At 39.2% G+C, this 144,179-nt stretch overlaps 7 protein-coding genes across 9 annotated transcripts in view; 1 reads left to right on the forward strand and 6 right to left on the reverse strand.

Annotated features, from left to right (window-relative positions):
• Positions 1-775: 775 nt before the first annotated feature.
• On the reverse strand, positions 776-7,493 carry LOC133444785 (sperm-associated antigen 6-like). The gene is made up of 11 exons (XM_061722686.1): positions 7,469-7,493; positions 7,296-7,391; positions 6,493-6,653; positions 4,316-4,499; positions 3,907-4,112; positions 2,816-2,989; positions 1,892-2,044; positions 1,598-1,789; positions 1,288-1,404; positions 1,063-1,208; positions 776-933 (listed from the first exon to the last, which is right to left on the reverse strand). Exons 1-11 carry the CDS (start codon positions 7,491-7,493, stop codon positions 870-872), a joined length of 1,518 nt encoding a protein of 505 aa, XP_061578670.1. The 3' UTR covers positions 776-869.
• Positions 7,494-11,470: 3,977 nt separating this feature from the next.
• Positions 11,471-27,460, reverse strand: LOC133444420 (troponin T, fast skeletal muscle isoforms-like). The gene is made up of 13 exons (XM_061722200.1): positions 27,361-27,460; positions 25,207-25,247; positions 24,922-24,935; positions 22,493-22,651; positions 19,586-19,604; positions 19,413-19,458; positions 19,210-19,326; positions 18,376-18,453; positions 16,261-16,374; positions 16,035-16,147; positions 14,892-14,982; positions 14,208-14,248; positions 11,471-11,838 (listed from the first exon to the last, which is right to left on the reverse strand). The coding sequence occupies exons 2-13, from the start codon at positions 25,224-25,226 to the stop codon at positions 11,802-11,804; spliced, it is 849 nt and encodes a 282-aa protein (XP_061578184.1). The 5' UTR covers positions 25,227-25,247; positions 27,361-27,460; the 3' UTR covers positions 11,471-11,801.
• Positions 27,461-33,007: 5,547 nt separating this feature from the next.
• On the forward strand, positions 33,008-41,173 carry prr33 (proline rich 33). Its single transcript, XM_061722197.1, has 3 exons — positions 33,008-33,204; positions 33,603-33,651; positions 37,168-41,173. The coding sequence occupies exon 3, from the start codon at positions 37,183-37,185 to the stop codon at positions 40,858-40,860; it is 3,678 nt and encodes a 1,225-aa protein (XP_061578181.1). The 5' UTR covers positions 33,008-33,204; positions 33,603-33,651; positions 37,168-37,182; the 3' UTR covers positions 40,861-41,173.
• lsp1a (lymphocyte specific protein 1 a) lies at positions 35,667-90,772 on the reverse strand. Of its 2 annotated transcripts, none has more exons than XM_061722199.1 (12): positions 90,460-90,772; positions 74,981-75,127; positions 69,858-70,227; positions 67,979-68,115; positions 67,335-67,575; positions 66,151-66,288; positions 61,573-61,616; positions 57,932-58,013; positions 56,878-57,015; positions 49,415-49,501; positions 47,101-47,206; positions 35,667-36,432 (listed from the first exon to the last, which is right to left on the reverse strand). In XM_061722199.1, the coding sequence occupies exons 1-12, from the start codon at positions 90,516-90,518 to the stop codon at positions 36,410-36,412; spliced, it is 1,572 nt and encodes a 523-aa protein (XP_061578183.1). In that variant the 5' UTR covers positions 90,519-90,772; the 3' UTR covers positions 35,667-36,409. The 2 variants fall into 2 exon arrangements, with proteins under 2 accessions (XP_061578183.1, XP_061578182.1); XM_061722198.1 differs by having other exon boundaries at positions 69,858-70,236.
• Positions 90,773-109,480: 18,708 nt separating this feature from the next.
• Positions 109,481-113,460, reverse strand: LOC133444423 (troponin I, fast skeletal muscle-like). Its single transcript, XM_061722205.1, has 7 exons — positions 113,340-113,460; positions 112,182-112,214; positions 111,918-111,954; positions 111,518-111,646; positions 110,171-110,260; positions 109,925-110,098; positions 109,481-109,836 (listed from the first exon to the last, which is right to left on the reverse strand). The coding sequence occupies exons 2-7, from the start codon at positions 112,187-112,189 to the stop codon at positions 109,759-109,761; spliced, it is 516 nt and encodes a 171-aa protein (XP_061578189.1). The 5' UTR covers positions 112,190-112,214; positions 113,340-113,460; the 3' UTR covers positions 109,481-109,758.
• Positions 113,461-114,322: 862 nt separating this feature from the next.
• On the reverse strand, positions 114,323-120,689 carry LOC133444421 (troponin I, fast skeletal muscle-like). Its single transcript, XM_061722202.1, has 7 exons — positions 120,543-120,689; positions 119,461-119,496; positions 118,708-118,747; positions 117,503-117,631; positions 117,221-117,310; positions 115,402-115,575; positions 114,323-114,658 (listed from the first exon to the last, which is right to left on the reverse strand). The coding sequence occupies exons 2-7, from the start codon at positions 119,469-119,471 to the stop codon at positions 114,581-114,583; spliced, it is 522 nt and encodes a 173-aa protein (XP_061578186.1). The 5' UTR covers positions 119,472-119,496; positions 120,543-120,689; the 3' UTR covers positions 114,323-114,580.
• A 5,387-nt stretch (positions 120,690-126,076) lies between these two features.
• LOC133444422 (troponin I, fast skeletal muscle-like) overlaps positions 126,077-144,179 on the reverse strand; it is a 49,897-nt gene continuing 31,794 nt past the window's right edge. For both annotated transcript variants that reach the window (XM_061722203.1, XM_061722204.1), the window contains exons 6-7: positions 127,100-127,273; positions 126,077-127,025 (exon numbers count right to left, since the gene is read on the reverse strand). In XM_061722203.1, the coding sequence (XP_061578187.1) occupies positions 126,948-127,025; positions 127,100-127,273 (252 nt within the window). In that variant the 3' untranslated portion in view covers positions 126,077-126,947. The remainder of the gene's footprint in view (positions 127,026-127,099; positions 127,274-144,179) is intronic.

Raw genomic sequence — 144,179 nt, forward strand, 5'->3', positions numbered from 1 at the left:
TTACCAAATAAAATAAAAAATAATAATAATCACAGATACACAAAACACCAGCCTCTTCTTGAGCTTTAAATCTCGGGACGCCGGTGGCGGCTGTTTCCATTACTTGTTAACGTCTCCTGTGCGCCGAGGAGCCGTGCCTTATTTTTCCTCTCTGAGTACAATGTGGAGAACACACACAGACACCCCGGCAGACAATAAACAAGAGCCGATCGATCGCCATGTGCGCTGCAGCTGCAGCTGCTGCACGCACACGCCTGCAGCTGAGCTGCAGTGCGCAGGCGCGGCCGCCAGGGGGCAGAATGGTTGCTGGAGTCATCCCCGCAGGTGGCTTAGGTTACTGCTTTTACAGCACGAAAGATCAGGAATAAATACAACATGGTGTATGTTCATTTAAATTTTTTTTTTCTCCTTCATAAAAAACTCAGTCAGTCAGATTTCATGTTCCCAACCACCTGCTGCTCTGCCACTGAACCTGGCCTTTGACCTTTCTATAGTAGGAGAGTGACAGCCGCACTGACTGTGACGATAAGGCCACTAGCAGCTTCAAGTGCAAGTGTAGAAAAACATTTGAAAGAGATGCTTGGCAAAAATGTCAATCATTATTTCACCCTCAGTCTCACAAATCTAAAATACGAACTGGATTTGAAGCTGCCGACGTGCAATTTAAGGAGAAAACACAAAACAAACACGTTCTGGAACAGAACAGAACTTCATTTTATTTCCAGACGTGCAATTTAAGGAGAAAACACAAAACAAACACATTTCTGGAACAGAACAGAACTTCATTTTGATATAATTGTTCACAATTTTAAAGCTCAGTCTATGTTTTTAATTAAAAATTGGTCGGTAGTGTGTGTTGTTCAGGGCTTTCAGACTGGCTGGTGGTTCTCTAATTGCTGCAACAAGACATCTGGGTAGTTAGGGGAGTAGAACCTGCAACAAAGCACACACAAATAGATAGTCATATTCCAGTCTGAAGATTATTATCTCTCCCTGAAGTTATGATTCAGTGTGGGAGAGAGCGATAAGAAGCACCTCCTCAATAAAACATGGCAATGGCACCTGACTATGTCTTCAGGAAAGCAGTTTTTGATGGCGTTGATGTGCTCCTTCAGAGCAGAGTCGGGCTCAGCCTCAATCTCTTGCACCTTCTTCAGTCCCCCGTTGGTCACAAACAGACGGCGGGCCTGACTGTCGTGAGCCAGCACCTTATGGAGACAGAGCTGTGATGAATAGGCTGCCTGCACCATGAATGTGTGTAGTGGAGGTTGCAGAGTCGCTCCCAACCTTGCTGAACTGGCAGAGGACGAGTTTCAGGATGTTGCTGGGAGCGTCGTGGAGCAGTGGTTCCAGAGCCGACAGGCAGGTGCACTTCGGCAGGATGCTCTCCAGAGCTGTCTGACTCTGAAATGTCACAAGGTGGTCTTTTAGTGCATCACAGATAAAAGTGAATAGCATGTTCGTTCAATTTACTGTTAATCAGAAAAAAAATAGTTAAAAAGAAAAAAAACAACATTTGCAAACAGTTTTGATTTTATTTCTGTGGCGATGAGGCTGTTCGTTCATTCATTAGAGGAAAGTGTGTTGCATCTCTTACTTGGACCTGCAGCTCCTCTGAGCTGCTGGCGTCCATGTGAAGCTGCAGCAGTTTGGGCAGCAGGTTGGCTGTGGCCACTGCTTCTGCGTGAACAGGGGTATGTTGCCCTATCTGGCAGATTGACCACAATGTAGCCGCCTTGATCTTCTGCTCAGACTCCTCACACAGACACAGGGCCAGCTTGGACACCCCCTGCAGGACAGGAGGACACACAGCAACAAGGGTGGCCTCAGTGCATGTGACCTACATATCAGCCATGAGGGTTTTAGAGGTCACATGAAGAGATTTAAACACCTTAGAGTGGATGACAGCCATAGCAAGGGTTTCACTGTGAGTTGCCAGATATCCCAGCATCATGATCGCCGGCAACCGCAGGACTCCACGACAGCCAGCCAGATAGTCAATAACTGGTCCCAGGGCACCACAGTTCACAATATCCACCGACAGCTGGAGACACACACACACACACAGACTGCGTTTCCAGCATCAATAACCCTTTTAAAACCCGAATATTGGCAATAACCCGAATTTGCACGGCCATGTAAACACCAATAACCCCTTTGAATAACCTGAATTTGCTCATATTCGGGTTTTTAAAAACCCCAATATGACCCCTGGGTTACTCCTTTTAAAACCCGAATATTCGGGCATGTAAACGCCAAACGGAATATCCCCATCAAACGGAACATGAATTTGTTTTCTGCGCATGCTCTGTTCACAAGGAATCCTGGTCTTTTGAGTCCAGGAAGTTCTTATAAAACACGGCGAAACGCAAGGCCACGCCACACTTTTGGAGTGAGCAGGACACTAATCACTTCATAAATGTAATGAAGGATATGAACATTTTGGCATTTGTAGACGGTAGAAAGTACGGGGATAGCCAGATTTACTAGAAGGTGAGCGAAAAGTTGCGCGAAGCAGCATTTGTTTTGAATTTGGATACAGGAAGAAGAAGCGGAAATGACGGGAATTGCGTCATGATGTTCTCCGCCCGTCGCTGGTTTGATGGAGATATCCCGAATGATTAATGACCATGTATACAGGGATAACCCTGTTTGCTTACGCATGTAAACGGATTATTCCGAATGTTTCAGTAACCGGAATATTAGAAATAACCCGAATTTTGACTGTATGTAAACGTAGTAACACACACACACACAGGAACATCACTCATTGTGTCTCAGTGTAGTTGTGGCTGCGAGTGTGAGTGTGCAGTACCTCCAACGAGTGTTTCACCACCTCCTGCATGAGGGTGGCCACGTTCTTCCTCACGTATTCATCCGGGTCTCTGAGCAGGGCCACGGCTGCAGGGAAGATCTTCGCCTCCATCACCATTCCTGCCAGGCTGGCCGAGTGTTTGCTGATTTTGCTCAGCGCGGAGAACACCTGCCTCTGCACGGACACAACAGTACTTCCAGAGATGATTCACATTTTTGAAGAAATGAAAAATGTGTTACTCCTTGACGTTTCCCTCTTGAAACAGCAGCATCTGTCTTCAAATATATTGTTCAGATTTATTTTTTTTTAAGTTGCCAAAATGGGAGTACAGATATGTTTAAAAAATGTTAAAAAATATTTTTTTAATTAGTCTTAAATAAAACTTAAATAATAAATCCTGTTTTCCTGAGATTTCACTCTCCTTTTTTGGATTTTCCAAGACAGACTTAAGTCTAAAAATAATTCAAGAAAAAAAATACAGCAGTGGTGACTTAGTGTAAATCAAAAATACAAAGTAATGTTTACAATCATTTTCTACAATTTAATTCTATATTTTTGGATGCAATTACTTTGTAGAAATGTTTTCTAAATCTGTTGATCCACAAATAAAAAAATCATCTAACAGAGTTTGAGCAGGGCAAGATTTTGTTGAAATGTTTAACATACCGGTAAGTGAAATGAATAAATGTGTAAAACTCTTAATAATTCAAATGTATGTATGTAGATTCTCCTCTTTGTTAAAAATTGATTTAATAAAGTTAATTTTGTCTCTTGATTACAATTACTTTGCTAGTACTTTTTTCAGACAAATAATTTAGGTTTTTTTAATTACTTGACATGTTTTGGCGATTCCTTTCGCCTTCATCAGTGTCACCAGTGTCTGGTGACACTCCACCTAAATTATTTGTCTGAAATAAGAACTAGCCAAGGATTTGTTAAGAATTGATTTTAAAGCAGGGAGTTTTTTTTTTCAGTTTTCTTCAAACAGTGTTGTTAATCAATATATAAATGAAATAAAAATGAAAAAAAAAAAATAAAACTGGATGAGCTTTTGTGTAATAAAGTATCACCAGCAGCCATCGGGGCCTCACCTTGAGTTTGGCATCTCGGCTTAGGGCCAACCGTGCCAGGTGTGCGATGGCGCCTGCGTCCACCACGGTCTGGGCCAGCTCTGGCGTGTGCTTGCAGATGTCACAGATTGTGGAGGCTGCGATGAGTTTTAGGGACAACTGAGGCTCCAGGAGACAGAGCACCAGCAGGTCGACCGCTCCAGCAGCCACCACGGACTGAGACAGCGCTGCGGAGGGCGAGGCAAGGAGGGGTTGGGAAAAATGAGGGAAAAGAGGTATATTTCCAAATCCTGCATGCTGTGTCCTCTTAATGTTTTATTCCAAATGGTGAATGAAGAGCGCTGCTTTAAAAAGTATTAAAAAAAATATCTGCAGCCTATTGAAACATAGATGCAAAAGAGACAGATGTGACACGTGTGAACGTGCTTACATGCATTGTGTCTTGCGATGCAGCCCAGAGCCCTGATAGCCTCCTCCTTCACCCCGGGGTCCAACCCCTCCAAGCAGAGAACCAAAGCCTTCACCCCCCCGCAGCCCACCACCGCCTGGGACAGCTCCGGGGAGTGTTGGGCCACCGCACGCAGCACAAACGATGCTGCCTTCTTATAAAACCTCTGAATACAAACACAAATTAGTTATTTAAAAAAAAGACCTACATTAGCCCTGCAGTTACATTCCTTAATGTCCCTTTTAAAAAATATATATTTAAAAAAGTCAACTCACTTTACAGTTCATGTACCAAGAATTGCTGGTAATTACTATGAAGACTAAAGTTTTGTTTTATTGTGAAAAAAATGCATTGAATGGCTTAAATGGCTTATATGCTTATGTTTAAATTATATAATCCCTTGCCAAAATCCAAATGCACATAAAAAAGAAACAAAACAACAATTATAAATGTAAATGATTAAATTAAAAATATCAAAATGATGCAATTTGTTTTTAATTAATTGAATTTAGATCTCTGGATATATAAAAGAAATTAAATGTATCTTTCAACAGCCTGTAATGTTATTTAAAGTTCAATTATGAAGCTAAAAGATGGATGTGGCATGAATAATCAAATCAACCTAGGCAAATTAGGCCTATTAGCTATTAGACTCAGTCAGCTGAAACACGCAAATGCTGCTATCAAGAGAAGTTCACAAAAAGGTAAGACTAATTGCAGCTAAAGTTGTTCAAGATGAGCATCAGTGTTTAAAATTGTAAGACTTCATATAAATAGTTATTAAATGTTTTAGATGCTAAAGAATAAAGAAAGGTTTAATCTATTGGGTGTATAAAACAGAGGCTGTATGAGTGCGTATGAGAGCAAAGCAAAGCCTTTTCCTAAGCTTTCAGAGCACATTTGTCCACATAAAAATTAAATTAAAAGAAGTTTGCAGTAAACATCAAACCTAAAGCATCCATATGTAAGATATAACACTACACTTCCACTCTGATAATAAGAAGTTCTGGTCTGAGATTTTTTTAGTGTGGATTGATGGACACTAGCCGAGCAAAAACATCCCACGATGCAATGCAGCGGCGTTTGGTTGCTAAGGGATACGTATATGTCATAAGTATAATATTAAGTATAATAATATTATTATATAATATTAATATTATAATATTCGTATATCCATCCATCCATTTTCTATACCCGCTTTATCCTTTGCAGGGTCACGGGGATCTGCTGGAGCCTATCCCAGCTAATTTCAGGCGAGAGGCAGGGATTACACCCTGGACAGGTCACCAGTGCATCGCAGGGCCACATATACAGACAAACAACCAGACACACTCACACTCACACCAATTAACCTACTATGCATGTTTTTGGACTGTGGGAGGAAACCGGAGTACCCGGAGGAAACCCACGCAAGCACGGGGAGAACATGCATGTTCGTATATAATATTATTATATAATGTAATTGTATTTTGGCCAGAATAAACGGTAAAGAGCGGAGCAGAGCGCTGCTACCACTGCTGTGACAGGTTACCATGGTAACAACTCCCCCCCTCCCTACGGCAGGAAGTGCCGTGTGCGCTCTTAATAGTACGTCCAAATTAATGCACACTACTGATATTTACTCAAAAGTGTGCCGAACTTGAGTACCCGTATTTTCTGGACTATAAGCCGCACCTGTATATAAGCCGCACCCATTTTATAAACAAAAAAAAAAGATATTTATGTTGTTAGATTAGATATTTACTACATGTACAGAACCATTTTGAACTGTAAATGATGTACATGTTTGTAGCACTCCCCCTAGCGGTGGAAGAAAAATCCACAGAATAGCCGCACCTTTGTATAAGCCGCATGGTTCAAAACCTATGGAAAAAGTAGCGGCTTATAGTCCAGAAAATACGGTATACTTTTTAGTATATACTTTTTAGTATGGCATTTCGGACGCACCGTATGTTTAGTTTCAGTGGGTTGGAATTCACAAGAATCTAGCCGCTATTAACGACGATGATGACTTTTCAGTTAGTGTTCTGTTGCTGTTGGTTACGGGCAGTCGTAAATAAACAACACAAGTTTTTCCTTCGTCCACAAAAAGCGTTCTTCAGCTCTTTTGTTCCCAAACTCCTACAATTATATATATGTCCAGAAAATGAAAAGCTTACATTCTGTGAGGCCATAGATTGGACCAGGTGAGGCAGGATGTCCTCCTTGACCACGGCCTGGGCCAGGCCCTGCTCTGCCAGGTGGCCCACAGCCAGGGCTGCAGTCTGCTGGATGCTCGGGTCCACATCCATCGTCAGGGGGCGGAGTAACCTCAAAACCTCTGGAGGAGCGGTGAAGACACATGAACACTGGGCTCAGTTATTTCATAATAATTTAAAAGAAAATAAAACCCTGTCTGGCTTAACAGCTTCATTTTGCATTCAGCCCCACTGTAGCTAAAATCAATACAGTCAGCTTCAAATACAACAACTACAGCATCATACTGTAAAAAGTATCTCACCTAATTTCAGTAGTATTTCACTAATAATGTTGTTAGGCATCACCACTTAACAGTTAAATGGCTTAAAATTTCAGAAAGTATTATTTCCTGCAGAGTAAAAGGCCTAAAAAGATATGTGATGAAAAAGATAAAGGAAAGGAAACCTTCAAAATAACAGGAAACAGGATTTGGTCTCTCTCTAGGTCCACAAGCTTAGAAATATTTGTTTGTTGTGGGGTTTTTTTTTTTTTTTTTTTTTGTTTTTTTTTTTTAAAAGGCCCACAATGTATCCAACCATATTTAACAACAGTCTTACTTGACTCTGCTGCACATAAATTAATAAAAACAAGGTCTTCAGTGTAATTCCTTGTCTAGCTGGATGCTCGGGTTCACATCCATGGTCAGGAGGCGTAAGGAGAGGTGAACACTCATGAACACTGGAGTCACAAACAGGTGCTAACTTTGCCGTGAAAATGTTTGTACCTGCATTTTGTAGTTGCTCTACATTCTCGGGTCTGGATGCCAGATCGGCAATAGACAGCACAAACTGCTGCCTCGCTTTCTGGAACTGCTCCAACACTGCACAGCAAACAAACGGACACAACGTAAAACACTAACTTTCTTCATAGTGAAGCAAAAGTTGGCAGGCTTCTCACCTTGAATTAGACGTCGTTGATTCATTGGGACCCTGTTTTTTTTTTTTTTAAAGGAGTCTCGAATATAAATGTTTCAGTTTTTTAAGGAGATTTTAGCTCAGGATTTAACGCAGCGTTTCACCAAGGCTTGTGTTGTTGTTGTTATTGTTGCCCTGGCAACGTCGGGGAGACTGAGCGTTCTATGGGCTGTGACGATCGTCTAGAGCGGTGGTCGGCGACCCGCGGCTCTAGAGCCGCATTCGGCTCTTTAGCGCCGCCCTAGTGGCTCCCTGGAGCTTTTTCAAAAATGTTTGACTTTTTTTTCCTTTTTTTCTTCTTTTTTTCTTTTTTTTCTTATTTTTTCTTCTTTTTTTTTCTTTTTTTTCTTCTTTGTTTTTCTTGAGATTGTACTTCAATATTCATCTCGACTTTTTTGTCGAAATTTCAACTTTTTTCTCAACATTTCAACTTTTTTCTCAAAATTTCAACTTTTTTCTCAAAATTTTGACGTTTTTTCTCGACATTTCAACTTTTTTCTCAAAATTTCGTCTTTTTTCTCGACATTTCGCCTTTCGCCATTTGCCTTCATTCTAATACAAGGCTTTTCATTTTTTGCGGCTCCAGACATATTTGTTTTTTGTGTTTTTTATCCAATATGGCTCATTCAACATTTTGGGTTGCCGACCCCTGTTCCATAACAACCAAGGTCACCGTAGAGATAAAAGCAGAATCAAACTAACCACAATTAAACACAGATACTAAAGATAAAAAGGGCAGGCAATAATAGGCAATGATGGATAATAATTTTTCAAAAATGTTTTACCTTTTTTTCATTTTTTCTTTTTTTTCATCTTTTTTTCCCTTTTTTCTTCTTTTTTTCCTTTTTCTCTCCTTTCTTCTTCCTTTTTCCTTTCCTTTTTAATCTCGACATTTTGACTTTTTTCTCGAGATTTTGACTTTTTCTCGAAATTTTGACTTTTTCTCGAAATTTTGACTCTTTTCTCGACATTTTGACTTTTTTCTCGACATTTCGACTTTTTTCTCGACATTTTGACTTTTTTCTCGACATTTTGACTTTCCTCCACATTTAGACTTTTTTCTCAACATTTTGACTGTTTTCTCGAAATTTTCTACTTTTTTCTCGACATTTCGACTTTTTCTCGAAGTGCATAATGAAAAAAAAATCTTCCCCCAGTTCTAACTAATATAGATACATGCAGCATGTGTTGCCTTCATTCTAAGGCTTATACAAGACTTTTCATTTTTTGCGGCTCCAGACATATTTGTTTTTTGTGTTTTTGGTTCAATATGGCTCTTTCAACATTTTGGGTTGCCGACCCCTGGTCTAGAGTGTACCCCCTAGTGTGCAGCCTCTGTTACTGTACATGCTGGGTCAGCCCAAAGTTGTCCAGTGTTACTAAGACGGGTTGTCAACATGGATGTTAAAATCAGCAACAACAATTACACGGTCAAATCAACACAGATCATAGACAGTAGTTCACTGAAGTCATCATAAAGGTCTGCACAGTATTTTGGGGGTCTGGTGTTTGGGAGCAGTCTGTGGCACACAAGTTATGTTTACTTTATTTAAAGATCTTTTAGAGTGCCCCTATGTGACTGGGCCACATTTCTCCCTCTGCCACCTAAAAGTACAGACATTCTAAAACCTTCTAATAAACAGGGTCCCAGTTTGTCCTGGAAAAAGTCACGACTGCTGTAATCCTTGTAGCCCGGACCCTCCACACATCAGACGGTGGATACGAACATGATAGTGGTGGGGGGGGGGCAGGAGAGGGGGCCGGGCGCCATAACTTCGGCTGCTCTGGTTGGGGCAGGGCTTGGTTTATGGGGGCCAAAAGGGGGTTGGGCTGGGGGTTGAGGGGCTGGTGAAACTCCTGGTCCTTGGTCCTATTCATTGGTGCTGTTGAGAGGGTTGGAGGGATATAAGGACCCGTCTTCTTGCCTCTGTTGTCTCTCCTTTCCGAAGCTCTCTCCCGGTGGGGGCAGATGGATTTCCTCCTCAAGGTTTCTTCTGGGCTTTGTCTGTTCCTCTCTATGAGATGACTCCTCGTTTATCTCAGCCTGGCACCAAGGACGGATGGATGAAGTAGGAAATAAAATGTGCTGGAGTTGAACAGTTTCATCCCTGGCTTGTTTAAATTAAATAAGTGGTTAGCACATGCCGATAAAAGCCATTTATCCAGTGCCAACAACCTGCTGAATCTTTCCTCTCCTCTTCTGACAGGTGGTACAGGTCCACTGATGAATACAGCGGCATTTAGAGACCTCGCTGTGTTTAATAATCCAGTAAAGCCCCATTTCAGAACCTCAGATTGCTGCTTGGACACATAAACTGACAATGTATGCTGAACGATGTTTGGATCACAGTTGGATATCCATCTGCAATTTCAAGAATTATTTCCTTCAGATCATTGACCATATCCTTAGGAAAGCAAAGGACTTAAGTGTTCTTAATGCACATGCTTTGTACATGATTTACTACAGAGTCACCCACAATCAGAGTACGTTTCAGGACCAGCCTTTAGCTTTCCCTGTGGCCTTTTACCTTCTAACAGGTTTTCAGTCCTTGCCTTGCTGCTTTGGGATGCAGCTTTGATGGATGGTCATCAATAGCGATCCAGAGTCCTAAGATAGTGGAGCAAATCTGTTCTGCAGTTTGACACTTGGTTGTTTTGGAGGTTTATTAGTTCACGGCTGTCCAGTACTGTTTCCTTCCATGTACAGGGGTAAAATAACTCCTCTGTCTCAGAAGTGAAGGCCAGTCAGTTTCACATATTTCAGCCCTGCCTGCCTGGCTTTTGAGACAAGATTTACTTTTTGGCTTTGCACCGAGACAGTTCCATGGAGGATTATCACTCGATGATGTCTTATAATGCACAGAGTTTGCTATGTTGGTCATGTTATCTGTGCTCTTTAGCCATGTGTTAGCTTGCTCATCTCCACTGCAATCTTCTGCAGGAGGCATTTTGCTGCTAGTCAGCCTAACAGTTGGCACATTTCCGGGATATTTAGCTGTAGCTGAGTGCTAGGTGCCCATACACTGTAAATCAGGCTTCAGGTGTGTGTATGCCATGATCAGGAACTATAACAAATGTTGCTGTTTCTGTTAAAAACACTAATTCCAGTGTCTAGAAAAAAAGGGAAAAATCAGCATCAAATCAATAAAATAAGAATCTATACAATAGTCTTTTAATATTATTAATATATTTACCACAATTTCTAACTAAACTACCAATTGGCCAAAGTCAACAATACTACTGATTTCAGAAACGTATGGGATTCTGAGACTCAAAATAACTCTCAACACTCAACACTGGTAATATTAAATATTTGGTTGTTAATGTTTTCAGTCTGGACTACATCCCTTCGCTGACAAAAATAGAACAAGATTTAAAACACTGGGCTAACCTCCCACTTTAACTTGTGATACATACAGTTAAAATGAAAGAACTTCCAAAAATGAATTACCTATTCTCTGCACTACCAGTTACCATACTCCTACAGACAACTGGCTCAGCACAGTTTACTCATGGTTTTACTGGAAAAACCAGAAACCCAGAGGTTATCAGCACTGCAAAAGCAAAAATCTTTAGGAGGATTATAAGCTCCCAACTTTCAATATAATTACCCATCAAATCAACTTGAATATTTAGTAAAATTGATCCAAAAAGTAAACTACAACTATTGGACAGAATTAGAACAAAGCCATTGCAAAAATACCTCTGTTTCTGACTTATTCTTCCTTCCAATTTGAATAAAGAAGATGGATTTCTTTGAAGAACCAAGTATTGACCATCACAGCTTGTAGTCTCCATATGTGGAGCTGTCCAATGAAATATAGAATTATTAATTTCATTCAGGTAAATATTTTTTTTTTTTTAATTGTTATCATTATTCTTGATGTTTTGATCTTGATGTTTTGCTATTGTTCATGTTGGACTGCGATATATTCCTGTTATTCTGGGTGAATCTGTAATTAGTGTAGAACAAATGACTGTAAAATTGGACATCTAAAAATATGGAACTTTATTTCTGAATAACAACAGATCTACAGACATGGCTTGAAGAGTCGCACTTTATTTACAAAAATATTGAGAACCAAACATTTGAGGCCGAGGAAGCGTCACGGCAGATGGTTTTTGGGTGTTTTTTTTCCTCGTGAACAGCAGCTAAAGGCTCCTGGTTGCATGTTCAGGATAACCGCCGGGTACACTTCAGCTTTACTAGCGTCTTCCGAGTTACAGCCTTTTCCAGTGTGCATTGCTTCATCAGGTGTGTGTCCGTGAATTTCCATTGCAGTTTGGTTGTTTTAGCAGTTGCAGGTTGAACCTGTCTACTTTCTGCGGCGGGCAGCAGCTCCCTTCTTGCTGCTACAAGTCGAAATAAACAAAACAATTTGAAGCATAACAGAACTCATTGTCACATAAGGGCTTCTCAGAATTTGATGGTGAGGGTCTTGGTGCCATTCTCCAAGACCCAGCCACTAAATAGCCATGCACGGAGAGGCTGGCTGTGCATAAATATAATGATAATTCCTATAACATGTAAAGTACATTTTACAAATGAGGAATAGTAGGGTGATTTTGATTCAAACTACATGCTTGGTGCTTGAATATCATTTTAAATAATTTCATTAACTGTAACTTAAACAAAAAAAAACAAAAACAAAATGTTGCTGGTAAATAAAAACCACACATTTTTGAAGAAAGATAACAGCTGAAATATCACAACTCTAAAAATGCAGTTAACAAAACTGAACTCAAAAACAATCTCATGCTCCACTTACCTGCACGAGCGGGATTATTAGCCACCAGTAGCATCCAAACTTAATATAATTATATGATATAAATATGTATGTCTGCTTTCTCACACAAAAGATCAGTAACAAACTATAAAAATGGCCTTCATGCTTGAAGATAGAATAAAATAATAATAAAATAATAGTATTGTGAGTACTATTAAATAACATACATTATTTATAAAAAGAAAGCATTATTGAATTGATTTGAAATAGATGCACCATGTATGCTTCTATTTATTGTTAATTGTTGGGGTTATCAGCCTCAGCCAGCTGACCTTTAAAGACCATGTTGCCTCAGTTTTCCAGTCTTGCTGATTCGCTCTCTACAACATCAGGAAAATCAGACCCTACCTGACAGAACATACCACACAGCTCTGGGTTCAGGCTCTGGTCATGTCACGTATTGACTACTGTAATTCCTTGTTGGTCGGCCTTCCTGCTGCTCAGTTAAACCTCTGCAGATGATCCAGAATGCAGCAGCATGTCTGGTCTTTAACCAGCCCAAGAGAGCTCATGTCACTCCACTGCTAATCTCCCTGCACTGGCTTCCAGTTGCAGCATCAAGTTCAAAGCTCTGCTTCTGGCTTACCAAACAATTACCCAAACAGCTCCTCAATACCTTCACTACTTCATCCAGAGCTACACTCCCTCTCCACAGCTCTGCTCAGCCAGTGAAAGACGCCTGGTGCTTCCACCACAATGTGGTGTGAAATCAGTAGACAGACTATTCTCCTCCAATGACCAACCAAACTCTGTCCGATCTGCAGGGTCCGTCCTACTTCCTAAGCAAGCTAAAGACTCAGCTCTTTGAGGAGCAATTCTGCATTTAGTTAACTTCTCTGCTCATCAGAATGAGTTAGAAGATTTGATGATCATATGATGGTGTCTTTCAAGACTTAGTTTTCTTGTATTGGGACTGTTGTGTTGGGTGGGAAAGGAACACCTGTGTCCAACTGGACTCTCAGCAGTCTGACCAGCACTGATCCAGCTGGATCCTCCTATGTGATTTCTTACTTGTGTTGTTCTCTCAGATGTTAGTCGCTTTGGATAAAAGCGTCTGCTAAATGACAGTAGTAGTAGTAGTTACATGTATTTAGATGATATGAACTTAAGATAATGTTTTAATGATCTTAAATTGATTAGAGTAATTGTCCATACACCGTGGTAATGGAATGTTAATGGTAGATATTTGAGGTTACTAAGGGTCAGTGAAGGCAGATCTGACAGTACTTACTGCTTCTGTAATGTGTCAATGCGGATCCTGAATGTGAGTACCTGAAAACAACACAGCAGCTTTAACACGGTAGACATTTTTACCTTGAAGGAAGACCACATTCTTCCTCTCCTTTTTAACAGGCTCCATGGGCTTAAAGGTCCAGGCTGAAGTATTATGGGAAATCAAGACGGGGTCATACGTAAAGGTTTCTACCGGACCCTCTGGTCAAAGTGATAAGTGACAGATCTAAGAAACTATGCAAAAATACTGTGACATTGAGACCATTCCCACAAAGGAAGAAGAACACATTAGGTTGTTCAGATTTACCATAGCTGTGAAACCTAAAGAGGCTCTTACTTACCTGATTGACCACTTGCTCGATGCTCTGCAACCTCCAATGAGCTTCTCACTCACCCACAACTGAACAATTCTATTCCAGAAATTGGTCACTCGTGCTTAACAACAGTTATACAAAAGGACCATATAAGCAACCAAAGATTTTGTTGTCTAAGAAGATCTGATTTTCATAGCTTCATGCTATTGGAGTCGTTACCTGATTGACCTTATTCACCTTCTCTTTTTTCTTTCTGGAATAAAACTCTTCAGGTTTTGAGCTCCGTCTCAACCAAAGGCAGCGCTTTGGTTTTCAGACCTTAATCTATGCCGACATGCAGCGAGCCTGAGGCCGGCGAGCAGATACCCTACTCAGCTTTACTACTTACAATTTACTGAGCTCCTCCACTCTCTTACGCAAGGTTGTAACCTGGATGGAATCAAAGAGTTCATGAAGGGTTTAAATCTTGAGGGGACGAGAGTGTTTTGCTTGAAGACTGAAGCATTGACAACAAACAAACAGCCACAAGGCTGGTACATCTGTAAGATTTGCATTTTTCTTCCTTAGTATGTTAAAAAAAATCCTTTTAATATTTCTATAATTTGGTTAAATGACATCCGATTGATATTTAAAAATGTAGGGACAAAAATATACCTTTATCAGAGACAAAAGAGGAGTGCTATGTGAAGAGTAGGATTGGCGGACCTATAACCTAAAAATGATTCCTTTCTACAGTGTTGTTCATCGCATACATTGGTCTGATCTCATGTCTAAAACAACATAAAATAGACATTAAAAATTGCATTTAGAAATAAGAGTATAGAAACTATAAAATATAGTTCATGAAGCTCTTTAAAAAAATATCATACAAAAGAATCATCTCATGTTACATTGTACCACAACAGCACAACAATGTGCTTCCAAAGTGGCTTTCTGGTCCAAGGACTTAAGGCACCTTGTCAACACATGGATGGATGGAAATATATTTTACAACTTGTTAACATCTTCATGACTATAATCCATACAGTACTGCATCACACAAACCGAAGGCCAGTGTGTTAGACCATCTCACCTCATATTTCTGCCTCTTCAGTTTCTCCATGTGGTCGAATTTCTCAGACTCAAGCTGCTTCATCCAGTCATGGAACTCATTGATCTTATCCCTGCAGGGAAAATAAGAGTGCACATATGTGAGTACATTTGTTTCAGGCAAAATAAATAATTCCCAAGAAGCTTTGACTTATCATATATATATATATATATATATATATATATATATATATATATATATATATATATATATATATATATATATATATATATATAGGTTTTCTTGCAGTGCAAATCAGTTATATTAACTACTGGGCTGAGCTGCAGTCACTGAAGAAAGAAAGGGGGAAAAATCCCAGGGCAAAAAGACCAAAAGTGACAGAAGAAGTCCATTTTAGTCTATTTCAGGGGTCGGCAACCCGAGGCTCTAGAGCCGCATGCGGCTCTTTAGCGCCGCCCTAGTGGCTCCTGGAGCTTTTTCAAAAATATTTGACCTTTTTTTCCTTTTTTTTTTTTTTCCTTTTTTTCTTCTCTTTTTTATTATTTTTTCTCTTTTTTTCCTTTTTTTTCTTATTTTTTCCTTTTTTTCTCTTTTTTTCTTCCTTTTTCCTTTTCTTTTTAATCTCGACATTTCAACTTTTTTTCCCAACATTTCAACTTTTTTCCCAACATTTCAACTTTTTTCTGGACATTTCGACTTTTTTCTCAAAGTGCATAATGAAAAAAAAAATCTTCCCCGGGTTCTAACTAATATAGAAACATGCAGCATGTGTTGCCTTCATTCTAAGGCTTATACAAGACTTCATTTTTTGCGACTCCAGACATATTTGTTTTTTGTGTTTTTGGTCCAATACGGCTCTTTCATCATTTTGGGTTGCCGACCCCTGGTCTATATGGTCAGAAATCGATGGGCAACTTCAAATTAAAGCCCACACCAATGTTTCACACGGTTCAAATAGCTAGCACACCTCAAATTCAACTCTCAAAAGCAGGCTATTAGGCCTTTTTTTAACAGTATTAATCTTCAATCATGGCTTAAATTAGTTATCTAGTTTCAACACTAAAGAAAATCAAAGAAAAAAAAAAGGATTTTTGGATGGTATAAATGTGATCAAGTGAGTACTGAGATTGTTTTTGACGTTGATGAGTCAGTAATGAGTCTTACTTCAGCTTGTCTTCACCCAGATGGTCAATGTTAAGGGGCTTGCGCCTGGCAGCCAGGATCTTCTTCTTCTTCTCTCTCTCAGTTTCTTTCTTTCCTCCTCTCTTCTGGTCAGCCTGTTCAAACATATAAAACAATTACATGTAACAAGATACAAGTGCAAAATGGATCCAGCATCAACAGAGGAGGCTATTACAATGTTAGTGTGTGTGTGTGTGTAGGTACTGACTCTCTGCAGGTGACTGCTGTAGTTGGAGCCCATGCTTGACAGAGCAGACTTCTTCTTGGCCTCTTCACCTGCCTTCTTCTTAGCGTCAGCCTCTTCCTTGATCCGCCTCTCCTCCTGGATTTACACATGCACAGAAAAGGGAAAAAAATGCAAGTGAGACATCAGAACCACCACTCACTTTCTGGTGCTCAAGGTAACAGGTAGGTATTTTTAACAAGCATCTCATTGATTTTCATTGTGCTGCACCTAACTTAACTCCACCCTTTCTCTTGCCAACTGCCCAGTTCACATCCAATTTCCTTACATTAAACAGTGATAAAACTAAAATGTTACTTGTTGGTACCAAGTCTATCTGTAAGAAATCCTATATTTCAACTATAACCATCTACAATTTTAGGGCCCCCCCTCCCCCCCCAAGGTCAAGAGTCTGGGTCCATCCTCGATAGCATACTCCCCTTCACCTACCACATAGACAATATAACCCAGTCTTCATACTTCTATCTTGGGGGCATCACAGCTGACGTCCTTCCCTCACACCACTGCCATACTGGTTCTCAGTTCTGCACTGCAAAAACTCAAAATCTTAACAAGAATATTTGTCTTATTTCTAGTTAAAATGTCTCATTTTTAGTAAAAAAAAATGTCATTACACTTAAAACAAGACTCATCACTGGAAAAAACAACAATTTTCACCTGTTTCAAGTAGATTTTCACTTAAAATAAGTAGAAAAATCTGCCAGTGGAACACGATTTTTTTGCTTGTAATGAAGATAAATCTTGTCCCACTGGCAGATGTTTCTACTTATTTCGAGTGAAAATGTACTTGAAACAGGTGAAAATTGTCAAATAACAAGTTATTTATCTGGTAATGACTCTTGTGTAATTAGATTTTTTGACTAAAAATGAGACATTTTAACTAGAAATAAGACAAATATTGCTGGTAAGATTTTGAGTTTTTGCAGTGTATTGTCACTCGACTACTGCAGATTACTTCTGTTTGGTCTTCGTCAGAAATTCTACATTGTTCAAAATTTTACGGCACGACTTATTATCAGGACCCTATCCAGCTATCATATAAAAGCTGTCCTGCAGCAGCTCCTCCGGCTCCCAGTTACATCCCATATCCAATACAAAATACTGTATTACTGTTCACCTCGCTGTCCCCTCTGCTCATCTCACTACCGACATCAACACTGCCCCCAACTATGGATCTCACGCCCCCCTGATCTTTGTAACATTGGTTCAATAACTCACTCTCAGCACTAAACTCATCTGTTCAGGCTACTCTCTCTAAAGCCTGAACAGATGTCTGCACAGATCATGCACAGAGTGGTTGATGTTCTGACTATATACATTCAAACTCAAAATACTTTATTAATCCCAGAAGGGAAATTAATGAAGTAATTAATTAATTATTGCCCATACGTGTCCAATTATTATCCATCATTGCCTATTATTGCCTGCCCTTTTTATCTTTAGTATCTGTGTTTAATTGTGGTTAGTTTGATTCTGCTCCATAGAGAGACAACCAAGGTCTCTACGGTGACCTTGGTTGTTATGGAACAGGGGTCTGCAACCCAAAATGTTGAAAGAGCCATATTGGACAAAAAACACAAAAAACAAATATGCCGCAAAAAATGAAAAGTTTTGTATTAGAATGAAGGCAAATGGCGAACGGCGAAATGTCAAGAAAAAAGTCAAAATTTCGAGAAAAAATTTGAAATGTTGAGAAAAAATTTGAAATGTCGAAAAAGAAAATCGAAATGTCGAGATTAATGTTGAAGTACAATCTCGAGAAAAAAGTAGAAGAAAAAAAAGAGAAAAAAAGAAGAAAAAAAGGAAAAAAAAAGGTCAAACATTTTTGAAAAAGCTCCAGGAGCCACTAGGGCGGCGCTAAAGAGCCACATGCGGCTCTAGAGCCGCGGGTTGCCGACCCCTGTTATGGAAGATGTCTCGAAATAAAACGTAGTATCTTTATTATCAAAGAACAACCAAAGAAAACTGTAAGAATAAAAGTAAAAAAAAGAAATTACGAAAGAATAATATTAAATCTTTTGAAATGGCTGAAAAACTAATGAGCATTAGTTGGGAGTAAAGAATGACAAACGAGCTGACCTCACGTCTGGCCTGGCGCTCCTTGTCCTTCTCAGATCGGATCCTCTGCTGCTCGGCCCTCTCAGCACGACGCTTCTCCTGCAGGGCGCCAGCAAACACAGTTTGAGAAAATGCTCTAACTTTCAGAAGGGAGACTAAAATATGGTGTCTGATACATTGTATAAAATAGAATACCGTATTTTCTGGACTATAAGCCGCTACTTTCTTCATAGGTTTTCAACCGTGCGGCTTATACAAAGGTACTATACTATTCTGTGGATTTTTCTTCCACCGCTCGGGGCGCTCTAACCGGAATTAGAATCAAAACTAAGACAAAATAAATGCAAAGAAGAATACGCTACTTTTTCTTTAGCAGATAGAAGTAGAAGCAGATTTCAAACAGATAAATAGATAAATAAATACAGGTTATTTTCTCTTCGTTCTGTCCCGTTTTAATCAGCAAAGTTGGTGCCGTGTTAAAAGACACTGTTAGGAAAGATCTATTTAGGTACAAACATGTACATCATTTACAGTTCAGAATCCTTCTGTACATGTAGTAAATATCTAATCTAACAACATAAATATCTGCGGCTTGCATATGTTTTTTTTTTAAAATAGAGCGGGTGCGGCTTATATGCAGGTGCGGCTTATAGTCCAGAAAATACGGTATATTAAAATGTTCTATTTAGTCTTGATCTGTTCAGTTCAGGAAGCATTCAAGTTTTCACCCTGATCAACTGTTATCACATTTGGAATTGTTTCAAAGGCATAATAAGTAGATACATACATACAGTACACAACTACAGCAATAATAATAAAGATTCTATTTGAAACCATTGGCAGCTGGAAACTCACAATCCTCTCCTTCAGTGCAATCAGCTCCTCCTCCTCCTTTTTCCTACACTCAAAGTGAGCATCGATGAGAGACTGCAGCTCCATCAGATCCTTGTTCTGACGTTTCTTCTGAATGTCCTGCACAATGAAGGAATGGACAGCGCTTAGTCTGACACCAAACGGATAAACAGAACCCTGAATGTTGTTATTTCAGGTCCACTCACATCGAAGTCCACTTTCTCACCGTCTGGGATCTTGGGAGCGGTGGGCCTGTGACACAGTGTTTGGATCTTTAATACACCCACATATCACTCACTGAACTTGTTGTCTTTGAACAATGGTTCACTTTAATCTAACACATTAATTTAAAATCAGATTATATGAAGAAGAAACTTACTTAAACTTTGGCTTCTCCTCTGCAGGTTAAGAAATGAAGAGGGGATGAGTTCAGGTCATTAGGTTAAAGAGCAAACATTATTCTATCTCACTCAGACGTCTTTGTACTACATGACAGGTCTCATTAAGTTATACTTTTCAGTTGAGGTTAACAGACACACATAAACGGATGTCGATGAGAGGCAAACAAAAGCATTATGGAGCATTATGGAGGTTTTTAAGAACCACTTTGGTTTTAGTGTAGTTAAATGTGAACTGTTAATGCAGTGATTCATACGCAAAATCTGATGTCTGATCTGTGACAAAATCTGATGTCTGATCTGTGACAAAATCTGATGTCTCATTTATTGTAAAGCCTGTTTTTATTATAGTAGTATATAAGGCATGTAGTGTACTTTTTGTATGTATGTATCCTTTTTGGCTTGACCCTAGAGCCACCTGATAGAAGTGTGGCATGTCAGTTTCTCCATTTCTTGTGTTTTTCCCCAGATTCTCATGGCTCCATCCCATGCAGATGACGAGTTGCATAGCAAGAGTGTATTGGTTTGCTATAGTGAAGCACATTTTAGCATTTCACATTCTTTCCCCTTTTTTTTCTCCACCACCACCTTCCTGTTTTCTCTAAACTCTGTGAATTAGTATGGTTCTTTTATTTACCAGTCCTGACTGGGCAGTACTCAGCTTTTGATCAGATTTGGAGTGACTGCAGCCTGGCGACTGAAGTCCCTCCAAAAGGATAGATATCAGATTCATTCAATTATTTTTAATTAATGAACCTCCCTCCTCGATGGTATGTGCATGCAGCAAGTTTTGAAAAATAACAGACGTTAGTCGGTGCACTGCCAGCAGCAAATTGTGAATCCAAGACATAAAATCATCCAAAATAAGGCAGCCAATAAAACTTTAGTAAAGTAAATTTGTCATCTTTCAAAAAATAAATGAGAATGTAAATTTCCTGTGCTGTTCAGTTGACAGTATCATAATTCCAAATTTTAACATTTATACTTCAAGAAAATATATATAGTCCATTACTGTCTTATTTATACCATGTTGTTTTATATTTGCTTCGAATTTCAAGTAGAGAAGTGTTCCTTTAAAAAAAATCTGAATACAGTGAATGCTTTGAATGGTATTTGAAAATTTACAACACAGATCTAGATTTGTAGAAGCCATAGCCTCACATCTTAGCAACTTAAGAAACATGAAATATTCATTTACATAGGTATTTCAGATTAAATATGGAAGATTTATAATTGAATATGGATAGCTTAAAAATATCCCTTCTCTTTATAATTAATTAAAACAGAATCAACTGTTTCAAAGATAAATATCATGCACCAAGGCATCACCACAATTGATTTAGCCAATTAAATGTTAAATTTCCACATCATCATGCAGTAGAAATTAAGGTGCAAAGGTGCATGTAATGAGCCTTCGATGTCAAGATATCGAGAAAAATAAACAAACAAGCAAGCATGTTTGGTGCATGCAGTATAAGTAATACACTACAGTACTTATAAAAGTGGAATAAACTGTAAATAACATAACATGTACATATTTACTTCTTATTTTTATACCTTTATTTCTTTAACTATTTTTTTTTCTCGAGTTGAATGTTTTTTATGTTTATTTACAGTATTCATGTTCATGTTCATGTACATCGTGAGCCAAATTCACATACTTAATAAAGCTGATTCTGATCTGATTCTGATAAAAAGAATTAGATTGATAAAATATGTCAATATTTCTTTTAGATTTTCAAAAGTAAAATAAACAAATATATTTGCTATAGCTCACACTGTCCTTTGCAGCAGCCTAGAATACAGTAAACTAAATGGATGCTCTCCGTCTGCACTTGTGTTAAAAGTACATATTATATAATCGAGAATTCTTTCAATGACTGTGCTACACATTAGGCTTTTTAGCTAAGAATTTGAATCTGTTGGTGAATTTTATTTTCATCAGTGCTGAATTAGCAGTTTAAAGACAATTCAAAAACAGGTACTTAACCTTTTGATGCACAACATGGTTCAAAAAGGTCCTGCATTCATTTCCCAGCTTATTTCATGCTGAATATTTAAAATACTCTTGTACTCTGTCTTTTACTACTACAGTTCTTTATTTCCATTTTTCCTTTCATATTTTATGAGCAAGGAGCATCTCAGTAAGGGACACTCGTGAAGAAGTTGTCCATTGTAATGTAATAATAATAGTAATGTAGTACTTTCTAAATGATCCATGTTGTGCATTATACGAGTAGTGATGCAAAAAGGGGTTTTATTCAAAAAGTAAAAAATGAAATAATTATATTTTATGATCAAAATCAAGTTAATTGAGGAATACCTAGAAAACTAAATGATGAAATTCATTTATTGGAAGGATATGGGGGAAAAAAACTCAGCCGTGTCACTTTTGACCCATGTTGTGCATCAAAGGGTTAAATGTACACTGTGTGCTTATGTATTACATAACTTGAATAAAAGTGGGACAACCATATCTACTCAGTAGGTGTAAAATTTATTCTGCTGTTACGTAAGTCTACGTACTGTGAGGGCTAATGAATGAAGAAAAAAGGAAATACTGTAGGTTAAGTCCTTTTTGCAAACTTTTTTTTAAACTTTTTTTGAAATTAAGGCTCTGTTCACATTGCAAGCAAACGCGACCCAAAAGAAAAAGCAAAACGACATTGAACCTTTGGCCATTTTAGCACTGCATGAGAAGCATGTCTGACAGATGAGAAGATGGTAGTATTAGAAAACATGCAGAACATGTTGAGATATATATATATATATACTGTATATATATAAATATATAAATATATATATAGGGGTCTGTTTGGCTGATGCTCATCACCTAAGACCTAACAAAGGATGAGAGAAAAGTGCCCTCCCCCCTCCTTGCCACATACCTTCAGGCTCAGGCTCTGGTTCTGGCTCAGGTTCTACCTCTGGTTCTGGCTCTGGCTCTGGTTCGTGTTCTGGCTCAGGCTCTGGTTCTGGTTCGTGTTCTGGCTCAGGGGCCGCCTCAGGGGCCACCTCTATCTCCTCTACTACCTCCTCTTCTACAGCTAAATAACATGTCAGTCACCAGAGCAGGAGGGAGGGGCGGGGAGGGGGGGCGGTGAGAGGGTTAATGGAGGCAGAGGAGAGGAAAAATGGAAAGAGGTGGTTGGGATGAATGATGAATGAAAATCAATGAAAGGGAAGATGTGAGAAATGAGGTGAATTTATGGTGGTGCAGTTTGGGGAAACTGTCACCAGATGAAGCTATAGCAGGTGTACGGAAGAGTATTAGAAAAATAGAAATAATATTTTAGAGGAGGAAGATTTTTTTTCATAATGCACTTCGAGAAAAAAGTCGAAATGTCGAGAAAAAAGTCAGAATGTCGAGATTAATGTTGAAGTACAATTTCGAGAAAAAAGTCAAAATGTCGAGAAAAAATTTGAAATGTTGAGAAAAAAGTCGAAATGTTGAGAAAACAGTCAAAATGTCGAGAAAAAAGTCGAAATGTTGAGAAAAAAGTCAAAATGTCGAGAAAAAAGTCAAAATGTTGAGAAAAAAGTAAAAAATGTCGAGATTAATGTTGAAGTACAATTTCGAGAAAAAAGTCAATATGTCGAGAAAAAAGTCAAAATGTTGAGAAAAAAGTCAAAATGTTGAGAAAAAAGTCAAAATGTCGAGAAAAAAGTCGAAATTTTGAGAAAAAAGTCAAAATGTCGAGAAAAAAGTCGAAATGTTGAGAAAAAAGTCAAAATGTTGAGAAAAAAGTCGAAATTTCGAGAAAAAAGTCAAAATGTCGAGAAAAAAGTCAAAATGTTGAGAAAAAAGTCAAAATGTCGAGAAAAAAGTTGAAATGTCGAGAAAAAAGTAAAAATGTCGAGATTAATGTTGAAGTACAATTTCGAGAAAAAAGTCGAAATATCGAGAAAAAAGTCAAAATGTTGAGATTAATGTTGAAGTACAATTTCGAGAAAAAAGTCGAAATGTCGAGAAAAAAGTCAAAATGTCGAGAAAAAAGTTGAAATGTCGAGATTAATGTTGAAGTACAATTTCGAGAAAAAAGTCGAAATATCGAGAAAAAAGTCAATAGGTCGAGGTTAATGTTGATGTACAATTTCAAGAAAAAACTCAAAATGTCGAGAAAAAGTTGAAAAGTCGAGATTAATGTTGAAGTACAATTTCGAGAAAAAAGTCAAAATGTATTTCATGTATTTCATTCACGAAATTTCGACTTTTTTCTCGACATTTCGACTTTTTTCTCAAAGTGCACAATAAAAAAAAACTTCCCCTCTCAAATATTTTTTCTCCTGCATGGCCCTAATTCTCTTCCGTACAGGTGAGACAGGCAAGCAGTTACAGGATGGAAAAAAATCTATCATCAACAGATGAAATGCAATGATTTTTATTTGAAATGCTTTTGCTAGAAACGTGATGAGGTCACAAAGGTACAACGGGAGACCGAGTCTTAGCTGATACTGTACCATCAATGTTTTAAACTTGCTCACTTTCATGAAAGATACTGTTAGTATCAATCACCATGCCACTGAAAAGTCTGGTAGAGGCAAGACAACAGGTCCTCAAAAGGGACTGACAAATTAGTATCAGGGATGTGAGACGTGAGACTCGTCATCTGGAGTCTGACGGCTGTGTCTTACCATCGTATTCTTCATGTTCATCCGAGAAAGAGAGGAGCAGAAGAACAACATCAACAGATCCCATTTATACCCATTTTTACATAAAACGTAAAATGTGGGTACACTGGGGATCAATGCTAAGCATACACAGTTAGTCCTTCTGGGCTGATCAGTGCTCTGTTACTCAAGACTTTAAACTGCTATTACGTTTTACAAAAGAATGATTTGATCAGATTATTTATTTATCCTATTCTTTTTTTTCCAGCACAGGAGGACTACAAAGTTCTATATAATCGTGCGGAACAGCAGGACCTTTGTTGACAACAGATCAGTGTAATCTTTTGTGATTTTAAACTGTATATATGATGATTTCACAAAGCATTATGACACTCTTCTGTTGCCAAGGTTGCTGCCTGCAACTATGCTGCAGCAAAACCATAAATACATTGTGCAGATTTGCTTCAGAGAGAAAGCACGCGTTGTTGCACAGCATGAATCTGGAGGAGTCAAGCCAAACCTGCAAACACATGAATTTGTCCAGTACAAAAAACTCTCTATAATAGTCAGTTAGGCACCAATGAGAAATATTGGGATTTGGGATTTAGCATGGAACTCTGGATTGTACCTCAGCTAAATTTCTGGGGAATTTAATTTTTGTTTCTGTTTTTCCTTTTTTTTCAAAAGGGCGGACAATGCTACTTACCCTCGACCTGCTCGCTGCAAAACAGAAGACAAATATATGATTAGAATCAAAACTACTCACTACTTGTGCTTGAGACTGCAATTAGTAGTTTGTAAAAATGAACAAATAAATTATTATCTCAAGTCTCATTTTGCTAATTACTTTTTTCTAGAGATTTCAGCTGTAAAAGTCATCACAAACTCCAAAAGTGTAACAAATAATTAAGTTGTTTGTTTGTTTATTTCAAACTGCTTTTGCAAGTGTTTAAAATGTTGAATTTATGAATTAAAATGTGAATTGACTTACACTTCCTCTGTGTCGGACATGTTTGCAGTGGACTTCGAAACCTGGAATCAGGGAAAAAGAAAATCATTTAAAGTTTGTAATGAGTAACTATCCAACATGCTCTATTTATAACTAAGGATTAGGTTGCATATGTCTTGGATATTAGGCCAGCAGCCACACCCTAACAAAGCCTCACCCTACTCGTGTCCACACTGCAAGCGAAAGCATTTTATATTTAGAAGAATGTCAACTCATCTCAAATGTTTTCTTCATGCGTGGAAATGGAGACTTTGTGTTTGAAGCTTTTTTAAAATGTGTCACATCCAAACTTCTCGGGTTTATAATTAGTGTGAGACTTTGGACTGAAATTTGAGTCTCAGTCGTGAATTTGCTTCTCTCATGATAATTGAGAAGGAGGCCAAACATAGACGTATGCCAAGAGTCTGCACTCAGCAGCTGAGGACTGAAGGTTCATTTGGAGGGGAGCGTGGGGGACTAATGTCAAAATGTATTTGACAAAAAACTTTATTTTGTATTTTGAATCCAGCAATTAAAAAAAAAAAAATGTCACATACGGGACTGTCTCAGAAAATTTGAATATTGTGATAAAATCCTTTATTTTCTGTAATGCAAAAATGTCATACATTCTGGATTCATTACAAATCAACTGAAATATTGCAAGCCTTTTATTATTTTAATATTGCTGATCATGGTTTACAGCTTAAGAAAACTCAAATATCCTATCTCAAAAAAATTAAATATTCTGGAAATCTTAATCTTAAACTGTAAGCCACAATCAGCAATATTAAAATAATAAAAGGCTTGCAATATTTCAGTTGATTTGTAATGAATCCAGAATGTATGACATTTTTTGTTTTTTTAATTGCATTACAGAAAATAAAGATCACAATATTCTAATTTTCTGGGACAGTCCTGTATAAAATCAGTCTCAGCATATGATCCTGCTTTTGTCAAAGCCGTGCAATGATAAACATGACTGGTCTAACTTTACTCCAATTAATCCTAATTCATCATCATTACTGATTATTCACTCATTAGGCTCATTAGCTGGAGGCCTCTAGGAAGGTGTCCTGGCATCGCAGCTATTTCCCACAGACAGCTGCAAACGTCTCAGATCCAGTTTCCGTCTTCATGATGTTAAGCTCATGTTCTGTCGCCTGGACTGCTACCCATAAATCCACTTTCCTTCCCTTATCTGGTTGTCTTGCCATCACATGTTTCCTTCAATCACCCCACTAACGCTGCCTGTCGACAGAGGCCACTTTCTTTCCTCAAGAATTCAGATAAATCCTTGCAGTCGTGGGGAACTTAAAAGGTCTGACACCAAGCTTCTTTGAATCTGTAAATTCTCAAGCTCAGTATGTTTACAACACGATGCAAAAACAGCAAACAAGAGAAGCGGCCCATATTTAGATGATTCCTTCTGGATGTTCTGGCGCGTTCTTGGATGTCATTCAAGATGTTAAAGCGTTTATCCTCAGAGTATGAGTAATAATGTACACACATGCCAGGCCCATTTACAGGGCTCATCGATATCACAGTATTAAACCTATAAGCTTGAAAAGCCTGTCGTACAAAAAGAGCAATGTCCCCCGATTTAAATGACAAGACCCTAAAGTACTCTTCCCATAGTGATCATTTGGATCATCTTTCACGTTCCTGAGGCGGTGAAGCCGCTTAATACGCTTAAAGTCATCTGTAAATCCCTCCGGTATGTACATGCCCTAGATCCCTGGACTTAAACCAAATCAACATATAAACAATAACAAAGTCTATGTGCCTATCTGCTTAGATCCATCCCTCAAACTTATATGCGTGTGTGCATATATATAAATATATATACCATATAAATACACAGTTTGCTGCCATAAACCCAGTGCTCATCAGCTGGATTCCAAGGTAAAGCCAAAAGGCTCAAAGACCAAAATACACCGTGGGCTTTAAAGGGAGGCCTTAATCTCTCACTGATCCATTTTCTACTATTTGAGCACAACTGTTTTTCTCTCACCCCTCTTATCTCAGTCACTGTAATTGCTGGTTGTGACAGTTATCTTAAAGCATGTTGACTCAGCTACCTCAGTTTGGTTTATGTTTGGGAACTCTCCACTTCCTAGTTATCATTCACACTCTCATTTTCTCCAATTTCCTCCTTACCTCAGAAAAGCTGAAAGAAGTGAGCTCCCTGCTGGCGCAGACTGGCTGTAAGGTTCTGCAAACTTACCACGCTGATTATGTCCTTCTGTTATAGTGACATTTGATCCATTCCACTTCCCTATTGGCTGAACGGCAGCGTCGGGAGGTGAGGCCACGTCCGCCGTGGGGGGGAGAGTCCACGTCTTCGGCCCCCCATTTCCTCCACTGGCTCTCAATAAGGAGATGAAAAGGTCGAATGCTTCAGGAGGGAGTCTCAAGTTTGGTGAAGCCTCAACATCCAAGACGCTCCCAGGATACTATTCTGGGGATGCTACTTTAGGCAAGCGAGTTTAGTGTGAGATCAGAGTTGGATGTCAGTGGAGGCGTATCGGGTGGTGTTTCTGCAGCTCTCGCTGAGATCTGAGAACACATAATGTGCAGTATGATCAACAAATCAACCTTTTGGATCAGTCAAAAGAAAAAGCAGGCGGAATCCAAGGTTGTGAATATTTCAATGAGAAGTTGTTGAGTTGAAATTTGTTCAGGATGTGAATACAATTGATTTTAAATTGAACGTAGTTGTGGCTCCACATGCGTGATTGTTTGAGTTATTTCCCCTTTTTGACTGTGATGGACAGGACGTGTCCAAGACTCCAGCTCCCCAACAACCAGGATGAGGCAGGGAAGAAAGATAGAGGGACGGATGGATGGATTGATAGACAGAAATACATTTATTTTTCTTTTTTTTTGTGATATAATTTGCTGAATTCATAGTTTAAAAACACAATTTTACCCAGCATTTAGTGCAAGTTCTGCAAACATGACAACATTCATACAACCAAGATTGTCCCGGCGCATTATTAAATCTACTGGCTAGTAGGGAAATAAAAGACTGAACATATATAATGACGGGAGGATGTGGATTCTTAACAAGAAATCAGCATTAATCAGCAGGCGATGGCAATGGATAGTTTAAGATATATTTAACTTTAAACACATTTCTGTTAACCCTTTAACACGTTGGGACAGACACAAACAAACATGTCATTTTATTTGCTCGTGAAGTAAAGGTGCAGAGATGGGATCATAGAAATACATTTCTAATGTGTGAGCTTAACACTTTCCCCATATCTAATGGTCCTACCGAATATAAGGACTGTTCATTTCTGCATCTTTGAGTGAGTTTTTTTTTTAAGTAGTGCATTCTTCTTTTATTATAGTTTTTAAGTTGTACTACATTAAATAACAATTCAACGACTGTCATAATATTAATCATTAGTATGCATTTAACCTTTTTTTTTTTTCCCTGATGAAGGCCAGATAGGCCGAAACATGTTTGGCAGACGTCTTTTAATAAAGGCTTTTTATCCTTTTATCCACCTCGTCTCGAGTGCCTGGATCTCTTGCTTCTATTTATGCATTTAATCTGTTTGATATAGTTTAAATGAAAAACCAGTTTTAGCATCACTGATACAGAACCTTAGTTGGCTGGATTAGTATTATGGTTCAATGCATGCTGAGTGGAATGGAAATGTCCTCCAGGGTGTGCTGTAATCACAGGATTAGGAAGTGTTGGTCTCCTCCTTGTGGGGGCGCTGCCTCACGGCAGGAGAATAAAATAACACTTTGGTCAAAGACTGATCTATTCAACAGTCAAATAAAACACAAACAACACATATATGGTTGCCCAAAGGGGATCATTTCAAATGAAACTAGTGGTAGTAATAACACTTTACAACAAATCTCCCCATGAAATGTGCACACATCAGTCTTCCTCTGCATCAACTTAAGTGCCTGATATTTGATCCAAGGGCCTTGACCATTAACGTTAAGTACCAAACCATCAGAACCCCATTAAGGAGCCTTTAAATTCTCTTTGAGATACCAATACCATATCACTTTAGAGATTGATCTGCATCACACAATATCCCCTGGAAATCCACAAGGCTCTTGTAGCCTTAATAAAAGCATTTGAAAAGAATCCTCTTCTACAACACAACTGACTGTATTACATTCAATTACTTATTCATTAATTTATCACATTTAAATCAAAATGGTTAAATTGTCTTTGAGATGAACCTAAGCTAAACCTAAAACCACACATGAAATGAAAAGACATGTGGACTCTTAAATAACAGAGTCATCCGAGCACTAACGATATATGAGACTTATGATGGTTGTGTTACACATGACAGTCTCCTAAAGCTGGATAAACACGGCCACATCATCAACATACTTGTTCAGAATCGCTCAGTTCTAGCACCACATTTACAGGTTGTAGATAACCTTTAGCTTTTCATTTTTTCCCGTCAACATGCATACCATTATGAGTCAGAAACTTCAAAATGTTGCAATAGAGACAAGTCATGGTGGCATTTGAAGTCCTGTGACGCAATAAAAACGCCACAAGATTCATATTCAAAATGAAAAAACAAGAAGAAAAGAGGAAAAAATCAGAATCAAGCATACATTAATAATCCCAGGGACATTCTGCCTATCAGCGTCGTATGAGCGATACCTAGCAAAGGACATTTAAATAACATGGCCTCTTACTCCGAGACCAATTTCTCCCGCGGGTGACTAATAAAGCGACCCTTAAACCTTGAGCCTTGATCAGGCCACACTGGATGCCCATCATCAGTGTCTGTGGAATCTCTGAAGGCTATTCCTCCGATACTTTTTCTTTTTTTAAAGTCTTTTTTAAAAAGAAAACTCCCGCACACCTTCTTCTCACTGTACTAGTGTTTATTGGGCCAACGTTTCGGTCATAGAACTATTTCAAGGCATCAATTAGATAGAATCAAATAGTTCTATGACCGAAACGTTGGCCCAATAAACACTAGTACGGTGAGAAGAAGGTGTGCAGGAGTTTTCTTTTTAAATTGGCTGCAGCTTTCCTCCTCCGACACACCTTTCTGCATATCTGGTGTGCTAAAGGTTTTCTACTCTATGGGCCTGATTTACTAAGATCCTAAATAAAGAGTACTAAATTGCGTGTGCACTGAAAAGTTTGCACGTGCTGTTGTTGTGTGTTTTGCGGGTGATCAACTAAGATTGCTTGCGCAATTGATAACAGGTGCAAACTGCAGTATTTAAATGAGGTGTTGCGCGTCTTACGGTTTGCGCCATGGAGAGTCTGGATGGAAAGCAGGATAGTCGCAAGCGCAAAATGAAATTTGACGAGTTGGAGTTAGAGATATTAGTGGAAGAGGCAAATAAACTAGGGCTGTCAAACGATTATTTTTTTTAATCGCGATTAATCGCAGAATTTCAAAAGTTAATCGCGATTAATCGCATTTTGAATTGCATGTTTAAAATTCTGTTATTTCGCATTTCAAGGCAGTTTTAAGCCCATAATGTAAATCATTTCTTACCATTGTGTCTTAATTGGGAATCAAATGAACACAAAGAAATAATTTCCTTTTTGACCTTTTGTATTTTCTTTCAAAAAAGTGCCATGTAGACCAACTTAAAACACTGTCTACTTCAAATACAGTTTTTCAAATTAAACAAAGTGCCATATAGACAGGGCTGCACATAATTATTTTGGTCTGGTGCTCAGAGGAGCCCCTGGATATGTGATTTGGGCCTCCAAAAACGCGGTGACCCGTCTCACCGGATCGATAAAAGAGGGATGCAGGAATAAGTTATAGGCAAAACGATATTTATTCACTTATAAAGATGAATGGCTCAATATGGTCCTTTACAAAGTTAATTTATTTCAATAATTCAACTAGAATATGGTGTAACAGTTAATTTATTTCAATAATTCAACTAGAATATGGTGTAAAAGTTAATTTATTTCAATAATTCAACTAGAATATGGTGTAAAAGTTAATCTATTTCAATAATTCAACTAGAATATGGTGTAAAAGTTAATTTATTTCAATAATTCAACTAGAATATGGTGTAAAAGTTAATTTATTTCAATAATTCAACTAGAATATGGTGTAAAAGTTAATCTATTTCAATAATTCAACTAGAATATGGTGTAAAAGTTAATCTATTTCAATAATTCAACTAGAATATGGTGTAAAAGTTAATCTATTTCAATAATTCAACTTAAAAGGTGAAACTAATATATTACCTAGTCTTATTACATTCAAAGCAAGATATGTTGAACCTTTATTTGTTATAATTTTGATGATGGAATTGTTTATTGATTTCATAAAATATTCTCTAATTTATTTTTTATTTGGGGTTTTCATAAACTTTGAGCCATAATCAGAGCAGCGTCTTGCAGGTATGCTGCACGCAGTGACGGACGCTGGCTGATTTATGGTTCCGCGTTGCACCAACGCAGAGCTTACGGGGTAGGATACGCGGGAGCGCGAACGTAAGGTGCGCGTCGCCGCGTAACATCATGCAGCCACTTCTCGGCAAACACACGTTTTCTGTTTCTATCCACGGGTAGTGGTTCAGTTTGGCGTCTCTTTGTAGTTGGTGGTGGTGGAAGTTTACTTTAGGAAACAGCAAACATGGCGCTACCATGGACGTATTATAAAACGCTACAGCGCTACAGAGGAGTCTTCTTCTTCTTGAGGTTTATTGGCGGTTGGCATCCAGTTTTTTCCGGTGCATTACCGCCCTCTTCTGGATCATTACAGAAGAGTCGACTACGGGTGAGTAGAAGGGACAAAAAGGTTTGCGATTAAAATGCGATTAAAAAAAAATAACGCATTATGGATTGCATTAATCTAATCGCGATTAACGCGTTAACGCTGACAGCCCTAAAATAAACACATTCATGAACTACAGCAAAGAAATTTAAACATTACCAAAAGAAACGCAATATGGGAGAAAATCTGCGATAGAATAAATGCAGTTGGTAACACAAAAAGGACGGCAGATGAGGTTAAAAGAAGGTGGCAAGATATAAGGCGAAGAACTAAAGAAAAAGTGGCCTTTAATAAAACTTGTGCAACCATTTTTAAAATACCATGCAGCAGAATAAAGACTCTCTCTCTGCGTATTCTTTGATTTTGGCGATGTCGCCTCCTTGCCACAATAACAGCAGCCATCGGTGCGTAATGCTGGGCAGATTAGCACCTTCCTTTTGAACGTATTAAATACAGACGCAATCACAATCCCCGCAATAACTTTCAGGCTTGGTAAATCTCATTGCGTGTGGTAAATGGACCTATTTGCATCTTCCCCTCCCAGTATTTAGCGATTTCTGGCGGGTACGCCCCATATTGATTATTCATCAGGGCAAAAGTACTAAATGAACAGCGTGTGCTATTTTGCTCATTTGAGAGGCGCAGTCCTCTTTGCACGCTGTTAGTAGATCAGCTTGCACATTGGTTTGCGGGTGATGTCAAGTTTGCACACGTTTTTACACACGCAAACCTTTAGTAAATCAGGCCCTATGTCTTTTTTTAAAAACCAGCTCTGATCAACAAGACCTTCCAGAACACAAGCCCACCCTTACAGCTCAGAGAACTCGTGTGACGTTACGGCTCCCTGACAATGATCAGAGAATAATTTGACATGTAGTTTCCATCACTTTAGTGCTAGCACTTTGCAACCCTTTGACAGCTCCTTGGTGCATCCTTTAAGGCTCCATTGGGTGGTCCTGCTGCACCAATTTTGGAGCTCTGAGGTGGTGAAACCTCGGGTACTGGGGCTGTCAGTGCAACGTCTTGCTCATTTCCCTCTGCTGTCACAACGCTGCTGCTGCTGCTGCTGTCACAGAGCAGCCCACAGGGCTCCACATTTATTTTTGGATTGCCATGGTGCCTGTTCCTGCCATTTGTAGGAAGGGGGGTCGAGTTGGTCTAAACATGAACCTGCCGTTCTGACACTCCGGGCTGGGACAGGAAGGCAGGCAGCTGGCCGGCGACCCCCCATGCAGCAGTCCTACAGGTAAAAATCCATAACATTTCACCTTTTATTTTGCAGACAAAGCAAAGGGAACTTGAGGGAAGTGTTAGGGAGACAGCTGCTTGGGAATTCAGAACCCCCCACCTCGGTAGCCAAAAGTGCGATGTGTTTGAGGAGCTCAGGGTGTTTCTTTCTCGTCCTCAGTGCAACGTTCAAGCACTAGCTGGGTTGAGCATTGTACAAGTGTTCTGCTCCCTGTGGCTTTAAAACACACTCTAAAAAACACTGTTATCTATCTGTCCTGGTTGCAATGAAGCACAAGGGAATGCCGACTACATTTTAGCTTTGAGCTGTAATCTTACTGTTGTTTTTAGTTAGTTCTATGCCATAAGTACGCCTTATTGAATATGATAGAACCAGTGTTTTCTTGTTTTTTCAAGGGGGAACCTGTCTGGAGTGCTCTGAACACCAGAACCAAGTTTTTACCTGGTAAGTTCTTCCATTTTAACCCTTAACTCTTGTTTTTTTCTCTCTTTGGACAGAGCCCCACAATTTCCTTGGAGGTTAAGGTTTTTTTGGGGGCTTCATTTGCTTAAGGAAAGCATTATTAAGCAGCCTGATTTTATTGCGAAGCTATTATTACACTTTCCTCTTTTGAACTTGCATCCTGAAGGCACACCAAATGCCAAAACTACCAAAGCCTTAAAAGGAGCAATGCACATCTCATGTGTCAGGCAGACAGCAAGTTCAGGAGTTGGGGGAGGGGAAGGGTGTGTGCGTGAATGTGTGTGCATGGACAACACTGCCCTACTTTTTACTGAGGTGGCACATGATGATAAACTAAGAACATTTAACACTTGTTTGTGACTTCATCATGCAATTGCAACCTTCGGTTATACTGAACTTGTCTGATGGTGTGTTAATTGTTTCAAATGAAAAAAAAGCCTAAATCAACTTAATATGACCTCCAAACTGTACTCGAGTTGTAGAAAAAAGATCAGGGGGGATGGTGGATTTTATCATATGGGGACAGATAATTTGTGCTGATTACAAATAATATAATATATTACAAATAATAGCAGTGACCAAAACACCTGCAGAAATACTGCAGGAATGACATAGCAGCAGTTAAATGCAGCCTTCTGTAAGCTTTAAATATCCACTGGGCTTACATCAAATACATCAAAACACAACAATAAAAAACACTTTTCTGAACTTATCAATATGACTCTGTCCTTCACAGGATAAGTAAAATGGATCACTGCAAAAACTCACAATCTTAACAAGAATATTTGTCTTATTTCTAGTTAAAATGTTTAATTTTAGTAAAAAAAATCTCATTACACTTAAAACAAGACTCATCACTGGAAAAAACAACAATTTTCACCTGTTTCAAGTAGATTTTCACTTGAAATAAGTAGAAAAATCTGCCAGTGGAACAAGATTTTTTTGCTTGTAATAAGAAGATAAATCTTGTCCCACTGGCAGATTTTCCTACTTATTTCAAGTTACTTGAAACAGGTGAAAATTGTCAAATAAGTTATTTTTCTGGTGATGACTTTAAAAAAGAATAGAAGAAAAGAATGAAATAGTAATACCACATTCATTGATGAAATAAAATTCATAAAAGGGTAGGCATAATACCTTTTCGGTGCCATTTAATATATTGGACCTTATTTTTTAATGTTGTATTATGTTGTATCCAAATGGACCAAAATAAAAAACTCAAAATCAAATGACATAAGGGATGGAAAGGGGGGATGGCAGTTTTTATTTCAGGGTGGATGCCATCCCCCCTCATCCCCCCTCAACTCCAGTACTGGCCTAACATGATCAATGATCAGGGACTTTCTCAGTGGAAATATTTCTCAAGCCCTATCTAGAGTCAATGAGCTGTGATGTCATCGGGTCAGATGCTCCGCATTCACTTTCACCCCTCAGCAGATAGAACCATGTAGACACAAATATGGATACAGATACATGGAGACAGGGAGTAGATCTGGACACTATGGAGCTCTACAGCACTGGTTGAAATGACACTGAGCACTCATAGCTACAAGAATCTGCCTGGTTACAGTACAGACGTTGATATTCATACATGGATACAACTCTCACACAGCTCTTATGATACAATTGTAATGCTTCTTTCCACATACGCTCCTATTATAATGAGCATATCTTGGGTAATGTGTGGATTTAGTATCAGGGCCAAAGCTGCTTTGTGACATAGAGATTGATCCAGCAGCCAGTTGGTCAGATGAACTTACTCAAATAAATAATTCATTTTTTTGCTTGATTTTTATGTTTTTCACAACAGTTTGATTAGAAAAAGGGGAGATAAAGATAATGGTGGGCAGTTTAGGGTCTTTAGAAACGTTAGTGGTGTGTTATTAACCAATGTTCAGGTTTTAGAACACTGTTGTTATAAAACGCCGTAGTTCTGAATGGGTTTAAACAAATCATACAGGCATAACACAATTGTTGAATTAAAGAAGTTATATTTCACATGTATTGTGTAATTGAGTTTATTTTCATGTGTCTGACATAAAAATGAGAAAATATGAAATTATTTTCATTGACAAAAACAACAAATACAGGTGGGTTTGGGACTCAAAAAATGGCTATAACAAATGAAATAAGTTTGGGTAGAACAAAGAGAGATGAGGGCATCATTGTGTTAAAACATTCATAACTAATAGATTCCAGATGTTCATAAAGGATGTGCCTCATAAAGTTTTTTGTAAGACTACTGATGATGTCAATTTTGGCAAATTTTTGTTTAGCCAAAGTGTAAGTGCTGAACAGGTAAACTAATAGCATCATCCATCTCTACATTTTAACATACATTTTAACACTTATTTAGAACACTTTTAGTCCGACAAGTATCCCAACACACCATCATGACATCAATTAGAGCATAAAAATGAAAGGCAAAAAAAAACAACTGTTGAATACAAGCAAACAGAAATGGTAAAACTTACATTAGCCCACAGCCAAATACATAACAGTACATAACAGTCAGAACAGAATGCCATAAAACACAGAATGGAAATTTGACAAAAATAAACATTTAATAATCAAATGTTTTGGATTGTGCTTTCAACTGAGACCGTAAGAGGTGATTCATTTGATATACTGTATTGAAAAAACCAAAATACTGAGACTGTAACTATTGCAGAGCTGATTCAGTTAGAGGACGTGGGCTCTTGATGAAGGTACTGTAGTAACTGAAGGCCCCAAGATCCCCTCAGCAATCGCTGTGAAATAAATCTGCAAGCAAAACAAAAAAACAAAAACACATTAGATGTCTTTTTTTTTAAACTGTGTGGAAATGAGGGGGAAAAAACTTTAAGCACATACTTTACACACTTAGGTACCCCTTTTATTGTTGTTCTTATAACATTTTAATGACAAACCGCTGGTCAGCTTGTGTGGTAAATAAAAGGACATTCCTCTAAAAGTTGTTACTATAATGCAATGTTCTTTTGTAATGGCAATTGCTTGCATCACAACATTACTTTTTTCAGGGATAACAGTTAAATGTTGTTTGAGTAGATGCGCTGGAGCCCAAAAGAAACATGATACAATTAAAAGATGTTATTTGAGAGAATTACCCTTTTGTTGTGAGGGTATTGCCACAATAATTTTGTTTTAGCTTTTCTGATGGCAGAAAAAAACCTCTTTGGTGCTCGCAGCCACGGACAGAGAATTTTAAAGGCTTTGCTCAGCTCTAGCAGAGATATTTTAAGGTTAGGGTTAGTTGAAGTGACTCAACTGAGTCAAAATTACAAATCATTCTTTGTCATACTAGTAAATAAATGTTTAAAAGGTTGATAAAATTTAAAAGATGAATGAGTAATCAGTAATGTGTTTTATGTAAGGGAAAGTTTTTTTTATGTTTTTAGGCCTCTTGCATGTGTCAGAAATGTACAGTATCCACTCTAATACAAAATCCCTACCAGAGTAAGAATGATCAATGTTTTTTCTTTCTTTTCTTCTCAACAGGGTGCTGAAACACTCATGGCTGTTGCTTATGGCACAAACAGCCAGCCAGGCCTGCTTTCTCAGCAGTATGCTCCAGCTCTACTGCCCAAGCCTGGAAAGGACAATCTTCGTCTTCAGAAACTCCTGAAAAGGACTGCCAAGAAAAAAGCTGCTGCTCAGTCATCACAGTCTGCCACACCTTTCCGGTCCAGCCTTTCGCCTGTAAATGAAGCAAGCCCTGACCTCGAGTATTCGACCCCTCCTCGTACACCAGAAGCTCTGTCCAGCTTCTACAGCGTCCAGCAACCCCCGCGCTTCAGCGTCAGGCCGCTGTATCAGCATGTTGCATCTCCTTACCCACAGCGAGCCGCTTACGGTAGAGCAGCTAGGATGTCGCCTCCAACGGCGGCCATCCCTTCATACTCCGTCACGACATACTCGTCTTATACCGCACTTGATCCCCATTCTGGGGGCTCAAGCTTTATGGGGCAAGTTCCCCAACCAGTGGTAGCCAAGACATCCCAGTTATCCTCTGCTGTGCCTGAGATAACTGTTGAAGCTACTGAAGTGAAAAAACCAGAAGCTGAAAGTCATGCTGGTCCGAGATCTGCCACAGCCAAACCCAAAAGTCCAGGTCCAACTCCATATCCAGAAGCAGCAGGTCAGGCTGTGATTCGACCCCTTACTGTGTTGACTCCATTTATTAGATCCAAAAGTCCACGTCCCAGATTTAAAGCAACGGAACGCTCAAAATCTCCAAGACCAATGTTTGAAGTCCCTAAAATTAGGATGTACACAGCAAGTACATCGTATTATGAGACATCAAGGACACCACCAGTATACGACTCGGCTGGATTGACTGCTATTGGTGGTATTGTAGCTCAAAGCAAGACATTTGCTGAAGATTTTAATCAAGCATCTGAGGTCAGAGAAAGTCTAACAACAACAACAACACAACCTCCCCCAATTGGCACATATTCTCAGAGAAAGACACCACCTTCAGAAAGCAAAAGAGGTACCGCACCAACAACAGAGATCAAAATTCCTACATCAGAATTGAGAAGAGCCACTTCACCAGCAGAAATCAACAGAGCAACTCAATCGCAGAATGAAAAAGCCACACTAACTCAAATTACAAGTGTTACTCCAACACCAGAGATCAGAAGCACCACTCAAGCAACTGAAATTAAAAGTGTTACTCCAACATCAGAGATCAGAAGCACCACCCAAGCAACTCAAATTAAAAGTGTTACCCCAACACCAGAGATCAGAAGCACCACCCAAGCAACTCAAATTAAAAGTGTTACCCCAACACCAGAGATCAGAAGCACCACTCAAGCAACTCAAATGAAAAGTGTTACTCCAACACCAGAAGTTTCATTATCAAGAATGTCATTAGGGCGGGCCAGAACCCCAGCGTTCCACGCAGCGCGAGCCAAAACTCCAGTCTTTGAAATTTCAAGACCCAATCCACTCTTATTTGCAGTTTCACCAATCCCAGTTGAGCCAGAGAGGTCAAGGACACCCAAAACAATTTCTTCTGTGAGCGGTCCACCTGCCTCTCAAACTGTGAATATTACAGAGCTCCCTGAAATATTACCAAATGGAGACATTCACTCTGACATCCCACCTGCAGATAAAGCAACACAACAAGAAGCTATGACAAAGTCAGAGCCTGGTTTGACAAGTGGAATGATCCCAGCTCCACACGTTGCCTCTAAACGATCCAATACTCCAACATATGGGCCACCAACACCAGTAGTGACGGGATATCAGAGGCCAAAGACACCAACACATGGGCCACCAACACCAGTAGTGACGGGATATCAGAGGCCAAAGACACCAACTCAAGGGCCACCAACACCAGTAGTGACAGGATATCAGAGGCCAAAGACACCAACTCAAGGGCCACCAACACCAGTAGTGACAGGATATCAGAGGCCAAAGACACCAACTCAAGGGCCACCAACACCAGTAGTGACAGGATATCAGAGGCCAAAGACACCAACTCAAGGGCCACCAACACCAGTAGTGACAGGATATCAGAGGCCAAAGACACCAACTCAAGGGCCACCAACACCAGTAGTGACAGGATATCAGAGGCCAAAGACACCAACTCAAGGGCCACCAACACCAGTAGTGACAGGATATCAGAGGCCAAAGACACCAACTCAAGGGCCACCAACACCAGTAGTGACAGGATATCAGAGGCCAAAGACACCAACTCAAGGGCCACCAACACCAGTAGTGACGGGATATCAGAGGCCAAAGACACCAACTCATGAAGCCTCCCGACTTATGTCCACATCACCTGGCTATAAACGACCAAAGACACCAACGTATGGGACATCGTCAAGCCCACAAAAACATGTCCCACCAGTTTCTCAAAAGCCAAAGACTGGCTATCGTGGACTAACACCGGCTGAATATGCTGCTTACGGAGGAATTAAAACACACTCCTCTGCATTTGGTTTCTCAAGTTCTGTGATGCTGACACATGATGAGGTCAAAGCTGAACAAAAAGTACCAGAGGACAGTAGCCAAGAGCAAAGTGTGAAGGAGGACTCTACTGTTGAAGTAGCTGCAGTAAAAGAAACGTCTAAAGGTGTAGATGAAACTCATCAGGTAGATCAAAAGTTTGGAGCTAACTCTTCAGTCCCCATCATTGTTGTTTCTCAAGCATCTGATTCTCCGGGATCAATGTTAATACAAGAAACAAGTTCAGTATCAGGTCAGGTGGCAAAGAAGCAAGACACAGCTATCTTTGAAGAAGTAAAACATCCAGATTCAAGTTCAGAGAAAAAGAAAGCGGAAACACAAATTCAAGAAATAACGATTCCCGAAACCAAATGCCCTCCGCCTAAAGATAGTAATCAAGATCCTCTGAAGGCAGTGAAGAAACTATTTGGCAAGGATAAAGTCCAGGCTGCTGAAAAAATGGTTACGACTGAGAAAAAAGCTGATGCTTCACTTCCTCAGGAATCACTCAAATCTGTTTCTGCTACCATGATCAAACCTGAAGCCTCAAAGCCTGCTCTACTTGCTAAGGTACTGACTGCTGATACAGGAACTGCAGACAAAGGAAAAGATAAGAAAGACGAAACAGCTTCAGCAGAGAAAAAGGAAGGCGACGAGACCCTCCCAGCTACAGAGCCCCTTCTTAAAGTCATAAAAAAGCCCAAAGCTGTCAAATCTAAATTTAGTGGTTGGTCCCGACTCAAGAAGCACATGGTGGTGGAACAGGAAGAGCCCATATTTCCAGAAACAAATTCTCAGAAAGAGGTCACTGGACCGATTCAGGGTGAGGAGAAAATGCTTGAAAAGAAACTGGGGGATGAGCCCAAAGCCGAGAATGAGACGCAAACCAAAGACCCAAATGCAACAAAAAGGTGGGACGCTGTCCTTTTCCAAATGTTTTCTTCTAAAGAGAACATAATGCACCAGATTGAGTTAAACAAAATGGAGAAGGAGAAGGAGGTGGAGAAGGAGAAGGAGGTTGCAAAAAATGAACCGAAAGAAATACCCTCATTTGCACATCGACTGCCTGTCTTACTTTTCAGTCCAAAGTTTGACGCTAAAAGACTCAGGGAGGCAGCGTCAAGACCCGTCACAAAAATTTCGACTGTTTTTGAAATGGGTCTAATTGGCCGAAAAGGTAAAGATGAGGAACCAAAGGACTTTAACAGAACAGCCAGAGGGTTCACGTCAACTTAAGCTATGTTTAATATAACGTTTCCAGACAAAGACTGAAACAAAATTGAAAAGAAACAATATGTGTTTGTAAAGGCGTAGAATTCTAAGAGGCAGAAATACATGTAAATGTCTCGTTTATGTCTCTGTGTAAAAAAAAAATGTTTGTGCCACTGTTAAAGAGAAATTGACTGAACTTTGTACTTAAATGCTTTGTGTGATTAGTTGACTGGATGGTGTATGTTAATATTTATGGCTGCTTTGAAAGAGAGAACTATATTTGTCTTAAAGTCATTGAGGTGTCACATTGGATTAAAGTGTTTATGTAATCTTCCAATTTCTCCTTTTTCCTTTCACTACACGTTCATGATAGAAATATATTGGGAGGTTAAAGGTTGATTACACTTTTTGCAGATAATTAATTGAGATGTTAAAGTAAATGATTTTAAGACAAATAATTTGTGAAGAAAATTCTGTTTTTAACCATCATTTGAACACATTCAAAATGGTGCTGCTTGCCTTATGGTAAGCCCTCTGATTAGATACTGAATGAATATGTGAATTCATGTTATTTTAGTATTGTTTTATTGACATTTTTGGTGTATGTATATTTATTGTTGTTTTGGTTGTTTTTTTTGGTTTTTTTTGGGGGGGGGGGGTGTTATTGTTTTGTTTTGTAAATAAATGTCCTTTATATTAGATATATATTATACAGTAATGTCAACCCTTAAAAATAAGCTCAATGGGCAGGGACTAGGGAGATTAGACATCACAATATATAAATGTGCTACATATAAGATTTATATAAAAGGTTTACATTATGCCTTTCTGATTTGCAGAATATTATTGTGATTAAAAGATGGAGAAAGATAGAGACCGAAAGACAAATAATGTATGGATTCACTCACTACTTGGCAGTCATTTCAGATAAATGCTAATTTGGGTGCATTAGTATGTTTCAGATTAAAAATGGGAAAAGGTCATGTCACTTGGGGAAGATGATAGGCTAAGTTATTAGCAAAGAATGTTAAAGAGCATCCTGCCATGATAGAGGTCAATGTATTGATAAGTTTTGAGTTGATCAGTTAATGTGAATGATAAGCAGGTTGTTGCATATTTACGTAGTAGGTGGACGGCTCTTCATTTAGGTGATGTCAGTAACTGTGGCTGGATTTCTGCTGCAACAATATGGAAGGCAATTTCATACATAATATTCTGTTTTTTTGGGTTTTTTTTTTGAGAGGCAATGATGTCCATTTTATTCTACCACATTTATCAGACCGTCTTAGCTTCCAGTGATTAAAAAAAAATATATATATTATGAAAAGAAGCAAAAGTACGAGGAACGTATTTTATGGGTTTCTGTGTAATTACTTGTTAGATGCAGCTGTATTGAGAAACATCGCTGAAATAATTGAATGGCTATTTGCTTTATAGACTAATTCTTAATATTATTTCTTTTAATTTTCATAGTTTACAGTTCTGGATTGTTGGAATAGGTAAAGATGTGCTCATGTCTTCATTCAGTTACAGTATGTGAAATGAAATCCCTTAGCAGTTTGAAAAGTCAGTCCAGCGCTAAAAGAGCTGTCTGATTTTCATTTAATTTTAATCCTTTCCACTGCAGGAAAGAAACCACCAATTCAGGTTACTGCAATGTAGCGCAGGACTTCCAAAACTCTATTTTAATTCTCTGTTTTTTTTAAGCTGCTGGGTGGGGTAAAATTGAAGAAATGATTTTGTTGTTATTAATATATATAAGCGTGTGTGTGTGTGTGTTGTGTCTTTTTCTTCTGTTTTAGTTTTTTTTGAATTGGTGTTACTAATTCATCTGGGTTCAGGGCATAGAAATAATGAAGAAATACACTGACATCCCGTTATTCCCCTCTTTGGTGAGATCAGTGTTTATGAACAGTCAGATAATGAGAATGTATCTATGCTGAATAATGTCAGGTTGCCTTGTTGATAGGACCCAAATGCAGGAGAGCAGGAGGCAGGAGTCCCAAAAATGGTGATTAATCAAACAAAACCAAAAGTGAGCAGGAAAGACAAAAACACAAGAGCTGACCACTAGAGACCATCAAAAAACCTGACAGGACACAAGGAGGGTAGAAACAGTACGGACCAGCAGGGAGCAAGGGAAAGACAAGACCAGATATATGCAGAAGGGTTGACAATCAGGGCTGATGGGAAACAGGGAAGTCAAGACAAAACTGAAACACAAAGACACGGGTTTCAAAATAAAACCGGAACCAAAACAAACCGTGACAGTGAATTCATTTATTTTTAAGAGCAACTCTGATTTAATTATTCAAGCTATGAATTAAAAACGTAACCAAAAGCATTTCAGAATAAAAAGCATTTCAGAATAAGATCAGCTGTTGCCACGATCACCCGACCAGCTGCCACACAGCACCCTTGTGTACCGATATATCCCATGTTCACCCATTTAATTACATTTACTGTACTAGTTGTAATATTGTTAGGGAATTTCAACATACACGTTATCAGTAACAATCGTCCTCTCACCGGAGACTTTTCATCGTTCCTCGAGCGTTTTGGATTCCATTAACTAATTGATTTCCCCCACGTATAAAAATATCATAATCTGGATTTAATTCACTGTTTTCTGCTTAAAGGGAAAGTTCGGTTTTTTACAACCTGGACCTTATTTCTGGCATTTTTTATGGTTGTATACTCACCCAGAGGTGTTTGGTGTCATTTGGAGTCCTTCGGAAGATATTAGGAGTTTTCTGCGAGCCGCTTCTCCATATAACGGTAGTGAACGGGGCACAGCGGGACACCGACGATGCAGCGTCTAAATAACACATGATTGCCGCGAAACTCTTCATTTCTTTTATGAATCACTAGATCTGCTTCCAGGACCTGTTGGACCTTCATCTGGGGTTGTCTGTCTAACAAATAAATCAGTTTGTAAACAAGACCTCTGAACTCATGACGTCATCTCTGTGAGCGCGTCCCAGACACAGCTCCGTGTACAGCTGGAGTTCGCTACTGTTAGTTTACTGTTAGTTATTTGAAACATGTCTGAATATTTGTCAAATTCTGAGGTTGTGGACGACGACTTTGAATATGATGGACGTCCTTACCGTTTTGAGCCGGAGTATACGGCTGAAGAGCTCACTGAACGGAGGACAGAGTGCGCACTCGCGATGACGTCATGAGTTCAGAGGTCTTGTTTACAAACTGATTTATTTGTTACACACACAGCCCCGGATGTAGACAACAGGTCCTGGAAGCAGATCTAGTGATTCATAAAATAAATGAAGAGTTTCGCGGCAATCATGTGTTATTTAGACGCTGCATCGTCGGTGTCCCGCGGGTGCCCTCATGCGCTACCGTTATATGGAGAAGCGGCTCGCAAAAAACCCCTAATATCTTCCGAAGGACTCCAAATGACACCAAACACCTCTGGGTGAGTATACAACCATAAAAAATGCCAGAAATAAGGTCCAGGTTGTAAAAAACCGAACTTTCCCTTTAACTCTGCTGATTATCATCAGATGATAAAAACACTACTGCACTGACCTGTCTTTCAAATTTGAAGTTTTCATCAAAGATTCCTAATACATTTTAGAGCGTTAGAGAAATCCAGAGGGCCAACAGCACTGCTGCATCCTGTTAGCAGGTCAGTTTTCCCCAACACAAAGACCTCTGTTTTATCTTCATTTACGTGGAGGAAGTTTAGCTCCGTCCATCTTTTGACATCTTGTAAACACTTCTCTTCCCTTCATCATTGACCATTCTTCTCCAATAGCTTTCACAAGTTTAATATCCATTGCCACTGCATTGCAGATGACACTCAGCTATAACTCTCCAGCAAACCAAAGTCCACACTCCAAGCCTCTTCCCCCACCGTCTTCCTATCTGAAATAAAATCTTGGCTGAGCTTACACTTCCAAAAACTAAACATTGACAAAAAATAAATTATTTTCTTTGGTATCAAATCTACATGGTCTAAAGTTGAAAGTCTTACCCTATCATTTGAAAGTTCCCCAGTTTTCCCCTCCCCTCACGTTAATAGTTTGGATAACATGCTCAATGATTCATTAATATTAAATTCTCACATCAGTAATATTATCTTATCTGCATATTTTCATCCACACAATATTAATCATCTCGACCCATCCCCCACCCCACGCACCACTTCTATCATTGTTAACAGTTTTGTCACCTCCCGTATTTATTATTACAAATTCTCTTCAGTCTCCCTCTCATTCCATAGGTTTCAAATGGTCCACAATGGAGCTGCTTGAGTCATCACCAAAAACCCTCTTGTTTCACCACATCACCTCAGTTCAAAATCTCCCTGCATACATTCAAGGTGTTCCACAGCCTCACTTTTCTTATATGTCAGATATCCTTCATTTTGCCACCTTCTCCTGCTTCCCCAGGTCATCTTTCTCCATCAACCCACTTCTGCACTAGAGCTTCAGTTTCTCTGCTTTCTGGCTCTGGACATCTGTACTAATACTACTACTGTCATTTAGCAGACGTTTTTATCCAAAGCGACTTACATCAGTAACTTTTATCTGTTGTTTTATTTAATAATCAAATCTCTGTATAGTGTCCTTGAGTGTTTTAAAAGGTGTGTATTATTATTATTATCAACAACAACTGGATGCTTGTGATCTTTGGATCCTCAGGCATCACTGCATAAAAATACTGGCTCTCAAAGCATTGACTCATGAACATTTCCAACATCACGCTCTGTGGACACAGTCTGCTGTGCAATCCACAAATGCAGCTCACTGCTCGTTCATGCATAGAAGAAGCCATATGGGTCATGTGACAACCCTATTATCGCTCATGTTGTGATTTCAAAATAGCATTTTATATTTTCACAATTAATCGTTCAGCCCTAGTTTTAACCCTGTTTTTGTCTGCTCTTCTTTTTGCTTCCAAACCCGGCTTTATGGTTGGATGGTTGTGGTGGTGGCAAAGTTATCTCTCCAAGAGCGTCAGTCTTGCTGTTTCTGTTTATCCCACAACGGTATCTTGGGGCCGGGGAGTACGTGGAGAACATGCAAACTAAAGACTCCTGGTGGGCTCAGGCCTCAAAGTACCACTTAGTCAAAGAAAAGTGTATTTATTAGGCTATGTGCTGGCTAATTGGTTAGCACTGCTGCCTCCCAGCAAGAAAGTTCCTGGTTTGACTCCCGGGCCCAGCGGGAGTCTTTCTGTGTGGAGTTTGCATGTTCTCCCTGTGCTTGTGTAGGTTCTCTCCGGTTACTCCGGCTTCCTCCCACAGTCCCAAAACATCCATGTCTAGGTTGATGTGTGTGTGTGTGTGTGTGTGTGTGTGTGTGTGTGTGTGTGTGTGTGTGTGTGTGTGTGTGTGTGTGTGTGTGTGTGTGTGTGTGTGTGTGTGTGTGTGTGTGTGTGTGTGTGTGTGTGTGTGTGTGTGTGTGTGTGTGTGTGTGCGTGCGTGCGTGTGTGTGTGTTATTTATTTAATATCACTGTGGTGTGGAAGTTCTGCTGAGCCCTATGGCGACATGTGAAGCAGGGGCGAAGGGAATTATTGGAAGGTCTGTTGCTCTGGAGAATGTATTTTATTGATTATATGTTTGGATTATATTTCATAATATAATATTTGGCAAATTGTTCATCAAAAGTTTGTTTAACTGGAGTTTTGGTCTTTTGTTTTACATGGGCATGAGGTACTTGCATACAAATTACAGAGAGAAGACCTGGAGCTAAGGAAAGAAAACAGTGCCTTACGGTAACATTTCCTTACTTCAGTGCTTTGTTTTACAATTGTGCAGAACTGTAATGCAGCTTTAGGAAAACATGTAACTAACTACATCTTGAAGACTATTTAATTAAGTTCTCCTGATGAGCTAGAGGTACATACACTTCATCGATTCCAAGTCTATTGCATAAAAAAGTAGTGTATTTTAAGTTAGTTTTGTCAATTTGAGACTATCACTGCATACAAATGCTATCTCTCCTTTTGTTAACTTAGTGTGAGAAGTAAAAAGAATGTGGAAACTTACCTCACTTAAGCCAACATTTTTTTTGGAAACATAAGGGCAATAAAGTGTTCAAAAACAACTACAAGCAGCAACTTTTGTGTTTGCTGTGTTTTTAATTCAACCATTGAAAAAAAATGACCAAAGCTTGATTTATCCCTGTTTACGTGACACATTAAATTAAGTTAAAGCACACATTTGTGTTCATTCAGTTCAGGACAACTATCCTGTTCATTGAGGTGGTTTCCCTGTTCGTGTTTATGCTCTTACCAGACTTTCCATTGAAGTCACGTTGGGTCTGGTCATCCACATAAATCTTCTCATATTTGCCATGACCAGTGACAACAAATTTGTACTTTTTACCAGCTGCTGAACCCTGAAGAGAGATGAGACACAAACTCCTTTAAACTTTGTAATCATTTATATCATTCATCATCATTTATCATTTATAGAGCTTAAAGGAGCTGTATGTAAGAGCAATAATAAAACGAATCATAAAATGACCCCGATATGTCAACAGACATTTAAAAATCATGTTCATTTCAAATACTTATGTCACTGACAACAGCACTCAAGCCAGGATATTCCGGTTTAAAAAGAGGAGTTACAGCCCTCAACTGATGTTTATGTTGTCATTTTTTGTTTTGGCCTGAAGCTCCACCCTCCACCTATCTCCCAATCACCAAGTCAGTATTGTTTCTGAAGCTCCACCCTCCACCTATCTCCCAATCACCAAGTCAGTATTGTTTTTGAAGCTCCACCCTCCACCTATCTCCCAATCACCAAGTCAGTATTGTTTCTGAAGCTCCACCCTCCACCTATCTCCCAATCACCAAGTCAGTATTGTTTCTGAAGCTCCACCCTCCACCTATCTCCCAATCACCAAGTCAGTATTGTTTCTGAAGCTCCACCCTCCACCTATCTCCCAATCACCAAGTCAGTATTGTTTCTGAAGCTCCACCCTCCACCTATCTCCCAATCACCAAGTCAGTATTGTTTCGGCATCCGGGTTGCCAGCTCGGCTCTAATTATGGCAGCCATGGCAGCCTACGTTCCTGCTGCATTCTGCAGCCTACCTGGCAACCTCTGGTCGGGGGGAGGAGGGGGAGGGTACACGCCGCTCAACAGTATTTTGAAAGTGACTGCAGTACCAGTTTTGGACATTTCTTACAGACGGCTCCTTTAACTGTGAAACATTTGACATTGTTCAAGCAATGTTAAGCAGAAGTCTCCTGGTTGCATGACGAGTAGCCATGGGTTGTTACCAAACTATTTGACTTATTAATCTAACAAGTGACTTGTTAATTACATTACATCAAATTACTTAGTGTCCTTGTTCATGTAAATCAAGACCTTTGTGTATGCTTGTGAAAGTGTGGCTCATATTTTACTTATATAGTATGAGGATTACCCATGAAATTCAGGAAACTTGCAATAATATTTTTGAGAAAAGCTCTACAGTTTGAGTCATCACTAACTGTACAGAGCTTTTTGCACCGGTAATTCTGGTTCTGAGTGAATAAGACTAAGCTTGAAAATACAAAAGTACTTCCAAAACCTAGACACAAAACTGACAATATCGAGCGTTTCTAACCTTTCTGATCTGTTAGAACTCCACCAAAGGTTTCTAGCATCAACAACTTAAACCGATAAAACAGTGTTGTCCAATTCCAGTTCTTAACACACCTGGTTCATTGGAATCAGATGTGTTAGAGCAGTCAAACATCTTAAACTTGCAAGACAGTGGACTTTTAGGACTGGAATCATCCTAAGGAAAGTTTCATTGTTAAGAGTCCAGATATCCGCAGAGAGGCTGTCCTGGGAAAACGCTGGGCACCTACAGTATATACAGTAGAATTTGAGATATGTTCTCGTTGAATTTCTTGTCAACAAACTCAAAGTACTGTAATGGGGATATTTCCAACTGGCAGAGGTGTATAATCCAGGTGCCATAAAGGAAACATCCTGTCTAGCAGCTGTTCCAACCAATCACTAAAGCAGCTCCTCTGCAGGTGAAAACACGTTAGTGAAAACACCTGTTCTAAATGTACAGGCCGATCCAGAAACATGGCAGGGTTTTTCTTTATGGCACCTAGATTATACACTGCCAACTGGAGAACCTGAAGATCTCAGTCTCAAGTTTCCAAGGCACTTAATTGCTTCTTCTCAATGTATTTTTGCAGCATGTCAAGACTTGTTTTCTTTTGCAAACGTCACACAAAAACCAATAAAAGTAACATTAAAACAAGTTATTGAGTTTTGCAGCACTGATATTTTGGAAGCCACCTTTGTTCCAGGACCACATACTGAATCTGACCAAGAGCTTGTTGTGGCATACTTTTAGTGCAATTAACAACTACCAAACCATTTCTATATCTTTAAAATAAGACTTATGTAATGTTAAGTCAAGTTCAAAAGTGAGAAGTAGTTAGAGTGATGACAGGTAGCTAGAATTTAACTAAGGTAGATAAACTTCTCCCCCACAAAAGGTGAAAATCTGGGTAATTTAAGATGCCGTATTAAGTATGTGGACAGTGCATGTTTCAGGATTCTTATTGTCAAGAAACATCCAATCATCGCCTACCTTCACTCTGGCTTCTGACTTTCCCGATGAGTCTCCTATGATCTCCCACATGTTCTTCTTCTGCATCACATCTCCAGACTTAACATCCTGTGGAGAAGATCAATAATCAGAGAGAAAATGTGGTATTCTGAGTCTACTAGTACAACAGAGGTATTTTCTGCACACATTAACATTAGAACCGCCGAGCCAGTCTCACGGACAGTATGGGGTTTTATTATGCGATAAATTTTGTCTAAAAAAAGATCTACAGGTCTATCACTCCCTGGCTTTTCTTAAATACATGTATGTGCATTTTATATCTTCTGAAGTTTTGAACATATTAAAATAAAATAAACACGATGTCTGAGCACCTATTCCTCCGACTGCCACAGCAGGGGGGTACACTGCAAAAACTCAAAATCTTACCAGGAATATTTATCGTATTTCTAGTTAAAATGTCTAATTTCTAGTCTAAAAATGTCATTACACTTAAAACAAGAGTTATCACCAGATAAATAACTTGTTATTTGACAATTTTCACCTGTTTCAAGTATATTTTCACTTGAAAAAAGTAGAAAAATCTGCCAGTGGAACAAGATTTATCTTCTCATTACAAGTAAAAAAATCTTGTTCAACTGGCAGATTTTTCTACTTAATTTAAAGCGACACTACGTAACTTTTCCACCTTAATATCATATTTCCAGAGTCATTGTGATGGTACATCAACTTCCAACAGGTTTAATGACACCTCTGTCATGGTCTGAGGGGTCTGTATCGCCTTCACTGGCACTATGTAACTTTGAGGAGCATGGTAGGAACCCTGCCACACTAAAAAACTACACATTTTTACGGCTTTGACTGCTTTACGGCATACGTCACTTCCCCCTCCTTCCCGATTCGTAGTCGAGACGAAAATGGGCGGGGCGTGGAGCGCAGAGCTCAGCAGAAGCTGGTAACCCGTTGCTGTGTTGTGGCTGCAGCAGCTCCACACAACAGACGTGGGGAAAAGATCCTAATGGTTTAACTTTTCACCGCTTTCCTGCTCGGAGGCAGAACCACGGAGGCCGGCCAATTATCTGAGATAACAAATTAAAAGAGTAAAAGAGTCGTCGGCTCGGTTGGATCACGGCTGTAACGAGTCCGACCAAACATAACGTTCCTCAGTAAACAAACTAACACGCACACAGACGGGCGTCGGATCAAAAAACGGGCTTATTAAACCACAAACACACACTCACAGACCGGGGTTGGATCATTCAAACGGGTTTTATTCCCCACTTCTCCAGCTAAACGCAGTTGCTGGCCAGCTCTCTGTGGTGCGATTAATTTTGTTGAGGAAAAAATATTAACTATTTGATTTGTAGCTGCAGAGGAAAAAAATAATCTCACGAGGAAAAAAAAATATTGCTCACGCCTCGGAGCCTCTTCAAAGCAGTCAAAAAAAAAAGAAAAGAAAAATAAGAGTAATACAAAACATGTACTGTATGTTGTACTATTATACTAATTTATTGAAACATATGGCGAGTCAAACATTTACCAAAGCAGCTGCCAAACACTCCTAAACAAGGTAGTAAGACGTGGGTTCTGCAGAACTGCGGCAGTAAATCCTTCTAAAGAGTGCAGCTCCGACGGGGAGCTCCATTCTTTAGTAGGGATTTCATATGGATCCAGTCCGTTAATAATCATTATTTTCTCCATATACCGCTCCCTGGCTTCCTTGTTTAAGGTATCCCGGTAAATTCCAGTTCCTTTCCAGCAGTTTAACATCTTTTTTTTTGCGTTCCGTCTGTTCACTTGGTGAAACAGAAAAGCGTCCCGTCTTCTATCAAAACAAATGCACGCGACGGGACAGGAGTTTTCCGGCAGTACGCGCTGGTGCTCATGGGAAACGTAGTGTTCTTTCTGGTAAAGCACTACCGCTTTTGTCCAAAAGATGCCGCCAAACTCAGAAAAGCTGAAAGTTACGTTGTGCTGCTTTAAGTGAAAATCTACTTGAAACAGGTGAAAATTGTTGTTGTTGTCCAGTGATGAGTCTTGTTTTAAGTGTAATGGAATTTTTTTTACTAAAAATTAGACATTTTAACTAGAAATAAGACAAATGTTCTTGTTAAGATTTTTTGCAGTGTACATAGGAACAAGTACACTAGGGAGGATGCAAAAAATAATCAGCCCTTTTGAGGACTATGCAGTGCACGCTGCAGAAGAAAAAAAACAAAAAAAAACACCTCCATACAATGACCTCATCAATTTTCATTCTCATCATCGCACAAACAATAGCCCCTTTTACATTGGCTGATACCCCGCGTTTAACGCATGGATCTAGCGTGGTGTGGCGTGTCGATCTGGCAACCACATAACTGGAATAACTTTCGCCTCCGAGGGGACACTTCACTGCAGGTCAGGTCTAATGTAAACAGAGCTAACACTGGGTGGTGGGTGGTATTTGTTGATCATGTAACCTGAGTAGAACCCACCACGCCTATAGAGGGAACAAATGCTCTTGTAAAGAAGCACTTCAAATCTGCAGATATTTGAACTGGGCCTTGTTAGGTCACCTAAGTAAGCTGCGAGGGAAAAAACTATGGTGCGTACGGAAAGTATTCAGACCCTTTAATTTTTCTCTCTTTGTTTAATTGCTGCCATTTGCTAAAATAAAAAAATAAAAAATAAAAATTCACATTGATGTACAGTCAGCTCCCCATCTTGACAGAAAAAAACAGAAATGTAGAAATTTTTGCAAATTTATGAAAAAAAATTTAAAAAATAAAAACTGAAATATCACATGGTCATACATAATCCGACCTTTTGCTCAGTATTGAATGCACTTTCACTTGTCCAGCAATTACAACGCAGATTTGACTCTCCTATTAAGGCAGTTTCACATCCATTCACACTTTGACTTGCATGATAATCACCATGAGATGATTGTGGATGGTTTTAGGAGAGCCAGGATTAAGTATTATAGTTTTTTCCATCATGGGAGAAGAGATGGAGGTGGTGGAGGATAATGAATAGCTCAGTGTTCAGCTGGACATCAGACTGGACTGCAGATACAAATCTGATGCTGTTTAGTAGAAAAAAACAAGGCAAACTTTACTTTACGTTAGGAGGTATCATATTTCTAATATGATTGATTGACAGTCAGCTCAGCCAATAGCTAGCCGTTATCACTTGTTCATACGTAATTGTCATGCTACTGCACTTAGCGAAGCAACCAGCGTTTTGAATGAACCTGCTAAACACAACTGTAATGTTTTATTTCACAACCGAGAACATGTTAAATGGTATATTCTAGGGCTGCACGATTAATCGTTAAAAAATCGCGATCTCGATTCATGCTTGAACGCGATCTCATTTCCAAATGACGACGATTTAAAAATTTAAAAAAAAAAAAAATTTTTTTTTTTGGATGTTTATTGTTTTTATGTTCAATGTCAGCTGTTACAAAGTTGATGCCAGTCTTTTATCAGGCACCATCATATTTTTTGTAATGTTTACCTTTTGTATCGGCAGCTTCTTAATAGCAGCAAAAGGCAATGGGGGGTTCATCCCAGCCAGAGGAATAATTTGTTGCCTCAGAACTACAGGATCTGTTACAAGTCCCCTTTCTGAAAGGGTGTTCAACTCAGGGAGGAACAAATATTGTTCAAAATTGTTATTATTGTTTAAATTATTCAAAGGTTTGTGTAAAGAAGACAAGAGATGTTTATTGTTATTATCTTTTTGTTCAGCTGTTGCAAAGTTAAAGTAATAAGTGCAATAAATTTTATATTGGAAAAAAATCGTGAGAGAATCGTGATCTCAATTCTAAGCAAAAAAATCGTGATTCTCATTTTGTCCAGAATCGTGCAGCCCTAGTATATTCTGTAAAGGTCTGCTGGCAACTCTGGAGGAGAAAGGAGCTTGTGACAGCTAACTTTTATTGACATTCCTGAGCAATGTGGCTATTCTCTGTACAAGGAAAATAGACTTCAAAACCACTTTTCAGAAGCCTCGTCAGCATAACATAATGTATGTTTATGAGCCAACGGCTTCACAGCGGCTGTTGTTCCACTCACACTTCTCGTTCTGTATGACTCCAGCTTAAAACCTTCATATTCTGTGTGCTGCGGTGAGCACCGTTTGGCCTTCTCCTCCCACTAATACCGGATCTTTTTTCATGTCCACTGCTTCCCTGGAATTGCATCAGTAGGCTATGACAGTTCCAGGGAAGCAGTGACCATGAACTTTCCTCCACATTTTGAGTCTATGGACAGTAGTGTATAGGACATTTGGAAGTTGATCGGTACAGAGTTCAGAAAGTGAGTGGAAAGACATTCCTGACCAAGCAGATATTTTTGTTCATTCAAAGTCAAAATTCTCGTGGTTTGTCTTCATTTGCACACACTAATTTAAGTGGAATCTCCTTTTGAGTCTGATCACACTTAAAATAGCCATTTATCTTAGCTGTCACTGAATCCATTTGTAAACAGTTTATTTCATTCTATCTCAAAACTCATACATCCACATACTTTTTATCATCTAGTAATATAAATAAGTAATAAATGACTGGTATTAAAACCTTCCTTCTCTTTCCAGTGTTAGCTTAACATTTGTTTTGCCATTCATGAGAAATAACTTACATTTTGCTTTTTTACAGCTTTCAATCGAGTACGCACACAAATGTCCAGTATTTCTTTAGAATATTAACAAATTAAACCTTTTTATTTATCTGATTTTTGACCCCCTAGAAATTATTACTATAGTGATTAAACATTAAGCAAGGCAAGTTTATTTGTAGAGCACATTTCATGTACAAGACAATTTAAAGTGCTTTACATTGAAAGATTGCAAAAGTTTAAAAGCAGAATAAAAAAAAGGACAAACATTAAAGTCAAAAAAAGAATTAAACATTAAATGGAAGAAATAAAAGTTACGGTGTATTGTGGGAGATAAATTAAATGTAGCTTTGAATAAAAAGGTTTTCAACTTTGATTTGAGTGCTGTCTTGTGCAGAGGATGCTTAGTGTTGACCACTTTTTTTCATTTTATGAAGTATCCCTCTGTGCACGATTAGTTTCATAAGTCCCAGAACAGTCTCCAAGAATGAGAGAGCCTTCTTTATCGTTTTTTTTTTTAACTTTTTTTTAACTGGCTTTGATGCTGCTACTCTAACAAATGACTGCAGTTGAGATGGCACTCGCATTCATTTGTCAGGGTAGAACCGAGAGACCTACATTTTTATCAAACTATCCTCTCTCCTTTCTTATAAACAGTCTGCTATCCAGGTGAACCCCAAAATATTTATACCCCTCCACCACCTCTTCTCCCATGATGGAAATAGTGATTGATATATTCCTGTTCCTCCGGAAATCCACTACCATTTCTTTTGCCTTGTTGACATTTGAGATTACAATCGTTCCACAACGTGCGTGCGTGCGTGCGTGTCAGTAGGGTGATATAATGAAACAATAGTTAAATAGTTAAAGGAGCATGAGGCTCCTTTTAAGAAATGAGACTCTCTAGCGCCACCCTTCACCACGACGGCCGTCCGGGGTACTGCAGCCAACAGTGAAGCCGGCACAGGAGAACGGGGAGAACGTGCATGCAGCGTCATGTGACGTCACATCCGCAGCCCAGCGCGGGAAATTCGTCCCCAGCACTGCAGCACATTTTGCAGCACACAGCCTGTTCAAGGCAACGGAGAGATACACTAGAGGGCTCATTCTTTTTGGTTTGGAACTCTTCATCTGACATTATTACTAGAAAACTTAAAACGTTTGCGATTTTTTTTCATAAATCCTGCCTCAAGCTCCTTTAAAGCTCTGTGCAAACCTTTACACTATCTTTATTAAAAAAAGAAGCAAAATATCAACAACCATATTAACTTCTCTCTTCTGATGTTTTATCATTTGAACGATCCTAAATCTTGCCAAATTATGTTTTGCAAAACTAAATATGTGACCAATTGATTAGAGAGAGAGACTGGTTACAATTAAGGAACTATATGAATAAATAAGGCAATGCTTCTTTACTGTGTGGCTACATATTGGTCAAACATTGATAAACGCGATGAAAATAAAACAACTTGTCATTAGAGGAATCTAGTAATTCTGAAGAGACAGTCCTTGATCATCTTTGCAGACTATGTCCGTGTGAATTATTAATGTTTCCTTCAACTAATAACAATGTTGTGACAGTAATGCTTTCCTTTTCATTCCATTTGTGAGTCACACAAAACATGCTGAGACCAGTCTTTCTGTAATTCTGCAATGTATGCCAGAGGACCGTTAATCAACTGACCATAATTTGAATAATGGCCCTTAAAGCAGCACAATGTAACTTTCAGCTTTTGTTGAGTTTGAGCGGCTCCTTTGGACAAAAGCGGTAGTGTTTTACCAGAAATAACACTACATTTCCCATGAGCACCAGCGCGTACTGCCGGAAAACTCCTGTCCCCGTCGCTGCATTTGTTTTGATGAGAGAAGACGGGACGGACTTTCAAAACTACTTTTCTGTTTTCAGCGGTCGTTTGCAGGATGGATAGTGAAGAGGTAATGTATCTATTTTTGGCTAAACAATAGAATATGACGATGTTGAAAATCACTAAGTTCAACTTGGTTTTATTCAGTTGTTTCAGCGAGATAATGCGCCCTACAAACTCATACGCTCTGCACCTTTTTCCTGTCACGTTTTTTAGAGGGACTTCGTCATAAATTAGTAGTCAAACATACTGACTGACAAAATAAAAAAATACTTTATAACCTGTGAATAACTGAATGCCCATTCCTTATATTTTGCAGATCAGCCCTGCACAATTTTACAGTTCTCAGGAAAAATACTAGAACCCAAAACGAATCCCCTGTATGTGAAAACATTCTAATTTTGATTCTTATTGAACATAGAACTCTACATTTACATTTGTATCATAACAATTCTGTCTCTTGTTTTATCCCCATAAATCCCCATCGGTCGGACATCCCTCCTCGTCTTTCAGCTCACGCCAGCGAGTGAACGCCGGGCCAATGTTTATTCTTGTCCAGGCATTTTTTTTTTTGTCCGGGCGTTTAGCTTGTTACTCTCCCGCTTTCTTTTTTCGCCTCCTCCGATAAAACCTCTTCGTTTTTTTTGCTGCTTCAGCCATGAGCTCTGCGCTCCACGCCCCGCCCAGCTTTCGTCTCGACTACGAATCGGGAAGGAGGGGGGAGTGACGTATGCCGTAAAGCAGTCAAAGCCGTAAAAATGTGTAGTTTTTTAGTGTGGCAGGGTTCCTAACATGCACCTCAAAGTTACATAGTGCCAGTGAAGGCGATACAGACCCTTTCAGATCATAACAGAGGTTCATTAAACCTGTTGGAAGTTGATGTACCATCACAATGATGACAAGGAAATATTATATTAAGGTGGAAAAGTTACATAGTGCTGCTTTAAAGAACCTGAACTGTGCTCCTTCGTATGAATTTAAAGTCAACAACACGTGTGATGTCACCAAGTGTGTTTTGTACCTTGCAGGTGGCCGCCCTGTTCTGACTCTGGCTCCAGGCTTCTCCGGCTTCAAACAGGTTTTTCTTGTAGGCAACAATCTCCGGTGAGTTGGGCAGGTCAGTCCCAGAAAGCTTCACTGCTCTGGGTTCTTGAGAGTTCTGCAGAAACACGTGTGTGACGGTGAGTATTGTGCACATGAATAAAGATCTCAGATCCACAAATGTAGTTCAGAAGATTTACAGTACGTCATGATTTCTTTTATCTAGATTTATGGGCATTGTAGCATGATTACTGTAATCTGGTGATTCTTAACTTCATGCTTGTCTTTGTTTTTGTTTTTATTTGTCTTGTTTTATTATCAGGCCTATTACAATTCTGTTCTTATTTTCCCTGTCCTTAATTCTGAGAATGAGAAATCTGATCGAATAAAAGATAAGACATAATTCACATTAAGGTGTCTCTCCAACTGCATGTGTAATTAATATGAAGCATTTGAAGAACAGCTCCATTAATAAATGTCTTGAATAAACATCAGGTACTTGACAACCTGTACAGTAAATCAGCCAGTCAAACACCCAAGATTGAAAGATAGAAAAGATTGTGAGAATGTAGTAATTTTCCTGTTATATATACAGTATATCTTTCTGATATGCAGTAACAAAATTCTGTGGGAATCAGTTAGAAACGTTGACCAAATTTGACATCAGATTTCGAACGCAGCAAAAAAAAAAAAAAAGTTTGACACAGGTTTGCAGAAATGTCAAATGACAGAAAAAAACCCCAAAAACATGGGGATATGGACGTGTGTATATATACACACTGTATGTGTGTATACATTTTTGTCAGAGTACAAGTGTTAATTTGCAATATAGATGTTGATAAGTGAAATGAAAAAATGTAAAACTTTACCATCTGTTGCTGGAGATTTCATGTTCCTCCAGTTTTATGAGTCACTGGCAGTTTTGAGCTACGTTATCCAGGAATTCCTCAATACCAAATTAAAAGAATGACTAGTGCGTGGGGGGTTGGGAGTCGGGTCAAGACATTATCTGTCATTTGTTTGTGTAAGCTCACCTCAACAGCGTGGGCGTACTGCTCCATCTTGTCGTCAATCTTGGACATCAGGAGAAGAGGATGCGTCTTCTTAAAGCTGTTACTAATTCATCAGAACAGAAAAGGAAATGACGGTTAAAACTGGAGGAAAAGTCAACAGAGAGATTAACCACACTTGTGGTAATTGTGGTAAAAAGTAAGTTTATCTTTCTTTTTCTTTGTGTTGTCATTTTTTGATTCATTTTCAAGATGACATATTATGGAAGGGAACATTCACAATAACTAAATCTGGAGACAATTAATACATAATTCATATGTAAACTAGACAGATATATTTTCCTGAGCACAAATGTATTATATATACATAAATCTTCGTCTTTGAGTGCAAAATACATTTTGAAAACCCCCAAATTTTCCGACTGTGCGCTTTGTGCACGCACACAGTGCGGCCCTCTCCATACAGTCCTTTTGCAGATGTGGCCCCGGCCTAAACTAGTTGAAGACCCCTGCTGCACAGGCTCACTGGGGTCTGTTGGAGCCTACTGTATCCCAGCTGTTAACTTGAAGAGCTATTGTGTAATTCACAGATCCACTAGAGGGCGAAGGTTCAGCAGACACTAACATCATCCCCCTCTTACTTCTGACATACGTTTTGAAATAAGAGCATCCTCAGAGAGCCACTGCTTCTTCTGAGGGCTTCTCAGAGCAGATACAGTAAGTTCCCTTGGCAGACTGCTTGGAGCCGCCTTTCATCATCAAGCATGAGAGAAAAACCACAGCATCTGGAGTTCAAAAGAGCCATAAATTGCAGCTGGGTAGCATGATACATGGAGAAATCTAGAGGTCCCCTCTGAACCTCTTCATGATGTTTACTTGCAGACAGGGAAGAGTTAAGTGAAAGGAAATCTGCTTAAGCAGTATCTGAAATGAATATTTGTAAGCTTTTTTAAACAACCATGTACTACTCTTAAAAGCAGGTGCATATCAGTCTGTGGGGGAACTTTGTGGAATGGTCAGGAAGATGAAATCAAACAAAGCACTAACTTTATACAGTTTAAAAACACATACAAGAAAGCAATTCTTGACAAGTATAAAAATGGGGACGTCTAAAGAACACAATTTACCTTCCATATGTATTTCTTTGATTGTTATTTTGTTCCTTGTGGGATGGATTATATATGATACAAATATAACTGCCTGCATTCATGGCTGGTCATGGATCATTGTACGGGTGACTGGGAGATTGGATTTTTGAATTTAGGATATTGTAGGAGACCGGTTCAATTAGGCCTGATCTTGTTTATTGGTTGTTTGTGTTGTATTTATTTTTTGTTATTTTGTCTTCTCCTTCTTTTCTTTTGTTTTCTTTTTCTTTTCTTTTAATTTTTATAGGTTATATATGATATGATATTGTGAGGAAGGGACAGGACTAAATAAGCGTTCTGCTTCCTCCTGTTCCCTCTCAAACACATTGTTTTGCTGTGTGTTTTATTTTTGAATGAGACTGTTAAATTGTTTTGCTTTTTTTATATTTTGATGCTTTTAATTTGATGGTTTTTGTTGTGTTCGAGACAAAGCCAACAATAAACAACAAGCAATAAAAATCCAAGCTATTTCTTCTACAGCTAAAATGTATAAACTAAACAATGCACCGCTTAAGTTAATGCCTAAATTTCATTTCTGTCTAATTTATGACAATTTGTTTCAAATTGTTCTAAGTTAGGTCTTTTTTATTTGAACCAACACACCCAACTTCCTTCCCCAAACCTACTCACTAAATGTTTTCAATCCTAACCCTGATATGAGTATATGTATGTAATATTTCAGTCTGTTTTTTCTGTCAAGATGGGGTACATTTATGAGAAATAAAATAATTTTTTTTTATTTTAGCAAATGGCTGCAATGAAACAGAGGGAAACATTTAAAGGGGTCTGAATACTTTCCTGTATACTCCTCCACCATCTCTCCTCCCATGATGGAAAAACTATCTGACTTAATCCTGGCTCTCCTAAAATCCACAGTCATCTCTTTAATGTTCTTTACATTCAGGATGATGTGGTTGCTCCCACACCATGCCACAAAACGCTCCACCAAAATGGTACTGTCTTCTCCAACACTGACCTGGAACTCTTCATGAACCCATTTAGTAGAAAACATGTAAATCAACAGTAGATCCAATAAGTTAAAATACCCACACAAACATTGTTAAAGAAAAGCTGTGGTTTGTGATTCCCAGAATAAAAAATAAATCAAAAATTCTAGTTAAAATGTCTAATTTTTAGTCAAAAAAATCTCATTACACTTAAAACAAGACTCATCACTGGAAAAAACAAACAATTTTCACCTGTTTCAAGTAGATTTTCACTTAAAGGAGCCGTCTGTAAGAAATGTCCAAAACTGGTACTGCAGTCACTTTCAAAATATTGTTGAGCGGCGTGTACCCTCCCCCTCCTCCCCCCGACCAGAGGTTGCCAGGTAGGCTGCAGAATGCAGCAGGAACGTAGGCTGCCATGGCTGCGATAATTAGAGCCGAGCTGGCAACCCAGATGCCGAAACAATACTGACTTGGTGATTGGGAGATAGGTGGAGGGTGGAGCTTCAGAAACAATACTGACTTGGTGATTGGGAGATAGGTGGAGGGTGGAGCTTCAGAAACAATACTGACTTGGTGATTGGGAGATAGGTGGAGGGTGGAGCTTCAGAAACAATACTGACTTGGTGATTGGGAGATAGGTGGAGGGTGGAGCTTCAGAAACAATACTGACTTGGTGATTGGGAGATAGGTGGAGGGTGGAGCTTCAGAAACAATACTGACTTGGTGATTGGGAGATAGGTGGAGGGTGGAGCTTCAGGCCAAAACAAAAAATGACAACATAAACATCAGTTGAGGGCTGCAACTCCTCTTTTTAAACTGGAATATCCTGGCTTGAGTGCTGTTGTCAGTGACATAAGTATTTGAAATGAACATGATTTTTAAATGTCTGTTGACATATCGGGGTCATTTTATGATTCGTTTTATTATTGCTCTTACATACAGCTCCTTTAAAATAAGTAGAAAAATCTGCCAGTGGAACAAGATTTCTTTGCTTCTAATGAGAAGATAAATCTTGTCCCACTGGCAGATTTTTCTACTTATTTCAAGTGAAAATTGTCAAATAACAAGTAATTTTTCTGGTAATGACTCTTGTTTTAGGTGTAATGAGATTTTCTGACTAAAAGTGAGACATTTTAACTAGAAATAAGACAAATATTGCTGGTAAGATTTTGAGTTTTCGCAGTGTTGTTTCCAAATAAAACAAAAAAAAGAAGTTTCATACAGTGTTTAACATTTGAAGTGGATCAAAAACACACATTCATGTTATGCAAGACTTTTGAAGAAATATCCATACTTGTATTAGAACAACTATGATACAAATGTTTTAGTCCACATCAAATGTTGACTGCTGTATTGAGTCAGGTCAGCTCTTAAATGCTCATATAGAAGATAAAAACTAAATTCACATATAACAGAGCTGCATCCTCATTTTGTTCCCCTATTCTCCAAAAGCCTCAGGCAGGATACAGTACAGTACGTCATCATCTCCAAGTCTTTGAAAACCTACAAAATGTGTCAGGTCATTATGTCCCCTGTATGTGATCAGGATGCTGCAGAAGATATTCACCTTTTCTTTAGTGAACGGTTCAGGGACTCTGTTTTTTCTGTGATCTGAAAGAAAAGAAAACTGTAATCAGTTTTTGTCTCAAATGAAAGCAGGACGTTTTCCTTTATCTCGTTACTTCAGTTTACATGAATTGATTAGAACTTGATTTTTCCTTAAATTCACTAAAGATATGATGTTGAGCTTTTTGCAAGAGAACATACAACATTTATAACAACCGCACTTTAAGAATGTATTTAAGTCAAACCTTTTAGGCTTTTAAACCTTAACGTGTATCTTTTAGATGTTTGAAATCTTAAACTTTTCACTTGATTTGATGTAATAGGCTGTTTCATCCACAAAATGTAAAATCATAAGCTGTTGTTGCCCAAGAAAAACTAATCAAGAAAAAAAAAAAACCTGGTCAACATGGACCGACCACAGCCAGTGTCAGATTTAGTGAATCTATATTTTTGTGTATAACATTTATAAAGCTTATTTACATGTGAAAAAAAAATGCTATTTATGGTCATTTAAATTTGAAAAGAGCCTGACAAACTGTGCTTCACCCCGCTCTGCTTCTCTGTAATTACCTATACTTGACTTGGTACTTACTTGTTGACTATGTAGTAATTATCATCTTATAGTAATTATCTCTACTTACTGTAACTGACTTATTACCTACAGTACACTTGACTGTTTAATTACCTACACTTGATGAGAGCCTTGGGTATATCAAGTAATTTTGGAATTTATATTACATTTTTTTAAGATAAGTCACAAAAAGACAATTGGCCAATGGACATAAACATTAATATTAAAAAAAAACATAACACCAAATTCAGAAAAGGCTGAATGATATTGAAATATTTTTAATCTAAATAATTGACATTTACATTGCAAATAAATATAATGTATTTTGTTTTATTTCCCTTCTTAAATGATATATTTAATAACTCTACATGTTCAGCTTAAAAGTGGAAAAGTTGGGAAATAAAGGACACTGTGGAACAAAACACACATGCAGTGTTGTGCATACAAATTCCATCAAATATGTTTTTCCAAAAAGAAAACACTTACATCCTAAAGATATTTTCTGGCAAGTTAAGAAATACATATTTTAGGATGAAGTGGCTTCCATAGGAGATCTTAAGCTAGAAAACAATAGAGCCATGGGTGTTTTACACTGGTCAACTCAGACAATAGCCGCATTTTCATTACACTTTTGCGCAAAGAAATTTGAACCTCGTTCTGCAGTCTGCAGGCGGTCGGTGTTTCCATTGATTGCTGTTTTTCCTAATAAGTGTAATTCTGCGTATTTCGTCCTGTAGGACTTTTCTACAAAAGAATTATTTCGTCCTGTAGGACTTTTCTTCAAAAGAATGAAAAAGAAAATTCTCAACATTGAAGAAAATGGCAAAACATCTTTTGTCTTTGATAAATGATTGCGATTACCGCTATACTTTTGAGAAGATAGCCAGATGAAGGCAGTGGATGATCATTCAAATAATTATTCCGAGGCAAAGCCCTTATGTAATGTATAATGATTAAGTAGTGTTACAGCACAACTTAATCCTTTTAATGAGATCAAAAACAGCTGGAAACCGACTCTAGATTGACCGGCTACATCACATCCAGTGCAGCCAGAGACGTGGCAATTCACAAAAAGCGGTTCCACTTTTGCGAATAAGTGGATTGTTTTTTGGAATTAGTGCCATTTCCATTACAGGATTTCTTTTTCGATATTTGGCTTTGCGCAAATCTACAGGTAATGGAAATGTGTCTTATGACACCCTCCAAATACAAGTGAGTTAGCATTACGTGCTGTTCTTAGTGGAGCCCATGCTGGCTCTTCAAACTTACACACACATGCAACTTACAGGCTGACACTGGAACCTTGGGCTGTGAAGACAACACACAGTTGGTGGTCAGTAGTTTTTAATCATGTCAACATGGACGAAACCTTGATGGCCTTCACCCAGTATGTGGACTGTCCAACCTGGGAGGGGAAGACTCTGGATATGCTGTATGCAAATATTAAAGGGGACCTATTATGAAAAACAGGTTTTCTCTTGCTTTAACATATATAAAGTGGTCTCCCCTCAGCCTGCCAACTCAGAGAAGGATGAAAGCAACCATATTCTGCAGTGTCTGTACAGCCGCCCGGATGAGCCATCCAGTGTGATGTGGATCTACGAGCCGTTCAGATTCTGCGCATTTTCGTTACGTAACCAAAATGCAAACCACGCCCACAACTATAAAACCGTGTAACTGCATGCGAGCGTCCAACTATCGTAGCACTGCGTGACATCGGACGCTCTCTGTCCATCTCCCTCCAGCAGCTGCCACTTTATTGAGGTTTTTGTAGTGAAATGAGGAGGAATCATAGAGATAACTTCTCATTTCAACTAACCTGATCAGCCATTCCTCATCCATGACTGTTTCCTACAGCGCTTCCAACCGGCTTTCAATGCGAGCGGCAGGAAGAAAATAGAAGCAGGGCGTCCGACAAATGTTCAGCTCAAAACGGTGCGTCGTGCTGCGCAGCACTGCGTCGCTCACGGCCAGTTAGGACAGTCCAAAAGAAAATAAGGCAAATGGATGGATGTAATTGATTTTGTCGCTGACGCTCGCTCGCATTGCATGCAGTTAGGACACGGTGTAACTCCGCCGGAGCTTCCGCCATTTTTTCGTAGCGGTGCATTGCGTCATTCAGGCAGCCAATCAGCACAGAGCCTCATTGTCATAGCCCCGCCCACTCAGAATCCCACATAGATAATGAGGTTAGAAACTGGGATGATAAAGACATGGCTCAGAGGCTGAATTTCTAATTTATTTAGCAAAAACAATCAAAAGCTTGTTTTTAAAACATCCAAGGCCTGTTTAAAATAGGTATTAGATGCCATAATAGGTCCCCTTTAAAGATGCATACAGCTCTTCACACCTTCCCTTGGGAATATCTGACCGAAACATGGTACACCTTAGCCGCTGCTACCTGCCCCTGGTAAGGAGACAGCCTGTGACCACAAAGAGTGTCCAGAAGTGGTCTGAGGAGGCCTACCAGAAACTGCAGGGCGGTTTTGAAGTCACAGGCCCCTTTTACATTGGCAGATACTCTGGTTCAACGCATGGATCTAGCGTGGCGCCTGTCCTTTTTAGTTGACCCTGCAAATAACTTGCAAGGGTACACTTAACCATAGGTCAGGGATACATTGCGGGGTGGCGGGATGGCGGGTCGTGGGAGGGATTTGTTGATCAGGTAACCTGAGTACAGCCCACCAGGGAGGCTTTTTTTTAATTATTATTTTATAAAATAAGGAAACAGCTGATGAGAGTAACAGCAGCAGCAGGACATCACAGGTAGGGCTTATATTTGCAAGATAAGTAACTGGGGAAACAAGGAGATCCGCAAACTGCTCATATCAGCCTCGGAACTGAGGACACCATAAACCGGCATGTCCGGTACCACAAAGGATGTTCCATTGTTTGAACAACCGGCCACAAAAATGACAAACCGGGGTTTTGCAAGCAGCAAAATCCAGCCTAAAAATGCTAATCCTGATGTTCATCCATCCTCATTTTGAAGACTTCACCTGTCTGACGGTGATAAATCTTGCTGATATGGGGACAATATGTCATTCTACACACCCATACAGCTTACGTCATGTTCCGCGGATAATGCCTCCTGAAACACCTTTCAGTCCCCTCTACTTGCCTTCAGGCACGAGGTGACAAATAACATGCCTTGCGTTTTCTTTGCCAACGCGCGTTAAACACGCATTCATCATCCAGTGATAATAGCGGGATCCAATCTATAAACAACCTCCTGTGAAGTCTTGAACCCTCTTGTGAAGACCTCACACCACCACTTCACACCTTCGCTCATCTGCCCATCCACCACTCTGCACCTCAGCAGGCAGAACCCACTTCTACCCCCTCCCCACCACGGCTACTCATGTCCCTGACTGTTGACCAGGTCAGGAATCACCTGAGAGCCCTCCATTCGGGCAAGGCAGCCCCGATGCAATTAGCTCTGAAGTGCTCAAAGCCTGTTCCTCCCAGCTGTGTGGAGTTCTACACCGACTCTTCACCATGAGTCTTGGCCCTTGGTCAGAAGTACCATGTAATGTGTGTTTGTGAAGCTTCTCAGTCGTCCAAGTGATGTTGATAGTCAAAAAATCCCTCTTCTTTAAGGTAACTGGACTGTAGAATTGTTTATATGAAGAAGTTTTGCTTCTCATCCGAGTAGTTTCATAAGTTGTGACTGTAAAAAGGACAGGTGACATGCTAATATCTGCCAATGTAAAAGGGGCTAGCAACACAACCAGCCCGTACCAGGTTCGGGTCATCTGCCAAGTACTGGATTGTTAATAAGTTAGTTTCTAAATAATCCATGAAGAATACAACGGCAACATATATATGAATTTGCCTGCAAAATATTTTAGTGGTGAAACTGTTAGATTGAACTTTTGGCCATAATGAGCCAGAATTGACTTAGATACCTGCAATGCAATTGCTGTGAAGTTATTCAAATAAAAGATGAGTATAGTAGAGTGCAACCTGTCATCGGGAAGCAGCAGAGACTTTTTTTCTTTTTATTACCTTGTTTGTGGAAATCTTGGGACTGAGAGGACTGAACAGCTCATCTCCCTCCACGCTGGATGTGCTTAGGTTCCTGATCCTCTCTGCTGCTTCCATCCTCCTTCTCTCAATATCTTCCTTCATTTGTCTTCGTTCCTCCTAGGGAGTCAAGTTACAAACACTTTTAACTTTCACATGTCAACATCAGTTAATTCCAGCGTGAACAAATGGGCGGTAAAGCACAATGTTTCCCACAGAAATAGGTTGTTAAATCCAAACAATACCTGCAAAAAAAAATCTAATAGAATAAATCATAATAATGAAAATTGCATGGTCTTGAAGGGATGAAAAAAGATTAAAGGTTTCTGAATCTAGTAGGCATTAATGGGTTTATCTTCCTTGTGGATCATCATGTATTCAGAGAGATAGGGCCAACGTAATGTGTGTGCAAGAGAGGCAGGGGCTTAAATCAAAACACTACAAGGATCTCTACAGAAGCAGATTTAAGTGTTAAGGATTGAAAAAATCTCCAAATTATGTGAGTGGGTATATATAAGGTTGTATGTTTATAAACTTTGGTGGTCTGACTAGGTTTTGACATTTTGTTTGGAAATCCTACCCAACCCGTCCTCCAAATCTACATTTGGATACTCTAGGAACAGAGAGCTCTATTAGGAACATAAGGCCCTATCAGGTCTTGTAGATAACCAGGAGCTAGGCCATTCAAGACATTATACACAAATAACTGAATTTTGAATTGGATTCTGAGTTTTACGGGGAGCCAATAGAGGGAGACTATAACTGGAGAGACGTGGTCTCTCTTGTTGATTCCTGTCAGCACTCGCTGCTGCATTTTGGGTCAGCTGGAGGTTATTCAGATAATTACTTGGACATCCTGCTAATTAAACTGTAATCTAATCTAGAAGATACAAACGTGTGAATTAGTTTTTCAGTATCTCTTTGGGATAGGATGTTCCTAATCTTTGTAATATTACGGAAATGGAAAAACGCTGTCTTACAAACCAGATTAATATGTTGTTTAGAGGACAAATCCTGATAGAAAATAGCCATCCCGTAGCCGGTGCACAACTAAATCTTGTCTATGTCCCGCCTCCCTGCTGTAGATAGATACAGTGCTGATTTGACACTCAGTTAGAGATTTTGATTTCTTATCTGTGATACTGCTTTCACTGAGGCATACTCACTTCTTCTTTGGCCAGCCGTTGTTGTTCTTCCTCCTCCTTCTGACGCTCCTCTTCCTCTCGAACTTGGCGTCTCTCTTCCCTCCTTCTCTTCAGCTCTTCGAGCTCCTGCTCGGCTTCAGTCTGTCTATGTCTCAGTTGTTCCAGTTCTTGGCTTTCCTTCTCTTGCAGGCTTTGGCGGATCTTGCCTAATCGGTGCGCTGTCTCTGGGATGGTCTCTTCCTCGTCTGGTCCCACAGTTCTTCTGCAGTGAATTCAAAAATATTATCTACGACTGCAAAGCAAAGCCCATTTGCTGTACGTTTTTCAAAGTACTTTTAGTTTAGAAGTGCTACCGATACTCACAGATACAGCACAGACCAAAAGTTTGCACACACCTTCTCATTCAAACAAATAGGGAAGTGTGTCCAAGATTTTGGTCTGTACTGTACGTTTTGAATTTTCACAGAATTTATATGAAATGACAGCTGGAGTCTAATCAGACCCTTATGGGGGGGTTACTCAGAGCAAATTGGGCTTTTTGGGCCTCCGACCCACACTTTTCTGATTAGCAAAGGCAACTAAAACTCCATTTGCACTTTGATTGTTAAAAACCTGTCAATGGAGGAAGTATAAGGATTCATACTGTAACAAAACACACCACAAACCTGATGGATCTGTTCGTCCTGGTGTGTGGCATCACTTTCACAGTGGTCACATTGCTGTTGGAGGTGGTGTGTTTTGGCTCTTGGCGAATGAAAGCCTTCGATGTGTAGGAGACTTTGATTTCTTTTTTCCCCTCCACCTTTTCATGAAAATTAAAAAAGATTTGTTTTTCTTTAACCCATCAAGTAGTCATTTTTAGTTACAGAATTTGACTGTGGACATTTTTTGTCAAAATTATAATGGACTTGCTTAATATGGGTCTTAAGCAGGCTTGACTTTGGCTTGTACTAAAAAACATGTAATCCAATTAAAAATAAAGAAAGAAAAGCAGGGTCCCAAAAATGAGTGTTTTTATATGAATGATTGGATAAATATGTCGTTAATCAAAAAATGTCAATCCAGGTAATGGTTTCAAAGACTTGTGTAACTTTAGACGTATCCAGGGGCCTCATTTATAAGAGAGTGCGTAGGAGTCATACTAAAAGTGTACGTGCGCTCAAAAGCCGAAAATGGCGTGCGCACAAAAAAATCCTGATTTATAAAACCCTGTGCACGCACACTAGCACGCAATGTTCGCTTTATAAATCACAGTCCAGCTGGAAGGTTGCGCAGGTGAATTCGCCTCATATCCCGTCCTCTACACTCCCACTTTCTACCATAAATGGTCAAGGCAAACTACTTTATATAATGTATTTGCATATAAATGAGCTTGCTGAGCATGCGCAGCAGCTTCCTGCAGCCTGTTTCTGCTGTGTCAGGATGAATGAGACGTGTGTCGAGCCGGAGTTCTGCCGAGGTGTCCTACCTCGGCAGAAAATACTACCGTATGATCCCTGTTTCTTTTATCTCAGTTTCTTTTTTTTCAAGACTTTTTCATGGAAATAGACGATTTAACAGCAGGAAGTCAGAATGTGCTTCACATAGATCTATGTGTACGACGCTTCGGCGGAAGAAAAAAACCCGTCAAATCACGCTTCCACATAGATAAATGCAGGTAGGATGATTTGACAGATGAAAATACCCCGTCAGATCACGCTTCCACATAGACGTCAACATTTATCTATGTGGAAGCGTGATCTGACAGGGTATTTTCATCTGTCAAATCATCCTACCTGCCAATATACTGTATGTGGAAGCGTGATTTGACCGTTTTTTTTCTTCCTCCGACGCGTCGTACACGTAGATCTATGTGGACGCACATTCTGACTTCCTGCTGTTAAATCGTTATTTTTGCATGAAAAAGCTTTTGAAAAAAAGAAACTGAGATAAAAGAAACGGGGATGGTACGGTAGTATTTTCTGCCGAGGTAGGACACCTCGGCAGAACACCGGTTTGGGTGTACATGGATCTATAATCTGATATGTGATGACATTAAAAGTATGACATGAATCTGGCTTAATTTCACCACCTCACCGCCTGCGTCGCCAGTTCCCCATATCTTCAAAATGTTCGTGGGTTGGCATAAAGATATGCACATTTTTCCGTTATTTTATTTTTTTTAAATCCCAACCTTTGCGTAGAAGGTGGCGTGCGAATCTTTCAAGCCCTGTTTTGTGCGCACACAAGCTTTATAAATGAGGCCCCAGGTCTCTTGAGTCTTGAACCACTTAAATCTTGGCTTGGACTTGTCTTGGACTTGTCAAGCTGCGCTTGTCTTAAACGGATTGAAAATGAATGCTTTACTAGGACTTGAGTTGCTGGCTGGAGATACATGGTTTAGGGCAACAAGCTCTAAACATACAAAGGTTTTGAGGTTCACATCATTTGATTTTTGATTTGGCCTTAGTCCAAGACCAAGTGAAAAATAAGAATAATAAGAAATTTGAAATACATTTCCTTGGGATTTTTTTCCAGCAACTTCAGACTTGAAGGAAGACTCACCTCTGTATTTGGGCTTTGGATATCCTCCTTACTGATTGGTATCAGTATCTCCGTCCTCCTATTTTCTTCTACCCTCGTTTTCTCTCTAATTGCTTTCTCCTCACTCTCCTTCCTCCTCTCATCCTCCTTTCTGACCCTGGCAATCTCTTCGTGTGCTTGTCTTTGATGTTGACTGGTGGACATGATGGATGCTTGAGTAGTCTTTATGGGTACAGATTTGTTCATCAAGTTGGCCTTGTCATCCTCTTCTTCCTCACCCCCCAGGTTGAGCTCCTGCAGGCGCTTCTGCCTCTGTCTTTCCCTGCGTTGAGTCCAATCACTGAAGCCCTCATCTTCCTCCAGAGATAGAGAACTGCTCGCCTTCAGGTCCCTGTCAAAACTCAAGGTGGAAAAGACAGTAATGAAGAGTTAGTACAGATAATAATGGATAGTCAGTACATTTGTGTCACAAACCATGTTCATCGTGATGAAATACATTTAAAAATACAGCACTTATGTCACTGGGTCAAAGATAAAGAAGGGTACCAAAATCAGAGGCCAAACTACACAAAACAAACATACCAGTACCAGTTCATATTCACTCCATCTAACCGGGAATATGAACTTTTCTGCTGTTGCAGACCGTGGCACTTATCCATCAAAGAAATCAAGGGATTTCCTCTCAGTCATTAAGTAATATTCAATACTGTTGACCACTCAGTCCTCCTGAAACGTCTTGACCAACAGGTTGGCTTACAGGGATCTGCGCCGCAGTAGTTTAGATCTTATTTAACAAAACGGGGGTTTCTCCTCTACCTCAGCCACTTTAAACCTGCTGTTTGAAAGTAACAAAAGTTTGTTTTGTGTCACCAGGAGCTGGTAGAAAGGAATTTAATCAGCATTCCTCAGGTGATTAGGACCCTCGGGAACCCATAGGAGCCCTGACAGTTTGATAGTAGTCTCTGCCTGAGCTGCCTGATTTGACTGAAAGTAATGAGTCTGAACATATAACATTTTGACTTGTTTTATATAGTGTACCTTCTATATTTTACGTCACAAGTTTGAAAAAAACTCAAACTGCAGACACTTATAACATGTGGAGCTCATTTGTTGATTTTTTAACAGATATGGCACAAAAGATATCTGTGGAATCACAATTGGAGGACGTCAAAGGCTGGCATGATGCAAGGGATAAATCTTAAGCTCTGTTGTGATTTTTCAAAAAATTGAGGCAGAGCCAAATTCAGTTCAGCCCCGCCCCCTTTCACAATGGTCGTCTGGAATTCGTCTCAGGTCGTCCAGGAGAGCATGTGTATGAAGTTTCATGCATATCCATCTAGCCATTTCTGTGATAAAAACTACTCATGTTTTTGGCAAATTTCCAAAATTGGCTAAGGTGTCTCGCATTGAGTTCTGCACTCGTGCCATAAATTTCATGGCATTATCTTTTTTCCTTTCCAAGTTATTGACTGTTTACTATTTTTAAATTTTTGCTTAATGTTCGGACACGCGTAACTTCGTAACAATGCAAAAATAAAAAAATGTGCTTCTGTAACTTTGTTTCACTTGGGCTATGGATGTATGAGCCAATGATTAGGTCAAAGCCGTGAGACAAGTTAATGAAAATAGGTTCCTGGGTTCTTGCGATGTAGCAAAAAAAGAATTCAGGCGGAAATGAGTGTCATCTATGTCAAAGGTTAACACTTTACTCAAGGAACATGGAGATGTAAAACATTTTACTGTGTGATGCACAGTTTAGGAGATATGACTCCAAACATACTTTTTCTGCCATAGCACCACTTTGTGGCTGACGTGTATAATTTATGGATTTCTCTACATTCACAGGAGGTTAATGTTGTTGATTATTAGTTTGGGCTGCCCAGACACTTTTTGGGTGGAAGAATAATTAAAAAAAAATTTAAAAAAAATGGAACAATAACAATAGGGTTCCAGAACGCTGGACTGCTGGGAACCGCGGATACGTGTATTACAGGTCCTGTGCTGCTCCGGGCTTGGACCCCTAACAAAAAGCATCCAAGTAAGCAATTACTTTAAATAACAGAAAAAAAACATTAAACAGTCAACAGTCAAAATGAAAGGCCAATTTCTACTCTCCCTATTTGAAAACTAAATAGAATTGCCCATTTATGTTCCAAATTTCATTCAGTGGTCTCAGACACGCCACACCTGCTCTGGAATCCTCTAACAGCGCAAATGAAACATTGAACATGAATTAGTTCACCTGTATTCTCCATTGGCCTCTACAGTAATTCCATCTCTTTTTATTGCTATATATAAATCTATTATTCATTTATAGAAAGATTTTGAATTAAATTTCTTATCTACAGTTGCTGTCTGTTGTTATCAGTGATTGACTCATGACTGCCCCCTGGTGGAATTCTTGCTCAACAACCACATGCACGTAAAGGGCTTGCAAGAAGTATGAGGGATAGTGGTGGAAACCACTTTCAGTACAGACAGATGCACAAACCTAAGAATGTGGAGTATGAATGGGCCTTTACTGGCAATCATCCATAATAAATATCAAAATTTAGTTTTCAAACAGCATGATATCACTGATGCGATTTCTTTAATCTTTCAGTGCAATGACTTCATCTTGAAAGCTGCTGAAGCCGTTACATGATGGAGGAAACTGTTCCAGGTGGAAGCTGTAATTAAGGATCTAAAATCAGATGACACAACACATGCTTTGACATAGTGGTAGTTTTCCCTTAGGGGTTTCTTTGGTTTGTAATTAATGAGGAGGCAGCTGTGTGTTGGTATTCACATCTATATGGAGGAGGGTGTTGTGGGGTTTGGGGAAGTGCAGCTTTTCATAATACTTGTTTTTACTTGTTTACTTGTGTTTAGCTAAACAGACATCCATGAAACCCTGGAGACCAGTGAGCATTTGACGGGCAACAACTCGTGATGAGCTTTGAACTTCACTGCTGACATTCATGATGACAACCTTTTCAAAGTCTGATTCATCAAAAGACAAGCAAAACGTCCTATGCGGTTTGAACAGGATGTCCGTATCGGAAGGAAGGTGAAAGGGGAAAAGTACCTCTTCTACTATCTTAATGAGGAATTCAAACACATTTCAATGCCTGATTAGGGGTTAAAAGAACACAAAGCAGCCTATGGGAAAATAAGTTCCATGCACTCTTTAAAAATTCTATTCTCTGTACTTATTATTACAACCATCAGTGCAATACAAGTATAAAAAAAGTAAATAAAAATAGCTAATACAGTTTATCCATTGCATGGTGCAGCTAGACTAGACGAGGCATTTGTTCTCTATTCATGTTTACAAAGCATATCCTTTAATATCCTGGAGCAAATCGAGGGGAACTTCTTCCCCATCAGATACCGAGTCAGATAACAGAGTTCATGATCAGGGATTTCCTCATTCAACTGTCCATGGCTACACTTTTTAGTTTGCACATGTGTTATTGCACACCCATTCACTAACGATTACACAAACAACTGATGCACAGTAAATTGCACAATAGGTACATCATTTAATGTATTTGCAGGCTGGATGAATATAATTCTGCTGGGTTCATGTTTCTTATTGCTTTATTGATGTTGTATTTTCCACACGCTGCCTTTATGTTTTAAGACTCTAGCATTTGCCACTCGTGGACAGGTGGAAGAATTTAATTGGACAGGGAAACATGTCCATTTTTTCATAGAGTTTGAATGGCTGGCTGAATCGGCGTGGCCGATTTGCGGTCTGTTCTCATTTTGTTTGTTTCAGTCAGGGTTCCCATTGACTTCAAATGGTTGTACAACAGTAACTTCCTTGAAAGCGTGATGGTTGTTTTGCTTATATGTTGTTGGTCCTTTTGAGCCAATGTTTATTTCAGGGATCATAACAATAAATTGAGGTTTTGACAAAGGATCCTTGTATCCTTGAAGGGAAGATCTGTCACAGTTTTGTCATTTAGTTCCTGTTTTATTTTGAAATCTGTAACTATGTTTCAGTTACGTCTTGACCACCCTTGTTCTGCTCTGATCTTTGCACCTGTATCTCGTCAACCCTTCTGTGTATATCTTGTCTTGTCTTTCCTTTGCTCCCTGTTGGTCCGTACTTTTTCCTTTTTCCACGTGTCATGTCAGCTTTCTTTGGGTTTTATCATGTTCATGTTCTGGTTTTTGAATCCTGCTCAGCAGCCCCTTTGGTTTTGTTTAAATTAAATAAATCACTATTTTTGGAACTCCTGCCTCCTGGTCTCCTGCATCTGGGTTCTATCCATGACAAGATCTTTATTTTATGTCCACTTTATCTGCTGCGTAATAAAACCTTATTGTAGCAGTTGGGATACTCCAAAAAAACCAAGGTGCTAGACCAGGGGTCGGCAACCCAAAACGTTGAAAGAGCCATATTGGACCAAAAACACAAAAAACAAATATGTCTGGAGCCGCAAAAAATGAAAAGTCTTGTATAAGCCTTAGAATGAAGGCAACACATGCTGCATGTATCTATATTAGTTATAACTGGGGGAAGATATTGTTTTTCATTATGCACTTCAAGAAAAAAGTCGAAATGTCGAGAAAAAAGTCAAACTTTCGAGAAAAAAGTTGAAATGTTGAAAAAAAGTCGAAATGTCGAGAAAAAAGTCAAACTTTCGAGAAAAAAGTTGAAATGTTGAAAAAAAGTCGAAATGTCGAGAAAAAAGTCGAAATGTCGAGAAAAAAGTCAAACTTTCGAGAAAAAAGTTGAAATGTTGAGAAAAAAGTCGAAATGTCGAGAAAATAGTCAAAATGTCGAGAAAAAATTCAAAATTTCGAGAAAAAAGTCAAAATGTCGAGATTAATGTTGAAGTACAATCTTGAGAAAAAAGTCGAAATGTCGAGAAAAAAGTCAAAATTTCGAGAAAAAAGTCCAAATGTCGAGATTAAAAAGGAAAGGAAAAAGGAAGAAAAAAAGAGAAAAAAAGGAAAAAAAGAAAAAAAGAGAAAAAAGGAGAAAAGAAGAAAAAAAGGAAAACAGGGTCAAACATTTTTGAAAAAGCTCCAGGAGCCATTAGGGCGGCGATAAAGAGCGGGTTGCCGACCCCCGTGCTAGACTGACAGAACATTTGAACCTTTAAGGGTCTGTTAAAAGAAGTAGCAAACAAAAATGTACTGTTACTCACATATTATCTTCTGCTAGCAACTCGCTCTCTGGTGACGAGTCCTCAGGAGTCAAGTCACTGTTTCTTCGGTGCATGGACTCGCGAGCTCTCCGGCGCCGCTCCCTCTCCACCTCCTCAGCATCCTCGATGCTCCTTTGAGTCATTAGTCTGGAGAGAGGAATGAACAATCAACCGAAAGTGAGAAATGAAAGACTTGAAATCTACTTCACCAAAAGCATTGTCACAAAACTGCAGTGACCTTTTGTGGATGCTCATTACAACTTGTATCATCATAAGACAATTGAAAGAGATGCAGTATTTGACATGGACCAGTAATGGATATTAATAGAGACTGCAATATCATCATACTCTGTAGTTTAATTTCAAAGGCATTAAGCTTTCTTCAAGGAATATTACTACATTTAACCACGTGCACAAGTCTGGCTTTTTTTGTAGGCTACTAAAGAACGGATGCAGACACAACTTAACAATTTGTATAAAAGATTATGTGCACCACACTGAAACCGACTGCAGAGTGAAGCCCACGAGTACACCATTACTGAATGTAAAGTAAAGTAGAGAAAATGAGAGTGCTTATATTTTGTGACAGAATCACAAATGAAAAATAACTCCATCCCATCTGCTAAATGGAAAAAAGTTGAACGATCAGAAACTCTAATACAGAGAAAAGGACCCTGCAATGTTACCATAGCAACTTCAAACAGGCCAACAGTATATGCCATTTTTGGGGGATTTTGTCATATGTGATGTGTAGTCACTGAAATCAAACTGTGTCTGATCAGATGCTTTTACATCAATATTCAAATTTAATGTAAATAAAAGTAATTATTTAACAAAAATGCGGGATCAATGTCTTTAAACTAAACACAGACTTAATTTAGCCAATATGAATGGGCTGAACTAAATACAGATGCAGCCGTGTAATTTTTGAATTACTCCAGGTGTAGAAAAAAATTCACCCAGTGTGAATACTATAAAAGCTAAATAACTTTTATTTTGAAACGACTGGATATATGGACTTTTATTTTGAAATGAAAGGGAAAGTAGAGAGTGGAAACACATTTTCTGTGTATTTCTGTGTAAAAAGAGAGAGGAGAGTGGGAGATGAGAGCCTGATGTGTGGTAGGTTACAGCAGCCATTTGAGCATTTTGTCGAGAAATACGAATAAACTTCTTTGAAATATACAACTGAACTTCCTGTCAGGTGAGCCTGAAAAACCCTGTCTGTATTGCTGCTGACCACAAAGAACACTGGATATGTTTAATTTCCATTGGTATTAAAGCAGTGTTCCCTTAAAACACAGAGGAAACAGGTTCCCCTCGTACTGTTCTCAGGTTTCTTAGCTGAACATCTGCTGTGCCTCAGAATAGAAACTGACAGCTGTTTATCTGCCAGATGAACACACTCTTAAGGCTGAATTATGCTTCTGCGTCAAAATGGCGCCGTGCCTACGGCGTGTGGTTTGAATCGACGCAGACGACACGCCGTCACCTGCGGCGTCACTGACGTGCACCTCCTGAAAATTGTAACTACGCGTCGAGGAGACGCACACCACACGCAGACGGAGAGGGCTGTGATTGGTTCGTTTGAAAGCGAAGCATTTCCGGTTTCAGGTTTGAAGCAGTAGTGAACTTCCAGGGCTCTTTTCTTCGTTTATATGTGATTTTTTTTGTTTTGGTTTTTTGCACAATAGTTGTCCTTATTTTTTTGATTTACTGTGACCGGAAAAAGTCGGATAAACCATTCAGAAAAAGATTGCTAACTAGTGGCCGCGGGGGGTACTGCACCGCGACTAAATGAAGAGACGGAGAAGTCTGAAGGGTTCAGCACGGCGTCACGGCTGTGCGGCGTGTGCTCTGCGTTGGTGTGACGCAGAAGCATATTTCAGCCTTTAGTCCACCTCGTCAATGTAATAAAAATGTACAATTTATTATAAACAATGTTTAATCTTAATCAACAGTGCAAATTCATTTACAAATGGAAAACAGTCAAGTCAGTTATGAGTCTTTCCTAGAGTGAATCTCCCATCAAGTCCAGGTCTCGGTACGACTGTGCAATGCTTTGTGAAATTAGAAATAAACAAAAAAAAAAGCTACCATTAAAACTCTACAGACCTCAGTAAGCAAGTTAAATGTTGTAGTTAATAACACTAAAATTGCAATGACACTACTACACGGTACAAGTACGGCTCATTTTGAAGGGGTGCCACGAGATAAATGATAGCTTGGTTTTGGTTTGAACAAACCACAATATTGTTTGAACAGACAAGAACAAAGTGGAGATGTTTGTCATACATGTAGGCGTAAAAGTGGTGATTTTGGTTTGTTTTGCAGCTACTGAACTGGAACTTGTTCTGACTAAGTTTAACATATCTAGAATATTAAAACTGATAAGGAGTTAAACATGACACCATGTGTCCAAAAGGTTCACATTCACAGTTAGGCCTATTGTATCACCTACAGTACCATTGTATCTTATTTCAAATATCTTCAAATTGACTTGTCCTATAATAGAAGATGTAAGTGCACAAATTTGAATATCTATTATTGAAGACTTTTTTTAACAACTGCCTGCATATACAATATATGGGGTTGGAGCCCACGTTGACAAAGAAAACCCTTTTTTTATATATGCAATTTCATCATGCAGCAGATGGATGTTTTCTTATCTGAGAGTGAGGAGAGATAGTTTTTTTTAGACTTTTAACATTTCAGGCAAGTTCAGCATAGCTGAAAATATGATTTAACCATTAGTTTTTTTATTACATCAAATAAATGTCAATTAGTCACATTATGCTGTAGCTGGAGTGTGTTACAAATAAGCCCACTCAATGCCCCCCACCCTGGGCAACTCCAGAGTGGAACAAAGCCCAGTCCCTGTCCATGCTGTGAGCTGAGGTGACCCCAACCTCATGCACAACCTCAGGCCCCTTCCCTCTAAAAGAGGTGACAAATTTAATGTCCCAAGAACTGGTTCTGACACCTTCAGTCACCACTCAAAACACGCTGCATCCAACCCATATGGCTCCGCCTGCAGGTGATGAGCCCACATGAGGCTGCTCACTGTGCCCTATGATTATTAAATGATTAATACCTATTTGGAAGAAAAGATGATCTGAAACATTTTGGTTTTACCTTTTCACACAAAAACACAAGGCATTGAAAACATCTGTTTGTTTTCATCTTTCAGTCAGAGGGCTGAAAAATCTGTCAGTTGGAGTAAGTATAACATTTATGATACCAAACTGATTAAGAGATCAAGAGCACTGATAACCATTATGCTCATGACGCTCCTTCATCTTCCTTTAGTCTTATCTTTGTCTCTCTCTTTAGCAGATGTGGATGAGCAGAAGAGGAAATGAAGCAAGAAATAGAGGTGAAAAAGTCAGTGCACAGCTGGGTTTATATCTGCCTGGTGTGTCACAAATATGACACAGAAAATGTTAAAAGTGGCAACATTGTGAAGAATAGGAAATTCATGGTGATGTTTGTTTCAGAGATACTTGGAGCAGCAGATTGACAGCATTCATTGCTAGATCAAGTCATTCAAAGACAGAAACAACTGTAGATAAAGATACTGAGAGACAACCTTGTTGTTTAAAATTTAGAAACACACTACTGAATAATCTTAGTAACCATTCTTTCTTTCTGTGTGGAGTTTGCATGTTCTCTCCGTACTTGCGTGGGTTCCCTCCGGGTACTGCGGCTTCCTCCCACAGTCCAAAAATACGCGTAGTAGGTTAACTGATGATTCTAAATTGCCCGTAGGTGTGAGCGTGAGTATGACTGGTTGTCTGTATATGTGGCCCTGTGATGGACTGGTGACCTGTCCAGGGTTTACCCCTGCCTCTCGCCTGAAAATAGCTGGGATAGGCTCCAGCAGACCCCTGTGAACCCTGCAAAGGATAAAGCGGGTATAGATAATGGATGGATGTCAAAGAAAATATGGATTGTTTCACTCGTGAAAATGACAAGCCCCACACAGAGTTTTGCAAATCTACTGTACATTTGTTACTTGGCAATGAAGAAGACCTGTCCATCCTCACAAGAGAATGTGCCATGGGAGCGACAGCCTTGCCAAGACTATCAAACGATTCAAATTGTTCATTGTGACCTATGGAAGAACTTTCCTAGCAACCTCATGATTAATGGCAATGAATTGCACAAATCATTTTTCTAATGCCCTGATTACCTTAAGATATATATTTTTTTCTAATTGCAATAATAGAGGAGCAGACAGCTGTTCTTGTTTTGAACAAATACTTGTTGTATTATTACATCTGGGTAGGACACCTCCCGGGGAGGATTTCCGGGACTATGTCTCTCAGCTGGCCTGGGAACTCCTTGGGATCCCCCCAATGAGGTGGACGAAGTGGCAGTGGAGTCCCTGCAATCTGACCTCGGATAAACGGGTTAGGGCAAGCAATTTTTATTAAACATGTTCTTGATACGTTTGGTTAAAAAACAAACTTTGCTTTTTTATTATTTAATTTTAAATCTTTGACATCTCTGACAGGGATTTTTTTAACCAAACTCGAGTCCTCTACCAGAGGTTCGGGGGTTTGAGGGTTCTGAGCAGTATTTTTATTTTTCCTGGGACTGCGCTTTTCTACACCAAGACCTCCGATGTTGTTCCTGGGATGTGCTGGAGCTGCTCTCCCAATGGAGGCCACGACTCCAAGCTATCAGCACCACTGCTGGCTTCACCTTCCAGATCTTCTCTATCTCCTTCAATTTGTGGTACTCCTCCGGTTTCCTGTCTTCCTTCTTCTTGATATTGCTGCCTCTTGGGGTTGCCGTGTCAGTCCCCACTGCTTTCTTCTGGAGTTTTGTCAACATGATTCAGCTCAATCGAAGGGATTTTTAAGCAGTGGGAATACCAGCACAGCAGCTTTACATCTTACTACTTGTCCTATGTCTTATATGATCAATCAAAACAAAATGTGCTTTGCTTGCTCATGTCAGCACAGCAGATATTTCTGGCCCACAACCTAAGATATGAATGTGTCAGGTTCATGTTGCCTTTCCAGTGATGAAAACAACATGTGCAGAGCACTTTTCGTGACACCAAAGCAGTCGAGCAGGTTTCTCTCTCCCTTTTTTTTTTTTTTGAGCCTCCAGTTTTTTCCCAGCAAATCGACACCACAGGCAAGACCTAACCTGCTGCCTGCCTAAAGGTTTCCTCACATAAGTACTGGCAAAGTCCTCTTTAAGTCTCAATAATCAATAGTGATCTCACAGGAGATTCAGTGAGACAGAATTACTGGTATGAGATGACAAATCGATATGGGCTAGATGATGAATTGGTGCAATAATATCATTGATTGCTTTCCAGGAGGCTTTAATATTTCTTCTGCCTGACTAAAGATCATGAAAACTGAATATCATCAAATTTGGAGGAACGGTTGCCAGATATCAGTTATTATTTAATACTTGAAAATGAAGAGAAACTGGTAATACGTTTTGAAAACAGTTGTGGATGATTCACTGTTGATCACCAATAATTACAACTCTCCTGGTGAAGCAGTCTGATAGTTGTGGAAAAGAAGTCTTTGTGCTGATACTTCTGTATCTTTTTCTAGACTATGTACAGTAGGCTATGTGTGAACAAAGCATGTGAAGGACTGTAATAATGTTGAGTACTATATGCACACTCAATGCTCAGTGCGCATGTCTTGCCGACTCAGTAGTGCGGCATCGATTCATTTTTTAATCGAGTTGTCATGGGTGTAAAATCAAACTATTGACACCAAAACCATTTTTTTAAACACTTTTGCAGCCAGCCTCTAGCGGTAAATCGAGGAACTGCAACGAATCATAGTTCCGGATGAGCCTCAACCCAGAAGTTAGATGGTTGGCACTTGGTGGTAGCCTATGTTGATGTTGTTGGGCAACGGTACTACGGTGGTGCTTTTAAAACCAACGGGCACTCTTAGAGAGATGTGAGGACGTCTCTCAGATGTTCTGCACTGTCCTTCTGCACACAACCTGGAATGTGATCTGAATCAGCAGCCTCCAGAGGGTTGATGTTACAAAATAAAATTCACGCTGAGCGCAGTAACTTGGAGTCCCTGCTTGGTTGGGGCTAAGACGGTCTTTGTGTTATGTTACGATAATCACTGCTCTATGATGTCAAACCGCTATCCATATTGTTCATATGACTCTATGGGAAAGAAAATTAGAAATAAAACACAAACAATTTGGACTGTTTCTTTCAAGAGATTTCTGGTGTTTTGTAGACAGACATGGTTGCTAGGAGATTTCTGAAACAATGACTTAAGCTCCATGAACAAAAACATCATTATCATGTCTGCAGAATTATACAAATCTGTACCATCCATCAACTAAGTCACTAGACCACAGCTTGTTGGTCATGCCGTGTCTGCACTTGTCCAGGTTTTCAGCTCTATTCTCCAGTAATGTTTACCGGAACAAAAACAAAAGAGGCATTCACTCTCAGGAGGACAGCATTAAACTCTCAGCTGCTCTTTCATAAGTCCACACGCTGTCATCAACTGGATGACTGAACTGAATGACACAATAATAACAAGGTTAGTTGTCAGTGTGAAAGCCCGCCAGGCTCTGTAGTGCAAGAAAAGACTGTTTGGAAGACGTTTGTGGGATGAAGTCACTGTTGTGCGATAACAAGTCAGGACAGTGGAGGGCACTGAGTCATGCTGACACAAAAACAAAGAAGCCGCTTCCCAGAAAAAAATAATGTCATATGCCGAGTTATGAATAGGCACTGTAGGGGATTCACACGCACAGAGCAGATTGAATCAAACTTCCACGCTTTTTATGTGACAGCATGACTGCACAGCACAGCTGCTGTGACTAAATGGAAACTTTTCTTTTTTTGATATTATGACTGGAAGATTAGATCTGTCATATCAATCAATCAATCAATCAATCAATCAATCAATCAATCAATCAATCAATCAATCAATCAATCAATCAATCAATCAATCAATCAATCAACCAATCAATCAATCAATCAATCAATCATCAAACTTTATTTGTGTACAACCTTTCATACAACTTGTGCAACACAAAGTGCCTTACCTAATCAAAAGATGCAATTAAAAAAAAAAAAAAAACGTCCCAGCTTTGACCACGAAAACATATTGTTGCAATTACACAGATAAACATATGCATATAGACCCATGGCACTAATATTAAAAACTGAGCAAAAATGGAGGAACATCTTCAGTCTTTTGAGAAAACACTGAAGAAAGACAACTTGTTTTTTTACAGACGGTACCGGGTCCAGAAGCTGGATGCTCCAGTTCATGTGTGGAAAAAAGTTACTCAAGTGCTGTCAGGGTATTTTCTTTCAACTGTTTCTCAAACAAGAAGCCCTAAAGCCAATATGCCTATTGGCGTATGCGTAAGTATGTTTTGTCAACAAAGTATTTGATTTATAACAACTTAAAAATACATGCAACAAATGATGGCGCCCCAAACATAAGCAACACCCGCAACGAAACGCAACAGAACGCAAGATCCATCTTCTCCACCCCAACGTAGTGGGTATCATAGGAAAGTACAAAAGCTACGCTTTCAGATGATAGGCTACAAACCGAAAGCCAAAATTCACATTTCGCAGCCAGCACATCAGATCAGATCACATCAGTTCATCACAAATCCCAAAACTATTCCCACCAAAAGCAGTATATTTTATTTTCTTACCGTTTCGTTGTCATGTTCAGTCTATCCACACCATTCTTTGACCAGAATTCACGATTTAATCATTCATAGTAGTGAAACTGCTTCATCCGCCATCATTACATATCCTGCCGGTCTTGGTTGACGAAAGCCCCTTTCACATAGAGGGTGCACAGCGGCGGCCGCCGGCGGCTTTCCCATTCATTGTGTACGTGCTGCCGCACAAGGGCGCAAGGCTCTGCCGCCGGGTTTACGCGGCAGCAAAGGGCGCAACAGGGCGCAGGCTGCCGCTGCTTTTTCTTTAGTTTATCACAATTTGCTCAGACATGTGAATATTTAAAATTTTTCAGACACTGGAAATGTATGCTGGGAGGTCTTAGCTATTGAGACCAAGATTATGCACATTGTCCTTATAATTGTGGAGATATTGTTGATTTATATACATTTACTAAATGAATAAGATCACAATAAAACTCTAAATATTGTTAAATCATAAATTAAAACTCATAAAAACGAAGTTAAAAGTGAAATTAAAAAGATAAGTCTTAAAGCAGCACAATGTAACTTTCAGCTTTTGTTGAGTTTGGCGGCTCCTTTGGACAAAAGCGGTAGTGCTTTACCAGTAGTGTGGAAGGGTTCCTACCATGCTCCTCAAAGTTACATAGTGTCAGTGAAGGTGATACAGACCCCTCAGACCATGACAGAGGTTCATTAAACCTGTTGGAAGTTGATGTACCATCACAATGATGATGATGAAATATTAGCTTAAGGTGGAAAAGTTACATTGTGCTGCTTTAAATTACCTTTTAAAATACCGGTAGTTCAGACTTTGAGCTGTTCTCGGGTCCTCTGGTAAACTGTTCAACAATCGTGGGCCGTAACATGAGCAGTTTCAGTACTTTAACTTTATATAACTATACCGACAGAAAGAAGGCCAGCTAATGATGACAAATTAAATTAGAATTTTTGTTTTGTTTTCCACAAGGTGACTGATTGTTGCATAAAATTAATCAAGCCACAAATTATATTTAACCTCATATGACCTGGCATATGTGGACTTCACTTGTGTTTTGTTGTCCGTGGCATAACGTTTTATTTCTTAAAAATCAACACAGCCTGTTTCTGCAGTTAAATAAGCTGAACTATAGTCAGATTTCTCTGGTTAAGAAACAAAGATTTTTTCAGTAAGTTTATATATATATATATATATATATATATATATATATATATATATATATATATATATATATATATATATATATATATATATATATATATATATATATATATATATATAAATGCTTCTACATTGTAACACTGAACAACCAACAGTTTTCTCTTTGTATCTTTGAAGGCAATTTTAGTGCTGCTGATTTGTTTATATGACTTTCCACACACTGGACTGGTGTAAGTTTCTATATCTGAAAATTAAGCAAAATAACATGACTTCAATGATATCTATGTCAGAACTGTAATCAAATGACATTCCATCATGTGTTTGCATGTGCTACTTCTCAGCATACCCCTCGTTGTAGCACATGTAGCGACATTTCTTTGATTTCTGAAGAATTTTCCTAATTCCTCTCAGGCTGCACATACAAATGAGTTAAATGTTTTATCAGTGAATGCATGAGGAAGTGCTTCATATATTCAAACAGAAAAGGAAGGCTAGAGAAAAACCCATGCAAAATAGATAATTTCTTCTCTCCATTTTCGTAGCAGTGGCCATGTATTCCAGTAAAGCCCCTTGAGGTGGTAATAAGCATGTTGGGTTCAAGTTTGGATCACTGATCCCTCCAGTCTGGGAATCAAGGTGGTTCCAAAATCATGCAGAGAGAAGATACTTTTGTCCAGGCCAAAGAAAACATGTTTTGCATTTAACACTTTATTTGTATTTAAGATGACCTGAAAATTACAGCAAAGGCAAAGAGGTCCTGAAAAATGAGAAGTGGGATATTATTCAGTGTCTTTAAGAGGCACGGCTAAAGGACAGAAATATTACTGCAGTGATTTATGCCCTTAAGTGAAAACACGATTCCTACAAATGAACAGCTGTAACAATCCTATTTCTCTTGTCATAACATTTTTGACTGACAGATGAGCTAATGTGCCTCTCATTCATCCATCCTTCACTTTTTTAGCCAATCAAAAGAGTACAAAGACAGAATCAAAGTGAGATCGAAGTGCATGTTGTTCTTATTTGGAAAAAATGATTGATTTCATATGTAAAGTATCATATGAGTTTCGTTACAGAGATGGAGGGGAGTTTCGGCTTCCTGATTGTACAACATTATGCAGTTTTCACTGAAGTAATACAGGCTGTTCACAAACGTATGGCCCCTGGAAGCAGGAAAGTTCCAGTCTGTTTACCTGCCCTCCATCTTGTTGATGGAGACAACCTGTGGAGGGAGAGGGAGACCAGTGCCCCCATCACTCATCAGGTACCTTCCCTCTGCATTCCCCAGAAACATTCCTCAGTCTCTTATCTTCTGCATGGTAAACACTGGGCCAAGCCTCGTATGTGTGAAGGGATTTAATGGTCAGAGGTCATTGCCCCTTTTGGGGTAGATATAACTACCAGATGACATCTCCACTGCTGGATGAGCCAATCCAGCATGTTTGTCTCCCACACAGAGCAGATTAAAACCAGACCGGGTCTGCTGCATGTCTTGCCTTGACATGCTCTGATGAACTACACTTGATCTGGCAATAAGTTCTGGCTTTGTGTCTGTGTTCGCTATCACTAGTGCGCAAATTAATAGGCAAATATAGTACTGTAAAAATATTTTTTTAATCCAGTCATAACCTCCTTTTCCTTCAGCTAGGGCGGGGGTCGGCAACTAGATTCACTAGATTCAACTAGGCTCTAGAGCCGCATTCAGCTCTTTAGCGCCGCCCTGGTGGCTCCCTGGAGCTTTTTCAAAAATCTTTGACCTTTTGTTTCCTTTTTTTCTTCTTCTTTTTTCTCTTGTTTTCTCTTTTTTTTCCTTTTTTCCTCTTTTTTTCTTCCTTTTTCCTTTCCTTTTTAATCTCGACATTTCTACATTTTTCTCGAAATTTCTACATTTTTATCGAAATTTCGACTTTTTTCCCGACATTTCGACTTTTTTCTCGAAATTGTACTTCAACATTAATCTCGACATTTCGCCTTTTTTTCAACATTTCGACTTTTTTCTTGAAATTTCCCCTTTTTTCCTCGTCATTTCAACTTTTTTCTCGAAATTGTACTTCAACATTAATCTCGATATTTCAACTTTTTTCTCAACATTTCGACTTTTTTCTCGACATTTCGCCTTTCGCCATTTGCCTTCATTCTACGGCTTATACAAGACTTTTCATTTTTTGCGGCTCCAGACATTTTTGTTTTTGGTCCAATATGCCTCTTTCAACATTTTGGGTTGCAGACCCCTGAGCTAGACCATTTATTAACTCACACATCCATCCATCCTCTACACTCTCTTATTCTTTTAGGGTTACGCAGGCCTGCTCCAGCCCATCGCAGATTTCTTTGGGCTAAAAGCAGGGCTACATCCTGGACAGGTCACCTGTCCATCACAGGTGATTCACACTGTCCCTCACTCCTAAAGGGAAGTTAGAATAATCAATGATCCTAATGCCCATGGTTTTGGACTGCTGGAGGAACCCTGAGAACCTGGAGAAACCCCACACAACAATGGAAGGAACGTGCAAACTCCACAAAAACAGACTCCTGCTGGGATTCAAAACAGGAATGTCCTTGCACTGAAGCAGCAGTGCTAACTACCAAGCCACTGTGCTGCCCTAAATAGATAAATAACCATGGAATTTGATATGGTTGATAGAGGATATAAGCACTGTTTTCTTTTGAAGCACAAGTCCCACATAACTCTTGGTGTGATGTCATCGTTGCTGTCTGCTCCTCAAGACGGAGAGCATGTGCTGAGTGGTCTGAGTCAGAACAAGCAGAGCCTCCTCCAGCTGTTATCTGCAGCCCGGCGGCAGCCCTGCACTGACTCACAGCTCTACCATGAGCTCACTGATACCAAGACCTCATGACTAATGGGAACGAGAAATATGGACCTGTAAAGGCTTGTCAATCAACCTTTTTTGGAATTCGGAGAAATAATTGAGAGCAAGCCCTCATTTACAATGATGGCGATTGTACAACAACCATATAAAAAGAATAATACAATAATAATAAAAGAGAAAAATTAAAAACAATTACAAACAGTAAAATGGTCAGCAATCAAGAATTTGAATTGAACAAGCTGCACAAACGTTTCCAACTTCAATGCATGTTGCAAAATGTTCCAACTGTGAGCAGTAGCTAAATGCAGTTTTTCCAAATTCAGCCCGTGGACATGACACTTCCAGCATAAGAAAATCAGAGGAGCGGGTTGAGTATCTACCATTATGCCACCTCAGTAAGGAGCTAAGGTAATGAGGAAGCTTCCAATTAGGGCTTTATAAACAAAGAGAAACCAATGCCTATCACGTCTGACAGAAAGGGGAGTCCACCCAAGTTTTTCATATAAGATGCAGTGATGAGTAGAATAACTGTCAGCAGTGATGAATCTTAGAGCTGAGTGATAAACAGCATCAAGTGATTTTAGGGTGGAAGCAGATGCATGTTGATAAATAACATCACCATAATCCAGAACTGACCCGCTTTCTGCAGGACATAGGAAAATTAAAATGCAATTAAAAAACAAGCATGGTAATATGTAAATGCTTTACAGTAATATAATCTCTGATAAATCCATGCTTTTTACATTTGTGAAAAACCTTTAGGGAAAACATCTCTCAAGTCCACATGTATTCACAATTGTACACAAGCCCGTCTTTCATTTGTAAGTTTAGTAAGAATGGGTATTGTTTGAGACTTTGATACTGCTTATTACACTCTATAATTTAAAGAAACAAACACTGGCCAGCCACTTTATCAGACATACCAGGTATGAAGTGGTTGGTGAGTGTAAAAAGACATGCAAACATCTGAAAGGTTTCACCATGTGTGAAGCATTTTAACCAGGGTGAAATTTATGATCACTGCTTTTTCTTGCATAAACTTTTTAATCGTCTAATTCAACTTTAGTCACCTTTTTCTATCAGTTCACTGCTTCTTAACCAGGTTAAATGTACTGGCTTCAGCTGTGTTGTTCCTTACGCTCTGCGCTTGTAAGTTTATATGAACTGTCACCATTAGGATGTTGCCATGACAACATAGTCTTGTGACATTCAGCTGGTCATCTCCTGTTGTAGTTCAGTCAGTATTTCTCACAAAAGCAGGACATTTTTGTGGTACCAAGTAAAAACACAGCTGTAACGACCTTGAAACGGCACCGGCTAACGGTTTCATCCACTTGCTACTTTTCCTGTTCAGATACAATGGCTTAATTGTTTTACTTTACTTTTCACAAAATCTGTTTTCTGAATTTAAAACTTTGTTTTAAAGCTAAACTTGAGGACCAAGACTAATTTTTATTGTATTTTTTCTTAAAAAATACTGTGTAGAACAGTGTAAAAAGATATTGGGGGATGGAGGGGATGTGTGGCGCAGCTTCAAGGATGAGACGAATGCTTTTCAGCTGTGAATGTGCAGAGGAGGAAGTGAGATGATGCAGTCTTAAACTGAGTTCCCACTGATTCGGATGATGACCTGAGGCTCGGAAACATTGCAAGCTGTTAACATCTGCACACACTGGCACTGATCTGTTTTCAATTAAAGTCTGTTATGATATCAATCTTATGTTCTTTTTCATTATTATTATTACATGTAGTGTAACTAATTAGTAACAGAATATCAGACATATTACTATAATTATGGAAGGAAGTAACTCCTTACAGAATCATTTTGAAGTGATTTGTATGAAGATGTATCCAATTAGAAATATAATCATCACACTGATTTAGTACGAGAGAACGACGACAAGAAAGAGTTTCTGGGATGACCAAAACAATCAATAACACAGGGTGCTAAAGCGATGTCACGAAGAGTATCCCAAAACACCACACTCATGATACCGTCTTTGTGGATATTGAACAGATCCCTTAATTGACCACTGATAGTGCCTCGAACTTTATAGGGGTCCTGTATCTAATTATAAAGATCTGCTTGCATCATTGTGATCAGTGGCAGAGTTTCTGGGGTTATACTAAATCTACTATGAGGGTGACAATGTTCTCGCTTCACTTTAACAAGCTACATCTGTTGGTCTTTTAAGGAGCAAGAACACATAGCAGTTTTATGAGATGCAACATAAAATAATATGACAAATGTACCAAATTACTTTTGGCACAGAATAATATGTAACTAGTCAACTACTAATGACAAATAGGGCTGTTCGATTTTGCCCAAAAATAAAATCTCGATTTTTTTCTCTCAAAATCCGATTTTCGATTACGATTACGATTATTTTGTGAATTGACAAAAGGCAAAGAAATGATTTCAAATATGCAGTTTTTTTATTGAACATTTGCCCCATTGGGCTTTAAGTGCAAACTTTGCTCTTATTAAACCAAAAATGAATTAATAAAGTGCAAAACTCTGTAAAATAAGTTGAAAAAAAGTTTTAAAAAATATAATAAAATATAAAGTTTTATCTCTGAAAAATAAAAAATCAGCAAATCAGCACTTGCAAACATACAGTAAGTTATATTTCCAATTGAATAAAACAAGACATTTTCTAGGTATTGAGAGGTATTCATTAATCATTAATATGTGTGCAGACAAGGTAAAAAAAAAAGTGAAAAATCGATTTTACGAGTTTCACGTTTTAACATCGTTCTAATTACATAATCGCGATTACGATTTAAAATCGATTAATCGAACAGCCCTAATGACAAACACAGAATATTTCAATATTCTTCTTTATATATATATATCTTCTTTATATATATATATACATATATATATATATATATATATATATATATATATATATATATATATATATATATATATATATATATATATATATAAATATAAATATATTTACTTTTAATTTTTTGAGCAACTCGCACAACAAATACATTTGTTCTCAACTTTAAGGATGCCAAAAATGTAAAAGTGTAAATGTAAAAGACTTCTTATTGTGTCTAAAAGTCAAGACAACATGCTCTTTTTAAAGTTCAACATAGGCAGCGGAATCACTTGCTTTCATGTGGATGAAATACCAGCGAAGAGTCGCACAAACAGAGACTGAAAAAATAATCCAGAGACGGGATGTTCTGTGCCCGCAAGCACCCGGCAAACAAAAGACGGACTGAGAGGACATGTCACCTCTGACACCGGTCAGTGACACCATTTCCCTTTCCCCGCAGCAAAACAGACGCTCCAGGCTTCCAACTCTCCTCCACCTTCCCAGGTGCTTTGCTCTCTAGGATAAGAAGGTGAACGGCTATTTCCTGCACTGATTTAACTTAATGCTGTGTTTTAAATGGAAAAGCTTTCAACAGTGAATTGCTTCTTTGTTGTTATGAATGAATGTCAAAGGAGCTGATTGGATTCAAAATCCCTAAATCCCCCCAAAACCACGTGTGACCCAAAACACTTCCACTAATCCACTGCTCCCATTAAGACAAACATGTTTATCTTTGAAACAGACTGCCAAAATATAAACATAATAATCTTTTTATGCAGGTATGAAATGAGGAAAGTCTCAAATTTACTCACTTTGAGCAAGTGTGTGTTTCAGTGTGTGTGTGTGTGTGTGTGTGTGTGTGTGTATGTGTGTACATGGTGTTTAAATATTAACCAGTGGTTCTTTTTCAATGTGAAACAGAGAGAACAAACAGAAACCAGCAGGTGAAATCAGAAAAGATCAATCACTTACCTCATCAGGTTTTGTAAACCCTTCTTGCTGGAGTTTCTTCTCAACAGAGCTTTCGACATGTTTGCTTCTATTGTTCTTCTTGTATTTGTTCTTATTTTCTCCCTCGAGTAGAAATAAAGCAGATAACAATGGCCACTTGGATGAGGTTGTTTTTTTCCCTCTCCCAAGTCAACACTTGAGGCAACTTTGTGTCCTGGAGCTGTACAGAAGTTCCCGAGCCCTGGATAAGTGAGTGTCTGTTAGAGAGTCTCCTCGTGGACACCGTTATACTGTAATCACAGTTCTGTCCCTCGCAGCTCTGCTCGCTCGGGAATGTGAGCAAAGCACAGAGCACTACCTCCTCTCTCTCTCAGAGGCTGGGCTTTTAGTCACAGCACTCCCCCCTCCTCACACACACACACACACACACACACACACACACACACACACACACACACACACACACACACACACACACACACACACACACCTCGCCCCCTCCGTCTGTCCTACATGTGGTTTTCATTGTAAAGCACAGAGCAGCGGGGCCTGAAATTTCTCTCCTTTTTCTTTCTTTGTGGCGTTCCAGGTCATGTGGTCTTCCCTTGGGGGGTATGAAAGATGATACCCAAAAGAAAAAGAAAATAAAGAAGACAATCCACTACTAACTCATTTTGAGCCCCCCCCAACATTGCAGTCTCCATTTGCCTAAGTGCAGAAGGAGATAGGACACACAAGTCAAGAAGTCTTCAAGTATTGCAAATATTAGTACCACAGTGTGAAAACACTGCTATAATTAAAGTGCAACAGAATGTATGCAAATAACACTGACACTGGAACCAAGACGAGTTTATGTAATTTGTAGCATTCAACAGACTAAAAAGCGTTTCAGCAAATCTTCTCATAACAAATAACATCTACTGTACATACACAGAGAAAACACACAGTGTAAGTAATAATACACGTATGTTCTTTTCATTTACAGCACATCAAATACTCCATGTTATTAAAGCTGCAACCTGCCTAAGAGCAGTGTCGGGTGTTTCCACAAAGGTAAGAAACAATCGCTTATCAACATTTGCATAAGATAGATAGATAGATCTTTATTGTCATTATCACCAGGTACAACAAAATAAAACATTTTGTTTCTACGGAGAAAAAGTTTGACAGGAGGTGAATTGGGATTTGTCAGGTGGTTGGACTGGTTCGAGGTGGTAATGTGCATTTTTAGTGTGTGCTAATAGTAAACGACAATTTCTTAAACAAGAGGAAATAAGCTGACACACCCCTTTGGTCTATACACAAATCAGAGATATTTGACATACACTTGTCTTTTTTGATCATATGCAAGCTTGCACTTAATATTTCATTCAGCACCCGGTTTTGCACATGCAAAATAATGTGTTGAACGCTGCTCCCTGTCGGACCTATTCTTTCGGAACCAGCATGAGTTGGAAATGGCTTCAAATTCCCTCACATGGCATTTTTTGTTGTTGGATTGCCATTACACACATTTTGATGTACAACACACCTGGGTGCACGTTACGGTTCGGGCCATATTAACTGCTGAAGGAACGGCATAAATTGCGCCTAAATTACACGATTCATTAAAAATGTCCGACTTCCTGTTTGGTTTCGGCCATGGCGCCAAGAGACTTTTCTTTAAGTTGCGACATGATACAGGTGTGTACCGATTTTTGTGCATGTACGTCAAACCGTATTGTGGGGCTTGAGGCACAACGTTTTCTAGGGGGCGCTGTTGAGCCATTTTGCCACGCCCATTAATGCAAACCATTAAATATCAAATTCTTCGCCAGGCCTGGCTTGGTGCAAAATTTGGTGACTTTTGGGGCACGTTTAGGGGGAAAAAAGGCCCTCATTTCGTCGGAAGAAAAACGAGAAAAATTCCTACAGATACAATAGGGCCTTCGCACTGTCAGTGCTCGGGCCCTAATAATAATAATATTGCTATAGCATTTATGTATTTACAAATATAAAGGAATTTTAGCATAATAGTTTTTAATAGTAACAGTATATTTTAACGAAAGCCTCAAACCTAACAACAAAATACAGAAATTATTAGCATTTTCGCAAATTTTCACAACTTTCAAAGTATTTATTAGAATCCCATAAAATTTCAGCCATATTAGCAAATAAACAAATATATTCAGCACTTCAAGTATTTCTCTGTAAATATAAAGTATAAAAGAAGTATAGTTTTGGAACATACGTTCAAATGTCAGGCAACTGTGAATGTCACCCACGATAATACTTCAGTTTACTTTGGCTGTTAAAAGGAAGACGGCCCACGAGGACCTCAGCTGTTTAGTAACACTTGAAGACAAAAGCAGTCTGCCAAAACTGCAGTTGCAGTCTGGTCGGCCATGAAGGCACTACAGCAATTCCAATCACCTGTTCAACATGATAAACTCCTTGGTTAAATTAACCCACACGTCCACTCACTCACAACTGAAGTTTGTTGCAACCTTCATGACTAAAAATGGTATTTAATAAACATGGTATTTGAGCTGAATCAAGGAGAATGTGACATTTTGGAGTGTTGTGTTTACAGACCAAAGAAAATGATGTTTTTGCATGACATTAACCCTGAGAGGTGTTTTATTTCATTTAGAATGCTTTTGATCACATCGAAAGGAGATTGGATGAAAAAAGGCATATCTTAATACTGACAGCTTGAATTAAAAGCCTTTTTGATAAGCAGTCACATGTCAGGAAATCGTCTTTCTTTATTCTTCGAAGTCCACAAAGTAACCCCATATCTTTGCCCTTCCTTCCTAAAATCCCCACACCCACATATTACCACATAACACACCATTCTTATTACAGCAACCCACTTTCCCAAGACTTGCTTGGTGACAGTCCAGACAAAAGGGGATCCTGGGATTGATGGCGTGAAAACAGAGCTGCCGTTCTCAAACACAACCCTAACACTTACTTCAGTGTTCCAAAACAAGCAATGCAGCTAAACAGCATTCACTCATCTGTACTCACTCAGAGGTGGAAGAACAGAAGATGAAAAGTATGGTGCAAAGAGCAAGACCCAGCACACATGGTGAGACATGAAGACGACTGTAGCCCTAATTTACGCGGGCCGTCCAACACTTGGAGGGTTGGTGGTTGACCTTCCCAGTTCACCTCTTGAAGAGTTATTTGACCTTTGCTTGAGAGACTTTGTGATGTATATATGTGCCTACTGTGTTTTCATTTATTTTAAGCTTGTTAAAGTGGTTTTACCCAGAAGGATTCCCCTGACAAAATTGGCAATATTATTAATACCCATTGCTCAAATTTAAATTAAATGCAAGTAAAAACATTAATCAGCTGCCAGTAAAGCCAATAGTTAGTGTAAACTAGGGCTAGTACTCATAGCTGCAGCTGCAGGACAAGACTAGAGCAGCCCGACTTAAAGATAGCTTTGAAAAACAACAATTCAAGAGAAGATAAAAAAACAAAACAACAAAACAAAGAAACTTCATCCTAGATATGCTGCTATAGACCTACACTACGCCTATACAGTAGATCCTTTCCTGGCATTCCTTTCCTACTGCCAGCTTCATCAGTGCAACCACAATTACCTGTGTTCCCTCAACAGATATATACCCACTCCTTCCACTCAGTCGTTGCCTGATTGTCTTTGTTCCATGCAAAGCTTTCTAGCAGTTTTTTCTGGATTGTCTTGTTGGTGTTGACCCTGCCTGTTCCTGATTAATCTGCCTGTTCGTCGCTTGTCTGGTTCTTGGTTGCTCGGATTTCCTGCCTGAAGGTTTCTGCATCTAAGAAGGACTGATTTTTGGCCTGTTCAGGTTGTGGATTACCACGTTCAGCTTTGACTAATAAATTGAACTGATCCACCGGCCTCAATCTGTGCTATTCTTGGGCTCAACCTCATGACCATCACATTCTCTGACCATTCCAGTGTCTGCTGTTAACATTATATAGTCTCCTCTTTAGTACACCAACTAACCATGTATCAGTGGGGTGAGTGAGTCTTTTGGTGGAGACTGATGTTGGGAGGAGGTAGATCTGCCTATTGTGACCGATGGTGAATGAGTTGACGGAGGGCAAGCAGGCAGTAGTCAGCTGGGCCTCCCCTCATTGTTTTAACTGCATTAGTCACACCTCACTGTGTTGCCAGAGGGTGCGGGGGGGCTGCTGGGCTGTCCCAGGCCTCCAGGGGGAGATGGGGGGGGTGAGAGAATGATTGTCCATGTCTTTGTCAGTAAGTGTATGTTAGTGTATCTGTGTGAATGGATGTCTGTTGTCTAGCCTGGGTTTGGGCCTCTTTGCTGTTGGGCTTATCGGGGTGGCTCCTTTTTGAGGGGGTTCTCGCGCTCTGTGCCCATCTCCGCTTCGGCTGTGGGGTTCCCGCTTTCATCGAGGAGGGTGCCGGCCCGCTGGCGTCGGCTGTCGGGGTGGCCCCTTCTCTCTAGGCGGGCTGGCCTTTCGCCAGGTGGGGGTTGTGGCCCTGGAGGGCATGGACCTCTTGGCCCTGCGATCGGCCTATACCAGGTGGCTGATGCCTGGCTGGGTCCTGGTCCGTCGCCGTGGGTTTCCTGGCTGCCTCCTCCCGTGGACATGGGGGCTCCACCCGGGGCTTCCCTCTGTCGCCACTGGGAGGGAGCAGGGCTTGCTGGTGGGGGCTTACCTCCTGTCCCTCTTCTGGTCCTCTGTGGGGCTGCTGGTGGGCTGGGTTCAGGTTTCTTCCTTGTCGGCATCTGGTGTCTCTGGTGGCGTGGTTGTGCCCTCCTTCCTCCACTATTGTTGCAGTTCAGGTAAAGCCCTGTTTTGACCTTGCACACACACATTTACACAGACATAGACATAGACACTCACCTACATGCTCACCCCACAGTTTTGGGGACAGATGATCGCAGTAGCCAAGTCCTGATGTAGTTGAGAGACCTCTCAACTGGACTACTGCAACGCCCTATACACCGGCATCGACCAATCTCAACTCCAACACCTGCAGTTAGTTCAAAACTCAGCCGCTTGACTCCTTACTTGCACAAAGAAGCGAGAACACATCACCCCGGTCCTTACATCACTCCACTGGCTCCCCATCCGCTACCGTATTGATTTCAAACTTCTCCTGACCGGTTACAAATCCCTCCACGGCCTGGCCCCCACATACCTGTCTGATATTCTCCACCACCACATCCCATCTGGAGAACTCCAGTCAGCCGACCAACTGTTGTTGGAAGTGCCCAAGACCAGCTTAAAACCAGGGGGGACAGAGCCTTGGCTGTGGAGCCCCCAGACTCTGGAACTCCCTCCCCCTACACATCCGGGCGGCCCAGTCTTTACATATTTTTAAGTCTCAGTTAAAGACCCACCTTTTTTCCCTTGCTTTTAATTAGTGTCTTTTTATATTGTCTTATTCAGATTTTGTCTCTTAGCCCTTTTCTTGTCCCTTTTTTATGTCTTCGCCTTTTAAGCACTTTCTGTGAAGCACTTTGGTTGAGGCTCAGCCGTTTGTTTATGTGCTATACAAATCAAATTTGACTCGACTTGACTTGACCTGGAATGGTTGCTGTTTGTGTCTCTGCCTGTTCCTGTTTGTTTGTTTTTTCTCTTGCAGATTCCAAAGGCTTGTGTGCCCGTTGTGTGTTTTCTTGTGTTTCTCTCATTTCAGACTTACTGCAGATGCCCCCCCTCCCCCTATCCCCCTCTAAAATATGTAGAAAAAAAAATTACAGCAATGATGAGAAAACTGGCTTATAGGCTTCTGGCCTGTTGTTGCTGGTTCCTCTGAGTATTAAAAAAAAAAAAAAGTAGTCAGAGGTGGGCAGCTTCCTCAAATGGGCTGTGGCTGGTGCAGGGAGAGGATCCAACCAGGGAGTGAGAGGAGATCCAAAAGGTCGCAATTAAGAAAACCAAAGAACAAGACTTTCAGAGATCAGCACACTGTAGGACAGAGAAAAAAAACAATGATTTCTTCAAAACAGCTGCTGAGAGCAACGAGATACACAACTCGGCCCAATTACCACCGAGATGGTATAACAATCTGGTGAGGACTGGTTCTGATGAAGACCATGGGTCTCATGTACAAAGAGTGTCTGCATTTCATCGTGAATCCTTGTGCAGAAATCATGCCAACGCAAAAAGAAATTGAATGTGAAATTGAACGCGGATGTGGGAGCACTCCTCCCTGTCTCCTCCCTCAAGTAGATCAATTTGAATATGAGGATGAGGATAAATATTCATGAAAACCCGCTCATCCGACCAAGGTACTTGCAAAAACAAGTGAAAAATGAAAGAAAAAACGTTGACCGTGAGCTCAGTACGCTCCTGTCAGAAGATGAGACCTGAAAGAAAGAAAACGCGCAGTAGTTGTGTTGACTCCATTGCATTATGGGTATCGTTGTTCCTTGCTTTGTATTACATTCCCTGAAGAGGTGTGGGTTTGTACAGGTTTGTACATTTTTATGTTCAGCATTAGTGCATCATTACACCCCTTTTTCTTTTGTTTGTATTTTAAGAATCAACACCATAACTTAAGTTTGTGGGGCGAAAAACAGTACTCTTAGTTTCGTTTTGCTGTCACGTGTATTATATACTAACAGATTTAACTCAATATACATGTGATTTGAGTCTTACAACACGCAGAGGACGTGTCAACGATCATCTCTCTCATAAGTAAAACTATGTGAACAGCATGAATCTATATTTAATCCTCGAAGCATCACATGACTTTGGGCCTCTCTGGCCTCTCCGTGTTAAGAAAGATGTTTTTTGACCAGTGATCTGTGTTTTTCTTAGTCATGAGTTTCACCGAAGATAAAACTGTCATAATGTTTGATGGATAACATACATAGGACAGGGTTTCTTTCAGAGACGCTGAAGTCGGGGATATGGTCCTGCAACCACTTCTCAGTGAAAACACAGAAAATTACATTGTTGAAACTCAAGATTTATCCTCTCTAGCGTGTCAAGCTCATTCATCTTATTTGCGAGACACCTGACATTACTGATGATCACATTTGAAAGCACTAGTTTAAATGTCCTATTTCTCTCCACAATAGGCAGACATTCAAAGAAATGCTCCTGGACTTCATGGTTTGAGTCAATGTACCTCATTGACATCAGTGGACTTGACCTCCTCCTGATGTGTTCCCTGATTGCTAGAATGCTTTCCAGGAGCTCATTTTGCACCGTTTTTGATGCGCCCTTAAAAGCAGTGGCAGTTTTTAGGTGCTCATCAAACACCTCATCCAGTAATGCCACCAAGTCGACGTGTTTATCAATTTGTAACTTAGCCTTTCATCCGGAGACATTTTAACCATTCCTTGAATGGTATTTAAGGAATTGGATTTCCAATGGCATAACACTTCCTACATCCAGTGATGAGTGCCGTTTTGGGAGTTGAAACTGCTTCCATGTTGTAGAACTCAGAGTAGACAAAGCATTGGTCCTGTCCTGTGAGAAAGAAAGTACAGGGTTGTCTTGGGTGATTTGAGCTGTTGTCTGAGTGATAAAGGCCTGAACTGGGGAAGGGCCCATTCTGACACTAGGCATGCAAAGTCTTGATAGAGGCATCGCCAACGACTTTGTCCAATTTACTTTGTATTGTAATATATCCGAAAAAGAGTAATCAGGTGTAAAAGCACCTCCCTATCTCCAGCCCTTACACCAGTTATGTTATTGTCATTCCTTATAGAAATTGCCAATGGTTCAACAGCCAAAGCAAAAATCAATATATATAAAGTATATAGGGACAGCCCTGCCTTATCACTCTATGAAGCCCAAATACCAGAGATCTATCCTTTGTTAGAACTGATGGTTTTAGGACTGTGATATAGTAGTTTTACCCATCTGATAAAAGATGAATCAAGGCCAAACTTCTCTAGAGTCTGAAAAAGGTATACCCCACTCCACCCTGTTGCATGCCTTCTCACAATCAAGGGAGAGAGCTATAGGGGTGTCTGTTCCATGTCCAGCATACCATATAAGATGGAGAGGGTTGCGAAAATGATCGGAGTAAGTCCTATTCTTAATAAAACCCACTTGATCAGGGTGAACATGTTTTGGTATAAACAACTTCCTGCCTTGATGCCTAATTTTTAGAGAACTAGGCATTCGTATCAGCGATACGGGGTGATAACTACCGCAATTTTGCAGGTCCCTACCTTTTTTGTATATGAGGATATTCAGCACTGTGTGAATACTAACTAGAAGTGCGCCCCCTTTCCCTTGCATCCGTGAAAACTTTGGTGCCAATAAGTCTCAAAAAGCCTTATAAAGCTCACCTGTAAGACCCAGAGAGTTCCCATTCTGCATGTCCCCCATACCCCTTTGACCTCTTTAGTGTAATGTCTGCACCCAGTTCCTTGTCAGTCAAAGTCAGACAACTTACACCAGATAAAACAGAAGTATATTCTGATTGTTTGGGTTGTATGATTTGAGACAGTCTTGATAAAAAAGCACTAAATATAGCACTGACATCCATCTCATCTGTTTTCAAATAGCCACGGTTTTCTAGGATTGCTGGTATGATTGCTTGAGTATCCTGTACCTTTACTCTCTGTGCCAAAAATCTGCCTACTCTTTCTGTATATTGTACTTTTTTTCTAAAAAGAAAGTATTCTACTTTTTTATTAAGTATGCTCGACTCTCAATTAGTTTAGCTCCAAAAGAATTGACGTGTATATCTTTCGTTTCCACGTCAAACTCATGCAAGGGTCTGACAGATCTCCTGTTTAGATATGAATAATGCATCCTCTCAGCGCTGCCTTAAATGCATTCCACTCCACAGCTGGGTTTGATGTTAAACCCTCGTCATGCAACCAATAGTCCAATATCTAATTTTTTAATAAAATTCGAAAGAGTGGTCATCCTGAAATAGTTATACATTGAATCTTCACCTGCTTGGTCTAGGTTTTGATAAGCAGAGAACAATCTCCACCTGTGCATAATTCAATATTACAATATTTCCTATTAGTGAATCTTTCGTGTTAGAGACAACAGCCCATGAAATAATAAAACAATCAATCTTTGAATAAGAAGCATGAGGATGAGATGGAACTACCATTTCCACCAAACTCATCCATCTTTTTTTTGAATATCACAAATGCAACAATACACGTTTCACAGAGACATGGCTGCAGGAACATATTCCCAGCTCGTAATACCTGTCTACTGGCTTTCAGACTATATACATGTAGCCAAACGGAGAAAGCAAATGGCAAAACTAAGAGTAGTGGAATATCAGTGCCTGTGAAATGTAACTGTGAAAGAGCAGCAATATAGCCCAGATATTGAACTCTTAACTGTAAGTTGTTTTTCCATATTATCTACTGGCAGAGTTCATCAATTTTATTTTAGTAACAGTGGACATCCCACCATCAGCTGGTTGCTGAACTGGTTTTGGTGGTCAACATGACTGCTTCATGTCTCTCTTCACCTCTGGTATGAATTGATGGGGTTACATCCAACTTGACCACACAACCATCACACACTCATTAACATACACTACACTACACTACATGCACCACATCCATCACAATCTTCTGTTTTTCTGTCTTGCTCTACTTCACTGTCTGTGATTTTAGTCATCTTTGACAGAATCCATCTCAGGTCCCAATAAAGGTTGTTTGATAAGGAAGGCTGCTGAAGGACATATTCAAGTTTGCTCTCACATACTGTATGAAGAAAACTGACGTCTGCTGCAACATCATATTGCATTTCGCGAATAGTTGTTTAAAAAAAGAAGGGGCACGGTGGCGCAGCTGGTAGTGCAGCCGTCTCACGGCTAGAAGACGGGACTTCAGCGCCCACACCCTGGGTGGGGTGGATGGTGCCCGTGCACTGCAAAAACTCAAAATCTTAACTAGAATATTTGTCTTATTTCTAGTTAAAATGTCTCATTTTTAGTTAAAAAAAAATCTCATTACACTTAAAACAAGACTCATCACTGGAAAAAAACAACAATTTTCACCTGTTTCAAGTAGATTTTCACTTGAAATAAGTAGAAAAATCTGCCAGTGGAACAAGATTTTTTGGTTGTAATGAGAAGATAAATCTTGTCCCACTGGCAGATTTTTCTACTTATTTCAAGTGGAAATTTACTTGAAACAGGTGAAAATTGTCAAATAACAAGTTATTTTTCTGGTAATGACTCTCGTTTTAAGTGTAATGAGATTTTTTGACTAAAAATGAGACATTTTAACTAGAAATAAGACAAATATTCCTGGTAAGATTTTGAGTTTTTGCAGTGTGAAGACATTTGTGAGGATCTGTGGACATTTGAACCACATGTCTCTCTGTTTGGTACACTTCTAACGTTGCCACAGTTTGCCAACTCCCCTACTAGAGAAATTGAAGCATTGTGGCGGACACAATTACGGCCCTCGCACCCATCAGGACTGTAGGGAAGGGGGCGTGGTCACGGGGCGTTTTATGGTTGCTTAGCAACGCGTGTTCTGTGTCAGTTCTCAGCTGTCAGTTTCTGTTGTCAGTTGTGATTCCGTTGCCTGGAATAAAGTCCTGGGGCCGGATTCACAAAACATTCTTAAGAAAAAAAATCTTCTTAAGTGTCATTTTTTTCTTAAGTTCAGTCTTAAGAAGAAAAAAGAGAAGAAGTCATATTCTCCAAGAAAGTATTTTCTCAACTTTCTTCTTAAGTATCTTCTTAAGAAAAAACTTAAGAAGAAATGGTATTCTTGAAATAAAAGACAATTCTCCATAGAGCTGCAGGTCAGTTCATTGGATCAGTTTCTCCCCGGGAAGACAGCGCGGTTTGACCCGCCGAACACGCCTCTCCCCCCGAATAAGAAATTCGTAAGAAATGACAGTTCTTAAGATGGTTCTTAAGAAAATATTGAGGAATTGCACTTAAGAACTTTCTTATGAACTTCTTTATTTTAGATCTTAAGACATTTCTTAAGATTTTCTTAAGAAGATATTGGTGAATCCGGCCCCTGTTTACCAACCTCAGGAGTCGAGCTTCATCCTGCCACAGCTTTATATTTTTTGTGTGCAAACTTCAGGGCAGTTTACAGCTTAATCTGCTATCAGCAAGACGTGTCAAGGTCTCTCTATCCTCCACTGATACAGCCATTGTTCATAGGAACCTCAACTAAAGAATTTGGAGGAGGTGGCCACAGGAAACTGAGGGAGTTATGCAGGTGTTTTGCTACAAACTGTGAATCACATGGAGATGAGATTGATACCTTTACTAAATGTATTACTGAATATATAAACTTTTGTGTGGAAATCACCCCAACCAGGACAGTAATATACTTAACCAATACTCACAAGTAACCTGAAAAATTAGAATTACCTTCAGGAAGGAGAAAAGGGATTCATTGAGGATGGTACAAAAACAGCTCATAGCTGCACTAAAGGAACTTTTGCTATTTCTAGCTCGTTGGGTCCCCCTATAGGTGGTGGTGTAAAGTCACTTTTACCTCACCATAAAATATTTACTTGTGTTTTCTTTTTTACTAGCCCATTCTTATTGTTTCTTCTGCAATTACTCTCATTTGAGTCACATCTTCCAAGATTCATCTGTGAGTTAGTTTCATTGTTGTTAATGTGCAACATCAGCTACAGAGTCGTTTTACCAGGACAGACACAATTAAATTACTTTGGCTTTTTTTGTTTTTTTGCAACTATTCCTTCAAATGAAAATAAATGTATATTTTAATAAAACAAAAGTTTTTTTGCGCTGCTTTTAAATCAAGATTAGGTGTGTGGTCAGGCACTAAACTGTTCACTGGCTTCAAGCATAAGTGGGATTGGTAAAATAGAAGTTGAAGATGCCGTCATACATCTGCATAGACTACAGCCTGAGACCAGAGTTTCTGCCTTGATAGTCTTAAGACTTGGATACACCCGGCATAGATTCCCCATTAGTTTCACATTAGCTGTAGTGCTTGATAATTACATTTTTGAATCTGTGTAATTACACGGAGCTGCTGTGATTTGCCAGTTTTGTCTCATCCTATCTCGTCTAAAGTAAGGCAAGGCAAGGCAAGTTTTTTTTACTATAGCACAATTCAAAGTGTTTTACAAAGACATTGAAACATAAATAAAAAGCATGATTTAACATTTAAATAAAACATGGACATAAAAGGACATACAAATCTGATGAAAATCAGTAGTTAAAATATGACCAAGTTTCTAAGCCAGTTTAAAAGTACCAGTGCAGGTTTATAACTTTACTCAAAAGGAGCTGAGAACAGGTGTGTCTTCAACCTGGACTTAAATACACGGAGTGTTTCAGCTGATCTGAGGGTTTCTGGGAGTTTGTTCCAGGTCTGGTTCTGACTCTGGGAACTGATACAAAAAACAGATCCAGATGACCTGAGGGGTCTGGAGGTTCATACCGGGTCAGGAGGGCACTGATGTGTTCTGGTTATAAACCTTTCAGAGCTTTATAGACCAGCATCAGAACTTTAAAGTCTGTCCTCTGATGGACAGGCAGCCAGTGTAAAGACCTCAGAGGCTTTCTGGGAGTAATTCTCCTACAACCTTTTGGGTCAGTATGCATTGCCCTGTGGATTAGTATTATCTTCAATTCAATTTAAAATACTTTATTTTTTTTATATTTTTATCCCGATTTTTTCCCCGTTATATCACCCCGTGCTCCTACCTAAGTCAGTCCAGGGTACTGCTCCCTCTACCACCCAGGGAGGTCCTGCACTGATCTCAGGTCTCCTCCTTAACCTGAGGAGTGAGTAATAAAATACTTTATTTAAAGGAAAAGTCTCGGCTATGGTGGGCAAACACCTAATGATATGATTACACCTCTTTTAATTTTACTGTTTCACATACATGGGGCAATACAAAGCTGGATTGAAAGCTAAATTAAATTTAGAATTAAGTATGCCACCATCTGGCTGCTTCAGATGATCTCATACATACGATAACATTGTAAGTATGTTCTGATTTCTCCAGTGTATTCAACACAGTCCAGTCTGCAAAGTCATGTGAGGAACCCAAGAAGACTTAAGTCAATGCCTCCACATTCATACACTAACAACACTGAGTTTATCTTTATGTTGTCATCAGTACTCGAGTTGTAAAAAATAAATCAGGGGGGCTGGTGGATTTTATCATATGGGGACAGATCATTTGTGCTGATTACAAATAATATAATATATTACAAATAATAGCACTGACCAAAACACCTGCAGAAATACTGCAGGAATGACATAGCAGCAGTTAAATGCAGCCTTCTGTAAGCTTTAAATATCCACTGGGCTTACATCTAATACATCAAAACACAACAATAAAAAACACTTTTCTGAACTTATCAATATGACTCTGTCCTTCACAGGATAAGTAAAGTGGATCACTGCAAAAACTCAAAATCTTAACAAGAATATTTGTCTTATTTCTAGTTAAAATGTCTCATTTTAGTAAAAAAAATCTCATTACACTTAAAACAAGACTCATTACTGGAAAAAACAACAATTTTCACCTGTTTCAAGTAGATTTTCACTTGAAATAAGTAGAAACATTTGCCAGTGGAACAAGATTTTTTTGCTTGTAATAAGAAGATACTGGCAGATTTTTCTACTTATTTCAAGTGAAAATTTACTTGAAAGGTGAAAATTGTCAAATAAGTTATTTTTCTGGTGTTATTTTTCTGGTGCTGACTCTAAATGTTGAAATAGCAGTAAAACCACATTCATTGATGAAATGACATAAGGGATGGAAAGGGGGGATGGAAGTTTTACAGGGGGGATGATTTGGACCGTTTTTATTTCAGGAGGGATGCCATCCCCCCTCATCCCCCCTCATCCCCCCTCAACTCCAGTACTGGTTTTCATCTCCAGAAATACTCAGATGCCACTGTTGACGGAGGGTTCGGGGCAAACCCAGGACATGACAGGAATATATCCTTTGCTCAACTTGGGAACCCCCTAATAGAGCTAATGGAGGTGGTTGAGGAGGAGGTGAAGGAAACTCTGCTCTTTCCACTGCCCCTGCAATTTTGTTCTGCTATATGTAACAATTAATCTGTGGGTTTGGTTTAATATGAGACACATTAAAGGACACAAAGAGGTGAGAAAAGGAAATTTAGATACGAGACATGGGTTTAAAAGGAAACTAGAAGGGTAATAAAATGTTCTTTATATGAAAGTTAAAACCTCTGATAGCCATTTCTTTCACTTTGGTTTTTGGTCTATCTATTCCTTGCTAGTGAAAAAAAAAAAAACGATGTAATTCTATGGAGGGCATTGTGTTTCTTTATTATGCAAGCAAAGAAAAAATAACTTTCAATCAAAAATTAGATTGAGAGCAAAACTATAACTATTTTTTTTTTATTTCAAGTTAAAAAAAAATTTAATTGAAATATATATGTTTTTGTTTGAAAACTTTAAAGTTTTGTTTGCAAGTATACAAATGTTGCTTGCAAGACTAAAAATGTATTTATTTTTGGCGGGACCTAAACTGGAACATGTAAGATGAGTGTTTAATGGCCACTGAGGGCGGGAGGGGCAGAGAACACAGAGCCAGTACCAAAGTATATTTTTTCCAAACGTTGTCTTACTGCCAGCAGGACACTGACAAACCTACAGTAAATAAAGCAAGAAAAAAATCAGGTGGAATTGAAACTCATTATTTCAAATTTGGTCCCACACAAAATGTAAATTGTGAACATTTCTCTTTTTTTTTTTAACTATTCCCAAGTGTCCTGTGATGGACTGGTGACCTGTCCAGGTGAAGAATGATACTTTATGGCAGAATAAATAAGTATGATTCTGGTTTTTGTGTCACAATAATCTGAATGTCTAATCACATGCAGAAAAATAAATTGCTTAGATTTTTTTCTCTCTGCAACGGGATCCGCAAACTGCATTTTGCAGCTACAAGGTAACGGTTTGATAAATGAGAAACCTCCTCCCTGCGGTTTGGAGACTGTGGGAATAAGTGAGAGATGGAATGCAGAGGTGAAGAGGAGGCTGAGTATGGAGGTAGATTTCTGTCTTAATTATTCAATCAAAAAAAAAAGATTGCTTCAATCAGAAAATATATTTTCAATAAAAAAAAATTCACTTCAATCAAAGAAAATGATTTCAATCAAAGAAATAAAGGGCTTGAATGCAAAGAAATATTTGAGACTCAAAAATGTTTTTGTTTGAAGCAACTTTTTTGATTGAAGTAGTGTTTTTTTGTGTTTGGGCCATATTATGGGTAGGAGGATATATGTGTCTTTATCATTTAATCAAAAAAGAAGTTGCTTCAAAAAGAAAAAAATATTTTCAATTAAAAGAAATCACTTCAATTAAAAAAAACGTTTTTAATCAAAGAAAAAAAGTGTTTGAATGCAAAAAAATATTTGAGACCCAAAAAATTGCATTTGAACACTTTTTTTTGGATTGAAAATATTTTTTTTTCGATTTGAAGTGATTTTTTTTTTTTGATTGAGGTGAAAAAAGTTTTGAAGTCTTTTTTTTTTTTGATTGAATCATTTTGACACAAACATCCTGCAGTGGGCGGATGCTTCCCCATCGGTCAGACATGTGAAAATATATTTTTTGATTGAAGCAATCTTTTTTTTGATTGAATAATTAAGACACAAATCTACCTCCATGGCTGAGTATAACATTGTGGATGACCATTTCATAATAACTTCATCTCAAACCGGAACAAAACAGATGCAGAGGGGATTAAGCCAGTGACACCATCCTGGGAGAAGATTGATGATATAACCATAATACACTTGGTTCCGGTGTTGTGCCGTATTCAGCACCCCTGCCGTGAAAAGCACCCCCTCGTCGCGGGAGGCTATTAATTAATGACATCAATAACCATCCTGTGACGGTGATTGTGGGAAAGTATGACTATTGTGGAATCCATGAGCGCATTTAAACATGAATCATAACACAAAACTGGACGCTAAACAGAATGTGACGGAATGAGAATATAATTTTTGTCATTGTGTGTATTTGTAGTAAATTAAACATGAGCATTTAGTCCTTTTTGACATTTACTCGTGAATAAGAGATCTGTGGGTAATATATGTCCGTTTGGTAGTAGTTTATAGCGTCCTCTCCACATGCGCGTTCCCGTGACGAGGGGGTGCTTTTCACGGCAGGGGTGCTGAATACGGCACAACACCGGTTCATGTGCAATAATGATAGGACGGTTCAAGTTCAGGCACAGAAAGAGTAATCTGAGGACATCTTGTGGACAAATGGAGAATGACAATGGCTGAAGCTCTGCCAAAATGCAAGACATGAAAATAAGGAACATGGACAACTCTAGGGGCAGATACAGTAAAGAGTATGACACCAGCAGCACTGTTGCAGAACCTGTGAACCACACACGACTGACCCACACAGTTCATCCTTGTCATGGTTTTATAGTGTTAAATGCCTCTGTGATTTGTAGGCTTGTATCACTGTGTCTCCTGTCTGGCTTACTTCCTAAAATGCCAAATAAACTATCATGATCTAATACTGCACCCATGCAAGAAGTGAGTTTATGAGTAGCTGTGAGACTGAGCTCAGACATGTGGTAACAGAGGGGAAATTCAGCTTTTTTTTTGTCCTTTCAAAAGGTTCTTGGTTAAGTAACATGATTCCGATTTAACTCGCAGGCATCCCCTTGCCATTCCTTCAGAGGCTTCAAGGATAAAGTTAGCTCCTAAGGAAACTTTAGAGCTTTGGCAAGATGGAGACGGCGTCTAAAGAACCTTACAAGGAGTGTGTGTGTGTATGTGTGTGTGTGGTGTAAGCGAGACATTTAAGAGGCCAAATGACATTAAATATTATGGAACTCTAGGAGCTCATTGGGATTTGAATAATTTATTATCATGCCTCAAGCATTTTTTAAATTATTTTGAGAAGTTATCTATTTATACGCCTAGAGATGCAAGTAATAAAAACAGAGGTTTTGAAATGCAATAATGGTGCACTTTTTTAAGAAGAGCTTAGAATACTCTAGAAAACATGCAAACTAAAGCTGTTTCTATTTTACTGTTAAAAAATAATGCATATACTGTACAGTGTACCATGCTAAAATTAATAAATTTCCCATTTTTACGTACATGGCATGTGAAGTGATTTAATAGAAGAAATAGATATAAAAATAATTGAACAGTATCATCATACTAACTTTACTCTTCTTCTAAAGTGATCTGTGGCAGATTTATTTTGTTACGATGAAGCCAGGACTGTAGATCACATTTGTCCACGTTATTTAAGATCCCACAGATGTTTCTTTCCCCCCATGATCATAATTACTGTAGTGCAGCTTAATTGGCGACATTGGAAACATTTCTTCATGAAACATCATAGGAGGATATTTGGTTTTCACCTCTCTTGATATGACAACAAATAAAGGATTCTGAGAAAGTCCCTTGAGATATTGAAACCCAGTCATGTCATAACCTTAAGTCTTAATAGGTATTATTTAGAATGAGTTATTAGATATACGACACCATTCCATGTGTGTTTCTCCTGGGATAGACTCCAGCACCCATCTGTGACCGTGAATAGGATTGAACTTGATATATGAAAAATGAATAAATGAGTCACAGCTTAGTTTGCCACTCTAAGTGTTAAGACACTGACTAAGATCGTCAAAATTAGAAGCAATTCCATTGGTTTGGAGCAAGAATTACTAAGCACTATGTACAGCAGTTTACAGCAAAATGACTACAATTTTTTAAGAAAGCAATAATCTTGACTCCCGTTTCTATAGTTCTGTACCTTCAGGCTGCAGATATAGAGCAGCTTTTCCCGGCCCTTGGCCTGCATGTTTAAATGTTTCCCTGTTTGAACACCCGACAGACATCACTGTGTCATTAAGACTTTTGCAGACCTTGATGACATGCTGAGGATGACTTTTAATCAGAATCAGGTGTGTTCAAATTAGGAAACATCTAAAACATGCAGGACCAGGTCAGGGAAACGCTGACACAGGGCATTTTTAAGTTTAAGGGGTCAAGCTTTGTGCCTGATTCTGTAAGACTCATTTATCCCTGAACTGGACCGGTCTAACCACATTATTTACAGTTAGTATATATTATTCCTTTTTTAATTGAAAATATACAAATGGTTACTTCTGCACTGCATTTCAAGTGGACGAAAAAAGGATTATATTTATTTGAGTTTTAGTTGCGTTTTTTTTTTTTTTAAATGTGACTATGTTTCTTAAGTACGATGGAGTATTAGGGCCAAACTAAGACAAAAAAAATTGGAAATTACGAGAACAAAGTCATAATATAATGAGAATAAAGTCGTAAAATTACGAGAATAAAGTCATAATGTTGCGAGAATAAAGTCGTAATAGAATAAAGTTGTAATATTATGAAAATAAAGTCTTAATATTATGAGAATAAAGTCGTAACATTACGAGAATAAAGTCATAATATTATGAGAATAAAGTCGTAAAATTACGAGAATAAAGTCACAATGTTGCGAGAATAAAGTCATAATAGAATAAAGTCGTAATATTATGAGAATAAAGTCATAATATTATGAGAATAAAGTCTTAATATTATGAGAATAAAGTCGTAACATTACGAGAATAAAGTCGTAACATTACGAGAATAAAGTCGTAACATTACGAGAATAAAGTCGTAATATTACGAGAATAAAGTCTTAATTTATGAGAATAAAGTCTTAATTTATGAGAATAAAGTCTTAATTTATGAGAATAAAGTCGTAATATTATGAGAATATAATTTATGAGAACTCTAACAGGAAGAGCATCTTCTCCCTGTGTTAAAATGAGGAATATTGACCATCTTGTGAAGTTATATTTATATATCTATATTTAGTATTACGACTTTATTCTCGTAATATTACGATTTTATTCTCAAAATATTGTGACTTTATTCTCATAATTTTACGACGTTATTCTCATATTATTATGACCTTATTCTCGTAATTTCCATTTTTTTTTTGTCTTAGTTTGGCCCTAATATTCCGTCGTACTTAAGGGAAATAGATAAAGATTTCAAAAGAACCTGCTGACTCAAGGCTTCAGTGTTGTTTCTGTGACCCTGGTGTCCAAACACAGTTTGAATACGATGACAGAAAGAAAGACAAACCTCCAAATGTATTTTCTTCCAAATATTGTGTTTATTGAACATGTTTCATTTAGTGTGAATGTTTTCTAACTTTGGGGGGTACTAATGCCTCCAGGCTCCACACTCCCCTTCCTCCAATCAACAAAGTGCAAAAAACCCCAGCACGCATGTCACTTCCAGTAAAACAACTACTCCCAAGCTGGATATTGTGCAGCCATGTGACATGTACACATTTCACCTGCTTTGACCAACACGCATAAGACAATCGGAGTCCATGTAAACGGGATAAAAGAACAGCAGCAGTACATTTAGGAGGTCTCAAACATCTTCTTTCTGTCAGCCTTTTCTTCAATGTTTTTACGCCAGTCACCCGCTGCTTCTGTCGGCTGTGGAGGACACGACATATACAGTAAGAAAACCAGTTCACGCTAAATACTGAGAGTGTAAATGTAAAAAAAACATGTGTGATCTCACCTCCTCTTTGACCTCCTTCTTGACCTGCTTCAGGTTGGCCCTCAGGTCCATGTTGACGGTGTGTTTGGATCCCAGCAGAGCCTTCAGCATGGTGTCGGCAGACATGCGCACCTTCTTCAGAGCGGGCTTCTTCACTCCAATCAGGTCTACAACCTTCAGCTTCAGGTCCTCAATCTTTGGGGGGAAGAAAAGTGTTTGTATTCTCTGGTCTTTACATGATGTTTGCTCTTGACAGGAAATGATTACCTCTTTCTCAGCCTTGGACACTTTGGACAGAATGTCGTACCTCTCTTCATCTATCTTGTCAATGGCACCATGGAGCTTTTTGCAAACTTCCTGTAGACACACAAACACAGAACATCCAGGCTCACACCAATGCTTGATGATTATCAATGTCAGGTTTTGCTCCGCATTTTTAGTCAGGACATCCTTGATCTCAATGAAAATTTCTCTGGTTGAGCAAAAATTTCCCAACAACAATATTAATCTAGTTACACTGTTGCTTTTTGTGCATGGCTTTTTATTCTGTGTTTAGTGCTTTTGTCTTGTTTGTTTCTGGCCTGTTAGTGCGTTACTGTGTCTTGTTATTAATGCTGATGTTACTGTTGCTGCTTCATGTTGTTTCTGTCTTCGTTTGTAGCAATTGTCTGTTGTTGAGCTTATGTTAACCTGTGTATGTATGTTTTTCAGCTTAGTCTCTTACCTTTTAATCTTTATTCTGATGTAGCCTTCTTATTCAGAAATGTTTTATTGATTATATCTTAATAATTTTTCTTTTAGGTTGACTATTTTACACCAGTCCTGGGACAGCAGATGCAAAATAGGCTTTTTGGCTAATTCTGGCATATTTTACATTTGTCTAAATGTATTATTAATGTGCATTTTCCCTGATAACCAAACCTTTAAATAAATAAATAAATAATCAAATCAAAACCTGTCGCCTCGTCAAAAAATTTGGTATATATAATTCGACCAAAGTATATTTTGGCATGAAAATTTGAGGGCAAATCTGGGGGGAAGTTATTAAATGTATTACATTGAAAACAAGGCATTTATGAGGAGCCTCTGCCAGGTCACATGGTAAACTGTTAGAACCCCTTGTACTTTAAATGTTTCCATTAATTTAGTGTCCTTTTTCTAAATTGTGTCCAACATAACAACCAGCAGAGCTGTTTCTGCCTGTGCACGTGACCCGTGAGAATTTCCTAGGACGTTGCATTTATATGAGACAGAGTGTGAGTCAGATCAAAGGCCTGGATAACACATTCCTCAGCCGTGGATCACACCAGAGATGCAACACTTGCGTTTGCTATAGCTGGTGGGAAGTCGTCGGAAAGTCTGGTTCACCTTTTACAGTCTTACACTTCAGTAATCTGATGCTGCCATCTCCACCACGTTTGAGTGTTAGACATTTGATGACGTGACTGTGGACTCCATGGTATTTGTGGTATTTACTTGTCAGGAAAACAACTGGTACAATTAATCAGGAATAATTATCACCTTGTAGTCCTCCCTGATTAGTTTTTTGTTTTTCCTGTAGAGCTTTGCTTGTAACTAAGCTTTCTGTATCTCAGTAACTGTTTCCTTTCTCACCATGAGAGCAGCCTGATCTCCATGCGCGTCCGGAGCAGGACAGCGCTCTGACATGTAAGCCTCCTTTGCTGCAATGACTTCCTTCTTCTCCTCCTCGATCCAGGTTTGAGCAATCTGAAGGATTACACTCTGCAGGACAAGCAACAAAAAACACGTCATGAGCAAAGTCTTTTTTATTAAAACAAACAAAACACTTTCCGTTTTAAATGAGAACGCTCAGTATTTTTCATCTCTTTCTTGAAAGTAGACTAGTCTGTAGTCCAGAAAAGATACGCTGTTTACACTGATAAAAAATTACTTCTGATATTATATCTAAATGTAAATACATGTTTTTATGTAAATGTAAAGAATACAAAGAATAAAACAGCTTAATTGAAACAGAAATCTGGATTTATGTTACCTTCAGGTGATGCCTGCGGCTTGATGTCATCTTTTTCCTGTTTGGGATGAAGTTTTAATTATTAATGATAGTTACATTATATCATTAAAGTATCCAATGTTTTTCATGGTTTAGGAGACATTTTTTTCTTTGTGAATAATAACTGAGCCAGTATTTTTCCCCCCCCAAAAGCAAATAATTAAAGGATTTAAAGTTTCTTTCTTAAGGATGGAGTTGAAATATTTCTCTGGAAGATGTTCCTTCCTGTGTTGTTTTCAGACTTACTCAGACATCTTGGTGGTTTTTGTGGTTTGCAACCTGCATAAAGAAACAGAAAGGGACACATTGATGGGAGGAAACACTGGTTATTTTGACCCCTGCTGAACACTGTAGTCGTTCAGATCAAACTATCTGCAAACTTGACTGAGATCAGCATGTTCCCCAGCCCCGATCGGAGCCTGATGGACGGGAGAATTTGTAACGTAAAATGATCTGCGACCACAGCTGAAGAGCAGCTACGTCGACGGAACTAAACTGGGAAACGCTCGGGTTTCGCTTCTCTGGGATTCATGACCAGATCAAGTTATGGGTTAATTTAAAATCCCTTTGGTCGATCGTTACTCAACAAAGTTAAAAGCTGAAAGATTTAGATAACTTAGAATTTTTATAATAAGGACTTCCAGCAGGTGAGATGCCTGTGAGGTCAAAATCTGTGTTTCATTTTCAAATTACTTAATTTTTGTCCAATTATCATTATTATTCATTTGCTAGAAAGTCAATTCGTTATTTCTATTCAGTGAAATATTGATTATTACCAGTTATTTTTTTTAACAATGTAAGTGTAAAACATATGACTCATACCAAATAAGTTACATCTTAGGATAATACGAAACAGTTTACTCAGTCCTGCAGATAACTGGGAGAATTATCCTTAAAGGCTATGCAGCCTCATGTAAACATGCTTTTAAGGACTATTAAACTGTATTTTACTCAAGAACATGTTACTTTATCTAAGCAGCAGACATGCCTCTTTCAAGTAGACTTCAAAAATCTATTGCAGAAAGTAAGAAATAATTTTTGTTACTGCAGAACCATTTCATTTGATCAATAGATACACAACATTTTTAAGAAATTCACCCTGCAGCTTGTCTCGGCTGGTTTATGACTCCATTTATTGGTTTGGCAAAGGCAATATCCTCCCTAAAAACAGCTGCAAAACAAGTCTTAAATCAGATGCCCATTAAACACAACACATAAATTCAGGTCTGGCAAGCAAAAGTTGAATGTTGCATCCAAACATTGCATCCAAGAGATTTCAGTATGCTGGGACGAGTCAAAAGTGAATAAATTATTAGTTTACATCCCGTTCTAAATGAGATCTGTCACACACAGATTTGAGCCACCTGAGAAGCTAGAGAAAGAAATTAAAAAAAGATGTCTCACCTATTGACAGGAGGAAGGAGGAGGACAACACACTTGGTTGAAGAAAAGGGGAAACTGCCAAAGCCACAGACAGAGAAAAATGAAATAGGTATATATGGTGGCTTGCGATGTCTCAGCAAAATGCCCAGATCCTCTTTATGGAAATAGATTCCCAGGCAGACCAATGGGCCTGCAAGCTCCTGAAATACACCCGGCCCAGCCCTATCCCGTCAAGTCGCTTCCATGTGAGAGCAGCTCCAGCTGAGCTCAATCCCTTACTGTACATTTACCGCGTATGTGTGGGATAAATGAAAGATTACGCTTCTCTTCTGGATACATCAAGATTCATTGGTCAAGATTATGCTCTTATTTTGAAAAATTAGCTCTAAACTGTAAGGGTAAGCCAAATTTAAAAAGATAAAATGTGGAATACCTAACTTTTTATTCTTTTTTTAAACTGCAAACAGTCACTAAAGAAGATTTATGTACGTCAATGAACAAGGAGCTCAATATTTTTGTATATCTTTAAATGTAAGGTTTAGGCCTAATGTCTTCTTGTCATCTTGCTCTCGAAAAGGGAATAATGTAAACTATTTTGAGCCAGTTTGCAATGTTTATAACCGAATTTAAAACTACTGTTGCAGCAGTAGTCCAGGTTCTGAGAAACCTACTGCCTAATTATTCCACATCAAATCTAAAATGTGTACATTTTTTTATTTATAATCAAAAAGTCTGTAGATTTGTCTTCACTTTCCCCCCCATTTGCCTGAATTAAAAAGAAGCTACCCCCCCCCCCCTAAAAATATATCTAAAAGTTATTATTCAAAGTCTGATTTTAATTTATTATTTAATTATTATTTAAATCATTTAAATAATTAATTATTATTTAATTGTTATATTTATATATATTTTAATTTAATATTTTGTCATTTCTCTCATGTGTTTCACTACTTGAATGGTGTGGGAGTGCTAAGACGTGGATAGAATCTACAACAAAATTCATCCTTATTTCAAAACATTTATTTCTACTGCTTCCATGGAAACCTGTACATTTTTGAAAGTGATGATTTTCTGCCAGAAGTTTAAACTGCATGCAAGATGTTTCCTTGTTTTGGGTTCAGTCTCTCTCAGGGGTGACGGCGTCACACAAACAACGAAAGAACCAGGATGAGGGCGACCTAAACGCATGGACATGTTCAGTCCCTCAGACCTCCAACTGAAACCTCCATGCTGCTACAGTCCCCGCAGTTCCAGGGAGGTTTTTAGGAGGTCTCAAACATCTTCTTCCTGTCAGCCTTATCCTCAATGTTCTTACGCCAGTCACCCACTTGTTCTGTTGGCTGTAAGGAACAAAAAAACACTTGTTACCACCGAGACTATCACGTCAAGTACAACGTATCTACCAAAGTCAACACAAACTAATGCAATGAAATTAAAACCCAAGTATTTACAAGCATTTGAACCCCCGTTGCAGTCAGTAATATATCACAGAACAGATACTTACAAGACTAGTTTTGTCCTTAATTGTAAGGTGTGATAAAAGGTAATATTTCCCCAACCAAACCATTTTTGTTTTTTACATTTAATTTGTTAGTCAAAGGGAAGTGACTGCGTGATCATGATAACAACAGTGAAAAAGTGGAGACATTTACAAACCTATACAGACATGTAGACAACACAGATCTCAGCTCTCCAATCAAAATTCCTATAGGCCACAACTTAAAAAGTTTTAATCTACAGCCTGACAGTGCACAACTATAGTACATAACTTGATGCCATATTTGTTTGTACAGTGCACTTTAAATTGCAGCTATATTCTTAGCTGTTTAATTTGCTGCTATACTTTTTAAATGGATTTGTATTCTTTTTTCTTTTATCTCCCTTTTTTGGGGGGTCATTTTCTGGTTATTTTGCTGTTGTATTGATCCACCTAGGTGGAGACATGTTAATGTGTATTGTTGATTGTCTTATGTTGTATTGTTGTGGCCATGGTGGCAATGAAGTTTCCCCTTTGGGGATTATTAAAGTTGAATTGTTAAAGTGAATCTCTGTGATGGTTGATTGTGAAATCCCGGGTCCTCACCTCCTCTTTGACCTCCTTCTTGACCTGCTTCAGGTTGGCCCTCAGGTCCATGTTGACGGTGTGTTTGGAGCCCAGCAGAGCCTTCAGCATGGCGTCGGCAGACATGCGCACCTTCTTCAGGGCAGGTTTCTTCACTCCAGCCAAGTCTACAACCTTCAGCTTCAGCTCCGCTATCTGGACCCAATAAATATTGATTCAAACCTCTAGTAGAGCCAGCCAGTCAGCGGGTTGCATGCTTTGCATGTAAAGATTTAGCAATTCTTCGTAAGTGCTAATTGAGCTACGTCTAATTTATTCATTTTATCTATCTTTTTTTGTATATGAGTGAAACACTCATATAATGTCACACATTATGACCATTATTTTTCAGTTTTGGCCTTCATGTTTCATGCACAGACTCACCCCCATATGAATCTTTGCATTTTCACCTACAATCCAAAATACTATTTAGTTTTTTAATGTCACTTTCTTTGTTTTTTTTTTAAATATAAGACTCAGTAAAAACCAAGAATATCTAATTGATCCATAACTTAAATTGTAACCGTTACAGTTTACATGAATTGAAATGTGAGATTTTTAGTAACTTTTCTTTTGTTGCTTTTCTTTTAGTATCTTCTGATATCTGACATACCTGTGAGAAAGTAAGTATAGCCTTGTTTCAAGAACATAAGTCACATTTGTTTTCAAATTAATCTTACTTTTTGTCTAGTGGCTAGATTATTTTCCTATTTTTTTTTTTACATTTTGTCTTCCCCCATTGGCAGTTAGTTTTTGCTTAATATAAGACAAATTTGCTTGATTTTATAATGAAACACTTATTTCTAGAGTGTCTGTTTTCACAGTGTATCGCAAATGCTAACAGACCACTGCAAGAATTTATATTCAGAGTATTGCAATATATTTTACTGCCCATTCAATTAGCTTAACTTTATACTGTATCTCAGAGTGTGTTAAGGGTTAAGAGTGTTTTATACTCCATGACAAAAGAGAAATGAATTCCTTCTTTCAGGGCTGTAAAAAACACAAACATAGTTCATGAAACCCTTTCCATATGAAAGTTTATTCAGAAACATTTTTTATTTGCACATAAATTAAGAGATTTGTTGATAATTCATTTAACTGTTTTTATCTTCATTCAGTTGTAAATGTTGTGTTTGTGCTTAGAATGTGTTAAAGGTCAAACAAAATCTTCTTTGGGGCTGCTATAATCCTACACTGCAAAAACTCAAAATCTTACCAGGAATATTTGTCTTATTTCTAGTTAAAATGTCTCATTTTTAGTAAAAAAAATCTCATTACACTTAAAACAAGAGTCATTACCAGAAAAATAACTTTTTATTTGACAATTTCCACCTGTTTCAAGTAAATTTTCCCTTTAAATAAGTAGAAAAATCTGCCAGTGGGACAAGATTTATCTTTTCATTACAAGCAAAAAAATCTTGTTTCACTGGCAGATTTTCTCTACTTATTTTAAGTGAAAATCTACTTGAAACAGGTGAAAATTGTTGTTTTTTTCCAGTTCCACAAATATTCTTGTTAAGATTTTGAGTTTTTGCAGTGTAGGACCGGCCCTGCTCCAAAGAACTCATTTCTAAATTATGTAATATGTGATGGTTAAAGTCTGTTGAAAAAATCCAACTAACTAAAATCTTAAAATAAACATTACACCACTTTAGTAAATATATTAAGGTTCAATAAATGTAATTAATCAAAATGAGCTCCACAAGGAAACAAAAGAAAAGTTCCACAGCATTGTCTGAGCAGATGATTTCCAGTACTCGTGTGTGTAATTGCATCTCTGACATTGATCACATCTCACCTCTTTGTCAGCCTTCTCGACTTTGACCATGGCATCGTACCTCGACTCATCAAGCTTGTCAATGGCCTGATAGAGCTTCTTGCATGCTTCCTGATGATGCAAAGAACCAACATGGTTGATATCATTTCTTTAATGGTCTACTTATTTACGGCAAACATTGTTCGGCGGTCTTGTGGTGCAATAAAAACAATATATGTCACTTGGAAAAGTGTCAGGCTTTTCCTGTTTCTGCAATTTTAAACTGATTATGAGAAACCGTGGGTCGGTGTGCTCTGGTCTCACAATTAGGGCAGCCTGGTCTCCGCTGAGGGCTGGGGCCGGGCAGTTCTCGTTTATATAGGCCTCTTTTGCAGCTACGAGGTCCTTCTTCTCTTGTTCAATCCAGGTTGCAGCAATCTGAAGCATCACACTCTGCAGGGATTATACAAACAATGCAAAACTCAAAGGAAAGCACCAAACTCTACTGAACACTATAAACTGATCTCTATAGACCAAGAGAGTGATGTGGGAAGGTGCATGGTTTAACTATGGAGAACATGACTTTTAGTGTAGAAGTGCTTTGAATGGTCAATGGGACTAGACCAGGGGTCGGCAACCCAAAATGTTTTAGAGCCATATTGGACCAAAAACACAAAAAACAAATATGTCTGGAGCCACAAAAAATGAAAAGTCTTGTATATAGAAATAAGGCAACACGTGCTGTACTTATCTATATTAGTTATAACTGGGGGAAGATTTGTTTTTTCATTATGCACTTCGAGAGAAAAGTCGAAATGTTGAGAAAAAAGTCGAAATGTCGAGAAAAAAGTCGAAATGTGACTCGAAATGACTTTATTCTCGACATTTCGACTTTTTTCTCAACATTTCGACTTTTTTCTCGAAATTTCAACTTTTTTCTCGACATTTCGACTTTTCTCTCGAAGTGCATAATGAAAAAACAAATCTTCCCCCAGTTATAACTAATATAGATAGAAAAAAATCGAAATTTCGAGAAAAAAGTTGAAATGTCAAGATTAATGTTGAAGTACAATCTTTAGACAAAAGTCGAAATGTTGAGAAAAAAGTCGAAATGTAGAGAAAAAAGTCAAAATGTGTAGAAAAAAGTCAAAATGTTGAGAAAAAAGTCAAAATTTCGAGAGAAAAGTCAAAATATCGAGATTAAAAAGGAAAGGAAAAAAAAAGAGAAAAACAGGGAAAAAGAAGAAAAAAAGAAGAAAAAAAAGAAGAAAAAAAGAAAAAAGAAGAAAAAGAGAAAAAGAGAAGAAAAAAAAGAAAAAAAAGAAAAAGGAGAAGAAAAAAAGGGAAAAAAAAGGTCAAACATTTTTGAAAAAGCTCCAGGAGCCACTAGGGCAGCGCTAAAGAGCCGCATGCGGCTCTAGAGCCGCGGGTTGCCGACCCCTGGACTAGAACATTATTATATAAATGGAGTCCATTTGTCATTTACAAACTCTGAAATGTTGTCAATGCCAAGAGAATGTTATTCTCACCTTCAGATGATGCCTACGGCTGGACGTCATCCTCTTTCCCCTGTTAGATGAAGATAAGACCGTCACCATGACAACGCACTCATTGAACTGTATTTATTTTGGCTGATGCTGTTGTTGTTGTTGTTGTGGAGTTGCTTTCTACTGCTAAGTCAACATCAGTTCTACCAATCAGCTCCTCAGGACCATCCCACATGGACAGCCGTGTTGTTAGGTTTTATTCTGAATGTCTAGTTAGCTCAGTTTAAAACTAACACTGATAATGGTCAGGGAATAATAGCCTGATGGTGTATCAGCAACTATCTAGTTTGTGTTTTATCTTAACAAGTTGTTTCTTTTACCCACTTTCTTATCCTCAGAACAACAGAACATTAAGGCTACAAACCCAAATGTTTGTTTTACAAAAAAATTAAATTAAAAAAAGAAGAGTTTAGGAAACAAATCTCAAAATAAAGTTCAATCAACACAATGTTCAGTCCTAAACGCAAGTGAATACACTGAGAAAAATTTATTCTAATACATTTAAAAAAAGAAATAGTAGTTTTAAGAATATGTATAATATTTAAGAATATATTTCTTTCCCCACTGGCAAGAGCTATTTTTGCCTAATATTAGCCAGTTTTAACAAGATTCAATGATACAGGGCTTATTTCTACGAGGGCTGTTTTTGCAGTGTATGAATTGACAGCCCAGTGCAATAAAGAGGTGAGCCCAAAATGCCTGCTGACTGAAAAAAAGATGATAATGTGTACTCACTCGTGTGTCATTTTGGCTGTTTTTGATGCTCACGTCCTGTTCAAACGACAACAACAAAAAAGAACTTAGTTCAGCATGAGTAAACATCTTGCAAATGAAGCACACTCACTCCAACCACAGCTGAACTGGGCAGGTCTTGGTACTGTTCCATCATCAACCCGATGACCTTTGACCTCCAGCAGGAAAGATGAAACACTTTATGGCGATGAAGGGTGGACTGCCAGGAATCACATGTGGGCTAATTTGTGAGAGGCAGGTGTGTCTTCAACCCTTACTGCTTTTGACCACTTTCAGCCTGGATTTGAACTTGCTGCACAGAGCCAAATGTTACGCCAGGCATGCAGTGAGAGCCATTAGCATGGATTCTGACAACACGCAGGCATGCAAGACACATTCAGATCCCAATATAAAGCATTTGACACTAGAAACACGTTTAAAAATGTTGATCCGTGAACCACAATGAGAATGGTATGAAAGCCTGAGGTAGAAGAGTTATTAAAGTTAGTAAAATACAAATAACAAAAGATCTGAACGTCAGCTCAACATGCAAAATTGGGGAAATTCATGAACTTTCAACTATGATAATTTCACAGAGGAGGAAATACTGTGAATATTGACAGAATATTTACATGTGTTAAAATTATTATTATTTTTGTTAAAGTACAATTTATCACAGCATTGTTAAGCTTTTGTAATATGGAGAATATGGAATATTAACTAGAGTGCTGCCATCATATCTGAATGGTTTGACTTTAGATCCAGCGAGTTTTTGATATCAGTATCTTCAATATCAATCAATCTTCACTACTAATCATAAAGAGTTTGACCCTCATCATGCAGCAAAAGAAACAGTTAGTAATGGATTTTAGAAATACTGAACAGATTCTGAATAAAAAGCCCTACTGTGCCATAATAAAACATTAAAAACAGATTAGTTTCACCATGCATGTAGCGGAGTTGCCAGTGTCCTTGAAAAAGGGTCAGGTGTGCAGGGGCCTGACCTGAAAGAGCATCTCTAAAACAAAAACATCCTTAAAAAACATCCTTAACAAGAACCCTTTGAGGATAAAGGGATGTCTCACCTGTAAAGAAGAGCTCTGTGCAGCACTGACAGAGTGAGTGGAGTGAGCTGCTGAAGAGACTCTCACCTACTGAACGTGATGAGGACGAGGACGAGGAGGTGCGCAAGAAGGGGGGGAGAAATTGCCAAGTCCCAAATAGTACAAATTAAACATGGTATATAGGGTGGTAAGTGCTGGCTCAGCTGGAAAGTCTGACCTCTTTATGGTAGCAGATCCACTTTAGACCAATAGGCCAGCGGGCTCCAGAAATACCACCACAACTCTTATGAACCTCATAAATTTTGACTGCAGGAAAACTGCTCCCTGGCCTGGACGCTGGACAGAAACTATCAGGTTCCCCCGCCGAGACAAGTGAGGGGTTGTGGGCAATTGTTACACAACAGTCGGGCAGCTTGATCTATGATTGCTGGCGGATTTTCCTCATCACTGGGCCAGCAGGGACTGGTACTGCAATCACACCCATCTCGGAGCAATCCAAGTTCAAACTCCACTGCAGGTCAGACTGGGCTTTGAGCAGCAGTGTAGCACCCTATAATGTAATCATTTCCTGAAAATGTAATAACACCTGAAAATGTAATAAAATTTGCACTTAACTCAATCAAAAATGTAATAAAACCCAATAATCTAATAACTTCCCCAATAATGTAATAAAATATCCTGACGGATATTGTAATAACATTTTTACCAATAATGTAATACCTTATTACGTTATTGGGAATTTATTACATGGTACTCAAAGTCTGCAATTTAACCCAATAGTCATTCTGGTGTTTCAAATCCAGCGTATATAACATTCTTAGATACTTAAAACACAAAATGTAAAACTCTGGACTAAAAATGAACATATATATTACATTATTTGTCAAGTATTACATTATCAGTTTTGGGGGAAAAAAAGACAAATGTAATAAATTCCCAATAATGTAATAAGGTATTACATTATCGATAAAAATGTTATTACAATATCAGTCAGGATATTTTATTACATTATTGGTGAAGTTATTACATTATTGGATTTTATTACATTTTCGGTTGAGTTAAGTGCAAATTTTATTACATTTTCAGGAAATTATTACATTATAGGGTGAAATTATTACATTATAGGGTGAAATTATTACATTATAGGGTGAAATTATTACATTATAGGGTGAAATTATTACATTATAGGGTGCTACAAGGCTCATGGGAGTTTTCCTTGGAAGAACACCACTATTCTTAAATTTGGGTTTTATAAAAAATAAAATCACTACAGTCTTAATTTCAATCATCACCAAGGATGAATAAACATCAAATGTCATGTTAAATAAAAACGAAAAGTGTCTACTAGCTCTGGTCAACAACATCTGCATCTCTCCATAATACCTTAAATCACAGAAAAGATCAGAAAAACTCTTAGCTATCATTCTGGCGCCATATATACAAATTTAAGGACATTTTAAAGTTTATAAGCATGCTAAATACGTCAGGAAATGTGTCTTAAATATTTAAACTTTATGCAAATATTACATTATTTGCTCTTTGAGAAATTGTAGCTTAAAACAGTTATTTAAGTTATTTAAAACAAGAATGAAGACAGAGTTGGTACAACTGAGGAGCAGGAAACCGTCATGCAGCATTTCTATCACTTTTTGGGGTTCACTATGCTTTTGGTCATTAGGAAGAAATCATGTTTGTTGGTTTTGTGTTTTTGTTATTTTTGGGGGCGGTTTTGCAAGAAATGGCATGTTTCATGTCTCACACATCAATATGCTAGAAGAAAGAGGAATTAGGAGAAAAAGTAACAGGACAAAGGCTCTCTGCTGACATCTAGTGGTTCAATGTGATTGCAACTCAGCCACATTTAATAAATGAAATCAGATGTTTACAAATAGTTTGTTTTTAAAGTTGAACTTAAATAGATTAATAAAAAAATCGTCATGAATAATAGATTATGTGAAAAAACTAAATAAAGCATCACAATACTGCCAAATTCCCGAAAAAACCTGCAGTGCCACAAATTTTCTTAATTCCATGAAATGCTGAGATGCCGTTGGGGTCATAAGTAGAAAAACCCACAACCAACTGAGAATTAAAAAGTAAGTTTGATGAGACAGTCTGTAAGAGGTTTAAAACAGTCAGCATTGTCAATATTCCTACAGCCTGTATACCCTGGAAGGGGATGTTCAACTAGTGTTGCGATTCAGGACTCCAAAGGCCAGCTTAAATCTCAATCAAATCTAGAGTTAATAGGATCTCACCTCCTTTTTGTCTTCTCTTTCCAGCTCCTTTAGGTCGGCCCTCAGGAACATGTCGGCCGTGTAACTTGGAGCTGAGTGGAGGTTTCGGCGTGGCATCAACAGCAGACATGCACACATTCTTCAGGACCAGTTTCCTCACGGCAACTGGCTTCAGATTCTCCGTCTACTGTAAGAGCAGGAAAGAAGAAGAAAAGTAAAACCTTGAGGATAGAAAAAAAGCTGACATTCATGCAGAGATGTCCATTAAGGCGTAACAAAAACTAGGTCAGAAAAGATGTTTGTTTGGGGCAGTTTTGTGGTCAGCTGTGTTGCTTACATGGATTTTGGGTTAATTGGTTGTTCTAAACGGCCTGTTAGGGGTCAGTGTGCGTGTGTATCTTTAAAATCCCTTTGTTGATTAATTGTTACCTCAATGAATCTGCAGAATTAGATTATTTCACATTTACATATTAAACTGATGCTTTTCTCAAGTGAGGGACATTTACGGGTAAAAATGGGCTACAAAAGTAACAGGATTGTGACTTCATACGTGTGACAACCTGTCTGTCCTCAGCAGGACTACAGGTATGATGCTGTAGGTGACAGTTAATATAAAGGCGTACCTTATTCTTTTACCTGTGGCCAGGAGGACTTTGGTTTTGATGTTTATTAACAGCATCTACAGACACAACATAAATAGTTAAGTTAGGCATAAACAAATAGCAGCAACATTTATGTTTAAAAACAAATGAATAAATAAAATCTAAAATGATTCCACTCACCTTTTTTGTCACAGAATAAGTCGTCAGAATAAGGGCAAACAAAGATACATACGATCGTTTTTGCCACACTGAAACCTTTTCAGTTACATTAATGAAACAGTGTGACCAGAGCAGCTCTGGTGGTTAACGTGTTCTTGAGTCAACTCTGCATTCACGTCTACACAGGTTTGAAAGCACAGTGACCCAGAAACGTGGCCAGCATGTGCTTTTCCTCCTTGAAACATTTATGGTTTTAACCGGTTGCTTACAGAGAAATGTTACAGTAGTTACAGTAGTTTACAAATGTACACATAAAAGTATCCTTATGAGCATTTAAATGTTTTTCTACGTCACCTAATATTAAAGGGGACCTATTATGAAAAACAGGTTTTTTCTTGCTTTAACATATATAAAGTGGTCTCCCCTCAGCCTGCCAACTCAGAGAAGGAGGAAAGCAACCAAATTCTGCAGTGTCTGTACAGCCGTCCGGATGATCCATCCAGTGTGATGTGGCTCTACGAGCGTTCAGATTCTGGCCATTTTCGTTACGTAACCAAAATGCAAACCCCGCCTACAACTATAAAACCGTGTAACTGCATGCGAGCGTCCGACTATCGTAGCACTGCGTGACATCGGACACTCTCTGTCCATCTCCCTCCAGCAGCTGCCACTTTATTGAGGTTTTTGTAGTGAAATGAGGAGGAATCATAGAGATAACTTCTCATTTCAACTAACTGGATCAGCCGTTCCTCATCCATGACCGTTTCCTACAGCGCTTTCAACCGGCTTTCAACGCGAGCGACAGGAAGAGAATAGAAGCAGGGCGTCTCAAAACGCCAGTCCAATAGGAAATTAAAGCAATGGAATTGATTTTGTCGCTGACGCTCGCTCGCATCGCATGCAGTTAGGACATTTGATTTATGGTTCCGCATTACACCAACGTTGTTTTAACGCAGAACCATAATTCAGGCTTAACTCCGTCGGCCGGAGCTTCCACCATTTTTTCGTAGCTGTGTATCGCGTCATTCAGGCAGCCAATCAGCACAGAGCCTCATTATCATAGCCCCGCCCACTCAGAATCCTGCATAGATAATGAGGTTAGAGAATGGGAAGATAAAGACATGGCTCAGAGGCTGAATTTCTAATTTATTTAGCAAAAACAATCAAAAGCTTGTTTTTAAGACATTCAAGGCCTGTTTAAAATAAACATTAAATGCCATAATAGGTCCCCTTTAAAGCAAATGCAACTGCATAACCCAGTTTCCTCCATATTTCCATGCAGGTTTCTAACATTTGACATCCTTAAAAGCCTAAGTAAAACCGAGCTCGTGGTGTACGACTGCTTTGTCTTCAACTCCCATACAAAGTACTTAAAGCTCCCAGAGCGTTTAACTCACAGCTTTCTGTAAGCAGCTCGTTTGTCTTGTGCAAACCAAAGGTGGATCATAAACTAGCAAAGGGTGTTGATGTGTCTAAGGTGGTGCGGGGGTAAAGACCCAAGATCTGACTAAAACACACGTGCTAAGAAACAAAATAAAACAGGCACAGTGAGTTTGCAGTGACCGTGCTGATGTCATTTCCAACGGTGTGTTGCCCACGTAGCCGCCTAAAGGTCAACATTATACAGATTCTGTTTGTAAATGGCGTTTACTTTTGAATGCTGGGATTGGGATCATGTCATCAATCTTTATATTTGATTCATGAGAAAATGTGTCCTATGGAGATATAAAAGCCCAGAATGAGAATAACAACAGAATCTGCCAGCCTTCACTCGTCACAGCTGCCTGATCACATGACACCACCAGGAGTAACTGAAATTCAATTAAAAAACCCACGTCTCCTAGTTTTGTTTTACATTTAATTGCTTCTAGAGACATAACATGGTTCTGAGTGAACTGAGAGCCACATTTCTGTTCTGCAGAAGTCAAAGTTCATCTCTTTGATGCTTGAATGTGGCCGTTATGATCAGCGATATGTCAGTAAAGTCTGACGAAAGACACTCGTGCAGGTTTCAACCATGTTCAGTTTCAGGACTGAGATGCAGATTTTGAACATTTAAACATTATCATGTGATTATTACTGTGAAGTAAGTGAACATTTAGTGTAGTTTTCTTATTATGATAATGACAAAAGTGATTTGACTGAAAACACACTTTGTTATGAACAAATGAACTATTTAGTTGGTTTAGTTTGTTATTTCAAAGTATTGTTTGAATGAATGAAAGAATGAAACATGGATATTGTGTCTCGTTTCTCACTGACACGCACAGCACTACAAAAACATGTGAGCCTGTGAAAGCTTTACACTCTGAATTACAAGTGTTACATTTTGTCACTGGGTAAATCCACTTTCATTTAAGATTTTAAAAAAATTAAGTAGAAGAGAAGCATGTTTTCCATCCGTGGGAGACGTTTGCTTTAAGATTTTTCAAAAACCAACAGAAAGATAAGTTTAAAATTTGAAATGTTGCCACATCTATTTGAGGTGTACGATGCACTTGGATTGTAGTGTTGAGCATCAGCGAGTGAAAGACAAAATATCTCATGACAGCAGATGTAGAAACAGAACAGATTTATTTAGAAAAAAAACACTGGCAGCTGGACGATGTCAAAAGTGAACATCAATATGGGGAAAAGGGAAGCTGAGCTGCTAAACAAAACTCTGATATGGGAGAGAACTTTGAAATGAACGGCTCTTTACCCATCTATACCCTAACATTTATTCATTAGGCTGATGCTTTTCTCTAAAGAAACTTACAAGCGAGGACACAATGGCATCTGCATCTTTCTCAAGGACACTCCAACACTGCAAAAACCCAAAATCTTAACAAGAATATTTGTCGTTTTTCTAGTTAAAATGTCTCATTTTTAGTAAAAAAAAATCTCATTACACTTAAAACAAGACTCATCACTGGAAAAAACAACAATTTTTACCTGTTTCAAGTAGATTTTCACTTAAAATAAGTAGAAAAATCTGGCAGTGGAACAAGATTGTTTTGCTTGTAATGAGAAGATAAATCTTGTCCAACTGGCAGATTTTTCTACTTATTTCAAGTGAAAATTTACTTGAAACAGGTGAAAATTGTCAAATGATAAGTTATTTATCTGGTGATGACTTTTGTTTTAAGTGTAATGGGAATTTTTTTTACAAAAAATGAGACATCTTAACTAGAAATAAGACAAATATTCCTGGTAAGATTGTGAGTTTTTGCAGTGAACATAGCTGTGGGTCAAACCACTCCTTTTCCAACTGGTTTGTCAACTGCTGTAACTCCTCAGCTATTCCTTTTACAAAAGTACAATAACAGAGCAGACTAAGACTTACGGGTTTAATGAAACAAAAGATTTCGACTTCAATTGAGTGAAAAATTCTCCCAAAAGTGAAGTGGCAACAGCCCAGCACAGCTGCAGGGACAGAGTTAAGTTCTTTAGGAGGTCTCAAACATCTTCTTCCTGTCAGCCTTGTCCTCGATGTTCTTACGCCAGTCTCCCACTGCCTCTCCAGGCTGCAGCACACAAACACAGTTTAAGTGAATGAACATCTTTTCCTGTGAACCATGGTGCTTCTGCAAACACTCACCTCCTCTTTGACCTCCTTCTTGACCTGCTTCAGGTTGGCCCTCAGGTCCATGTTGACGGTGTGTTTGGATCCCAGCAGAGCTTTGAGCATGGCATCAGCAGACATGCGCACCTTCTTCAGAGCGGGCTTCTTCACTCCAGCCAGTTCCACCACTTTGATCTTCAAGTCATCGATCTGAGGGTGATAGAGCAGTTTAAAGGGGACACTTACTGTAGCAGAGAGCAGAGCAGTGGTTTCAGTTAGAGTTGTTATATTGTGCGTTTATATGGATGAAAGTTCACAGCAGGCTAAGATGTTTATTGTTAAAATGACAGTTCACCTTCGTATGGAATCAGTATATGATTATCTGGATGATAAACAGCTTAACCAGTATTTTGATTTGGTTATTTTACATTCCTTAGTCTAACGGGCCCCTTGGCCCTTATGGAGAACGGGCCCTCGCACTCATGGCCACCGCCCCCCATAAGCATATCAGAAATGACACCACCCACGACTTCCTATGTCGAACCATTCAAAAGTTATAGCAGAAAATAGGGACAACCAATCAGAAGAAGGGGCGGGGCTAATTCAGGCCAATGAAGGTTAAGGACTCAATACCGAGTCCCATGACACCACCCACGACTCTCTATGTCAAACCATTCAAAAGTTATATTCAGAAAATAGGGACAACCAATCAGAAGAAGGGGCGGGGCTAATTTTCACCAATTATGGTCAAGGTATCAATACAGAGTCTGATGACACCACCCACGACTCTTTATGTCAAACCATTCAAAAGTTATGGCAGAGAAAAGTATTCTAGGAGGCGCTTTTGAGCCATTTTGCCACGCCCATTAATACAAACTATCAAATTTATCGCCAGGCCTGGCTTGCATGCAAAATTTGGTGACTTTTGGGGAACTATCAAATATGGACCAATCAGATGAAGGGGGGGTCCGCTTTTTCGCGTCTAGCGTCGCCACGGTAACACTTTTGAAAGAGAAAAGTAATGCGCGTAGTCACAGGATGGAGACGCATATTTTGATGTATAACACACCTGGGTGCACATTATGTTTCGGGCCGCATTAACTGTCAAAGGAATGGCATAAATTGCTTCAAAATTATGCGATTAATTCCGAATGTTCAAAAGTGCTGACTTCCTGTTGGGTTTCGGCCATGGCGCCAAGAGACTTTTCTTTAAGTTGCGACATGATACAGGAGTGTACCGATTTTCGTTCATGTACGTCAAACCGTATTATGGGGCTTGAGGCACAAAGTTTTTTCTGTCTGAACCAATCAGATGAAGGGTAGGCGTGCTTTTTGGCGTCTATCGTCGCCATGATAACGCTTTTGACTAAGAAAAGTAATGCGCGTTGTCGCAGGATGGAGACGCACATTTTGATGTATAACACACCTGGGTGCACGTTACGGTTCGGGCGTATTAACGGCTGAAGAAATGGCATAAATTGCGCCAAAATGACACGATTAATTCAAAATGGCCGACTTCCTGTTGGGTTTCGGCCATGGCGCCAAGAGACTTTTCTTTAAGTTGCGACATGATACAGGTGTGTACCGATTTCCGTGCAGTACGTCAAACCGTATTGTGGGGCTTGAGGCACAAAGTTTTCTAGGGGGCGCTGTTGAGCCATTAGGCCACGCCCATTAATGCAAAACATTAAATATAAAATCTTTTGCCAGGCCTCGCTTGCATGCAAAATTTGGTGACTTTTGGGGCACGTTTAGGGGGGCAAAAAGGCCCTCATTTCGTCAGAAGATAGATACAATAGGGCCTTCGCCCTAATAATGGCCAGTAAACTACCCTAAGCTGGCATTAAATATTGTGTACTTATTTCATATAATTTAATAGCTGCTGACAATTGTGCCTGTCACTTTCCCTGCAAGGGTTGGGATCTAAAAGGGAGCATGCACACCTGTATGCAAACTTTGATCCTGACCTGGTGCACAAATATTTTGGAGAAGGAGGGAAACTAGCGGCGCATGTGGCGAGGTGGTAAATGGAAGAAGCCACGTTCATTTCTTAGTTTCATATCAGACCTGTGCATCCAAGCATGCAGTAAATACATGTGTTCAGGAAGTGAGCCTGCTCATAAGCACTCATGCCTCCATCTTAATACCAGCACGGCGGATACCACAGATTGATGGATTAAAGGGGACCTATTATGAAAAACACGTTTTTTCTTGTTTTAACATATATAAAGTGGTTTCCCCTCAGTCTGCCAACACAGAAAAGATGAAATGCCACCAAATTCTGCAGGGTCTGTGACCCCCGCCCGAATGAATATTCCAGTGTCATGTGACTTTTTTGAGCCGTTCTGAATCTGCTCCCGTCGTGACGTCACGACGGGAGCAGATTTCCATAGGTCGGCCTCCGCTGCTGAAACCACGCCCACAACTAACTCCGCCGGCTGGAGCTTCAGCCATTGTTTAGAAGTGGTGGCTGTTTCCACAGCGAGGGAGAGTTGAAATGAGGTTTTGCATCGACATTTACCCTCATAAAAGGATCAGTAGCAGCAGTACGGACCCGGCAACTGCGCAAAAGTCAGCGGTAAGTGACGTTATTTTTTATGTTATTTATATTTGTCTACAAGTTTGTTTTTGCATGGGCTAAGTATTTAGCTGAGCTCCGGAGCACCGGGGCTGCATACGGAGCTGCCGGAGCTGCTCACGGACCGGCCCGGTAAGGAGCCCCGGGCCCCGGCGGCTCCAGTGTTCACTAACGGAGCCACTCACTCGTTAGGTAAATTAGTAATACATTTTTTCTTTCTGGTTTCAGATCTTCCAAGCACCTGAAGCTTCAACGACACCTTCAGAAAACGCACGGTCCTTCCTTGAGCCAGCAATAGTGCATAAATGTTATTTATATACAACTCATGTTTTATTTTTTTAACAATTAAGTTGCCATTTGTGAAAATTCAGTGTTGTGATTTCTTTACAGTTAACATGATTCATCTGTCTTGTAACATAAGAAATGATGAGAAATCTTCCTGTGTGAAGACGAGGTGACTAAAGGCTGATTTATGGTTCCGCGTTACACCAACGCAAAGCCTACGCTAAGAGGGTACGCGTCGATTTAACGCAGAACCGTAAATCAGGCTTTAAGATCCGTTTACAGCGTGTAACGGAATGAGAGCGTCCGACTATCAAGTCGAGCTGCGTGACATCGGACGCTCTCTGTCCACACTGAAACCGTTAAACCCGCGGCCAGTTAGGACAGTCCAATAGAAAATAAAGCAATGGAATTGATTTTGTCGCAGAAGCTTCTCGCATGGGACACGTTTTGTGTACGACGCAGCCGCTGCTCTGGCCGGAGCGAGGCTTATTCTCCTCCCCTCCTACACGTCATTCAAGCAGCCAATCAGCACAGAGCCTCATTATCATAACCCCCCCCCCCCTTAGAATGAAGCACAGAAAAAGGCTTTAGAAGTGGTAAAACTAGAGACATGGCCCACAGGCTGAATTTCTGATTTATGTAGAAAAAAACAAGCTTTAGATTGTTTTTAAGACATTCAAGGCCTGTTTAAAATATACATTAAATGCCATAATATGTCCCCTTTAAATTAGGCAAGGTGCATAGCAGACGGTCCTATTGCTGGGGAGCGGAGACAATGGTGTGTAATGTTGCAGAACGGATACTGATACTCTTTGAGGATTACACCAATGGTCAGATCAGGAAGGAGAGACCACTATGATTTCCTGGCAGACATGATGATGACTCTCTAATATGCTGATTAAGATTCCCTAAATCAGTGCACTTGGATCAATGAACTGGGTCCCCTAAATACACCAGCCCACTGGAACCGCTCTCCATTTGCTGGCAACCAGCAATAAATCTGTTTACGGTTTAATATTATTATATTATTTATTATTTTATTAAATCATCTGCCTTAGCCCCTTTTAGGTATAATGTCATACAGTTATTGTATCCTTAGCTCTGGGATATTACAGTCATCCCAGAGAACACATCAACAGATTATTTATTGAATCAAGATTACTGAAACTCAATGATTTGGTTAAGTTACAGACACTCACAATCATGTACACAGCTAAATGTAAAGTATTACCAGAAAATGTACAATACATGTTTACTTTCAGTTCAAATAGTGAAGATAGTCGAAGAAAATTTAGTTTTAAACATCTACTTGCGCGAACAACTTTAAAGCAGATGAGTGTTTCTGTTGTTGGAATTAAGTTGTGGAATTCATTACATGATGATTTAAAGGGCTGTATAAACATATTTCAGTAAAAAAAAAAAATTTTACAGAAAAAAATAGCAATGTATCGATGAAATAGTTAAGATTTATAATATATGCGTATGGAGACAATCTATCTTTGATTTTTTTGTTTTCCTTTCTTTGTCATGTTAACTGAGTAATTGTAATTGTGCAGACCATCTGTTATTATTGTTCAATTTTGTGTTGAGGGAGGGGCAGGTAGAATAAGATTTTCTTCTTCCTGCTCCTTTCTGGTTATGGAATATGCTTTAGTTGATGATTGTGTTGTTGTTATTTTACGTGTTTGTTTCTTCTGTTTGCATATTTCCATGATCGGAATAAATAAAAAATGAAATGAAATGAAATCCCTGAGCACAACTACACCCCCCATTTTGGACGGCATTAACTTAACTCAATGCATCAAGTTTCTTTAGTATGGAGCCAACATGAAATGTGATTTGCAGCAATATCCGATTCTCAAATGTAATCAACGCAACAACTGTATTCACTTTGCTATAAGGGCTCTGACTGAAGATGAATCTGTATATGTGACCCGTAAGAAAGTACATCAACGCACAACTTGCGTCCACAAAATTAGAGTATAATGTTTTTTGGGGGGTTTTGTTACACCAATCAGCCAAAATGATGACAACCAGACAGCTGTAGCACCAGAAGAGAATTGTTAAGATATCTTCCCCGGACGATGATATACTGTCAGTTCTGTCAGAAGATGGTGAAAAAACAGCAGCTGGGATGGGATTGATGGCAAGATCTAAATTTACCGGATGTGAAGTGTTTTTGTGTACGTGAATAATCCTCCTTGCATTTGACATGTTTGTGACCTGTTATTTTTTAATAAGTGCCTTCTACATTATTTGACTGAAGTCATTGTTATCCTGTCTACATGTATATTAGATGTGTTTCCTTGTGTTCAGAATTATTTTATTATTTGTCTTTTTCCTTCTTTCTTATTTTCTTGGAAGCATATGCTGGCACGTGTTCTCATATGTACATGCAATTTTTTATTTGTTTATTTCCTATTTTGTTGATTTTATTAGTTTTCTTTTGTTTTTGCTTTTTCTTAAATGATAAAGCAGGTATTATTTGCACAAATTTGTATTACTTGATGCACAAACATGTTGTAATGGGAAATAATGTTAATAAAAAAAATATTAAAAAAAAGAATAAACAACAAAACACACACACATAATAAAAAAAACATTATACACACACACACACATATATATATATATATATATATATATATATATATATATATATATATATATATATATATATATATATATATATATATATTGTCAATACATATACGATTTCATTCAGAGGATACCTTATATACACTACATGGACAAAAGTATAGACATATTCAGAGACAAAACATACACAAAAATCATGTTATGGGTCATTAGGGCAATTGTTTGTTCACCCATTTTTCCCATCTTTCTTCAAAAATATAAACTTGATTTCTAAGAAAAAAAAAGAAAAAAAAAAGATCTAAATTTACCATCAGTTACCAAAAAATAAATAAAAAGGCTTGTGAATCCTTGTTCAAGCTCTGGCAGCACTCATATTGAATGTTTCAGTAGCGACACTTAAAATGGGAGTATTTAGATGGAAGATGAGAATGAATGTAGAGCAAAATTCACTAGCATCATGGATTAGGCAAACTAACCGTCTCTGTCATGTATTATATTATATATTATATATTATAGCATGTTGCCATGAGGAAAAAGAGTCTTCAAACGCAATCCTCACAAACCCTCTGGGTGACATCCCGTCACATTTGAGCAGTTGCTCTTATAAAGTCTGTGGGATTGACCCAGACCTGCATTTATCAGCAGACAGCTGATTGGTTAAGCATCATTTCATTTCTTTTCTTTTAGTTTAACTACCAACTTTATTTATTTGGATATTTAATTGATCTATTTTATTTTAAAAAAAGAGAGAAAGCTTAAACTTTTAGCCCTGAAGAATAGTTCATTCAGTATTTGTAAAATGGGAACTAAAGTAAATATCATAGATTATTCAATTCAAAATTCACTTAAAAAATACTTTATTTATCTCCAAAGGGGATTTTTTTTGGATGATGATGATGATGATGATGATGATGATGATGATGATGATGATGATGATTGTTGTGGAAAAAAAACGTAAAATGCTCTTTAATATGTTCTTCCCAATTAGGTGAATAATTAGACTGCAACTGAGTGTCTATAGTAAGTTACCAAGAATAAGACTTGAGTAATGATCCAGATTTCAGTAGATTTAATTAAACAATTGCATGCAAAAGGGTCAGAACATACATCAGGCGTCTGGATGCAGAATGACAACGTAACAAAGGAAGCGTACTGATTTTAAGGCACATTTTTACGATTCGATTAGACAAAAACATCTTTAAGGTCAGTGTTTATCTTTTTTTTTAGCAGACTCCCAGTCCGTACATTTGCCTGTTGTTTTGCTTCTTTCAGCAGATTGGGTTTAATCAAGTAGCCAAGGCTGAATTTTCTATCACAATGATGATGATGAGGATGATGATGATGATGAGGATGAGGATGATTATAAATAAAAAACTATATTCAGCACATTTTGAATTCATAAGCAGTTTTAAAGCTTGGGGTTCATTGATTGGCAACTAGGTTTATGTCCTGAGGAAGAACAGCACTGTCTTTGCATTTTTTGTAATTCAATTTTGTTTGAAACATACAGAGGTGGGTAGTAACGAGTTACATTTACTCCGTTACATTTACTTGAGTAAGTTTTGGGAAATTTTGTACGTTTAGGAGTCGTTTTGAATCACTATACTTTTTACTTTTACTTGAGTAGATTTGTGAAGAAGAAACTGTTTCTCTTACTCCGCTACATTAGGCTACGTTGAGCTGTTACTTTTCTTTTATCCCTTTTATCCACGTACGCGTCAATCTCATGACATCACTGAGTGATTCTTTGGGAAAAATGTTTGTTTTTGCATGTTTTGTCACATTTACACAGACTCAAACACACACAGAGTTTCTATGAGTTCATGGGCTTGTTCTGCCTGGTTAAAAAAGAAAAGTACAAAGGATTGAAATTTTGTGCTACTTGTGCTTGATTTATTTTTTTATTCTGCTATTATTTTATTTATTTTATGATGAATTAAAGTACTTGAATTTACTTTAAGATTATTTTAATTTAAGCTATTTTTTATTTTGTTATTAATTTTTATTTATTTTATTATTTTATTGATTTAATTTGCCTGAAGATGATTATTAGGGCCCGAGCACCTTCAGTGCGAAGGCCCTATTGTATCTGTAGGAATTATTTGTATTTTTAGGGCCCGAGCACCTTCAGTGCGAAGGCCCTATTGTATCTGTAGGAATTCTTCGCGTTATTATTATTATTAGGGCCCGAGCACCTTCAGTGCGAAGGCCCTATTGTATCTGTAGGAATTATTTGTATTTTTTTTATTATTAGGGCCCGAGCACCTTCAGTGCGAAGGCCCTATTGTATCTGTAGGAATTCTTTGCGTTATTATTATTATTATTTTTCTGACGAAAGGAAGGCCTTTTTGCCCCCCTAAACGTGCCCAAAAAGTCACCAAATTTTGCATGCAAGTCAGGCCTGGCGAAAAATTTGATATTTAATGGTTTGCATTAATGGGCGTGGCAAAATGGCTCAACAGCGCCCCCTTGAAAACTTTGTGCCTCAAGCCCCACAATGCGGTTTGTCGTACATGCACGAAAATCGGTACACACCTGTATCATGGCGCAACTTAAAGAAAAGTCTCTGGGCGTCATGTCGAGAAACCGAACAGGAAGTCGTCCATTTTGAATTAATCGTGTCATTTTGACGAAATGTATGCCTTCCTTCGGCAGTTAATACGGCCCGAACCGTAACGTGCACCCAGGTGTGTTATACATCAAAATGTGCGTCTCCATCCTCTGACACCACGCATTACTTTTCTCTTTCAAAAGCGTTACCGTGGCGACGCTAGACGCTAAAAAGCGCGCCCACCCTTCATCTGATTGGTTCAAACAGAAAAATCTTTGAGCCTCAAGCCCCATAATACGGTTTGATGTACATGAACGAAAATCGGTACACACCTGTATCATGTCGCAACTTAAAGAAAAGTCTCTTTGCGCCATGGCCGAAACCCAACAGGAAGTCGGCCATTTTGAACATTCTGAATTAATCGCGTAATTTTGGAGCAATATATGCCATTCCTTCGAGAATTAATACGGCCCGAACCGTATAATGAACCCAGATGTGTTATACATCAAAATGTGCGTCTACATCCTGCGACTACGCGCATTACTTTTCTCTTTCAAAAGTGTTACCGTGGTGACGCTAGACGCCAACAAGCGCACCCCCCCTTCATCTGATTGGTCCATATTTGATAGTTCCCCAAAAGGCACCAAATTTGGCACACAAGCCAGGCCTGGCGATAAATGTGATATTTCATGGTTTGCATTAATGGGCGTGGCAAAATGGCTCAACAGCGCCCCCCGGAAAACTTTGTGCCTCAAGCCCCACAATACGGTTTGACGTACATGCACGAAAATCGCTACACACCTCTATCATGGCACAACTTAAAGAAAAGTCTCTTGGAGCCATGGCCGAAACTGGACAGGAAGTCGGCCATTTTGAATTAATTGTGTAATTTTGGCGCAATTTATGCCATTCCTTCGGCAATTAATACGGACCGAAACGTAATGTGCACCCAGGTGTGTTATACATCAATATGTGCGTCTCCATCCTGCGACTAGGCGCATTACTTTTCTCTTTCAAAAGTGTTACCGTGGCGACGCTAGACGCAAAAAGGCGCGCCCCCCCTTCATGTGATTGGTCCATATTTGATAGTCACCAAATTTTGCTCGCAAGCCAGGCTTGGCGATACATTTGATATTTCATGGTTTGCATTAATGAGCGTGGCCTAACGGCTCAACAGCGCCCCCTAGAATACTATTCTCTGCCATAACTTTTGAATGGTTTGACATAGAGAGTTGTGAGTGGTGTCATGGGACTCTGTATTGAGTCCTTGACCATAATTGGTGAAAATTAGCTCCGCCCCTTCTTCTGATTGGTTGTCCATATTTCCTGCTATAAATTTTGAATGTTTTGACATAGAGAGTCGTGGGTGATGTCATCTGAATCAGTATTGAGTCCTTGAGCTTCATTGGCCTGAATTAGCCCCGCCTCTTCTTCTGATTGGTTCTCCCTATTTTCTGTTATAACTTTTGAATGGTTTGACATAGAGAGTCGTGGGTGGTGTCATCAGATTCTGTATGGAGTCCTTGACCTTCATTGGCCTGAATTAGCCCCGCCCCTTCTTCTGATTGGTTGTCCCTTTTTTTCTGCTATAACTTTTGAATGGTTTGACATATGAAGTCGTGGGTGGTGTCATTTCTGATATGCTTATGGGGGGCGGTGGCCGTGAGTGCGAGGGCCCGTTCATCGCTGCTTGCAGCTTTAATTATTATGGGCATGCCAAGTAGTGGCATGACCATATTGCAATCGTCCAGAATGGCCCAAAGGGCAATGCTGCTAGCATGCTAAAGTCGCAAAAGTCCCACTGCGCACCAGCGGGTGTACAGCATGATCCCGCACTGATGTGGAAAAAAAAAATCCCCAAAAAGTAAAACACGGCCGAAAAAATGAGGAAAAACATGAAAATGAAGGCGTAAATTAGTACCCAGAAAAGGTTTCCCTTTTCTTATTATTATTATGGGCATGCCAAGTAGTGGCATGACCATATTGCAATCGTCCAGAATGGCCCAAAGGGCAATGCTGCTAGCATGCTAAAGTCGCAAAAGTCCCACTGCGCACCAGCGGGTGTACAGCATGACCCCGCACTGATGTGGAAAAAAAAAATCCCCAAAAAGTAAAACACGGCCGGAAAAATGAGGAAAAACATGAAAATGAAGGCGATATATTAGTATCTAGAAAAGGTTTCCCTTTTTTTATTATTATTCTTATTATTCCGCACTTTTTTTCGTCCGTTAATACGGCCCCAACCGCAACGTGCACCCATGCATGGCATACATCGTTGGATGCGTCTCCATCGTGATTCGATGGGTATTACTTTTCTCAGTAATAGGGGTTACCATGGCAACGCTAGTTGCTAAAAAGCAAAAAAAAAGGTGAAAATTCCCGCGCTTATTGCTCGGCCGAACTTTATCGTAGAGACATCGTTCAAACTTTGAAACACTCGGCCCGATAGTCTTTAAAGGACCATACAACTTCATCATTCTGGTTATTACGGTTTTTGCGATATTTAACTTTCAATTTAAAAAAAAAATCACTTTTATTTTGGACGCTTGTTGCTAGGCAACGGTTTATCGTACAGACATCATTACAACATTGACCAACCCGGGACGCTTTGTACTGCAACATATTTTAGTCTCATCATGCTAGCTATTACGCTTTTTGAAATATTTTACTCTTCTCATTTTGATGCTAACGGAACTTCGGATGCTTGTTGCGCGGCAACGCAGTATCGTAGAGACTTGGTTCCAACGTTAAAAGACTCAGCTTGATGTGGACTACAACATACTGAGGTCTCATTACGCTGTCGTTTACAGCTTTTTAGATATTAAAGCCAAATTGTCCCATTCTATCCTATGGGGCTTGTTGGGGGAGCATGTGAATAAACAATCTGTTAATGCTGCTCGGACCGCAATGTGCACCCATGCATGGCATATATCGTTGGATGCGTCTCCATCGTGCCTCAATGGGCATTACTTTTCTCAGTCAAAAGTGTTACCGTGGCAACGTTAGATGCCGAAAAGCAAAAAAAAAAGGCGAAAATTCAGACGCTTATTGCTCGGCCGGACTTTATCGTAGAGACATCGTTCAAACTTTCAAACACTCTGCCTGATTGGCACTAACGGACCCTAGAAGCTCATTATGCCAACTTTTAAAGTTTTTGCGATATTGACCTTTCTTTTTTTTTTTAATTTCCATTTGACTTTGGATGCTTGTTGCTAGGCAACAGATTATCGTAGAGACATGATACAAATGTCCCCCGACTCGGCAAACTGTGATCTTCAACATATTCAAATTTCATGAAGCTGTGATTTAAGGAAGCTTTAATGTAAAATCCATGCCAAATGGCCCCATTCATTCGGATGGGTTTTTTTTTACCATGGTGGAAAAAAACCCTATCCGTTAACGTAGTCTGAACCGGAACGTGCACCCATGCACGGCATACACCGTTAGATGCTTCTCCATCGTGCCTCGATGGGCATTACTTTTCTCAGTCAAAAGCGTTACAGTAGGGACGCTAGACGGCAAAAAGCGCGCCCCATTAATAGCTATTGGGAGCACAGGAATGAATGCAATACAACCGTAAACACCTCAAACTGACATAGAACCGCCCCGAAAACAAACACTACAGCCCCAAACCAAAGCAGCGAGAGGGGTCGAATGGGCGGTAGGGCATGCCCATATCAAAATTTCCAGAAATTTTCTAGTTATGGGCATGCCAAGTAATGGCATGACCATATTGCAATCGTCCAGAATGGCCCAAAGGGCAATGTTGCTAGCATTTTGCTAACAAGCTAAAGTCGCAAAAGTCCCACGTCACACCAGCGGGTGTACAGCATGACCCCGCTCGGATGTGGAAAAAAAAAATCCCCAAAAACTAAAACACGGCCGGAAAGACGAGGAAAAACATGAAAATGAAGGCGATATATTAGTATCTAGAAAAGGTTTCCCTTTTCTTATTATTCCGCACTTTTTTTCGTCCGTTAATGCGGCCCGAACCGGAACGTGCACCCATGCATGGCATACATCGTTGGATGCGTCTCCATCGTGATTCGATGGGTATTACTTTTCTCAGTAATAGGGGTTACCGTGGCAACGCTAGTTGCCAAAAAGCAAAAAAATAGGCGAAAATTCCCGCGCTTATTGCTCGGCCGAACTTTATCGTAGAGACATCGTTCAAACTTTCAAACACTCGGCCCGATTGTCCCTAACCGACCGTACAACCTTATTATGCCAAGTATTACAGTTTTTGTGATATTGACCTTCCATTTTTTATTTTTTTTCCGTTTGACTTTGGACGCTTGTTGCTAGGCAACAGGTTATCGTAGTGACATCGTACAAATGTTTCCCGACTCGGCACGCTGTGGAATTCAACATACTCAAATTTCATGAAGCTGGGATTTAAGGAAATTTTATGTCAAAATCCAGGCCACATGGCCCCATTCATTCGGATGGAGTTTTTTACCATGGTGAAAAAAAAACCTATCCGTTAACGTAGCCTGAAGCGGAACATGCACCCATACATGGCATACATCGTTGGATGCGTCTCCATCGTTCCTCGATGGGCATTACTTTTCTCAGTAAAAAGTGTTACCGTGGCAATGCCAGACGCCAAAAAGCAAAAAAAAAGGCGAAAATTCGGACGCCTATTGCTCGGCCGAACTTTATCGTAGAGACATCGTTGAAACTTTCAAACACTCGGCCCAATTGTCCCTAACGCTACGTACAACCTCATTATGCTAATTATTACAGTTTTTTGAGATATTGGCCTTTCATTTTTTTTTTATTTCTGTTTGAATTTGGACGCTTGTTGCTAGGCAACAGGTTATCGTAGAGACATCGTACAAATGTCCCCTGACTCGGCACGCTGTGGACTTCAACATATTCAAATTTCATGAAGCTGGGATTTAAGGAAATTTTATGTCAAAATCCATGCCAAATGGCCCCATTCATTCGGATGGGGTTTTTTACCATGGTGAAACAAAAAACCTATCCGTTAACGTAGCCTGAACCGGAACATGCACCCATGCATGGCATACATCGTTACATGCGTCTCCATCTTGCCTCGATGGGCATTACTATTCTCAGTCAAAAGCGTTACCGTGGCAACGCTAGATGCCAAAAAGCGCGCCCCATTAATAACTATTGGGAGCACAGGAATGAATGAAATACAAGCGTAAAAACACCTCAAACTGACATAGAACCACCCTCAACACAACCACTACAGCCCCAAACCAAAGCGGCGAGAGGGGACGAATGGGCGGTAGGGCATGCCCATATCAAAATTTCCTGAAATTTTCTAGTTATTATTATTCTTATTCCGCACTTTTTTTCGTCCGTTAATACGGCCCGAACCGCAACGTGCACCCATGCATGGCATACATCGTTGGATGCGTCTCCATCGTGATTCGATGGGCATTACTTTTCTCCGTAATAGGGGTTACCGTGGCAACGCTAGTTGCCAAAAAGCAAAAAAAAAGGCGAAAATTCCCACGCTTATTGCTCGGCCGAACTTTATCGTAGAGACATCGTTCAAACTTTCAAACACTCGGCCCGATAGTCACTAAAGGACCATAAAACTTCATCATGCTACTTATTACGGTTTTTGCGATATTTAACTTTCAATTTAAAAAAAAAATCTATTTTATTTTGGACGCTTGTTGCTAGGCAACGGTTTATCGTACAGACATCATTACAACATTGACAAACCCGGGACGCTTTGTACTGCAACATATTTTAGTCTCGTCATGCTTGCTATTACGGTTTTTGAGATATTCCACATTGTTCATTTTGATGCTAACGGAACTTCGGATGCTTGTTGCGCGGCAACGCGGTATCGCAGAGACTTTGTTCCCACGTTAAAAGACTCAGCTTGATGTGGACTACACCATACTGAGGTCTCATTACGCTCTCGTTTACAGCTTTTGAGATATTAAAGCCAAATTGTCCCATTCTATCCTATGGGGCTTGTTACCATGGCAACAAAAACCTATGCATTTGTATGGGAGAGCATGTGAATAAACAATCTGTTAATACTGCTCGGACCGCAATGTGCACCCATGCATGGCATATATCGTTGGATGCGTCTCCATCGTGCCTCGATGGGCATTACTTTTTTCAGTCAAAAGTGCTACCGTGGCAACGCTAGATGCCAAAAAGCCAAAAAAAAGGCGAAAATTCAGACGCTTATTGCTCGGCCGGACTTTATCGTAGAGACATAGTTCAAACTTTCAAACACTCGGCCTGATTGGCACTAACAGAGCCTAGAACCTCATTATGCCATTTTTTTAAGTTTTTGTGATATTGACCTTTCATTTTTTTTTTAATTTCCGTTTGACTTTGGACGCTTGTTGCTAGGCAACAGATTATCGTAGAGACATCATACAAATGTTCCCTGACTCGGCACGCTGTGACCTTCAACGTATTAAAATTTCATGAAGCTGTGATTTAAGGAAAGTTTAATGTAAAATCCATGCCAAATGGCCCCATTCATTCGGATGGGTTTTTTTAAACCATGGTGGAAAAAAAACCTATCCGTTAACGTAGCCTGAACCGGAACGTGCACCCATGCATGGCATACATCGTTGGATGCGTCTCCATCGTGCCTCGATGGGCATTGCTTTTCTCAGTCAAAAGCGTTACCGTGGGGACGCTAGACGGCAAAAAGCGCGCCCCATTAATAGCTATTGGGAGCACAGGAATGAATGAAATACAACCGTAAACACCTCAAACTGACATAAAACCGCCCCGAACACAAACACTGCAGCCCCAAACCAGAGCAGCGAGAGGGCTCGAATGGGCGGTAGGGCATGCCCATATCAAAATTTCCAGAAATTTTCTAGTTCTTATTATTTTTCTGACGAAAGGAGGGCCTTTTTGCCCCCCTAAACGTGCCCAAAAAGTCACCAAATTTGGCACCCAAGCCAGGCCTGGCGAAAAATTTGATATTTAATGGTTTGCATTAATGGGCGTGGCAAAATGGCTCAACAGCGCCCCCTTGAAAACTTTGTGCCTCAAGCCCCACGATACGGTTTGACGTACATGCACGAAAATCGGTACACGCCTGTATCATGACGTAACTTAAAGAAAAGTCTCTTGGCGTCATGCCCGAAACCGAACAGGATGTCGGCCATTTTGAATTAGTCGTGTCATTTTGGCGAAATTTATGCCATTCCTTCGGCAGTTAATACGGCCCGAACCGTAACGAGCACCCAGGTGTGTTATACATCAAAATGTGCGTCTCCATCCTCCGACACCACGCATTACTTTTCTCTCTCAAAAGCGTTACCGTGGCGACGCTAGACGCCAAAAAGCGCGCCCACCCTTCATCTGATTGGTTCAGACAGAAAAAACTTTGCGCCTCAAGCCCCATAATACGGTTTGACGTACATGCACGAAAGTCGGTACACACCTGTATCATGTCACAACTTAAAGAAAAGTCTCTTGGCACCATGGCCGAAACCGAACAGGAAGTCGGCCATTTTGAACATTCTGAATGAATCACGTAATTTTGGAGCAATATATGCCATTCCTTCGAGAATTAATACGGCCCGAACCGTATCATGAACCCAGATGTGTTATACATCAAAATTTGCATCTCCATCCTGCGACTACACGCATTACTTTTCTCTTTCAAAAGTGTTACCGTGGCGACGCTAGACGCCAACAAGCGCACCCCCCCTTCATCTGATTGGTCCATATTTGATAGTTCCCCAAAAGGCACCAAATTTGGCACGCAAGCCAGGCCTGGCGATAAATTTAATATTTCATGGTTTGCATTAATGGGCGTGGCAAAATGGCTCAACAGCGCCCCCCGGAAAACTTTGTGCCTCAAGCCCCACAATACGGTTTGATGTACATGCACGAAAATCGCTACACACCTGTATCATGGCACAACTTAAAGAAAAGTCTCTTGGAGCCATGGCCGAAACCGAACAGGAAGTCGGCCATTTTGAAATCTGATTGGTCCATATTTGATAGTTCTCCAAAAGTCACCAAATTTTACATGCAAGACAGACTTAACGATAAATTTGATATTTCATGGTTTGCATTAATGGGCGTGGCCTAACGGCTCAACAGCGCCCCCTAGACTACTTTTCTCTGCCATAACTTTTGAATGGTTTGACATAGGAAGTCGTGGGTGGTGTCATGGGACTCTGTAATGAGTCCTTAAGCTTCGTTAGCCTTAATTAGCCCCGCCCCTTCTTCTGATTGGTTGTCCCGATTTTCTGCTATAACTTTGGAATGGTTTGACATAGAGAGTCGTGGGTGGTGTCATCAGATTCTTTATGGAGCCCTTGACCTTCATTGGCTTAAATTAGCCCCGCCCCTTCTTCTGATTGGTTGTCCCTTTTTTCTGCTATAACTTTTGAATGGTTTGACATAGGAAGTCGTGGGTGGTGTCATGGGACTCTGTAATGAGTCCTTAAGCTTCGTTGGCCTTAATTAGCCCCGCCCCTTCTTCTGATTGGTTGTCCCGATTTTCTGCTATAACTTTGGAATGGTTTGACATAGAGAGTCGTGGGTGGTGTCATCAGATTCTGTATGGAGTCCTTGACCTTCATTGGCCTGAATTAGCCCCGCCCCTTCTTCTGATTGGTTGTCCCTTTTTTCTGCTATAACTTTTCAATGGTTTAACATAGGAAGTCGTGGGTGGTGTCATTTCTGATACTTATGGGGGGCGGTGGCCGTGAGTGCGAGGGCCCGTTCATTGCTGCTTGCAGCTTTAATTAGGGCCCGAGCACCTTCAGTGCGAAGGCCCTATTGTATCTGTAGGAATTTTTTTTTTTCTTTCTTTTTTCTTCTGACAAAAGGAGGGCCTTTTTGCCCCCCTAAACGTGCCCAAAAAGTCACCAAATTTTGCATGCAAGTCAGGCCTGGCGAAAAATTTGATATTTAATGGTTTGCATTAATGGGCGTGGCAAAATGGCTCAACAGCGCCCCCCGGAAAACTTTGTGCCTCAAGCCCCAGAATGCGGTATGTCGTACACGCACGAAAATCGGTACACACCTGTATCATGGCGCAACTGAAAGAAAAGTCTCTTGGCGTCATGCCCGAAACCGAACAGGAAGTCGGCCATTTTGAATTAGTTGTGTCATTTTGGCGAAAT

Source organism: Cololabis saira, chromosome 5 (genome assembly GCF_033807715.1).
Source record: "Cololabis saira isolate AMF1-May2022 chromosome 5, fColSai1.1, whole genome shotgun sequence".
Taxonomy (NCBI): domain Eukaryota; kingdom Metazoa; phylum Chordata; class Actinopteri; order Beloniformes; family Belonidae; genus Cololabis; species Cololabis saira.

Coding starts and splice junctions, on each gene's coding strand:
- LOC133444785 (XM_061722686.1), bottom strand. CDS start 7,493: ATGAATCAACGACGTCTAATTCAAG. Junction 6,654..7,295: donor AGAGCAACTACAAAATGCAG/GTACAAACATTT, acceptor CCGCTCCTCCAG/AGGTTTTGAGGTTACTCCGC. Junction 1,405..1,597: donor CAGAGGAGCTGCAGGTCCAA/GTAAGAGATGCA, acceptor GTGACATTTCAG/AGTCAGACAGCTCTGGAGAG.
- LOC133444420 (XM_061722200.1), bottom strand. CDS start 25,226: ATGTCCGACACAGAGGAAGT. Junction 16,375..18,375: donor AGCGCCAGGCCAGACGTGAG/GTCAGCTCGTTT, acceptor GTGTAAATCCAG/GAGGAGAGGCGGATCAAGGA. Junction 14,249..14,891: donor TGAAGAGGCAGAAATATGAG/GTGAGATGGTCT, acceptor GATTCCATCCAG/GTTACAACCTTGCGTAAGAG.
- prr33 (XM_061722197.1), top strand. CDS start 37,183: ATGGCTGTTGCTTATGGCACAAACAGCCAGCCAGGCCTGCTTTCTCAG.
- lsp1a (XM_061722198.1), bottom strand. CDS start 90,518: ATGTCGAAAGCTCTGTTGAGAAGAAACTCCAGCAAGAAGGGTTTACAA. Junction 61,617..66,150: donor CCAAGATTTCCACAAACAAG/GTAATAAAAAGA, acceptor CTTTTCTTTCAG/ATCACAGAAAAAACAGAGTC. Junction 47,207..49,414: donor AGTCAGAAGCCAGAGTGAAG/GTAGGCGATGAT, acceptor ATCTCTCTTCAG/GGTTCAGCAGCTGGTAAAAA.
- LOC133444423 (XM_061722205.1), bottom strand. Junction 111,647..111,917: donor GCCGCAGGCATCACCTGAAG/GTAACATAAATC, acceptor CTTGTCCTGCAG/AGTGTAATCCTTCAGATTGC. Junction 110,261..111,517: donor GAGATCAGGCTGCTCTCATG/GTGAGAAAGGAA, acceptor GTGTGTCTACAG/GAAGTTTGCAAAAAGCTCCA.
- LOC133444421 (XM_061722202.1), bottom strand. Junction 117,632..118,707: donor GCCGTAGGCATCATCTGAAG/GTGAGAATAACA, acceptor TAATCCCTGCAG/AGTGTGATGCTTCAGATTGC. Junction 117,311..117,502: donor GAGACCAGGCTGCCCTAATT/GTGAGACCAGAG, acceptor TTGCATCATCAG/GAAGCATGCAAGAAGCTCTA.